At 40.4% G+C, this 144,179-nt stretch overlaps 5 protein-coding genes and 2 long non-coding RNA genes across 11 annotated transcripts in view; 4 read left to right on the forward strand and 3 right to left on the reverse strand.

The window, feature by feature from the left end:
* Positions 1 to 2,004, reverse strand: part of LOC311297778 — a 3,573-nt gene extending 1,569 nt beyond the window's left edge. Inside the window, exon 1 of the long non-coding RNA XR_014628880.1 lies at positions 1,476 to 2,004. This is a non-coding gene — a long non-coding RNA (uncharacterized lncRNA). The remainder of the gene's footprint in view (positions 1 to 1,475) is intronic.
* A 14,016-nt stretch (positions 2,005 to 16,020) lies between these two features.
* Positions 16,021 to 29,196, reverse strand: LOC311298885 (serine/threonine-protein kinase pim-2-like; the record flags this gene model as incomplete). Its single annotated transcript, XM_084422213.1, has 19 exons — positions 16,021 to 16,263; positions 16,410 to 16,510; positions 16,721 to 16,785; positions 18,614 to 18,748; positions 18,899 to 22,235; positions 22,372 to 22,455; positions 22,659 to 22,739; positions 22,856 to 22,945; positions 23,080 to 23,167; positions 23,262 to 23,403; positions 23,572 to 23,751; positions 23,858 to 24,236; positions 24,460 to 24,510; positions 24,659 to 24,753; positions 24,931 to 25,251; positions 25,558 to 25,725; positions 25,917 to 25,994; positions 28,142 to 28,243; positions 29,181 to 29,196. 10 exons carry the CDS (start codon positions 29,194 to 29,196, stop codon positions 23,300 to 23,302), a joined length of 1,494 nt encoding a protein of 497 aa, XP_084278339.1. The 3' UTR covers positions 16,021 to 16,263; positions 16,410 to 16,510; positions 16,721 to 16,785; positions 18,614 to 18,748; positions 18,899 to 22,235; positions 22,372 to 22,455; positions 22,659 to 22,739; positions 22,856 to 22,945; positions 23,080 to 23,167; positions 23,262 to 23,299.
* A 16,753-nt stretch (positions 29,197 to 45,949) lies between these two features.
* Positions 45,950 to 53,115, forward strand: LOC311298235 (uncharacterized protein). 2 transcript variants are annotated; one of them, XM_084420992.1, is made up of 2 exons: positions 45,950 to 48,770; positions 52,678 to 53,115. In XM_084420992.1, exons 1-2 carry the CDS (start codon positions 47,499 to 47,501, stop codon positions 52,879 to 52,881), a joined length of 1,476 nt encoding a protein of 491 aa, XP_084277118.1. In that variant the 5' UTR covers positions 45,950 to 47,498; the 3' UTR covers positions 52,882 to 53,115. The 2 variants fall into 2 exon arrangements, with proteins under 2 accessions (XP_084277118.1, XP_084277119.1); XM_084420993.1 differs by lacking the exon at positions 52,678 to 53,115 and adding an exon at positions 50,472 to 50,937.
* Positions 53,116 to 58,343: 5,228 nt separating this feature from the next.
* Positions 58,344 to 59,868, forward strand: LOC311297908 (serine/threonine-protein kinase pim-3-like). Its single transcript, XM_084420382.1, has 4 exons — positions 58,344 to 58,523; positions 58,706 to 58,800; positions 58,974 to 59,024; positions 59,245 to 59,868. Exons 1-4 carry the CDS (start codon positions 58,361 to 58,363, stop codon positions 59,602 to 59,604), a joined length of 669 nt encoding a protein of 222 aa, XP_084276508.1. The 5' UTR covers positions 58,344 to 58,360; the 3' UTR covers positions 59,605 to 59,868.
* Positions 59,869 to 60,307: 439 nt separating this feature from the next.
* On the forward strand, positions 60,308 to 62,755 carry LOC311299079. 4 transcript variants are annotated; one of them, XR_014629048.1, is made up of 6 exons: positions 60,308 to 60,482; positions 60,989 to 61,133; positions 61,341 to 61,421; positions 61,531 to 61,627; positions 61,809 to 61,958; positions 62,378 to 62,755. It is a non-coding gene; the product is annotated as an uncharacterized lncRNA (long non-coding RNA). The 4 variants fall into 4 exon arrangements; XR_014629047.1 differs by having other exon boundaries at positions 61,531 to 61,958; XR_014629049.1 differs by having other exon boundaries at positions 61,344 to 61,421; positions 61,531 to 61,958.
* Positions 62,756 to 78,376: 15,621 nt separating this feature from the next.
* Positions 78,377 to 87,790, forward strand: LOC311298672 (nectin-3-like). Its single transcript, XM_084421794.1, has 6 exons — positions 78,377 to 78,590; positions 78,679 to 79,020; positions 79,970 to 80,272; positions 80,599 to 80,704; positions 85,824 to 85,963; positions 86,184 to 87,790. Exons 1-6 carry the CDS (start codon positions 78,506 to 78,508, stop codon positions 86,285 to 86,287), a joined length of 1,080 nt encoding a protein of 359 aa, XP_084277920.1. The 5' UTR covers positions 78,377 to 78,505; the 3' UTR covers positions 86,288 to 87,790.
* A 20,886-nt stretch (positions 87,791 to 108,676) lies between these two features.
* Positions 108,677 to 124,469, reverse strand: LOC311298673 (nectin-3-like). The gene is made up of 7 exons (XM_084421795.1): positions 124,239 to 124,469; positions 114,663 to 114,811; positions 114,233 to 114,574; positions 113,147 to 113,449; positions 112,715 to 112,820; positions 110,130 to 110,269; positions 108,677 to 109,909 (listed from the first exon to the last, which is right to left on the reverse strand). Exons 2-7 carry the CDS (start codon positions 114,739 to 114,741, stop codon positions 109,803 to 109,805), a joined length of 1,077 nt encoding a protein of 358 aa, XP_084277921.1. The 5' UTR covers positions 114,742 to 114,811; positions 124,239 to 124,469; the 3' UTR covers positions 108,677 to 109,802.
* Between the last annotated feature and the right edge of the window lie 19,710 nt (positions 124,470 to 144,179).

The raw sequence follows: 144,179 nt of genomic DNA on the forward strand, positions 1-144,179 counted from the left end.
TTTTTTTGGCAGAAATGTGCCTGTATATATTCATATTAAAAATGCTTTTATATATAGTCATGTTATTAAAGTTATTAAGTTGTTATTAAACGTAATGTTATTAAATGTAATGCAGTAATGTTTTTGTTTAGAAGTTATGGCAGTTTATTTATTTTGCATTTATATTAATACTAAATATTTGTTTTTGATAACACATATATAGGTTTATAGAGAAAAAGAAAATCAATTTATATTGTCATAATTTTTCAGGAATTGTTTAAAACTGTCTGAACCAGACCCAGATCTCAAGATATTTTATTATTTCGCATATTATGGTGAAAAGTAAAAAATAAAGTTAAAGGTAAAGTTAAAAAGCACCATGTTATATGTATAATAAATATTTTTGAGTATAACAAACAAGTAGCCCTTCTAGATTATTGTATCCCTTGAGGTAGCCCACAAATAGGTTGGAGACCACTGGTAAATAGTAACTATATGTTTTATAATTACAAGTTTGTGTAATTTGGGGTTTCTGTGGTCAGTGACATTTCATTATTTGTATTTTATTTTCAGTGCAGATGTAATGGCATTGTACACATTTTTTGTTTTTATTTGAAGGCTGAGGCTTCATTAATAAACACAAGCCCAATTATCATGATTGGTTTTGAGATGTTACTTGCTTGTCTGATAGGCTACAGTATGTGGCATAGTATCAGGACATCCTGGCTAGTGTCTGTAGCGCACGGCAAGGGGCGAATGGCCGGATGATGGGCCTATTTGGGAGAAAGTCCAGGGCTGTTTTTTAGCCCCAGTCTGTCCCTGTATTTGAGTACTGTACTTAAGTACACTTTTTGAGCATCTGTACTTTACCTGAGTATTATTTTTTCTGGAAACATTTTACTTTAACTTCACTAACGTACATTTGAAAGACAAGCATCGTACTTTTTACTCCACCACATTTCTGTCAAGGTCCTTGAGTAGAAAGTAGTTGGATTCTGACATCAATCTGATTTTCATTTTCAACGTTGGGTTTGGTCTTCTTAATGCACATTTTGTCATTGTTTTGGAGCACACTAGCTTATAACAGTGGCTGACATAGTCATACTAAAAGCCCCAAAACTTTAAATAGGGCACTATTTGAGGGAACAGGGTGTCCGAAACTATTGTGGACGTTATTGAGAGCACTTATTCAATCTCACATTCAATCCCACTACAGGAACTGTGTTTTAGAAATACATTTCATATTGATATGAGGGTAGGCAGGCATAGATTCAGAGGCATAAGGTACTGTAAGTATCACAAACAACAATAATAAAACAATGCATTGACATTAATTTACTTTTGATACTTAAGTACTTTTAAAAACAAGTACTTCTGTACTTTTACTTAAGAAAAAATCAGTCTTTTCAACTTTTACTTGTAACTGAGTAGCCTAATATTTGACCAGTAGTATCTGTAACTTACTTTCATTCAAGTAAGGAAATTGTGTAACTTACTTTGTCCATCTCTGGGCAGCGGATCCTGATCACGGTCATCACCGGGTCTCCAAACCTCCTGACCAGCCGTCTGAGAGAAATAAGCAGCTCTCCTGCAGTGATCTTAGGATGGAATATTTCACATATCACATCGTTAGTAATATTATAATAATCAATAATCAATGTCTATGGTCAATTACAAATTTTTACTTAAATGTTACTCAAATTCAAAACTTTATTTCGCATGCAAGGAATCAAATAAATGTGATCTGGGTTCTTCAAATTAATGTAGTCAGGCCCCGTCCACACTACTGCGTTTTCGTTTAGAAACGGAGAATTAAACCGAATACGATCTCCGTCCACACCAGCGTTTTAGCTGCGTATTAGAATTGATCTCCGTCCACATTAAAACGACTGAAAACGCGGATCACGTGACCATTCACCAACACTGGGCATGCGCGAGCCGGTGTAAACACAACTTCATTGATAAAATTATCCCACCATGCGCTGGTTCTTCCCAGGTTAACCCAAAACCGACGCTCCATGTACACGGTCGACACCGGGAATTGTCAAACGTAAACTATTTTATCGGGAATTGTCAGTTGCACACGGGAATTGTCACATTGTCACTGTTTTACCGGGAATTGTCACAGATCGCTCGAATAATAGCTTGCCTCCGACGCATGTAGGCAGTTAGCATTGTAAAATACAGAATTTACTTGCACAACAGCTGCTAGAAAAGATATAGCCTACGCCATGACTGATGACACCCAATTATAGATCCGAGCGTGAGCTAAAGTCCTCCGTTTTGACCCGTCCACACTAAAACGCCCTCCGGAGATTCAAAACGAAAAACGGGTCGGCAGCGTTTCTAAACTTCTCCGTTTTGGGTCTCCGTTTTTGCCGTTTTTGGACGGGAGGTGCAAACGTAGCAAAAGGTCTAACGAAAACGCAGTAGAGTGGACGGGGCCTCAGTCATTGTACAACATCATTACCATAAACCATAAATGAAAAATTAAAGCACTCACCTCCTCTTTCGCCCATCATAAGATTGTGAGCCGACACCCTCCTCCAAACTACAATAAAATCAATACAACACAACACAACACAATACAATACAATATAAATCTCCTCAGAAATACTCCCCTGAAAAAATCAAACAAACAAATAAAAGTAACAAGTTATTCTCAGAAATTATATGACGCTTTAAAAATGTAAAGGATATATTCTCCGATGTCTTTGTAGAATAAAAGTATAAAGAGCTTCAAAGTCTCAAATTTCGAAAAAGCCTCAGCAAAAGTCTGTTAATTCGCCTCGTCTCTCAACCAACAGACAGCGGTCGAGCGTGAAGTGTGCATACATGCAGATTTCAGAATTCAAAAAACGCGTCGCTATAGCAACTAAAATTCGAATCACTGCATGCACGCCCAGATTCAAGTGTAAATATAGGCAGAATTCATAACACGCGTTATCGGTTCGAGTGTAAATATATATGCAGTCAGAATTCATAACCTTCATAGCAACTAAAATTCGATTTCACGCATGCACGCGCACATCGACTCTGATTTATTAAATAGTTACACATTTAATGTTGACGTTTTCTTTAATATGATATTCATTCTTTCAGACCAGTTGTATTATTAAAACCCGTGGAAAATGCGCGCAAAAAGGCACTAGGGAGAATAAATCGGACATCATATAAATTAATTAAATTGGCCCTTTTCCGCATATATAACCATCAAGGCCAATCAGCTTTCACTATCACTAGTGCGTCATCCAACCGGTTAGTAGTAGTGGTGAAGAAATCTAAATTATTGTTGAATTTTCTATTAAAATTGTTCACAATTGCTACCCAGTTAACTATAAACTTGCTAAATTTGCCCCCATTAAATATCAAACTAAAACGACAGATTGCATTGTGGGTTTAACCTGATGCAGCAAAAGATTTGTTGATTACAGTGAAACTTTTTTTTTCTTTGCTTACAAAAAATAGTTATTTTTATTAAATAATAATAGTAATAATTATTAAAGCATTGCAGTATTTCTTGACCAAAGTGCTTCTGCAATATTTAGTGTATCTATAGTGTATTCCTGGAAATGGACCCTTCAACCTTTCCATTATTATCTCACCAGTTGAACTATAATGAACATATATATACAGTGGTGGTCAAAATTGATGGCACCCCTGATAAATATGATAAAAAATGGCTGTAAAAAATTAATCTGCATTGTTTATCCTTTTGATCTTTCATTAAAAAAAATCACAAAAATCTAACCTTTCATTGAAGTAAAAGAATTGAAAGTGGGGGGTAAATCACATTATAAAATAAATGTTTTTCTCCAAAACACGCTGGCCATAATTGTTGGCACCCTGTTATTAAATACTTTTTGCAACCTCCTTTTGCCAAGATAACTGCTCTGAGTTTTCTTCTATAATGCCTGATGAGTTTGGAGAACACCTGACAAGAGATCAGAGATCATTCCTCCATACAGAATCTCTCCAGATCCTTCAGATTCACAAGTTCATGTTGGTGCTTCTTCTCTTCAGTTCACTCCACTCATCAGGTCAGGGAACTGGGACGGTCATGGCAGAAGCTTCATTTTGTGCTCAGTTACCCGTTTTTGTGTTGATTTTGATGTTTGTTTTGGACCGTTGTCCTGATGGAAGATCCAACCACGGCCCATTATAAGATTTCTAGCAGAGGCCGTCAGGTTTAGATTTTTTATCTGTTTGTATTTGCTAGAATCCATAATACCATGTATCTGAACAAGATGTCCAGGACCTCCAGCAAATAAATAGGCCAAAAATGTATTAAATTTAGGGTTTGCTGCCAAAAAGCCCTTTTTTTTGTTTCATCTGACCATAGAATCCGGTCCCTTTTGAAGATCCAGTCGTGTCTGACAACTGAATATGCTGGAGTTTATTTTTGGAGGAGCGAGGAGGATTTTTCTTGAAACCCACCCAAACAACATGTGGGGATGTAGGGGTTGTTTGATTTTTTTTTTTTTAGGCTTTCTGACCCCCAAGACTCAACTAATCTCTGCAATTCTCCATCTGTGATCCTTGAAGAGTCTTTGGCCACTCAAACTTTCCTCCTCACCGTCCATTAAGACAATATAGACACACGTCCTCTTCCAGGCAGATTCGTAACATCTTTAGTTGATTATAACTTCTTAATTATTGCCCTGATGGTCAAAATGGGGATTTTCAATTCTTTAGATATTTTCTTACAGCCACTTTCTATTTTGTGAAGCTCAACAATCTTTTGCTACACATCAGAACTATATTCTTTGGTTTTACTCATTGTGATGGATGATTCAGGGAATTTGGCCTTTGTGTTTCCTCATATTTAAACTCCTGTGAAACAAGAAGTCATAGCTGGACATTCATGTTCCTAGACACCCTGGTGTGCTAAAAAAGGTAAATATTAATGGGAATATACTTCAGAGATATTTTTCTCATAAAAAATTCTAGGGGTGCCAACAATTATGGCCAGCGTGATTTGGAGAAAAACATTTATTTCATAATGTGATTTACCCCCCAATTTCAATTCTTTTACTTCAATGAAAGGTGAGATTTTTGCACATTTTTTGAAGGAAAGATCAAAAGGATAAACAATGCAGATTTATTTTTTATCATATTTATCAGGGGTGCCATCAATTTTGACCACCACTATATATATATATATATATATATAAAAAATGAACATATATGAAAACTATAATAACATACAATGTTATAAGACTGCAAATAATATTTTTACAAAACAGTTATTTCCTCCCACAAATTTCTCTCATCTTAACTATACATTATAACTTTTTGTCACCCAACTGAATTTGATCAGAAGGGATGTGTAAGCACTATTATTTGAAAACCTTCTCTGTTTTGAATTATTAAAAGCATTGTTTGACTATACAAGGGTAAATTCTACTATGATAATTCTACTATGGTATTTACCAAATGTTCTTATGCATTAATGCAGCAGTGGTACTTCACTTTCTCTAGACTCAACTCACTGGGCCCATTTGGAGCAATCTGTGTCTATGTGCTAATATAATATACCTTGTACATCTAGCCTCTAGAGAGAATATGGTTGTTCATATCCATATATTTACTGAATAGACAAGTATATATTATACTGTACACATACAATGGGCTTACATTCAAAAATGACTATGAGCAAGACTACAAATGACTTCATATTTCCTGATTGATAGTTTCCCCAGTGTTGCTGTGGGTTTCACCAGTGTCCTCCGCACATGCAGGTATAGTTAATCAGGAACTAGAGGCTATATTGTGTGTGTCATCTCTGTGACAGACTGGTCACCTGTTCAGGGTGATCTACCTTTGGCCTGTGGTAGCTGGGATTAGCTCCAGCTCCTGGATATTTCAGGCATAAAAATGTGTTTTTTTAAAGGTCAAAAGATGTAAATGGACATAGTGAAAACACAAACCTTTATTTGTCCACTATAACAGAAACTGTGGTTCAAAAACAAACAAACAAACAAACAAACAAAAACTGTCTTCATGTACCGGTAATGTACTTAACATTGAGTGAGAGTAATTTGAACATGATCTTCAGGCTGCCCGGTGTGTGGCCATGTCTTCTTACTGGAAAAAGTAAAAACAACAATCAATAAATGAGAAATGTACAGAGGTGAATTAAGTTGCCATGTAGGTTTACTTATTCTTACCAGGATGGACAAGGCAACCAATGCACCAACACCTCTTTACGTCCCTGTGAATTAGGTAAAAATAAAGAGCCAATTACAAAACAAATCATCATTATATTTCAATCTTTACATATCATTACATCACTTACTACATTTTTAAAGCATTTAACGTAACTCATCAAAAACTTTTAACAAAGCACCACGGAAAGCCACCATCCTCATGTGTCATTACTGTGGTACAGCAACACCACCAGCACAGAGACAGAGACAGGGGTAGCTGCAGGTCGAGGGATGTACGTAACGAAAGGTGGCGTGCTGAAAGGTGAATGCTACTACAACAGAAACTAAGCCCTAATCTTAACAGACAGCTTTCACGACCACTTAAGACCTTTCTCCACAAGCAAAGCTCCAACATACCCACACTACAGCAGGTTTTGTCATCAAAGCATGAAATCTGAAATTTGAATTCCAATTCATCATTTAGGATTCTTATCATCTTACCAAAACTGACCCATAAATGACACTCAGACTGAAGAGCAACTTCAACAACTGCTGTTAACATTCAGAAGCAATGGAAATATACACCTGAACTTTACATGTTATAGTTAGATTATATGTTATATTCATACTACACTGTAGAAGCCAACACTGTAGAACTGTACAGAATATTTGATATTTGTGTATTGGTTCTGTGATCTTCTAACCGTATGCTCTTTTGCACTGCATGTACTCCTACTGTAATCAGTAAGCAAATATGAATTCCATTCCAGATGTTTATTTTTTGCAATAAAGTCCCCTATACATTAGCATACACTGAATGTGGAGTTCTTAACATTACAACAGAGCTAAATATTTTGGGATACTGTAAGAATTGAGTAATTAGAAAATGCCGGACAGTCTGGTTGAAGACAGGACCTTGTTGGAAATTATCATTTTAACTCACTTCAGAATACATCTCTTTCCCTCTTCCCCCCACCCTCTCTCTCTTATGCTAACATCACCTGAGATTTACACACAAACTATATGGTTTAAATGTTAACAATTATCATCCAGTTTTATAAATGTTTGGTATCATTTGAAATGTCTCAGTGCGACTGGTACAAAGGTCTCATTTCCAAATAGGTAAATCAAAAGGTAATAAGGTTTTTAAGAGTTTAGGTAGCCTGGATGCCAGCCGAACTTAGCCCCGCCCACAAAATTTTTTGTTCGGGAAGTTCGGTCTGGACTCGCTCCGTTGAGGAGCTATTATGCCCGAACAAAAATTGTTCGGACCAATCAAATTGTCAGGGCGGGCTTTATACGATGATGGACAGATGAGCAACGTAATCATCTACGTCACCAACGAGCGCTTGGGTTGAATTCGTTAACAACAAAGACGACAGCCGCTTGAGAATTGAGATTTCACGAGTTCACACTTACAAATAAGTCAGATAGAATAAATGCATATTTGACGTGCTGTCCGAGGAGAGGCTCCGGGCTCGGTATTCGGCCCGAACCCAAAGTACTCCCACCGTATTCCTGGCTGTGGAAGAACAGGCCAAGAGTGAGTGGAGGGATGCTGAAAACTGTCAAGGAATGTTAGGTGAGTTGACAGAGTGAAAAAATGTTTCCTCTCAAGCTGATAGGGTAGACATGGTGTTTGATGACAAGTTGATTGGATTGATTATGTGAACGTGCTCCTGCCGAACTTTGTTTATGAAACATCATGTGTAGATTCCGCCATCGCGTCTGTTATAGAAGATATCGACAGCGCATTCATTTTAAAAGAGGAACAGAGAACCGCGATCAAGGCATTTGTCGATCGGAAACATGAATGAAAACTTACTCCGTTGCTCTGATTGGTTGTAGGTCTATCCAATTGAGTGCAGAGGCATTTTCCTTCCTGATTCGGTTGAAACACGCCCCATAATCAAAGCTCAATGGAGCAGTATCAGACTCACATTCTGACTAGAATCTGAGTATGACGACGTCAGGCTAGAGTTTAGGGATAGCTTGCACACAAAGGAAGATGGTCTCTAGACAAATGGTCTCATACCCCCAAAAAGTGTCAACTCTGAATGTAAATTCCCATTGTTAGCAGATGTTTCCTTGTGAAAGAACTTTCTGTCTATATAAGGAAATGCAACGAGAAGATCGGGGCCTTTCTGTATTTCAGATTAGCCCGTGAGGCTGAGAGTAAGAAATCTCACTCTCCTCCAAGTACGCTTACACCTTTGAATAAAAGCCTGTACGGATGGCACGGAAGTCTCAGACTCCTGGGATGTAAAAGTGGAGGTTGGTAACCGAGGCAGCTTTCAAATGGGGATAACCCAGTGGCGGACGAGGGTAGTGAATTATGGGCGTATTCGGCCCAGGATAACTGGTCCCCCCAAGATGCCGGGCTCTGTGAAGTCAAGCTGCGCAACATGCGTCCGAGAATCTGATTGGTTCGTTCGGCTTGCCCATTGGTCTGAGGATGGATTCCTGACGACAGACTGGGGGATGCCCCAATCAGTCGGCAGAATTCCCTCCAGAACTGAGAAGCGAATTGGGGCCCTCTGTCTGACACAATGTCCGAAGGAAGACCATGAATTTTAAATACGTGATCTACCATTATCTGGGCAGTCTCTCGGGCGGACGGTAGTTTAGGAAGCGGAAAAAAATGAGCTGCTTTAGAAAAACGGTCCGTTACCCTCAGCAGAGACCACCGAACCAAGGAACGTAACCGATCGAGAATGAAATACACATTTAACGAAAAGGCGGTTCTCGAGTAACCGTTGTAAGACCCGGCGAACGTGTTGGACATGTACTTCGAGTGAGGGTGAGAAAATGAGGATGTCGTCCAGAAAAATGAATACAAAGACATTTAACATGTCACGCAAGACATCATTGACCAACGTCTGGAATACTACGGGGGCGTTGACCAGCCCGAAAGGAAGAATGCGATATTCAAAATGACCGATAGGGGTGTTAAACGCAGTCTTCCATTCGTCCCCCTGCTTAATATGAACGAGATGGTATGCGTTACGCAAGTCCAACTTTGTGAAGACCTTTGCGCCCTGCAAGATTTCGAAAGCCGACGACATAAGGGGCCTGGGGTAGCGATTCTTGACCGTTATGTCGTTCAACCCTCGATAATCGATGCAGGGATGCAACGAGCCATCCTTCTTCTTCACAAAGAAGAACCCCGCACCAGCCGGAGAGGAGGACGGGACAATAATCCCAGCATCAAGAGGCTCGGAGAGGTATTTCTCTAAAGCCTCCCGTTTGGGCGCAAAGAGAGAATATAATCTACCGCGGGGTGGCGTGGTGCCAGGATGGAGATCAATGCAACAATCGTAGGGACGGTGAGGCGGTAGAGAAACGGCCCGGGAACGACTGAAAACCGCCCGCAAATCGTGGTACTCCTCCGGGACTCCGGACAGATCTCCAGGCTCCTCCTGAAAAACAGAAACAGAAGAGACCACAGGAGTCGCAGAAACGAAACAATTAACATGACACAAAAGACTCCAAGACAATATGGTACTCTTGTCAATATGAGGGTTATGTTGGATTAGCCAGGGACGTCCTAACACAATGGGGGTATAGGGAGATTACAAAATGAGAAAAGAAATAGTCTCTTGATGGTTCCCTGAGATAGTGAGACTCACCGGACTGGTAACACGGTGAACCTTAGACAGCATTCTACCATCCAGAGCAAAGACGGTGGTGCTACCATTCAAGTCCACCAGGGGGATGTTATGTTCCCGAGCCCATCTCTCATCAATGAAGTTCCCTTCAGCCCCCGAGTCGATTAGTGCAGGACACGAAACGGTAGAACCAGCCCAACGAAGAACCTCGGGCAGAGTGGTGCGGGATTTGGATGAAGAGGACGTCACAGCAGCGCTCGCCAGTACTCCTGTCTACTGGCGAGCTCTGGCTTTTAACGGACATGAAGCGGCAAAGTGGCCAGCCGCGCCGCAAAAAAGACACAGTCTGTTGGAGATGCGACGTTGTCTCTCATCCGGCTGGAGGCGAATGCTACCCAACTGCATGGGGTCAGGATCTGGTCTAGAAGTAGCAGAAGAAGAAGGCTCGCAAAGTGTAGCGGTAGCTGCACGAGCACGTGGCCGTTGCTCAAAGTATCTGTCAAGACGAATCGCTAGCTCTATCAGTTGGTCGAGCTGGGCCGGTGAACCACGAGCATAAATCTCCTCCTTCAAATCCACATTCAGACCCTCCAGGAAACGATTGACCAAGGCAGGCTCATTCCATTCGCATGTGGTGGAAAGGGTGCGAAATTCAATGGCGAAATCGGCTACTGTTCTCTTCCCCTGACGAATCGTGGTCCCTGCCTCCCAAGCAGAGGTTCCCCACTCACGAGCACGCCCAGTCAGTGGGGATTTCTTTAAGACTGCAAGGGAAGCTTGGCTTCCCCTATAATGTCAAAAAATCAATGTCAAATATGTACTATTGTGTAAACATTTTATTGACTAAAAATGTGTTAGAAAACATTCATCTCAAAGATGAGTTCGAAATCACATAGGCGATGCGGGCGCGATCCGCCGCATAAGTCTGTGGTTGCAGGGAAAAAGCCACCTCACACTGAGTCAAAAAGGCTCTACACTCAGTCGGCTCACCTGCATAGCATGGGGGATTGTTCACACGAGGTTCTGGAAGAGAAGGATGACTCTGAACTACTGGTGACTCTTGGTGTGCACGAAGAAGGCGAGCAGATAGATCATTCACCTGTGCAGCCAAACTCTCCACCGCATGTCTGGCAGCAGATAATTCCTCTTTGTGTCGACCCAGCATGACTCCTTGAATCGCTACAGCAGAAAAAAAAACGATTCCTCCTTCGCTGGATCCATAGTGTTCGGATTATTCTGTCAGAGTGCAACAAAAAGATCCAAAAGCAAAGCTAACTCAATTCAAAGTCTTTAATGTTCAACAAAAATGCGGCTTGTAGTAAATAGCTCAGAACTGGAACTCAAAAGAAGCTCTCCAGGAAGACAGCTACACAGTGGATACTTTGTCAGGAGAGATAACGTTGAACAGAAAAATTCTCTCTCTCAGTAGGAACTTGTCCTTGTGGAAAGCAGCTCGAGCAGAGTAAACTTAGTTGAGACTCACCACAGCAGGTGACTGGAAACAGGGCACACTAAGGCGAATGCTGCTACACAAGACAAGGTAAGAGTTTGCTGACAAGATGAGAGAGCGTAACTCACACAATAATCCAACACAGAACAGAGAGAACAAACACCAGAAGTAGACCAAGTAATCAGACAAGACAAGAAACAGGTGTCACCACAAAGCAGCGCGAGCGCTGATTGTGATGATCAACAGGTGATGACAGAGTGCAAACATGAAAGTGTGTGTGTGCGCTGATGTGTGAGTGAGATGAGTGTGTCAATGAGTGTGTGTGGTAGTGTGAGAGTGAGAGAGAACAGAGAAGCAACCCAGATCCTGACAGAGAACTTTCCAAATGGATGACTCAATGTGTAATAGACTAGCAATGCAAAGAGCTAACTGTATTGTATAACATTTTATACCTGTGTCTTTCTCTTTGCTGCCATGTTGACAGCTGACTTGCTGTGAAGTAAAACAAAACCTTTTTTTAGCCTTAATTCAAGTTCACATTGTTCCTTGCTCATTGTACTGTCTTTAGCCAAAGTCATTTCACTCAGCGGCCATCTTTGAAATGCCTCTTGGGCATCCAAGTGCAGCTCCTATCTCTCTGAATGGGGAAACGTCAAATTCTCCAAAATTATTACATTTAAGATTAAATTTCAGATTTGAAATCACCAATAAAATCTGACAACAACAGTCTCATATACTGTATATATATTTTATTTTTTTCCTATGTTCCTAAAGTATTAAGAAAAACAAAAAACTTTTCAGACTGGAGCAGCCAATGGGCATGAGCAGTCATACACGCGAATCTCAGAATACTGTCTATTTCTAGAGCAACCGGAGCTTCTAACGGCAGTTGGGATGACGTGTTATTTTGTATAGTTACAGTATTTAGGTTTCAGTGCTTGCAAATACAATTTACCCTGTAAAATATACTCAAAGAGGATGAGCATTTTGTCCATCACCATATGTCCCTCAGGTGGGAACTCAAAGGGACACTGGACCTCCGTTGTCCACTTATGGGCCTTCGAACATTTCCCTAGTAGAAGAAGAGGAACATATCCCAGAGCTTTCAGCTTCTCCATCTAAAATATAAGAACGTCAAACAGTACAGCTTTTAAAAATGGTTCATAATAATTCTGAAAGAAACTAAAAAATATGCTTAGCATCATGTGACTCCAAGCCAACATGTGTTTTTTCTTGCTTGAACACAAAAACAGTTTTTTTTTTTTTTTATGTCCAGGCTTATTATTTATATTATACCATACAAAAAATTCTGAAAGGCTATTCAGACTGTTTAATTAAAAAAAAATCAAGGCTTCTGCTAAAGTTGAGTATGACAATAAATAATTACAAAAGCACAGACTACATTTTAACTGGTAAGATGAATCTGAGCTTAGTAATTGGCTATTATCATAAAAATACATTTGTAGGTTTAAAATTCTAAATAAGGCACATCTAATGTCCAACAACAAATATTTTAGCATATATATATATATATATATATATATATATATATATATATATATATATATATATATATATATATATATATATATATTATGTACTTTATTATGTCTTTCAATTCAAACACATTTAACACAATTATACAAGTTATTTAGTTAATGTAGGCTAATATGTATTCCTTTATTTTATGGAATATTCTTTAATTTTAGAGTTGCACATATCTTTTCAAAATGTATACTTTTGCTCTTAATTTCACGTTATCCTCTCCATAATGTAAACTAAATCTAACCAAACATTCTTGCTTTCTCCAAAAAAACTAAACAAATGTTGCTTTAAAAGCTGTAATTCTCAGCATTCTAAATAAGCATAAGTCATCTTTCTTAAGTAGCTTAGGTCCTAAACCCAAAACTATATTTTGTATCTTTATTATATTTGGTTTCTTAAAAAATTCTTCCCTGAATAAGTATAAAATATATGAGTACTTATCCAACATCCTAAAGATAAATTATTATAATTAGAAGATATTTCTGGTGTTATAAAATATCGCATAGCCTATTAATTTTCCAAGCAAAATGTATATATTGGTCAGAATTATTGCGCTCCTATTTGGCGCGCATGCGCGCAGCAGCGCTCGTTCAATGTGAAGTTTAGGAGCAAAATGGAAATATTTGCACGGCTTTCTAAGATTTACAGATGGAGAATATTCCTGTGAAATGTAAGTTTTGCAAACACCATGTCTCAAACGCATAAAACAGCAACAAAATATACGCTGTTTGATGGTGGATCGATTTGATCTATGATCGACCTCTAGGGCTGCTTAAGAAACACACACACACACACACACACACACACACACACACACACACACACACACACACACTAACCCTAGCCCTAAACCAGAGCCCGTCTACGGAGAGCCTTGGCACTTCCTATTAGCCCCATTGTAACGATCTTGGTTGCAGTTCCATTAGAATTCCACTGGAGGTGATCGCGGGCGAGCGCAGACTGAATGGGAGTCTATGGGGCTAGACGGCTAAATGTGTCTCTTTCACCCGATTGCCGTTGAGAAATCTCAGATTTGATTGTAGGTTTTGCAAGTTCAACATGGGTTATAGGTCGAAAGTTGAATGAACGAGTACTTATGTCTTTTCGATTTCTTACAGGTTGAGTTGTTGTTGCCCATAACACGCTAGCATTCTGCTAATGAACGCTGATTGGTCAGTGAAGGACTGATTACGACCAGAGATACCGCTTGATGGCATCGCGGCATCCGAAGCGGGACCAGAAACAAACAAAACAAAAACTCTTCTAGCACGTGTATTTACCTGTGTCAGCTGTGTTGTCGATGCCTCGAGAGAAAAGAAAGTGCAGAGCGCGAAAGCACCAAAGTGACTGAAGGATTGCCGTAAATCAGTATATCTGGTGGTACGATGTGTATGACGTCATTGACACTTTAAAAGACTTTTTAAAGCAAATAAGTGACTCTAAAAAATCTAACACCCAGCAATGTGTAATTTCTTTGCATCTCTTTTCGAATACAGCATTCAAATTACTAGACAAAAAATTATATCCTGAGAAAAGTGTATTTTGATGGGTATACTGCCATAGACCTCCAATCATTCTGCACTCGTCCTGTGAGCGCCCTCATATGGAATCAGAGTGGAACTGCAACCAGTTCAGAAGCCGGAAGTTTACTGAGAGTGGAAGTTCTCCCCTTATTAGACATTCTCTGCTATGCCTAAACCTACATATCATACACATACACACACACACACACACACACACACACACACACACACACACACACACACGCACGCACGCACGCACGCACGCACACACACACACACAGCAGCTCATTTGCATTTAAAGGGACACATAAAAACGGCGCGTTTTTGCCATAGACTGTAAAAAATAGTTTTTGCTCACCCTCAAAAGTGACAACTTTAACATGCTATATAAAAATATCTGTGGGGTATTTTGAGCTAAAACGTCACATACACACTCTGGGGACATCAGAGACTTATTTTACATCTTGTGAAAAGGCCATACCACTCCTTTAAGCTGTTTTCCTCATGGGGACCAAAAAATGGTTCTAGAGGGAAAAGGATTTCCGATACTGTCATCTTTGTAGGGACACTTTGTTGAAACTAAATATAAAAAAGTGTATAAAATATAAAAGTCAAACTCCTCCAATGCCAATCTGTGTGTGGGCACGAGTGTAACTCTTATTTTTATTAATATGATTCTTGCGGTACCATGACTTGAATAACTGCACTAATGACTTGAAAGATAATAGTTAATTATGTGATATAATAGTGTTGTCCAGTTATGTCCTCTTCAGTGTCTGTTTAGCACCAAAAACACTCATATTTCAGAGTCCTTTCCTGATTTCTTCTCCTCTCTGTTCCATCATTACACCAGTAGATGGCGATGAGTGAGTGAGTGAGTGAGGATGGACAAATAAACCATCATAAATAGCGTTTAACAAATGTCACAATATACATAAATGTCAGACATGTAAACAGTGTGAAAGATGTGCCATTTTTCTGCCTGTGATATTGTTTTCATTTCATTTGTATCTATTTTGTCTATTATTGTTTGTTACTGTTTTGTATTTGTTATTGTTGCATAATAATAAATCCATATTAATAATAAAAAATACATCCACATTAATAAAGGATCCCAAAACAAGTCCAAACGAAAAAGCCCATTTACGATTTTCTTTAACGTTTATTACAAATATACATGCAACATTTCAATTCAAGAGATACAAATGTTAAATAAAATATAAACACGTTAAACAAAATAAACACGTTCTTGCTCAGACGTGGACAGGCTCTGAGTTTCTGTCAGGTTGGTGTTGGACTTCTGGCTTCGGGTCAAATCTCGAGCTCGGAGCTCTCAGCAAGTATGTTATTTCCTATCCAAAACAAAGAGTATATGAACAAGTCAACTCATGAATGTTTTTTTTAGAGCTAGAACAGAATTGAATTCTGTTTGGTTTACTGATTCTGTTATTTTCCTGTTTACTACAGCTTTAAAACAATCTGTATAGTATCAAGCGCTATATAAATGAAGGTGATTTGACTATAACAAGAACATTCCCAGCTAACAAAAAGTCGTCTATTAGACGTTGAATAGACGTAAATCTTCAATGTCTAATTACGGTCCACTGAAGGTTGAAAATGAACATTTAAAAGACGTCAAATTTGTCGTAAAATAGACATAAATCTTCAACGTTTACTCGATGCCTATTGACAATTGTCAATTCTCAAGTCCCAACACATTAACATGCCAAATAACATTTTAGATTAACATATGGATGAAACAAAGCTTTAAAGAGAGAATAGCTTTATTATACTTAAAACAGCACATTTTACATAAAATATAGTGCAATAAAACACGGATTTCACATTCCAAGAGTCAACACAAAACACAACTCAGAAAATGTACAGTACAAATGTTCACACTTTGCGACCTCCACCTCCAGCTCTCTCGGGAGCATGTTTAAGTGTCTCAGCCATAGCAGCCCTGATTTCAACTTCTGTGGCAGTTTAACTCCACTTCATTACTGCAGCTGCAAAAGAAAATATATTAGATGGTGCATGAATAAACCACGTCTTACATCATTAAGGCTCCCACTACACATTGTATTTACATTTAATCAGATATATTAAATTATATATATATATATATATATATAAACATGAAAAATGCAGTTACCTTTTACCACAGAGTAAGAAATGGTATCCTGGAAGGCTTTTTTCTCACTGCTACCCCGGCCCTTCATGCTGAAAGAAGCCATTAGGCTGTTGGTGAAAAGCCTGAGAATACATGCACAAAATCATAGGGTGAGGTCCACGCCTACATTCTACAAATATTCCTTTATGCTTGCATTATTCCTAATGAATCATCTCTTTCCGCATTTTTGATTTTCTATGTGCTAAGAGGAGGGCAAACAGAGCAGGCAATGAGTAAAAATGCAACTGCATAATTACATTCTATATTCTGAGCATGTGACAGTTGTTTAATACCTGTCCATCACTTTATGGACGCAGTCTTTATCGTTCCTCCCTCCCACCTTTGAGAGCTGGGACACCTGTACATAACACATGAAAAGCCACTCAATACATTATGAATAAACCCATGGTGTCGGTAATATACTGATTGTTGCCAGATTGAGCTTAAATGGGAACTGGTCATGTTGACTCATCCATACATGTTGAGTCCATGCAAAATATTATGGGACAGTAGTACACCTCTAATACAAAGGCATGAAAATACGCCTTCAAAAAATTCGTCAGTAAGTGGGGCAGCTACAGCAGAAAGTTTTTACAAAAACTGCGGTAATACCCCGCCATTCCTAAAAACCGTTGTAGTTCACGACGAGTAGAAGGAACTGGAAATAATGTAATGGCCTCAATTTTGGCATTTACCGGTTTTACCTTGCCACCACCCACAGTTTTCCCTAGATAGGTTACGGTTGCTTTCGCAAATTCACATTTAGCCAAATTAACCGTTAAGTTTGCCTCAGCCAACCTGTGAAACACTTGTTGTAGCTGATTGATGTGCTCATCCCATGTCGCAGAGTGAATTACTATATCATCCAAGTATGCCTCGCAACCCGGCACCCCCCCCAAAACGCAGTTAACCAATCGTTGAAAGGTAGCGGGCGCATTGCGTACCCCAAAAGGCATTACAGAATACTGTAAAAATGCATCAGGAGTAACAAACGCACTAACTTCCCTGGCACGCGGAGTTAATGGCACCTGCCAATAGCCTTTAAGGAGGTCTAATTTTGTCACGAAAGTTGCAGACCCCACGCGGTCAACACAATCCTCCATACGAGGAAGAGGATGACAATCAGGCTTCGTGATATTGTTAACCTTCCTAAAGTCTGTACAAAAACGGTCAGATCCATCAGACTTAATAGCGAGAATGCAGGGTGAACTCCATGAGCTGGCACTACGTTCTGCAATGCCATGCAACAGCATATAGTCAACCTGATTTTGTAAACGACGACGTTTCTCAGGATTGACACGATACGGGTGCTAGGGTTGGGCGATGTCCCCTAAATTGGCAGTTGACGATGTTTACAGTAAAACATCGCGATGGACGATGATATCGTCGGGGGGGGGCTGACCATCACGAAGAGAGAGAGAGTACACTTCTACTGTGTTTACGCCACGGGAATACTCGGCTTGGCATTTTGAAATATTTATGTTTATTTGGCCGTTTGCAACCGAAGACAAAGACTGTCCGTGTTGCGCTCGGAGCGCGCGCACAGCATCCTGTCAATACAATTCAGTTCTCTTTCGCGACTTATCGCGCTTTTGATATTTCTTTTCAATATAAAGCACATCCTGCTCTTTTCTTTCTCATTCATTCATGTTTTATTATTAATAACTTTAAACAGAATCGTCAACTGAAATCTGCGCGGATTATCAACAATACGACACATTTATAGGACATAAGGGTCTCTGCGGCTAAAGTGAAAGTACCAGCGGCCAGCGGGTGAAATGTTTCGAAATGTCTCTTTGAACAGTAAAGCACCCGTTTCAATAAAAGGATATATTAAAGTTTATATAGCCTACTTTTACATTTTCGGTGCTGTTCTAAAATGATTTTCGCCATCACCTTAAACAAGCAGCGGCTGCTTGAATCCCAGTGCAGGAGCTGTTAGGTTACCACAGAAACGTAAGCGGTTAGTTGATTGCTGTGGTGACTCGTGACACTCGCGAACAGCACTGAACACGCACGTCTTAATTTTTTGATCGTTCGTTGGTAAAGGGCGAGAGACCTTGCAAGCCACATGATTTTTGCCTAGAGCCAGGTTCCCAACCACTGGTGTACACACGAACACCAACTGCCGTGAGACTGGGCTGGTCTGACAGGGTGGGGGGCGTGGCATCACGATGGTGGCTCACCATCGTGATGTCGGTCAGCCATCACGATGGACGATGATATCGTCCATCGGCACAACCCTAACGGGTGCTGTTTAATCGGCATGTTGTCACCCACATCGATGTCATGCTGTAATATGTGTGTTTGGGACGGCACATCTGAAAAGAGTAAAACATAACGATTAATTAGATTTACAACATCTGTACGCTGTGAACAGGGTAGATGCAAAAAACAGGAATCAAGGTTAGCAAGCATTTCAGAGTTGTTTAACCGGCCCTGAACTGTAGCCAGAAAAGGGCTCTCAATACCACAATCAACTTCAGAACCGGACAGCAACTCCCAGGCCTCAGGGACAGTTTCAGCTCCAGATGTTACCTCAGAGAAATCAGGTACCTGAAAAGCACTACAGACAGGAGAACACACAGTTTGAGGCTGTTCAGCATTGAACAAAGCCAGAACCGACTTGTCCAACTGCTCGCGATCATAATAAGGTTTGATCATATTGACATGGCACAGTCTGCTTCGACGGGCACGGTCAGGAGTAGCTACAATATAGTCCCTGTCACTAACCTTCTTCTCTATGACATAAGGGCCACTATAGCGTGCTTGAAGACTAGAACCAAGGATAGGTAAAAATACCAACATTTTATCCCCAGCCTTAAATTGTCTAATCTTGGCTTTTTTGTCAAACCGACCTTTCATTTTGGACTGAGTAGCAATCAGATTTTTGCTAGCCAACTCACAAGCCCTGTGTAACTTGTAACGAAAAGAGCTGACATAATCAAGCAAATTTTCTTGTTTGAACTCACTCAACCAATTCTCCTGCAGTAACTTTAAAGGGCCACGCACGTTATGAGCAAACACTAAATCTGCTGGACTAAAACCCGTAGACTCTTGCACAACTTCTCGAACGGCAAACATCAAGAGATGTACCCCATCATCCCACTCCTTTTCAAATTCAAGACAGTAAGCACGGAGCATTGATTTAAGGGTTTGATGAAACCTCTCCAGTGCACCTTGACTCTCCGGATGGAAAGCACTTGAGAAGCGGTTGGGTGATGTTCAGCTGATCGGCCACCTGTGCAAAAACACGAGACATAAAGTTTGTCCCCTGGTCAGTTTGAATTACCCTAGGGAGTCCAAACAATGAAAAGAACTTAATTAGTGCCTTTACAACAGCGGGCGCAGTGATTTTACGCATAGGTATAGCTTCAGGAAAACGCGTTGAGGCACACATAATGATCAGTAAAAATTGGTTACCGGATTTAGTACGGGGCAATGGACCCACACAATCGACGACAACATGATCAAATGGCGCATCTACAGCTGGGATAGGATATAAAGGATATGGCGGTATGGGCGGATTTGACTTCCCAGAGATTTGACAAGTATGACATGTTTTACAGTGTAGCTTCACATCCCGTTTTAACCCTGGCCAAAAAAACTGTCTCAAGATACGGTCATACGTTTTATTAACCCCTAGATGACCAGCTAAGGGATTATCATGTGCCAAGCTAAGTATTTCACCACGAAACCGACTTGGTACAACAATCTGTGTGACAATGCTCCAATCATCCTGTGCAGAAGCGGACGATGGTGTCCATTTTCGCAACAGGACATCATTTCTAATAAAATAACCCGCAGCCATATCTGCCAGCTTTTCCTCAGAAACAACCAATTCAAACAAAGAATTTAGTGACTGATCACATTTTTGTTCAGAAATCAGATGCTTTCGAGACATATGCTCACCCCCAACTCCCCCCAATGGCTTCTGCAGCTCTAGTGAACTGTGCACACTTCCTTCATCTGACGCTGTGGAATCGACATCAATAAGTGTAGAACGTGCGATAGTGGTAGAGCTACTGTCAAATGACAACTCAGACTCTCTATCTAGATCTAACATAATGCCATCCTCTACATTTAAGACATCACACTCCTTAGTTTTAGCCATAGCACGTGTCACAGCACACACCGGAAACACGGTAGGGTATTTCTTCTGTAACTCATCCGGGCCTTCAGCAACCAGAGGAACAGCAGTGACCTCAGGGTTTACCAGAATTTTTCCGCCAGCCAAATCATTTCCTAAAAGGAAATCTACTCCCTTAATGGGAAAGGTGTCGCACGCAGCCACCGCGACTAGACCGGACACCAAATCCGACTCGAGCTTAACCGAGTGCATGGGCAAATGAACAAACTTCATTCCAAAGCCCTGCACTAACTCACTACAGTTTAATGAAGTTTCATTTGAAAGAGGCAACACACTTTGAAGAATAATAGACCTAGAAGCCGCTGTATCACGTAAAATAGTTACTGGAACTTTTACGCCGCTATTAGTCAATGAAACGACACCCTTCATAATAAAAGGAGAATAAATGTCCAAATCTGCACATTCGGCCTGAAAAGGGCGTGACCCTGAAGGGGTTTCGATCAACATGACAGGTTTGGGTTTCCTTTTATTCAGCAAAAAACAATTGTTGATCAAATGCCCACGCTTTTCACAATAAGCGCACACAGGCGTCTCACCTTAGCTGCAGTATCTTTAAAATTGTCCTGCTCGCTAGAGTACACTTGCGTGACAGGACCACGCTGTGATGGAGAGAAAAAAGATTTCTCAAAACTTTCTCTGTGCGTCAGAACATATTCATCTGCTAATATAGCAGCAGCAGACACCTTAGTCACTTTTTGTTCATTCAACTATGTTGCAATTTTGTCCGGTAGACAATTTTTTAATTCCTCCATAAGAACCAAATCGCGAAGCTGATCAAAATTTTTCACGTCTTGTGCAGAACACCAACGATCAAAAAGTGCAATTTTCTCACGACCAAACTCAACATAACTCTGGCCCTCAATTTTCTTATAGCTACGGAATTTCTGCCTATAAGCCTCAGGAACCAGCTCATAAGACCTTAAAACTGCAACTTTCACCTGATCATAATTTAAACTTACTTCAGGTGAAAGAGAAGCATACGCCTCCTGGGCTTTACCCGTAAACACACACTGCAGCAGGAGAGGCCAAATTTCTTTTGGCCACTTTAAGGTCGTCGCTACTCTCTCAAATAACACAAAGTATTTATCAACATCTCTCTCAGAAAAGGGCGGAATTAAACGAATGCATTTATTAACATCATAATCCATCTCCGCCATGCCAACTTCACCGCCCACCGGTCTAGCTCCTCTGAGACGGACCGACTCACGTCTTCCTGTCTCCTCTATTTCCAATTTACGCAGCTCAAAATCATGCTTAAGCTCTTTTTCCCTGAGCTCTAAACGCCGCATTTCTACATGTAGCTCTAATTTACGCAGCTCAGGATCTGGATGCGCAACCGCACGGGAAAAGACAGAGTTCACGGGAGGGAGCAGTTCTTTTTCAGCTAATTCAGTGTGCACTTGAGATTTGATATTTTGTTTCTTTTCTTGTTTTGAGATAGGTATTTTAAAATGAGTAGCAATAGAGAGCAAATTATTCTTAGTACATTGTTCAAATTTTGAGTAAATCAAAATCCATAATGAGACCGAAAAACACGCAGTCGAAACGAGAGAAGAAAAAAAAAAAAAACACGTCAAGCCTCAAGCCGCTCAAGCCGCCTCTCTCGGACTGTGATGGCCTTCGAACTCCACGCTGAGGTGTGAGAGAACGCCTAGATCCTGAAGAAAAATAACAAAAAAAACAGCGTTGAAGCTCATTGAAATAGTTGTTAATTCTCCTACCTCACTTATTGACATTATTGCAGGAGCAGCTGTCTTTAAAAACTATGAAGAATGCAACTGATCATGGACTCACTGGATGAGGATGCCCGACCTTTTCTGCTCCCGGACTGTGATGGCCTTCGAACTCCACGCTGAGGTGTGCGAGAATGCCTAGATCCTGAAAAAAAATAACAGCGTTGAAGCTCATTGAAATCATTTTTCAAGACCGCTGCTCCTGCAATAATGTCAATAATTGAGGTTGGAGAATTGACAACTATGGAGAATGCAACTGATCATGGACATGAAAAAATGTACTAGCCAATGGCGATTCTATTGCCAAGGTGTATGTAGAGGGTTGTAAAAAAATGTTTACTGACTTACTGGCTGACTCTGGACTGAATGCTTCTGATGATTCAGAGCTTGTGGGTGAACGGTGAAGCGTTGGACGAGAACATCCAGAAACTGAAAAAGGAACAGGAAGGTTGAAAGACTTTGTTTTGAGCCCAGACTTAAAAATACTTTATATTCCATTTGCATTGTGAGCAAGTAAAGTAGAATAAATAAAAACATGAAATTACTGTCTGAAGATGCAGGACTCTCTGGTTGTCTAATGGCGGTGTTAGCCAGTTCTGGGGGTGCAGGTAACTGGAGCAGCATTGCATTTTGTCCTGTGGTTGTTAAAAGAAATTCCAAAACCAGAAGCATCAGCAACTTAAATGACAGAAAAACTCATATTGCCAACCATTCCCTGAAGTTTGATGACTGAATTATACCACTGGACCAGCCCAGCCATTTTACTCACCCCTATGTGAGAGCTTAATCTTTGGCGGAGGAACCGGAAGCAACACTGTATCCTCTTGACAAGAACATGCACAAGATAACGATGAATACTAATGAACACAAATTTGAAAATCTCAATACAAATAATCCAGAATTGAAGACAAAAGATTATAATCCTCCTCTGCCTGTTAAACGTCCTCACACCTGAAACTGATCGAGTGAATCTCCTCAACTTCTCCAATCTAGTGAAGATCACGATGAAACCATTGATGTTGTAACATCTGCTCTAAGCTGGGGCGTTTAGTTGGATCCCGGGCTAGACACTGTCTAATCAGATCCATGCAGTCTGTACACATTTTAATAAGGAGAGAGCTGGTTAGTCATGACCATGTGACCTGGCATTTTCGCTATACGTTATATATAAAAATTCTGACACACTTCAACCTTTAACTTTCTGTACAAATCGTTTGCTTTATGTGTGTGTTTATCAATGCTACCATAATTATTCACTCACATTTGGATAAGTTGCGGTTCTGAAATATAACTTTGGCTTGTGTGATTTCCGTTCTATTAAGAAAAGGGAGACATGCGTTCGACAACTCGTACAGCAACACTCCTAGAGCCCAGACATTTGCTGGGACGGCGTGGAATCGAGGTTCTGTAAAGACTTCAGGTGGGCAGTAATCCGGAACTCCTGTAAGAAAGACATTTGCACATTGTTGAGCTTTTTTTTTTTTAAAGCATCATCAAATAATTAGTAAGTCACTACCTTCAGGTTTCCACACTCCCAAAATGCTCACCCCTGTATATGTTGCTCTCGTAGCCTTCACTACTAAACAGCTGACCGCAGCCAAAGTCTATCAGCTTGAGGTCTGTCGTGTCTTTCTTCAACAGGAAATTCTGCGCATGAATGTCATTATGGAAAACACCACGATGGATGCAGTGTTGCACTGCCCGCACAGCCTGTATCATGACGACCTGTGAGAACAAGTCACTCCAAGGTTGACGAATGATTGAGTCCAGCAAGCTCTCGCAGGGTTCGGGATACTCCATAACCAGAGTGAATCCTCTAGGATCTTCAAACCACTCGTACAGTTGTATGACGAAGGGGCTTATGGATTCTCGCCTCATCAGCAGCAGCAGCGCCACTTCTGTAACGAGAGGTTTGGGATGCCCAGGCTAGAGAGAAGATGCAGACAGAAGGTTTGCTGGGTAAAAATCTGAAGAAAACATCATTTTGAAATGTACTATTCTTGGATCTTTTTAGATGCGTTCAAAAGAGCCTTTTCAGCTCAAAGTTATTTGTTGATCACATTTATACCTAATGCTTCCTACGGGTGTATTAACTACAGTAATCTGCACTTAAACAACTCCATACACATTCAGGTTTTGGCCAACTTACAATATTAAGATAGCGATCGTTGTTAATCTTGCGCATCCGCTTGATGGCAACCTGCACACAAAAAAACCCAGTTTCAATGACAGTAACAGTATTCAAGCACCTGACCTTGTAGTAAGTATTAAACCATCTGTAAATTGTTTTAAATGTGTTTTTTTACGCATGCAAGAGCAAAATGTTTGTACAATTCAGTAAGATTTACCTTTTTGCCATCAAATTTGCGTGTTCCCAGGAACACTTTGCCAAATCCTCCGGATCCAATCATCTTTTCCACGTCATAGAGAGACTCAAAGGACTCTGAAAAACAAACAGAAAAATATGAGACAATTATTAGCTTGCTAGATCCATTGTTTTATTTAAAAAATATCAGTGCTGGTGGAAATCGGACATGTTAAAAACTTGACTCAGTTATGCATGAAATAGCAAAATCTCTCTCTGTAGACTTTACACTGCCCAGCCTTATTTCAGTCTCACCTGTTGAGCTCTTGTTCACTGGAGAAGCCTCCACGGCACCCTGAGCAGTTCGGCCAGTTGATGTCTCTGTTGGCTCGACAGGAACTTGACCCGGCAGTGGAGGACACAGAATCCTTTCGAGGCTGTCGGACCCCTGTGGGTTTGGGCTCTCCGATCCATCGCCACTCCAGCTCCACTCAGCGCAGTACGAGCCTCGGCTGCTCAGACTCAACGGCTCTCTACATATCCTCTCGACATGGGCCTCAGGGCTAGACCAAGGTGAGGATGACGCGATGCCCGGAGAAGAATCTCTGGAAGCAGTTCTCCAGGATCTGGAGCGGCCTGAGGATGGAACATTTCAGACATCAAAAACTGTTTTTTATTTATTTTATTTTTTTATAATATTAATTATCAATGTCACATCAAATTGTTACTTTGGTTTCACTTTATTTTGGTCCCTTTAAGACATTCTATAAGTAACATTGCACCTACATGTCCACTAACTCTCATTAGTAGAGTATTAGTAGACTCTACTAGAGTATTAGTAGACAGTAGAAATAATTTTAATATTCTGTAAAAACAAGCCTTATTTTGAGTGGAAAACAAGGTAAAACTGTATAAAATAATGTTGGAGAAATAATGATTTACCATTAATTGGCTTGACGCCGGAGTGATCTGGAGCAGGTGATGATGGTTCAGGAATAAAAGGCTCCACAACATTCACAGCACTACTGGAACAGCAGCAGAAAACAGCCTTCAAAGCCTTACAGATCCTGAGGAAACAACCAGGTATCTTCCTACGTTCTGGAGATATTTCTGAAATGAAGAAGAAACAAATGAAAACAACTATTAGACCCATCTGTAGTTGAAAAGGTACTTATAGTCGACAGAATGTTCAAAAGGAACCATCAAAATAAAGTGTTACCGTTACTTTAGTTGACAAATCAGCCATTGAAAATAGAAATAGAAACTAAGCCATTACTTCTTTATTAAAAGCCTATTCTGACCTCTGCGAGAGTGTTTAGACGAAGTGGACGGACGTCCATCATCTGGGTTCTGCTTCGCCCTCGTCCCGTGAGCCTGACCTGTGGACACAGAAACAGAAAACTCAGAAGACAGACAGAGATGTTAAATATCCAGGACGATCCTGGCTCTGGGTCTGGGTCGGGTCTGGCAGCGGCAGAGGTGGACAGTAACAAAGTACATTTATTTGAGCAGGGACGGACTGACAATCTGTGCGTTCTGGAAAAGTCCAGAACGGCCGTCCAACCGAGGGCCGTCGGCACAACAAAAAAGTCTAATAAAGCAATATGAACAGCCAACAGCAGGGACACTAATACGATCACTTATATGCTACGTGTAAAAAAAAGATTCGGCCTACTAGCCACTGACTTAATAGTTTTATAAGGCTTACCTAGCTATTGCACTTTTAAATTTGCTTACATTATTATTTGAATAGTTATAAGTTATAGTAGGCTATATAGCAGTTGCGTCTGATAAACATCAAATGGGAAACGCTCAAAAAGCGGAACGAAACTTGTTTGATCTGTGCGCGGCCAAAGCAAGCGGGGCTGATCTCGATAACGCCAACATTATTACACAGAGCTGCGCGATCCACTGAGAAGCATTTCAATTCAGCGCAGAATTCTCTATCTCTATTATAAACCCACAGATGACTATGTGATTTAAGTTAGTTAAAAGACAGATGAACAGGCGAAACATTGTTCCAAGAACAAACCAGTTAGAAAACATTTCACTCCACAACTTTACTGTAGTAAAACTGTAGTAAAACAAACTTTTTTTGGCAGAAATGTGCCTGTATATATTCATATTAAAAATGCTTTTACATATAGTCATGTTATTAAAGTTATTAAGTTGTTATTAAACGTAATGTTATTAAATGTAATGCAGTAATGTTTTTGTTTAGAAGTTATGGCAGTTTATTTATTTTGCATTTATATTAATACTAAATATTTGTTTTTGATAACACATATATAGGTTTATAGAGAAAAAGAAAATCAATATATATTATCATCATTTTTCAGGAATTGTTTAAAACTGTCTGAACCAGAACCAGATCTCAAGATATTTTATTATTTCACATATTATGGTGAAAAGTAAAAAACAAAGTTAAAGGTAAAGTTAAAAAGCACCATGTTATATGTATAATAAATATTTTTGAGTATAACAAACTAGTAGCCCTTCTAGATTATTGTATCCCCTGAGGTAGCCCACAAAAAGGTTGGAGACCACTGGTAAATAGTAACTATATGTTTTATAATTACAAGTTTGTGTAATTTGGGGTTTCTGTGGTCAGTGACATTTCATTATTTGTATTTTATTTTCAGTGCAGATGTAATGGCATTGTACACATATTTTTTGTTTTTATTTGAAGGCTGAGGCTTCATTAATAAACACAAGCCCAATTATCATGATTGGTTTTGAGATGTTACTTGCTTGTCTGATAGGCTACAGTATGTGGCATAGTATCAGGACATCCTGGCTAGTGTCTGTAGCGCACGGCAAGGGGCGAATGGCCGGATGATGGGCCTATTTGGGAGAAAGTCCAGGGCTGTTTTTTAGCCCCAGTCTGTCCCTGTATTTGAGTACTGTACTTAAGTACACTTTTTGAGCATCTGTACTTTACTTGAGTATTATTTTTTCTGGAAACATTTTACTTTAACTTCACTAACGTACATTTGAAAGACAAGCATCATACTTTTTACTCCACCACATTTCTGTCAAGGTCCTTGAGTAGAAAGTAGTTGGATTCTGACATCAATCTGATTTTCATTTTCAACGTTGGGTTTGGTCTTCTTAATGCACATTTTGTCATTGTTTTGGAGCACACTAGCTTATAACAGTGGCTGACATAGTCATATACTAAAAGCCGAAACTATTGTGGACGTTATTGAGAGCACTTATTCAATCTCACATTCAATCCCACTACAGGAACTGTGTTTTAGAAATACATTTCATATTGATATGAGGGTAGGCAGGCATAGATTCAGAGGCATAAGGTACTGTAAGTATCACAAACAACAATAATAAAACAATGCATTGACATTAATTTACTTTTGATACTTAAGTACTTTTAAAAACAAGTACTTCTGTACTTTTACTTAAGAAAAAATCAGTCTTTTCAACTTTTACTTGTAACTGAGTAGCCTAATATTTGACCAGTAGTATCTGTAACTTACTTTCATTCAAGTAAGGAAATTGTGTAACTTACTTTGTCCATCTCTGGGCAGCGGATCCTGATCACGGTCATCACCGGGTCTCCAAACCTCCTGACCAGCCGTCTCAGAGAAATAAGCAGCTCTCCTGCAGTGATCTTAGGATGGAATATTTCACATATCACATCGTTAGTAATATTATAATAATCAATAATCATCAATGTCTATGGTCAATTACAAATTTTTACTTAAATGTTACTCAAATTCAAAACTTTATTTCGCATGCAAGGAATCAAATAAATGTGATCTGGGTTCTTCAAATTAATGTAGTCAGGCCCCGTCCACACTACTGCGTTTTCGTTTAGAAACGGAGAATTAAACCGAATACGATCTCCGTCCACACCAGCGTTTTAGCTGCGTATTAGAATTGATCTCCGTCCACATTAAAACGACTGAAAACGCGGATCACGTGACCATTCACCAACACTGGGCATGCGCGAGCCGGTGTAAACACAACTTCATTGATAAAATTATCCCACCATGCGCTGGTTCTTCCCGGGTTAACCCAAAACCGACGCTCCATGTACACGGTCGATACCGGGAATTGTCAAACGTAAACTATTTTATCGGGAATTGTCAGTTGCACACGGGAATTGTCACATTGTCACTGTTTTACCGGGAATTGTCACAGATCGCTCGAATAATAGCTTGCCTCCGGCGCATGTAGGCAGTTAGCATTGTAAAATGCAGAATTTACTTGCACAACAGCTGCTAGAAAAGATATAGCCTACGCCATGACTGATGACACCCAATCATAGATCCGAGCGTGAGCCTCTACTACGTCATCGTTTCTAAAGTCCTCCGTTTTGACCCGTCCACACTAAAACGCCCTCCGGAGATTCAAAACTAAAAACGGGTCGGCAGCGTTTCTAAACTTCTCCGTTTTGGGTCTCCGTTTTTGCCGTTTTAGTGTGGAGTGGACGGGAGGTGCAAACGTAGCAAAAGGTCTAACGAAAACGCAGTAGTGTGGACGGGGCCTCAGTCATTGTACAACACCATTACCATAAACCATAAAAGAAAAATTAAAGCACTCACCTCCTCTTTCGCCCATCATAAGATTGTGAGCCGACACCCTCCTCCAAACTACAATAAAATCAATACAACACAACACAACACAACACAACACAATACAATACAATACAATAGAAATCTCCTCAGAAATACTCCCCTGAAAAAATCAAACAAACAAATAAAAGTAACAAGATATTCTCAGAAATTATATGACGCTTTAAAAATGTAAAGGATATATTCTCCGATGTCTTTGTAGAATAAAAGTATAAAGAGCTTCAAAGTCTCAAATTTCGAAAAAGTCTCAGCAAAAGTCTGTTAGTTCGCCTCGTCTCTCAACCAACAGACAGCGGTCGAGCGTGAAGTGTGCATACATGCAGATTTCAGAATTCAAAAAACGCGTCGCTATAGCAACTAAAATTCGAATCACTGCATGCACGCCCAGATTCAAGTGTAAATATAGGCAGAATTCATAACACGCGTTATCGGTTCGAGTGTACATATATATGCAGTCAGAATTCATAACCTTCATAGCAACTAAAATTCGATTTCACGCATGCACGCGCACATCGACTCTGATTTATTAAATAGTTACACATTTAATGTTGACGTTTTCTTTAATATGATATTCATTCTTTCAGACCAGTTTTATTATTAAAACCCGTGGAAAATGCGCGCAAAAAGGCACTAGGGAGAATAAATCGGACATCATATAAATTAATTAAATTGGCCCTTTTCCGCATATATAACCATCAAGGCCAATCAGCTTTCAGTATCACTAGTGCGTCATCCAACCGGTTAGTAGTAGTGGTGAAGAAATCTAAATTATTGTTGAATTTTCTATTAAAATTGTTCACAATTGCTACCCAGTTAACTATAAACTTGCTAAATTTGCCCCCATTAAATATCAAACTAAAACGACAGATTGCATTGTGGGTTTAACCTGATGCAGCAAAAGATTTGTTGATTACAGTGAAACTTTTTTTTTCTTTGCTTACAAAAAATAGTTATTTTTATTAAATAATAATAGTAATAATTATTAAAGCATTGCAGTATTTCTTGACCAAAGTGCTTCTGCAATATTTAGTGTATCTATAGTGTATTCCTGGAAATGGACCCTTCAACCTTTCCATTATTATCTCACCAGTTGAACTATAATGAACATATATATACAGTGGTGGTCAAAATTGATGGCACCCCTGATAAATATGATAAAAAATGGCTGTAAAAAATTAATCTGCATTGTTTATCCTTTTGATCTTTCATTCAGAAAATTCACAAAAATCTAACCTTTCATTGAAGTAAAAGAATTTAAAGTGGGGGGTAAATCACATTATAAAATAAATGTTTTTCTCCAAAACACGCTGGCCATAATTGTTGGCACCCTGTTATTAAATACTTTTTGCAACCTCCTTTTGCCAAGATAACTGCTCTGAGTTTTCTTCTATAATGCCTGATGAGTTTGGAGAACACCTGACAAGAGATCAGAGATCATTCCTCCATACAGAATCTCTCCAGATCCTTCAGATTCACAAGTTCATGTTGGTGCTTCTTCTCTTCAGTTCACTCCACTCATCAGGTCAGGGAACTGGGACGGTCATGGCAGAAGCTTCATTTTGTGCTCAGTAACCCATTTTTGTGTTGATTTTGATGTTTGTTTTGGACCGTTGTCCTGATGGAAGATCCAACCACGGCCCATTATAAGATTTCTAGCAGAGGCCGTCAGGTTTAGATTTTTTATCTGTTTGTATTTGCTAGAATCCATAATACCATGTATCTGAACAAGATGTCCAGGACCTCCAGCAAATAAATAGGCCAAAAATGTATTAAATTTAGGGTTTGCTGCCAAAAAGCCCTTTTTTTTGTTTCATCTTGACCATAGAATCCGGTCCCTTTTGAAGATCCAGTCGTGTCTGACAACTGAATATGCTGGAGTTTATTTTTGGAGGAGCGAGGAGGATTTTTCTTGAAACCCACCCAAACAACATGTGGGGATGTAGGGGTTGTTTGATTTTTTTTTTTTTGGCTTTCTGACCCCCAAGACTCAACTAATCTCTGCAATTCTCCATCTGTGATCCTTGAAGAGTCTTTGGCCACTCAAACTCTCCTCCTCACCGTCCATTAAGACAATATAGACACACGTCCTCTTCCAGGCAGATTCGTAACATCTTTAGTTGATTATAACTTCTTAATTATTGCCCTGATGGTCAAAATGGGGATTTTCAATTCTTTAGGTATTTTCTTACAGCCACTTTCTATGTTGTGAAGCTCAACAATCTTTTGCTGCACATCAGAACTATATTCTTTGGTTTTACTCATTGTGATGGATGATTCAGGGAATTTGGCCTTTGTGTTTCCTCATATTTAAACTCCTGTGAAACAAGAAGTCATAGCTGGACAATTTCATGTTCCTAGTCCCCCTGGTGTGCTAAAAAAGGTAAATATTAATGGGAATATACTTCAGAGATATTTTTCTCATAAAAAATTCTAGGGGTGCCAACAATTATGGCCAGCGTGATTTGGAGAAAAACATTTATTTCATAATGTGATTTACCCCCCAATTTCAATTCTTTTACTTCAATGAAAGGTTAGATTTTTGCAAATTTTTTGAAGGAAAGATCAAAAGGATAAACAATGCAGATTTATTTTTTATCATATTTATCAGGGGTGCCATCAATTTTGACCACCACTATATATATATATATATATAAAATGAACATATATGAAAACTATAATAAAATACAATGTTATAAGACTGCAAATAATATTTTTACAAAACTTTTTATTTCCTCCCACAAATTTCTCTCATCTTAACTATACATTATAACTTTTTGTCACCCAACTGAATTTGATCAGAAGGGATGTGTAAGCACTATTATTTGAAAAACTTCTCTGTTTTGAATTATTAAAAGCATTGTTTGACTATACAAGGGTAAATTCTACTATGATAATTCTACTATGGTATTTACCAAATGTTCTTATGCATTAATGCAGCAGTGGTACTTCACTTTCTCTAGACTCAACTCACTGGGCCCATTTGGAGCAATCTGTGTCTATGTGCTAATATAATATACCTTGTACATCTAGCCTCTAGAGAGAATATGGTTGTTCATATCCATATATTTACTGAATAGACAAGCATATATTATACTGTACACATACAATGGGCTTACATTCAAAAATGACTATGAGCAAGACTACAAATGACTTCATATTTCCTGATTGATAGTTTCCCCAGTGTTGCTGTGGGTTTCACCAGTGTCCTCCGCACATGCAGGTATAGTTAATCAGGAACTAGAGGCTATATTGTGTGTGTCATCTCTGTGACAGACTGGTCACCTGTTCAGGGTGATCTACCTTTGGCCTGTGGTAGCTGGGATTAGCTCCAGCTCCTGGATATTTCAGGCATAAAAATGTGGTGTTTTTTTAAAGGTCAAAAGATGTAAATGGACATAGTGAAAACACAAACCTTTATTTGTCCACTATAACAGAAACTGTGGTTCAAAAACAAACAAACAAACAAACAAACAAAAACTGTCTTCATGTACCGGTAATGTACTTAACATTGAGTGAGAGTAATTTGAACATGATCTTCAGGCTGCCCGGTGTGTGGCCATGTCTTCTTACTGGAAAAAGTAAAAACAACAATCAATAAATGAGAAATGTACAGAGGTGAATTAAGTTGCCATGTAGGTTTACTTATTCTTACCAGGATGGACAAGGCACCCAATGCACCAACACCTCTTAATGTCCCTGTGAATTAGGTAAAAATAAAGAGCCAATTACAAACCAAATCATCATTATATTTCAATCTTTACATATCATTACATCACTTACTACATTTTTAAAGCATTTAACGTAACTCATCAAAAACTTTTAACAAAGCACCACGGAAAGCCACCATCCTCATGTGTCATTACTGTGGTACAGCAACACCACCAGCACAGAGACAGAGACAGGGGTAGCTGCAGGTCGAGGGATGTACGTAACGAAAGGTGGCGTGCTGAAAGGTGAATGCTACTACAACAGAAACTAAGCCCTAACCTTAACAGACAGATTTCACGACCACTTAAGACCTTTCTCCACAAGCAAAGCTCCAACATACCCACACTACAGCAGGTTTTGTCATCAAAGCATGAAATCTGAAATTTGAATTCCAATTCATTATTTAGGATTCTTATCATCTTACCAAAACTGACCCATAAATGCCACTCAGACTGAAGAGCAACTTCAACAACTGCTGTTAACATTCAGAAGCAATGGAAATATACACCTGAACTTTACATGTTATAGTTAGATTATATGTTATATTCATACTACACTGTAGAAGCCAACACTGTAGTACTGTACAGAATATTTGATATTTGTGTATTGGTTCTGTGATCTTCTAACCGTATGCTCTTTTGCACTGCATGTACTCCTACTGTAATCAGTAAGCAAATATGAATTCCATTCCAGATGTTTATTTTTTGCAATAAAGTCCCCTATACATTAGCATACACTGAATGTGGAGTTCTTAACATTACAACAGAGCTAAATATTTTGGGATACTGTAAGAATTGAGTAATTAGAAAATGCCGGACAGTCTGGTTGAAGACAGGACCTTGCTGGAAATTACCATTTTAACTCACTTCAGAATACATCTCTTTCCCTCTTCCCCCCACCCTCTCTCTCTTATGCTAACATCACCTGAGATTTACACACAAACTATATGGTTTAAATGTTAACAATTATCATCCAGTTTTATAAATGTTTGGTATCATTTGAAATGTCTCAGTGCGACTGGTACAAAGGTCTCATTTCCAAATAGGTAAATCAAAAGGTAATAAGGTTTTTAAGAGTTTAGGGATAGCCTGCACACAAAGGAAGATGGTCTCTAGACAAATGGTCTCATACCCCCAAAAAGTGTCAACTCTGAATGTAAATTCCCATTGTTAGCAGATGTTTCCTTGTGAAAGAACTTTCTGTCTATATAAGGAAATGCAACGAGAAGATCGGGGCCTTTCTGTATTTCAGATTAGCCCGTGAGGCTGAGAGTAAGAAATCTCACTCTCCTCCAAGTACGCTTACACCGTTGAATAAAAGCCTGTACGGATGGCACGGAAGTCTCAGACTCCTGGGATGTAAAAGTGGAGGTTGGTAACCGAGGCAGCTTTCAAATGGGGATAACCCAGTGGCGGACGAGGGTAGTGAATTATGGGCGTATCGGCCCAGGATAACTGGTCCCCCCAAGATGCTGGGCTCTGTGAAGTCAAGCTGCGCAACATGCGTCCGAGAATCTGATTGGTCCGTTCGGCTTGCCCATTGGTCTGAGGATGGATTCCTGACGACAGACTGGGGCATGCCCCAATCAGTCGGCAGAATTCCCTCCAGAACTGAGAAGCGAATTGGGGCCCTCTGTCTGACACAATGTCCGAAGGAAGACCATGAATTTTAAATACGTGATCTACCATTATCTGGGCGGTCTCTCGGGCGGACGGTAGTTTAGGAAGCGGAATAAAATGAGCTGCTTTAGAAAAACGGTCGACCACACTAAGAATAACCGTGTTCCCGGCGGATGACAGAAGACCGGTAACGAAATCTAAAGCAATGTGCAACCATGGGCGTGACGGAATAGGAAGTGGTCTGAGAAGACCCGCAGGCGGGGTATTGCTTGACTTGGGCGCAGACAGGACAAGATGCTACGAACAGACGTATGTCACGTTCTCTAGTGGGCCACCAAAATCTCTGGCGAATAGCGGCCAAGGTACCCCTAACTCCGGGATGAGCGACTAACTTAGAGGCGTGACCCCACTGGAGAACGGATGAGCGAGCGGTCTCGGGAACAAACAACGTTCCTTTCGGGGCACGAGGAGGTCTGACAACGAGTGAAAGAGCTCTTTTTACGGTCTGTTCAACTCCCCAGACGGCAGCTCCGACCACGCAGTGCTGGGGTACAATAACCTCCTTGGTTGAAGCCTCCTCTGTGGAACCGAACTGCCACGAGAGATCATCAGGCTTAAGGTTCTTGGAACCTGGCCTAAATGAGATCGAAAAGTCAAAACGACCAAAAAATAATGCCCAGCGGGCCTGTCGAGCGTTAAGTCTCTTAGAGGTGCGGATGTATTCAAGGTTCCGGTGATCAGTCCAAACAATAAATGGGACACTGGCTCCCTCCAACCAGTGCCGCCACTCCCCAGAGCTAACGAATCGCCAAAAGCTCCCGATTACCAACATCATAATTGCGCTCAGCCGGTGAAAGACGATGGGAAAAGGCGGCGCACGGATGAACCTTGTCATCTAGAGAAGAACGTTGCGACAAAATAGCCCCAACCCCTATGTCGGAAGCGTCGACCTCGACTATAAATTGCCTCTCAGGATTCGGGGTGACTAAAATGGGCACGGAGATGAACAACCTCTGAGTCGATCGAATGCATCTTGCGCCATCTCTGACCAAACGAATTGAAACTTGTTCGAGGTGAGGGCAAACAGAGGAGTGGCAACCTGGCTAAAATTACGAATGAATCATCTGTAAAAGTTAGCGAAACCTAAAAAACGCTGGAGAGCAACTCAGAACTCCGGAACGGGCCAATCGAGGACCCTCAGCAGAGACCACCGAACCAAGGAACGTAACCGATCGAGAATGAAATACACATTTAACGAAAAGGACATGTACTTCGAGTGAGGGTGAGAAAATGAGGATGTCGTCCAGATAAATGAATACAAAGACATTTAACATGTCACGCAAGACATCATTGACCAACGTCTGGAATACTACGGGGGCGGTGACCAGCCCGAAAGGAAGAACGCGATATTCAAAATGACCGATAGGGGTGTTAAACGCAGTCTTCCATTCGTCCCCCTGCTTAATACGAACGAGATGGTATGCGTTACGCAAGTCCAACTTTGTGAAGACCTTTGCGCCCTGCAAGATTTCGAAAGCCGACGACATAAGGGGCCTGGGGTAGCGATTCTTGACCGTTATGTCGTTCAACCCTCGATAATCGATAATCGATGCAGGGATGCAACGAGCCATCCTTCTTCTTCACAAAAAAGAACCCCGCACCAGCAGGAGAGGAGGACGGGACAATAATCCCAGCATCAAGAGGCTCGGAGAGGTATTTCTCTAAAGCCTCCCGTTTGGGCGCAGAGAGAGAATATAATCTACCGCGGGGTGGCGTGGTGCCAGGATGGAGATCAATGCAACAATCGTAGGGACGGTGAGGCGGTAGAGAAACGGCCCGGGAACGACTGAAAACCGCCCGCAAATCGTGGTACTCCTCCGGGACTCCGGACAGATCTCCAGGCTCCTCCTGAAAAACAGAAACAGAAGAGACCACAGGAATCGCAGAAACGAAACAATTAACATGACACAAAAGACTCCAAGACAATATGGTACTCTTGACCCAGTCAATATGAGGGTTATGTTGGATTAGCCAGGGATGTCCTAACACAATGGGGGTATAGGGAGATTGCAAAATGAGAAAAGAAATAGTCTCTTGATGGTTCCCTGAGATAGTGAGACTCACCGGACTGGTAACACGGTGAACCTTAGACAGCATTCTACCATCCAGAGCAAAGACGGTGGTGCTACCATTCAAGTCCACCAGGGGGATGTTATGTTCCCGAGCCCATCTCTCATCAATGAAGTTCCCTTCAGCCCCCGAGTCGATTAGTGCAGGACATGAAACGGTAGAACCAGCCCAACGAAGAACCTCGGGCAGAGTGGTGCGGGATTTGGATGGAGAGGACGTCACAGCAGCGCTCGCCAGTACTCCTGTCTACTGGCGAGCTCTGGCTTTTAACGGACATGAAGCGGCAAAGTGGCCAGCCGCGCCGCAATAAAGACACAGTCTGTTGGAGATGCGACGTTGTCTCTCATCCGGCTGGAGGCGAATGCTACCCAACTGCATGGGGTCAGGATCTGGTCTAGAAGTAGCAGAAGAAGAAGGCTCGCAAAGTGTAGCGGTAGCTGCACGAGCACGTCGCCGTTGCTCAAAGTATCTGTCAAGACGAATCGCTAGCTCTATCAGTTGGTCGAGCTGGGCCGGTGAACCACGAGCATAAATCTCCTCCTTCAAATCCACATTCAGACCCTCCAGGAAACGAGTGACCAAGGCAGGCTCATTCCATTCGCATGTGGTGGAAAGGGTGCGAAATTCAATGGCGAAATCGGCTACTGTTCTCTTCCCCTGACGAATCGTGGTCCCTGCCTCCCAAGCAGAGGTTCCCCACTCACGAGCACGCCCAGTCAGAGGGGATTTCTTTAAGACTGCAAGGGAAGCTTGGCTTCCCCTATAATGTCAAAAAATCAATGTCAAATATGTACTATTGTGTAAACATTTTATTGACTAAAAATGTGTTAGAAAACGTTCATCTCAAAGATGAGTTCGAAATCACATAGGCGATGCGGGCGCGATCCGCCGCATAAGTCTGTGGTTGCAGGGAAAAAGCCACCTCACACTGAGTCAAAAAGGCTCTACACTCAGTCGGCTCACCTGCATAGCATGGGGGATTGTTCACACGAGGTTCTGGAAGAGAAGGATGACTCTGAACTACTGGTGACTCTTGGTGTGCACGAAGAAGGCGAGCAGATAGATCATTCACCTGTGCAGCCAAACTCTCCACCGCATGTCTGGCAGCAGATAATTCCTCTTTGTGTCGACCCAGCATGACTCCTTGAATCGCTACAGCAGAAAAAAACGATTCCTCCTTCGCTGGATCCATAGTGTTCGGATTATTCTGTCAGAGTGCAACAAAAAGATCCAAAAGCAAAGGTAACTCAATTCAAAGTCTTTAATGTTCAACAAAAATGTGGCTTGTAGTAAATAGCTCAGAACTGGAACTCAAAAGAAGCTCTCCAGGAAGACAGCTACACAGTGGATACTTTGTCAGGAGATATAACGTTGAACAGAAAAATTCTCTCTCTCAGTAGGAACTTGTCCTTGTGGAAAGCAGCTCGAGCAGAGTAAACTTAGTTGAGACTCACCACAGCAGGTGACTGGAAACAGGGCACACTAAGGCGAATGCTGCTACACAAGACAAGGTAAGAGTTTGCTGACAAGATGAGAGAGCGTAACTCACACAATAATCCAACACAGAACAGAGAGAACAAACACCAGAAGTAGACCAAGTAATCAGACAAGACAAGAAACAGGTGTCACCACAAAGCAGCGCGAGAGTGAGTGCAAACATGAAAGTGTGTGTGTGCGCTGATGTGTGAGTGAGATGAGTGTGTCAATGAGTGTGTGTGGTAGTGTGAGAGTGAGAGAGAACAGAGAAGCAACCCAGATCCTGACAGAGAACTTTCCAAATGGATGACTCAATGTGTAATAGACTAGCAATGCAAAGAGCTAACTGTATTGTATAACATTTTATACCTGTGTCTTTCTCTTTGCTGCCATGTTGACAGCTGACTTGCTGTGAAGTAAAACAAAACATTTGTTTAGCCTTAATTCAAGTTCACATTGTTCCTTGCTCATTGTACTGGCTTTAGCCAAAGTCATTTCACTCAGCGGCCATCTTTGAAATGCCTCTTGGGCATCCAAGTGCAGCTCCTATCTCTCTGAATGGGGAAACGTCAAATTCTCCAAAACTGTTAAATTATTACATTTAAGATTAAATTTCAGATTTGAAATCACCAATAAAATCTGACAACAACAGTCTCATATACTGTATATATATATTTTTTTTTTTTCCTATGTTCCTAAAGTATTAAGAAAAACAAAAAACTTTTCAGACTGGAGCAGCCAATGGGCATGAGCAGTCATACACGCGAATCTCAGAATACTGTCTATTTCTAGAGCAACCGGAGCTTCTAACGGCAGTTGGGATGACGTGTTAACTTTTCTAATCAACACTTTGCTCTTTTATTTAGAAGGTTGGATTCAATTGCCATGTTGGCCATTATTAATGAGTAATAGGAGTGTAACGTTTTCATATATCTAGAGTCTTTGCTTCAGCCCATCTTCTTCTACTCACCATTCTGGTTTTAATACGACCAATCTCTCTTCTCTCTTCCATTTCATTCATCTTAAGTGCACTGATCATTCTTTTCTTTACCTGTTTCTTCATCTCCTCTGCCTGTTTAGTCTTTTCTTTCACCTTTATGTCTCCTTCCTCAACAGGTCTCTCTGGTTCTCCCCCTCCACTTTCTGTCAACTTCAATTTGCAGTTTATCCTCCGATCTTTCCTTCATCCTCACTTCTACATTTTTCTCTGATATAATGTCCTCTTCATCTTCTACAGCCTCTTTTAAGTCCTGACTCTAGGACTTTTAAGTCCTGACTCAAAGCGATTTGAGTACCTAGAAAAGCGCTATATAAATGTAATGAATTATTATTATTTTTATTATTATTATCCTGTTAATGAAAAATTCATTGTTCTTGTGTCCATTCATTTAAACTTGTTGATTTCATTTGAGTGTGTGTAAAAGCATCTGACCATATATATTTCTGTGAGGGTTTTCTAACAGCTGAAGAAGGGACAGGAAGACAGGGTGATAAAACTTACACCTGAGCACGAGAAAGGATCCAGCCAGGAGAATACAGGGGTCGTTTAACAATAAACAAGGGGTCCCATGCCATCCCCTTAGGGGATAAAGAACAGCAGGAGGTCATCTAGATTGTAAATGAAGGCCTTTTGGCTTCTCAGGGACAAAGAATGTAAATGAAGGCCTTTTGGCTTCTCAGGGACAAAGAACAGCATGACCTGCCCAGGGGGGGTAGAACCAGTCCATACTAGCTTGAGATATAAGATGTCTTTAAGGAAATTTACAGAAACTGGGAAAGGAGGAGTCAAGAATGTCAGAAACCTGTATAAAATGTCTCAGTTTTATTATGTCAGGAGGCTTTCTGTTTCACATCTGGGTGGCTGCGGTTGCGAAAAGATTCCTCAAAGAATAAAGCCTTTTTCTTCTTTATTACAATTTTGCCTTTTGAGTGTTCCTTAACCCTGTGATGCTGTTTTTCCCAGTGAGATAAAAATTGCTATAACAGCTGGTGTCAGAAGAGGGATCCTGTGCGGACGCTTCTTCTCCTGGTCCTGAGAACGGATTTGACGGGAAAGTGCACAACCTCGGCAGCACCTAGGCAGCCGTCTCATACCTCGACAGTTTGGGATAGAAACTCAACAGATTACGGGAGAGAGAGCAATTCCGCATTCAGGGCCAGTGAAGGAAGCTCCCACCAGGACCATAAAGAATCCGCGGATTGCGGGAGAAACAAACAAAAAAAAGCATCTGGGTAAGAAACGGCAAAAATTGTTTTATTGAAGTTGAGTGTAATTTGATAATTGTGAACGTGAACCATATTGGCTGAGTTTTGCTTTTGGTACGAGCGAAAGGTGAGTCAGTTAATCACAAATTTTATGGGGAGAAATTGATCTGACAAAGCAGACCAGTTTCTGCCTCACTTAGCTCGTTAGTGGACAGGGGATCCACTGGTGATTCAGAGAAATCACAGCTGCTGAGATGATTACGTTCTACTCGAAATTTATGTAAACCTTAGAGAAAGTTTAAAACAGGATTAAGAAGTTTCTGGGTGATTGTGCTCTACTCGAAGTTTTACCACATTGAATTGAGTCAAGCGAATAAGCGCACGTGGGGAACTTTGAGTGGAACGTAATTACAAGACCAGGTTGAATTAATCAAGTAAAAAGAAGTTTCTGGGTGATTGTGCTCTACTCGAAGTTTTACCACATTGAATTGAGTCAAGCGAATAAGCGCACGTGGGGGAACTTTGAGTGGAACGTAATTACAAGACCAGGTTGAATTAATCAAGTAAAAAGAATTGAGCGAGCGAATAAGCGCACGTGAGAAAACTTTGAGTGGAACGTAAACAAGCAGAGGTCCGTCCGATCTCGGAGTAAAAGATCGGGTCTGTCGAAGACGTTTGACAGATTCTGTAAGACACGTGTCGAATTGTGAAATCCAGAAAAGAGGAACTCAGCCAAAATGGGGTCATCTAACAGTAAAGTAGATCATTTTTATACACCAATTTTCTGTCAAATGAGAAATAATTATGGTGGTAAATGTATGGTTGACATACAAAAACTGATCAAATATCACGATTTCCCCGAGGCGGGAACCTTGAGCAAGATAAGACTTAATGTCGTAAAAGAATCAGTAGAAAAGAACAAGGGAAAACAGAATGGTTGCTGTGTGTGTGTTAAGCATGTATGTGTGAATTGCGAACCGACTATACAATGTTGGGTAGAAGAAGCTGATAGACGAGAACGAAAACAAATACAAAAGGAATTAGCATTTAATGCCGAGAATGTTGTATGTGTGAAAACGGTTCCACTGGAACAGAATGCTACTAATAAGACGAATGAGTGTGTTTCTCCACATGTGACCGGGGAGGCGACGGCTCCGCCGCCCGCGTACAATTTAACACACTACCCAGTGGCGGAGATCTCGGCCCTTAAGTTGGATTCCGATCTGGACCGCCCTCCACCAGTCCCCCGACCCACACAAGAACCGGCACAGAACAGAGCGCAAATCGAACTGGAGGAAGCCAATCGAAGGGCAGCGCGAGCAGAGGCAGATGCAAGAACAGCGCGAGCAGAGGCGGAAGCCGCAGAGCGACTTACACAAATGTTGGCAGCAAGGCTTCAGGTACAACTACCAGCACCGCCAGTACAGCAGGGGGAGGCAGACTCCTCAGCACAGGCCGCGACAAACAGCGAAGAAGAAGAGGGGGAAGTTTACAGAGAAGCGTCTGATGCAGTTCCGGACACCCCGAATGTAGAAAAACCGGGAACAAGCGGGCAGCAAATGCTAACAAGATCGCAAATGAAGCAAGAAAAGGTCAGTTTCACAGCGGCAAAGGTTAAAGTGTCGAGTGTGACGGCTCCGATGGTTGAAGTTGCGGGCACAGATGGCCCAATGCTAGTTTTCAGAGCATGGACTATGTCAGATATGAAGGACGCTATGGCACATTTGCCAGATCCACAGGACGCGGGTGAGCGTTTTGCTAGTGAACTGCTCTCAGTATGCAAAGAATTCAGCCCAACTACACAAGAACTGAAACGATTGTTAACTGTAAGAATGGGCGCCGCAAACTGGGGCAAGGTGGCCGGCAAACTGACTAAAGCAGACATCAGAAGAGTGCACGTCGACTGGGAGCATGACAGCAACGAACCATACAAGAAAGAAGTGGAAAATTTCTCCAGGTCCATCAGCGAAGCTTTCCCCCCACGTGTGGACACTGAAAAAATCACGTGTTGCGTCCAGGAAAAGGACGAGTCGGTAAGAAACTATTACTTCAGACTTTTTGAGACATTTGCAAAGTACAGTGGTTTAACCGAGCCAGAAGACAGGGGAACGAAAGCAGGCACATGGGAAAAACATTTGATGGGCTATTTCCTGCAAGGAATGAAACCCGAAATCAAGAGAGGGACAAAATCCACGTATGTGGCTTGGAAGGAAGGCCGTTTAAATATAGTGCTGCAACACGCTATTCATGCCGAAGAAGACGCCGAAGAAAAGAACGGGAAGAAAAAGCCTCTCACAATGGTAGTTGTGCAACAACAGCAATCACAGCAACCCAACAGACCTGAGTTTTCCCATCCAAACCCTGCTAACCGAAGAGGACAGAGAAGAGCTGCTGGAGGAAGATGGAGCTGTTACATTTGTGCAACGAATGACCACATGACCAGAGACTGTACAAAATGTAGATTTTGCAAGGAGAAAGGACACTGGAGCTCCGCGTGTCCCACCATGAAGTCTGATTGAAACGAGGGGACTGGAGAGCGGGACGGAAAGGGTCCTACTTTTTGGGGCCAATCTCTGGCTACAGCAAAGGGAAGTGAAAATATTCTTACTAACACATGCACACACGACGCAAACACAAACACATACACTGATTCTCTTTCTGCTTCTTGCAATGAAGAAACTGCTTGCAAACCGTTTTGTGTGTCTGATGAAACTGTGAACAAAGCTGTGAATGATGAGTGTATGAGATTGTACAAAAGCACAGGGTTTTCTGAAATGCCTATCTATCCATTACGGGTCAAAGGGGTAGTTATTGAATTCTTAGTCGACTCTGGAGCGAGCCTGTCAACATTACGACCATGTGATTTACCATGCGTTCCGAGTTTAACCGGGAAAGTGTTTGAGAGCACTTCAGCGTCTGGGCATTTGATTTCTGACCGGTTAACCGAGCCGTTAGAGTGCGAAACGGAGGGTGGACGCTTTTTCAAGCACGAGTTTGTTTGGTCACCTGGCTGTCCCGCACCTCTGATGGCTCGTGATCTAATGTGTAAATTAAATTTGTCTCTCTGTGCTGATCAGTATGGAATTAGCATCGAGGAGACACCACAAATTACTTGCACTAAATTTGAGCCGAAGTGGGCTTATGTCTGGCAGGTTACAGATATTGATGGGGCAGAAAAGATTTTGAAATTGGCAAAGAATCGTACAAACCCAGTCAATACAGAGTTTATGACAAATGAGAAAATGCATTGTACTTCACATGTGGTGGCAGAGCGTGATTCAAATTTTGAGAAAATGTGGTTTAATGCTGTGCAGAATGAGAGTGTGAAATTTGACAGGATTTTCTGGACGGAGAATGTGTGTGCGTTGTCTGCAGTGTTGTCTGACAGTCAGAAGGCTTGCTATCTGATGACAGAGAACACTGCATGCCACTTATCTGTCTCGAAGGCCATAAGCCAGCAATGGAGAGATATAGGGCTGTTTGTGAAAGAGTGTTTATCTGCCACAGACTGGGTGAAAGTTGACACACACACAGCAGAGAGCAAGAGTGTGGGGGCATTTAAATCGAACTGTGATTTTGAACTTGAGGTCAAAAGAGACATGATTGTTATTGGGAAAAATGTGACAGCACAGGGGGGTATTTCTGCTTCAGAAATCGATATTTCTTTGGCACAAATACCACCAAATTTGTGGGCTAAAACCAAATATGATGTGGGCCTCATTAAGGGATGTGAGCCAGTTGTGATAACACCAAAGACTGATTTCAGACCATGTAAAGCGCAATATCCCTTGAAACGTGAGGCAATAGAGGGCATAACGCCAGTGTTTGACGCTCTATTGAAGGAGGGAGTAATTAGGCCTTGCAATGATTCACCTGTCAGAACCCCAATTTTTCCTGTAAAGAAAGCACGCAACCCAGGTGAACCATTGCAATGGAGATTTGTTCAGGACCTCCAGGCGGTGAATTCAGCAGTCATCGCCCGCGCTCCTCGAGTCCCCAATCCTTATACCATACTAACTCAGATTCCAGAAAATGCAACATACTTTACTGTGGTGGATTTGGCTAATGCTTTCTTTAGCGTTCCGGTTGATGAAAAAAGCCAGTTTTGGTTTGCATTTGATTTTAATGGCAAGGGGTACACATTTACGAGGCTATGTCAGGGTTTTTGTGAAGCTCCAACTTTGTACAATGAAGCGCTCAGAAGAAGTATTGAAAATTTGGCTTTGTCAGAAGGGACGGCGCTGTTATCTTATGTTGATGACCTTTTGATCTGTTCAGTGAGTGAGGCTGTTTGCAGGGCTGACAGTGTGTCTCTCCTCAAGCATCTTGAAAGGGAGGGCCACAAGGTCAGTATTTCAAAGCTGCAGTTTGTGAAACAGGAAGTGACTTTCCTGGGGCATGTTATTAAACCAAACAGCAAAGCATTGTCACAGAAAAGGGTGCAGGGCATAAAAGAAGCCCCAAAGCCTGTAACAAAAAAACAGATGTTGTCATTTTTGGGGATGTGTGCTTACTGCCGAACATTTATCCCCAACTATGCCATTTTAGAGCAGCCCCTACGAGCCCTTACAACAGGGAAGGGGTTGAAATCATGTGACAGACTTGTTTGGACGAGTGAAGCTGAGATAGCATTTAATAACATGAAAACACAGTTGTGTATGGCTCCTTCGTTAGGCCTGCCGGTTATAGACCGTCCGTTCACGCAGATGGTCGATGAGAGAAATGGCTTTATGGCTTCTGTGCTCCTGCAAAAACACGGTGATCGTTTGAAACCTGTAGCCTATTTCTCAGGCAAACTCGACCCTGTAGCAGCAGGGCTGCCACACTGCCTCCGGGCAGTGGCGGCAGCTGAGCTGGCCGTGATGGCTTCAAGAGAGTTTGTGGGCTATGCTGATTTGACCTTAGAGGTCCCGCATGCGGTGTCTTTGATTTTGCAGGAGCAGAGAACATCACACTTGTCTACAGCCCGATGGCTGAGGTATCATACGATTTTGCTTGATATGCCAAATATCACTGTCAAAAGATGTACAAGATTGAATCCTGCGACTCTTTTGCCAACACAACAGGACGGCGAAGAGCATCACTGTTGTTTGTCAGCTCTCGAGCAGGTATGCACACCGCGCCCAGATTTGTTAGACATTCCGCTTGAAAACTGTGACAATGTCCTCTTTGTGGATGGATCTGCGTCGAAAAATCCGCAAACAGGACAGAATAACGTAGGTTATGCGGTGACGACTGAATTTGAAACTGTAAAATCCGGCAGATTGCCATCTCATTACTCAGCACAGGCAGCTGAGTTAGTCGCCCTGACTGAAGCATGCAAACTAATGACTAGTAAATGCGTGACGATTTACACAGACTCGCGTTATGCCTTTGGGGTCACACATGACTTTGGCGCTTTGTGGAAACATAGAACATTTTTGAAGTCAGACGGCCGACCCATACTGAATGCTACTTTGGTATCTGACCTGTTGGAGGCCATTCTGCTTCCAGACAAGATTGCAGTTTGCAAATGCGCAGCGCACACTAACGATAAGACTTCTATCTCAACAGGCAACGCCAGAGCAGATATGGCGGCAAAAACAGTGGCAACGACCCAGACTGAAGTAGATACCAGCGCCGCCACCTGCGTATCAGTTGACATTAACCTTCATAATGACATTTCTCCTTGTTTACAGAGCATGCAGTCTTTTTCCACAGGAGCTGAGAAAAACAAATGGAAGGCGGCAGGCTGCCGCCTTGTGGATGGTGTATGGACATCTGTTGAGGGGAAGCCGTGCCTACCAAGCCACTTTTTCCAGCATTATTCTAAGTTGTCACATGGGAAAGACCATGTGTCAAAGGCGGGGATGATTATGCAAATGAGAGAATTGTGGTTTACCAAAGGTTTCACAATATATGCTGAAAATTTTTGCAAAAAATGTGCGATTTGTACCGCATACAACATTGCACGGGGCATTAAAACACCATTGGCAAGCCAACCAGCCCCAGATGGGCCATTTGAATATTTAATGATCGATTTCATTGAACTGACCCCTTGTGGAAAGCAGAAATATTGTTTGGTACTTGTTGATATGTTTTCGAAGTGGGTGGAAATTTTTCCCACCTCAAAACAGGATGCTGCGGCAGTGGCGAAAGCGCTGCTAACCGAGATCCTGCCCCGATGGGGCGTGCCAAAGAAGATAAGCTCAGATAACGGGCGTCATTTCGTCAATGAGACGATCAAACAGGTGGGTCAGTTCTTGGGAATCGATCTGAGAACACACTGTGCATATCACGCTGCCAGCGGAGGTGCGGTTGAACGTGAGAACCAGACGGTGAAGACCAAACTGGCAAAATGTTGCGAAGAAACGGGATTGTCATGGGTGAAGGCACTACCCATTGTACTGATGTACATGAGAATGAGAAAGAGAGTAAAAACGAATTTGAGCCCATTTGAAATTCTATTTGGTAGACCACCATTCATGGGTATAGTGGGGGAAAAAAGGCGGCTTCCATCAACAGATGTGTGTGAGAATGAAATGTTGAATTACTGCAAAGAAATGTCGTGTCTGCTATCTGCTGTTTCTGTGCAGGTAAAGGCAGCTCAGAGCAAGGTGGCAGAGACGTTCCTGCACAACGTCAGACCAGGGGATTACGTGGTGATCCGCGACCTCAGGAGGAAAAGCTGGAGAGCGAAACGGTGGCTAGGACCATTCCAAGTCTTGCTGGTCACGTACACGGCGGTGAAGGTCGGGGAACGAGCGACTTGGGTTCATTCCAGCCACTGCAGGAAGGTTCCGCCCATATCGGAAGAGCAACAGGAGGAGGAGTCCCAAAGACAGCAGCAAGCTCAACAATAAGCCCTAAAGACAAGCAGGTGCAAGGTCACTCAGAGAAAGTGGTGAGACCAGTGTGCAGAATAAAGCCATTTGTACAGTCAGAGACATTGACCATTGAACTAACAAAACGTAAAGATTTACTGGCAACAGATCCCCACATTTTAGCAGCAGCAACAAGCGGAGTGAAATACGAGCTGTGAGAAGGAAGCTGGGAGTAGAGGAGGGTTCTGATTGCACAGGCAGTATCAGGTTGCACACTGCACATCAACAAAGACTGATAAGACTCTGAGTGGTTTAGAAAAAACAACACAGTTGCAGAATTAGACAAGATGGATCGTTCAAAGCCATGGCATCCATTCAGAATACCAGGAATGTGCGGACTTTGTAAAGGCACGTTCATCTTAACTTTGATATCAGTGACTATTTGTTCTGAAACATCTGTGCTGAACAACATCATCAGACAGCGTGATAAAAGAGATACATTCACGGAAGTGGAGCCGGTGAAAGGACTGCACGGAAGCATCATCACAATAGAGGAGGGATCAAGTGTGATTTTCAAGTGCAACCCATTCCAGAAGAACTGTCTCGGGTGCAATGGACATACCGAGGAGCACGCACATTTCTACTTCTGCGAAAGCCCATGTGCGTGGACCGACGTAAAAGCATACGCTCATCACTACAGGACGGAATATGATGAAAGATTTCAGGTGTACGCTGAAGACAAAATGAGTAACAACAGATACGGGATGAGAGTGGAATTGAAACATGCGACGCGTGCTGACCAAGGCAGGTACTACTGTGCCCTGGACTTGGCTGAAACTGACTGGTATGAAACAATAGACATTATGATAGTCGAGGCAACCAGACCACAAGCAGCAACAATGACAACACCTTTCTTGTCACCTGTGCCACCCGAGGTCGAACAGGCTACTGAAGAAGAACTGGCCTGGATGGGGGACGAAGACACAAACAAAGGTCAGATAAATCCTGAAGTAAAGAAAGCAATGATGAAATGCCAGGGGAACAAAGCCTGCGCACTAGCAATGCTGCAGAAAGAGGAACTGGAGATCAAGACAAGCTGCTGGATGTGTCTTCAAATGTCACACGCATGGAAAGCTGTCCCTCTGACGACAGCAACAGTCAACGAAACTAAGTGCCTTATTCCTCAGCAGATGACTGAAGTGCTAAAAACTGTTGTGGACCTGGAAGAGGGAAGAGTACCAACGAAACAGCCTGCTGACGACTGTGATCATATACAACAATACAACAACACTAACATAGCAATTCCACCTTTGAGGGTAACGTATGCCCAGGGTGACGTTTGCGTCTGTTTCAACAGACCAAGACTGTTAAGGACTGGATGGTCTGACTGCAGAATCAAAATCAACATACATGACAGAACAATGGACAATTGTACAGCAGTCATCAACAACAAAGAAATCAACTTCACATGCCCATTCAACAAACCAAACCAAAGTTCACCAGCTGCGGTGTGGGTATGTGGCGACAGAGCTTATCACCGTTTGCCTACAAAAGACTGGTCAGGTTGCTGTTATCCAGCCTTGATGAATGTGGGAACCTCTGTGTATTTGCCAAACAAAGTAGGTAAAAGAGAAAAACGAGATATTAATATTTTGCCTGAAGCTCTGCCAAATAGTTATGCAGGATATACATTAACTGACCCGTGGACAACACCGGGAGCAAATATAGGTTGGTCAATTTTCTTAGGGGTGGGTACAGCAGTAACGATAAACAAGATTAATGGGTTAGCATGGACAGTACTAGCGATAGCCAATAGCACAGAAAATGCTTTGACATTAATAAGCGAGGAAATGCGTCAGTTGAGAGAATCAGTTATTCAGAACCGTTTGGTCCTAGACATTCTGACGGCAGAGAGGGGTGGAGTCTGTAAAATGTTGGGGGTATCATGTTGTTTTAATATTCCTGATTACAGTGACAACTTAACTAATATCATCGAGCACATGAGAGAAGCTGTAAAAGAGCCGCCTCAGGCTGCTGGTAGTGAGTGGATGGAGTGGCTGATGTCCGCATGGTCAGGGTGGTTTTTCAGAATAATTCTGTTTTGCCAATTGTTGGTATGGGATTATTAGTTCTGCTCTGTTTACCATGTATCTTGAGGTACATTTCAAGCTCAGTACAAAGACTGATTAGAGCAGGGACAGCCAAAACAATGACATCAGTACAAGCAGTAAAAATAACTATGCGTTCAGCTACTGATGAGCAGCAGTATGACTATGACAGCGACGAGATTTACATAGAGATGTGATAAATTCTTTCTTGCCTTTCTGGAACAATGAACGGGTTTTCCTAAACTTTGATTGTTTAGGTTTTGATATCATTGATTGACTGTACTATTTACTATTCTTTTATTAATGTTATTTCTTTTTTCCATTTTAAGCCATCTTAATTTTTCTACAAGACTCAAGTAAAATGATCAGGTATATGAAAGTCAGTAATGAGGAGTATAACTGTGATGTAAAGACTTGAAGTGATTGTATTCTTGGGGATTCAATAGTAAAATGGGTTTGATTGATTTTAGAAAATAGAAATGAATTTTTATTATTTTATTGGTTATCAGAGAATGATAAACAGGGGGGAGATGTTAATGAAAAATTCATTGTTCTTGTGTCCATTCATTTAAACTTGTTGATTTCATTTGAGTGTGTGTAAAAGCATCTGACCATATATATTTCTGTGAGGGTTTTCTAACAGCTGAAGAAGGGACAGGAAGACAGGGTGATAAAACTTACACCTGAGCACGAGAAAGGATCCAGCCAGGAGAATACAGGGGTCGTTTAACAATAAACAAGGGGTCCCATGCCATCCCCTTAGGGGATAAAGAACAGCAGGAGGTCATCTAGATTGTAAATGAAGGCCTTTTGGCTTCTCAGGGACAAAGAATGTAAATGAAGGCCTTTTGGCTTCTCAGGGACAAAGAACAGCATGACCTGCCCAGGGGGGGTAGAACCAGTCCATACTAGCTTGAGATATAAGATGTCTTTAAGGAAATTTACAGAAACTGGGAAAGGAGGAGTCAAGAATGTCAGAAACCTGTATAAAATGTCTCAGTTTTATTATGTCAGGAGGCTTTCTGTTTCACATCTGGGTGGCTGCGGTTGCGAAAAGATTCCTCAAAGAATAAAGCCTTTTTCTTCTTTATTACAATTTTGCCTTTTGAGTGTTCCTTAACCCTGTGATGCTGTTTTTCCCAGTGAGATAAAAATTGCTATAACAATCCTCTTGTTCTTTTTCTGGACTTTTGAATCTCTGTTCCTCAACAGGTCTCTCTGGTTCTTCCTCCCCACTTTCTATCTGTTGTTCTTCGATCTGCTCTTCATCCTCCAGTCTTTCCATTTCTACACTGTTTTCCAGTATAATGTCCTCTTCATCTTCTACAGTCTCTTTCAAGTCCTGCCTTTCTGCTTCATTACCTTCTGTGACCTCTTGTTCTTCTTCTGGACTCAAATCTTTAAAAAAAAAGTACCATTAAAGTCATATATAATTTTTTTTTAAATAAAGTGTAGTTTAACATAGAAACTTGTATAGCTACAGTATTTAGGTTTCAGTGCTTGCAAATACAATTTACCCTGTAAAATATGCTCAAAGAGGATGAGCATTTTGTCCATCACCATATGTCCCTCAGGTGGGAACTCAAAGGGACACTGGACCTCCGTTGTCCACTTATGGGCCTTCGAACATTTCCCTAGTAGAAGAAGAGGAACATATTCCAGAGCTTTCAGCTTCTCCATCTAAAATATAAGAACGTCAAACAGTACAGCTTTTAAAAATGGTTCATAATAATTCTGAAAGAAACTAAAAAATATGCTTAGCATCATGTGACTCCAAGCCAACATGTGTTTTTTCTTGCTTGAACACAGTTTTTTTTTTTTTTTTTTTTATGTCCAGGCTTATTATTTATATTATACCATACAAAAAATTCTGAAAGGCTATTCAGACTGTTTAATTAAAAAAAATCAAGGCTTCTGCTAAAGTTGAGTATGACAAGCTTTCTGCTTTCAATGAACATCAGTTCACTTGGTAGCCATAGTTGCAAAGCCTCCAGGCAACTTTTTTTATGTTATGCAAGGCTAACTGCTATTTACTTGAATGGGGAACTCCTGAAATCTCAAAACATATTGTAAAATTAGCAATAAAATCTGACACGAACTGTATCATAAGATCAAATAAGAGTTAAAACTGTAAATTTTGTTTAGATTTAGTCATTGTGCATGTGCAGTAGTTCTCCTTTTTCTGGGAACCAGAGCTTCTAATGGCAGCTGCAGTGATGTGTGACTTTACCAACTGCCTATTAGCTCTTTTATTTACAAGAGTTCTGCCCATTAGTGGCACATCAGTGGAAATAATATGAATTACTTTTTATTTGAACTGTCAGTTTACAGGAATTACAATTTATTCATGATCATGTAATGTATTATGTTTATGTACTTGTATGTAAAACATCTTTATATTGTATAGCCTCCTATATAAATGTTTAGTTTTGGTTTAGAACAAAGTGTGAGGTGTTGTTTTAGCCCACTGCTGGGCTTTGGCACGAAACTTTGCCAACCGCGCTGATTGCTTAAATTCAATCAGAATTTGTTTCTGTATACTACAAATAGTATGGAGTACGGTTGAACCTGGCGTACGGTTGGACTATACAAAAACAAAACAAAATAAATTTGACATAGCATAAAAGACAAAACTTCAATTACAGATTCATTTATCTTTGATAAGTATATAGTTTTTTCACACACACACACACACACACACACACACACACACACACACACACACACACACACACACATATATATATACACATATATATCTATCTATCTATCTATATCTATATACAGTACCAGTCAAAAGTTTGGAAACATTACTATTTTTAATGTTTTTGAAAGAAGTCTCTTATGCTCATCAAGCCTGCAGTTAAAAAAAAAAAAAACAAAAAAAAAAAAACAGTAATATTATGAAATATTATTACAATTTAAAATAATGGTTCTCTTTTTTAATATATTTTAAAATGTAATTTATTTTTGTGATGCAAAGCTGAATTTTCATCAGCAAGTACTCCAGTCTTTGGTGTCTTATGATCCTTCAGAAATCATTCTAATATGATAATTTGATACTCAGTTATTATCAATGATGGAAACAGTTGTGCTGTTTAATATATTTTTTTGGAATACTTTTTTCAGGATTCATTGATGAGTAAAACGTTAACAGCATTTATTCATAAAAACAGCATTTATTCAAAATAAAAACATTTCTAACAATATAAATCGTTACCATCACCTTTTATCAATTTAACGCATCCTTGTTGAATTAAAGTACTAATTTCTTAAAAAAAAAATTGTTATTGTTCCCAAACTTTTGAACGGTGGTGTATATTGTTACAAAAGATTTCTATTCTAAATAAATACAGTTCTTTTTAACTTTTTATTCATCAATTATTAAATAATAATTAATTCATATATACATGACCAGCTGTGGACGCACCGGCCGATGAGGGACCAGCTGTGGACGCACCGGCCGATGAGGGACCAGCTGTGGACGCACCGGCCGATGAGGGACCAGCTGTGGACGCACCGGCAGATGAGGGACCAGCTTCCTCATCTCTGGAATCCTGCACTTTTCTCAGGAAGCTCACAGAGGCTGGTGTGCGAGGAATGTTTTGCCTTCTTTTCATAAAGGGCTACACCAGCGCTTCCCCCAGCTCCTCCAGAAACAGCCTCCTTCGGTAGCTTTTCGCCTGTCCCCAGGTGGGATTGATCTCCCTCCACAGACCGAAAGAATTGTAGACCGAGACATCAGTAATGTTGAAGAAGATAGCCATGGGCCAGTCTTCCGTCCACATGTGTGTGTTGCAACAATCTGTAATATTACACGAACATGCACAACATTTTAGTAAATGTTTGGTCATCTATTTGATAATGCAATTTACTTTTTTTCCCCAATACATTTAAAGTTCAATTTACCATTTAACTTAGAATATAAGTTATTATTGTACAATTATTTTTAGCAGTGAACAAATACAAAGTACCACATACCTTGTCTAGATTGTCCACTCCACCTTTAGTGGCGTTGTAGTCCAAAATCATCTCCGGTTTTCTGTCCTCACGTTCACTGACTGCTGCATCCTTGTGTGTGGTGCTCATAAGAATCACGTTCTTCTTCTTTTTTGGGCAGTAGGACACGATGGTGTGTGTCTCAGTGAACGCGAACAGAGATGAAAAAGGAGCCCTGAGGGTTGTTCCATAAAACAAGATTAGAATACAAGCCAGGCTTATTTTGGTTAGTCAGACTTATTGTCGGCTGATTCTGTTTCATAAAGCAAACTTAAAATAGTTCAAACTCAGTTACTCTGGCAACTTATGCTGGGAAACTAGCCTGGTCCAGGGCAGGCTAACTGTCAGGCTAAGCCTCAGCTGTTACACAGATCCTCTAACACTGACCAATAGGAACACAATGACTGACACTCTCTCATACCATTATTTGACTTTATTAACCATTATCAGTCCAAAAATAAATATACAGTAAAGAAAATCAGCTTAAATAAGGCTACAATGATAAATGAGACAATATAGACCTACAAACGTGTTAAATTGTATATTAAATGTTTGTTAAGGTTGATATATATATATATTTTTTTTACATAAACAATTGATAGTATACAATATAACTTAACACGTTTGTAGGTCTATAGTGTCTCATTTATCATTGTAGCCTATATATATATATATATATATATATATATATATATATATATATATTATCCAGGTTTTATTTTTGTTTTGTGCCCAAGATTTAATTAGATAGTTTTAATGTTTATGGTTATTAGAAGAACATTACAATCTAAAATAAAATAAAAAAAGCTTTTTAAGGCAGAGGTTAAAATCACAAAATTTAAAATAAATAATTACAAAAGCACAGACTACATTTTAACTGGTAAGATGAATCTGAGCTTAGTAATTGGCTATATTATCATAAAAATACATTTGTAGGTTTAAAATTCTAAATAAGGCACATCTAATGTCCAACGACAAATATTTTAGCATATATATATATATAATATTATATATTATGTACTTTATTATGTCTTTCAATTCAAACACATTTAACACAATTATACAAGTTATTTAGTTAATGTAGGCTAATATGTATTCCTTTATTTTATGGAATATTCTTTAATTTTAGAGTTGCACATATCTTTTCAAAATGTATACTTTTGCTCTTAATTTCACGTTATCCTCTCCATAATGTAAACTAAATCTAACCAAACATTCTTGCTTTCTCAAAAAAACTAAACAAATGTTGCTTTAAAAGCTGTAATTCTCAGCATTCTAAATAAGCATAAGTCATCTTTCTTAAGTAGCTTAGGTCCTAAACCCAAAACTATATTTTGTATCTTTATTATATTTGGTTTCTTAAAAAATTCTTCCCTGAATAAGTATAAAATATATGAGTGTAATGAGCTATAAGTTCACTGCAACTTATCCAACATCCTAAAGATAAATTATTATAATTAGAAGATATTTCTGGTGTTATAAAATATCGCATAGCCTATTAATTTTCCAAGCAAAATGTATATATTGGTCAGAATTATTGCGATCCTATTTGGCGCGCATGCGCGCAGCGGCGCTCGTTCAATGTGAAGTTTAGCAGCAAAATGGAAATATTTGCACGACTTTCTAAGATGTACAGATGGAGAATATTCCTGTGAAATGTAAGTTTTGCAAACACATTGTCTCAAACGCATAAAACAGCACAAAATATACGCTGTTTGATGGTGGATCGATTTGATCTATGATCGACCTCTAGGGCTGCTTAAGAAACACACACACACACACACACCCTACCCCTAAACCAGAGCCGAGAGCCCGTCTACGGAGAGCCTTGGCACTTCCTATTAGCCCCATTGTATCGATCTTGGTTGCAGTTTAGAATTCCACTGGAGGTGATCGCGGGCGAGCGCAGACTGAATGGGAGTCTATAGCCCCTTTCACACAGAGATTCCGGAAAATACACGGATAAAGTGACCCGGGATTTGACCCGGGTTCGTTTGATTTTGGTTCATTCACACTGCCAGTGATTTTCCGGAATCAGAGAGCGCGTTCACACACAACACGTGTATGTCCCGGAAAGACACGTGACATCGATGTGACTTGTAATGTCTCAGCAGAGTCTTCAGTTTGCTTATGAGCTGCGATTTTCTCTCTCGAGAAACCACGCTTGTGCATTTATTTATCTGATTCGATCATAAACTTGTGCATTACGTACCGCTTCACAGCTGGCGAACGATCCCGCGCTTCAGCGTCATCACTGCGACACGGCATTATTACGGCTTTTGTTCACACAGCGCGCGTTCCGGGACTGAACACGGCAATGTTACTAGGTCCCCAACCCGGCATCGATCCCGGGTCGTGTTTGCGTTCACACAGAAGGCGTTCCGGCAATTTGCCGGCAATTTCCCGGGTTCAATGCGCTGTGTGAAAGGGGCTTATGGGGCTAGACGGCTAAATTTGTCTCTTTCACCCGAGTGCCGTTGAGAAATCTCAGATTTGATTGTAGGTTTTGCAAGTTCAACATGGGTTATAGGTCGAAAGTTGAATGAACGAGTACTTATGTCCTTTCGATTTCTTACAGGTTGAGTTGTTGTTGCCCATAACACGCTAGCATTCTGCTAATGAACGCTGATTGGTCAGTGAAGGACTGATTACGACCAGAGATACCGCTTGATGGCATCGTGGCATCCGAAGCGGGACCAGAAACAAACAAAACATAAACTCGTCTAGCACGTGTGTTTACCTGTGTCAGCTGTGTTGTCGATGCCTCGAGAGAAAAGAAAGTGCAGAGCGCGAACGCACCAAAGTGACTGAAGGATTGCCGTAAAGCAGTATCTCTGGTCGTACGATGTGTATGACGTCATTGACACTTTAAAATACTTTTTAAAGCAAATAAGTGACTCTAAAAAATCTAACACCCAGCAATGTGTAATTGCTTTGCATCTCCTTTCGAATACAACATTCAAATTACTAGACAAATAATTACATCCTGAGAAAAGTGGATTCTGGGGGTGAAACCCCATAGACTCCCATTCATTCTGCACTCGCCTGCGAGCGCCCCCGCATGGACAGAGACGTGTTACTGCAGCCAGTCCAGAAACCGGAAGTAACCAGAGAGTGCCAATTCTCTTCCTATTAGACATTCTCTGCCTAAACCTACATATCATCCACACACACACACACACACACACACACACACACACACAGCAGCTCACATAAAAAACGGCGCGTTTTTGCTCACCCTCAAAAGTGACAACTTTAACCTGCTATATAAAAATATCTGTGGGGTATTTTGAGCTAAAACGTCACATACACACTCTGGGGACATCAGAGACTTATTTTACATCTTGTGAAAAGGCCATACCACTCCTTTAAGCTGTTTTCCTCATGGGGACCAAAAAATGGTTCTAGAGGGAAAAGGATTTCCGATACTGTCATCTTTGTAGGGACACTTTGTTGAAACTAAATATAAAAAAGTGTATAAAATATAAAAGTGAAACTCCTCCAATGCCAATCTGTGTGTGGGCACGAGTAGCCAGTTGTGTAACTCTTATTTTTATCAATATGATTCTTATTCTTGCTGTACCATGACTTGAATAACTGCACTAATGACTTGAAAGATAATAGTTAATTATGTGATATAATAGTGTTGTCCAGTTATGTCCTCTTCAGTGTCTGTTTAGCACCAAAAACACTCATATTTCAGAGTCCTTTCCTGATTTCTTCTCCTCTCTGTTCCATCATTACACCAGTAGATGGCGATGAGTGAGTGAGTGAGTGAGGATGGACAAATAAACCATCATAAATAGCGTTTAACAAATGTCACAATATACATAAATGTCAGACATGTAAACAGTGTGAAAGATGTGCCATTTTTTTCAGATATTGTTTTCATTTAATTTGTATCTGTTTTGTCTATGATTGTTTGTTACTGTTTTGTATTTGTTATTGTTGCATAATAATAAATCCATATTAATAATAAAAAAATACATCCACATTAATAAAGGATCCCAAAACAAGTCCAAACGAAAAAGCCCATTTACGATTTTCTTTAACGTTTATTACAAATATACATGCAACATGTATTCAATTCAAGAGATACAAATGTTAAATAAAATATAAACACGTTAAACAAAATAAACACGTTCTTGCTCAGACGTGGACAGGCTCTGAGTTTCTGTCAGGTTGGTGTTGGACTTCTGGCTTCGGGTCAAATCTCGAGCTCGGAGCTCTCAGCAAGTATGTTATTTCCTATCCAAAACAAAGAGTATATGAACAAGTCAACTCATGAATGTTTTTTTTAGAGCTAGAACAGAATTGAATTCTGTTTGGTTTACTGATTCTGTTATTTTCCTGTTTACTACAGCTTTAAAACAATCTGTATAGTATCAAGCGCTATATAAATGAAGGTGATTTGACTATAACAAGAACATTCCCAGCTAGCAAAAAGTCGTCTATTAGACGTTGAATAGACGTAAATCTTCAACGTCTAATTACGGTCCACTGAAGGTTGAAAATGAACATTTAAAAGACGTCAAATTTGTCGTAAAATAGACATAAATCTTCAACGTTTACTCGATGCCTATTGACAATTGTCAATTCTCAAGTCCCAACACATTAACATGCCAAATAACATTTTAGATTAACATATGGATGAAACAAAGCTTTAAAGAGAGAATAGCTTTATTATACTTAAAACAGCACATTTTAAGACATGATGGCTCATATGACCTTTACCATTGCCAGAACTGTGCCAAATGAGGCCTGGAAATGTATGCTCTCTTTTTAATAAAAGATCAAATAAAAGAACAAAAAAATAACTATCATTATCGTGAAATAAAATGATTATTACTTAATATTGTGAAAACCGCTTTGGTCACCGCTAAGGGACATTTATGCAGGTATTAAGCAGAAACAGGGCGTCGTCAGGCGGATAGCTTGCAAATATTTGCATTACTTTGGATTTGTGACATTAAAGATAAGAATTTAACAGTAAAATGGAAGTTATATCATTGTTAAATGTGAGGTCAGAGATGTTTCTGATTTTTGTTTATGCTTAAATATTTCTCCTTTTTTTTCCAGAAAAACCTACAAAACATAAGAAGATGGAAAGAATGTGTCGGTTCATCAGGAACTTGTGGACGAGTCTGTCCCGCTGCTGTTCTGACAGTAAAGCTGTGGATGTTGTGGAGCCTTTCGTTCCTCCACTAGATCTGGACTCAGAGCCAGATTCTGATCCAGATCACTCCGGCGTCGAGCCAGATCATGGTAAATCTGCAGTCATTATTGTTTTAAACAGTATTATCGTCTTGTTTCCCACTAAAGATATCTTGAGGCTTGTTTTCAGAGAATATTCATATTATTTTTTCGACCTGCACTGATATTTTTACTATAAAACAAAGGATCTAGCAAGCTCATATATTTCTCATATTTTCCTGTTTGTTTTTCAGACTCCTTTGAGTCTCTCTATAACGCGGGAGAGATGATTGGATCCGGAGGATTCGGAAGAGTGTTTGAGGGAACACGCAAATTTGATGGCAAAAAGGTAAAGCAGTCTTGTTGAATTGTATAAACATTTTGCTCTTGCACGCATCAAAACATATTTAAAACAGATGATTTAATACTTGGATGCTCAAATCGTAAATGTTATGTGCAAGGTCAGGCGCTTGAATGCTGTTACTGTTATTGAATAGTGTGTTTCTTTTTTCGTTTTTGCAGGTTGCCATCAAGCGGATGCGCAAGACTTGCAACGATGTTTATCTTGCTATTGTAAGTTGGCCAAAAGCTGAATGTGTATTTAGTTGTTTAAGTGCTGATTACTGTAGTCAATACACCTGTAGGAAGCATTAGGTGTAAATGTAATGGACAAATAAGCCTGGAAAGGCTCTGTTGATCGGATCTACAAAGATCAAAGAAAAGTACCTTTAAAAATGAAGTTTTCTTCAGATTTTTACCCAGCTAATCTTCTGTCTTCTTTTCTTTTCTTTAGCCTGGGCGTCCCGAACCTCTCATTACAGAAGTGGCTCTGCTGCTAATGATGAGGCAAGAACCCATAAGCCCCTACGCCATACAACTACACGATTGGTTTGAGCACCCTCGAAAATTCACCCTGGTGATGGAGTATCCCGAACCCTGCGAGAGCGTGCTGGACTTCATCATTCGTAATCCTCAACTGGACGAAACGACCGCACGGGTCATCATGCGACAGGCTGTGCTGGCAGTGCAACACTGCATTGATCATGACGTTTTTCACAATGATGTTCATGCGCACAATTTCCTGTTGAAGAAAGACACGTTAGAGCTCAAGCTGATAGACTTTGGCTGTGGTCAGCTGCTTAGTAGTGATTAGAGCTGAAGATCTTTGCCCGAACCCGACGGGTTTGGTCGGGTTCGGACTTAATTTCTATTATTTTACACGGGCTCGGGCCGGGCTCGGGCTCGCGCTTCGGGTTGCGTGGTAAATGAGCGGTCAGGTGATGTGTTTAGATTAGCGTGTAAATGGATGGCTGGTGAAATGGAGGCTGGTCTCTGGAGGACTTATTTTATTTCTTTGTTCCAACTTCCAAGTGGCCTCTAGCCTCCGTTAGTCATGAATAAATGATGTTCAAATTTTTATAAATTACTCCTTTTTTTTATGAAAGACAAAGGTGCTGTGTGCGTGCGTCTCTTTCTTTCTTTCTCTCCCTTTTCCGCCGAGTGGTGCGTGTGCCGGCTCGCGGTGTGAAGCGCGTGTCCGCGCTATTCTCCGACACTCTTATCACTGCTGATAGACGGCCTTTTGGACAGTCGGGCTGTAAACGGGTTCGGGCTTTTAAAAAGATGTCAATCAAAATGTACTTGTCGGGCTCGGGCCAAACTCTGTCGGGCTCGGGCCTTTTCGGGCCGAACTTTTAAGGCCCGATTACAGCTCTAGTAGTGATGGCTACGACAGCCACATTTACATTGGTGAGCATTTTGGGAGTGTGTGGAAACCTGGATGTAATGACTTGCTGATTATTTGACACTTTGAAAAAATTGCTCAACAATGCACAAATGTCTTGCTTACAGGAGTACTGGATTACTGCCCTCCTGAAGTCTTCACAGAACCTCGATTTCACGCCGTCCCAGCAAATGTCTGGGCTCTTGGAGTGTTGCTGTACGAGATGGTGAACGCACGTCCTCCTTTTCACAATCCAACGGAAATCAAAGAAGCCAAACTTACATTTCAGAACACCAGCTTATCCAACGGTGAATGAATGATATTGATAACAGCGATAAACACACACATAAAGCAAAAGGCTCAGTACAGACACAGTTAAAGTTGAAGTGTGTAAAAATTTTGATATATAGTTAAATACTATAAGAAATGTAGCTTTAGTCACAGAAGTGAAAGCCAAAATTCACTGCATTTCTACTTTCGGAGATTATTGTTCATAAAGACAAATGCAACACAGCTAAAAGTATTCCTAATATGTTGGACCTGAAACATGCCTTCACAAGTACCAGTAAGAGCTGCGTTTGTGATGTTTGAGTTGGGGATGACGTGATGACGTAGGTTTTTTAAAATATGCTTTATTTTGTCATTTCGCAACGTGCCACTAGTGCAGAAGAAAATACATACTTCACCTTTAAAGTAAAGATAAAGAACACTTTACCTTATATTATTCATGTTTCAGATGCTGTTTTCATAGATGCCAACATTAGTGTCACATGGTCATGACTAACCAGCTCTCTCCTTAATAAAATGTGTACAGAATGCAGTGATCTGATTAGCCAGTGCCTAACCCTGGATCCAACTAAACGCCCGACGGTAGAGCAGATCTTACAACATAAGTGGATTAGAAATGATCTACTGTAGGATGGAGAACTTCAGGAGATTCACTCGATCAGAGATTTCAGGTGTGAGGAAGAGTAACAGACAGAGTAGATTATTAGCATTTGTCTTCAATTCTGGATTATTTGTAGTGAGGTTTTCAAATTTTTGTTCATTGTAATGTTCTTTTTATAGTCAAGTCACCTTCATTTATATATATATATATATATATATATATATTAGTATATTATTTTCACCAATTGTGCCACTTAATGATTTTCTTTTTAATTCAGTAGTTTCTGACTCTAAACACGCTGAAGAAGAGAAGGCTGAGTTCAGAAGGAAGCTCCAGACCTGGTTTCCTGGCATTGAAGGTAAGAAATTCAGCCAGCGCCACAACAACAAAAGATACTGTTTTCTTTTAGATTATTAATATATTATTTCCACCAATTGTATCTTAATTATTATTTTTCATTTCACCAGTATCTGAATCTAAACCAAGTGGAGAAGAGAAGGCTGCCGTTTTATAATACTCGAAGGCGAGAGGCTTTCTAAGCGAAACCCCATTCGTCGTCACAGCGTAACGTCTCCTACTCAGGGAACGAGGGTTACATACATAACCGAGACGATTTCTCTTAAACATTTAGGATACACGTTAATTTGTTTTTTTCCCCCAGAAATAAATTCTTGAACATAAAAATTTGTTCTCTAATATTGATTATTTCCATCAATTGTGTCTTAATGATTTTTTATTCCTCCAGTATCTGACTCTAAACCAAGTGAAGAAGAGAAAGCTGAATTCAAGAGAAAACACAAGACTTGGTTTCCTGACCTCCAAGGTAAAAACTTCAGCTAAGGCTGCAACCACCATAGACATTGAGAGGGACCCACATTTCCCCCAGATATTCAGGGTAATTGTCGAAAATGATCAATTATTTTCAGATTTATTAAAAACAAACAAGCACGGTCTTCAACTAAGCTACTTTGTTTGTTATCCTCAATTTAGAATACTTTGTAGGCCTATATTTCAGTCAAATTCATAGACCCCTCATGGTGAAACAAGTTAAGTGATATGTCTTTTTTACCTCCTCCAGCTTATTAAACCTGATTATGTCTATTTCCTGTCACGGTTGGTAGATCCGCTGTCTCATTCTGGTCTTGTGTGTGTGTGTGTGTGTGTGTGTGTGTGTGGGTCTCGTTTGCGCTGATTGTTTCTTGTGGGCGTTACCGCTTATTATCATCATCAGCGGCAGCTGCAGACCATCTAGCCAGCTTACTTAATAACAAAACTTAATACTTAATGCCCTTTCTTTCGTCTTGTGTTTGTCAGATCGTTGTTGAAGCTTCCCGTGTTCGTGCCTGTTTCCTGTATTCCTCGTGTTTCCCGTCTCACTGGATACCGGATTGCTTCACTCCCGTTCTCACCTCTGGATTATCTTCTCTGCTTCACTCACCCCTGGATCGCCCATCTCAGTCCCTGCGTCACCGCTCTCCTGCAGTCTGTGTTCCTGGTCTGACTTTCGTCATCAAGCGATCATCTGCCTGTTCTGAGTTTTCCTGTGTGAACATCTGTTCAATAAATCATCATTTTACTTGCTATTGCTTCCGTCTTACTTATCATTACATTTCCTCAAAAGGAAAATGTAGGTGCAAGTCAGCGAAGTCCATGTAAAAAGCGGAGCGTGCCTAAGGATACCAGCGAATGAACAAGGGAATGAAGCATCACCAACATTTGTACTTTGTAAAATGAACTGAATAAAAAAATTTAACTTTATTTATTAGGACGATACACATGAATTAACAATGGTGTTTACATTGAAAGCCAAAATAGCTCATTTTCATGTATAATATATTCTCTGTATTATAAATATACATTAAAGATAAACAGAGTATGCATGTATTTCCTGATTTGGTTTTATTTGATTTATATCATATTTTGTTTAATTATAAATATGCATAAAGTGAAGATAATCATAGTATGCACGTATTGCCTGAACGACATATTAAAGTCACCATGAAATGGACAATTGTTGTTTTTATTGAATATTGCAATAAAGAAATAATTTATTATAAATGATTTATCCATGCACATCATATATATATATACATATACAGAGAAAACTGCATTGTATATACACACATATGACCACTCCCACCATCACAATGCAATGGACATTGTGCAGGGATGATTTTTGTCCAAATTAATCAAGGCTAGAAATTATGAGAAAAAAGTCAGAATTGCAGGATATAAGGAGTTTAGAAATGTGAATTGTGAGATAAAAAGGCGCAATTACCTTTTATTCTGTGGCGGAAACAAGCTTCTATACATCACTGAATTAAAACAGCTGAAGAAACTAAGAGGTGGATCCTGTAAAATCTTTTATTAGCTTTATTATAATATCATCATCAACATCATATTCTGAGAGTAGAAAACCAGCTACAATCTCAGAGTCTTGCTCACATGAGGCTTTCTTAAAAATCAATTAGTGGTAAAAAAAAAAAACATTCAAATCAGACAATCTCAAAATCTGTCTCTTAAATCGCGATGTCCCTCAACCTGTGACAGACCGGCTTATTGTTTTATAAATGAGCTACCATGCAATGCATTTGGCCTATTTCTAAACACAGCTGACTGTTTTATGGCATCCTAATACAAATGGAAAGAAACACAGTTCACTGTTTATCAAACTAAACTTAAAAGTGGAGCACCGGTGTAGGTGTATATGTATATGTATGAAGAGTTCAGATGCAAAAGCCTCTAAGTGCCATCTGAAATTTTCTTCTAGAATGATCATTTTTATCAAGCTTGCGTATATAAGTTCAAAAATATAAATTTATTAGAAATGTTTATTTAAAACAGTACTACTCTTTTTAATATTTTAAATCAATGTAATCTTTTTGCGTTGTGATCATATAGTGAGTACAATTTTGCAGATTGACAATTATAATTCATTTTCAGTGAATTAAATCACATCAACTCAATGAAATGCTGAACAACTCAATTAAACTAAATGTGAAGGGAAACATCCCCACCTAGTGGTGAATATGCACAATACTACATGAATAAAACAATCAATCCATTAAACACATTAAATAACAACATATTTTATACATATTACATGCACAATGGAGATATAAAACGTGGAAATAGGGGTTTCACTTCATTGAGAATGAATCAGATCTACATAAAACACAAGACAAATGCACAAATTAATCACGGTTGTGCCTGGTAATACAAAGTCAAAATAACTCGATATAAAATAACACACTCGACGCCAAACTCGACGCCAAACACATGTCAAAAGTTGCCTAACAAGTTCATTGCAGAATAAATCCACAATAGAGACAGAGCGCAACGCGTCATAATCTGAAGACCACGCCCACCCAGGGGGAAAACAGTCCAACGGTCTCCATTGACTTTGCATTGCGAGAGGCTGCCTCCTTGTCATTTCTTGCTTCTAACAAAAGACAGAATAATGCCTAAAAGCTGCTATGTGACAAGGTGTACAGCAAACAAGCTAAGAAACCCAGAAATAAGTTTTCATAAACTGTCGACCCCAAAAAACAAGCGTTTGAGGACATAAAAGTGGATACAGGCTGGAACGAATGGGTAAACTGTGGGATCCTGACACTCAGTATGCACTAAAAATACACTACGTGTGCAGTAAGTTAAACATTCGGTCACTGGTGAGTCAAATATCCAAATGTCAGTTTAATATATTATATTTCTGTAAGATAAACTATCCTGTGTTGCCGATTACGGTCTCCTCCAGCGGACGTACGTTAGTTCTCAGAGTAATGAGACACGTGACGCTCTGTCTCAACTGCCTGTATCCACTTTTATGTCCTAAACACTCGTTTTTTTGGAGTCGAGAGCTAATAAAAACGTATGACTGGGTTGTTTGGCTTGTTTGCTGTACACCTTGTCACACAGCAGCTTTTAAGCATTTTTCTGTCTTTTGTTAGAAGCAAGAAATGACGAGGAGGCAGCCTCTCGCAATGTAAAGTCAATGGAGACGGTTTGATTGTTTTCCCCCTGGGTGTGGGCGTGGCCTAAATACGCTCTGTCTCGAGCATTTATTTATGTGTTTTATGGTGCGTTCAAGTCATCTCGTATAGATCGTATTTACGAGTTGAACGCACTTGAACGCCACCACAATGTCGTAAATACCAGTGGGGAGCTCGGGATTTTCTCAAAGCTCCGATCTTTACGAGTTGGGGGCGTGTCAGTGATTAACATGGCGGAATACACAATACGTAAAGGTATTTACCTGTGATATTGTCAGGCTTTTCTATTAACAGCTCAGTTAGCTAATCGCCAACACAGAATATGATAGTATTATAATATAACAATGCAAGATGTAACGATGTGTTGGCAGTGGCTTCATAAATTAATTAAAAACATAAAATACAAAGTACACCTGATGCACATTTCTTTGTTCTTCATTTTCTAGAACAAGAGTTCAAGAACCTTACTGTATTTTTGTGTAATTAATTAAGAGAAAGTACTCCGCCATTTTGCTCCGACGAAAGTGACTTGAACGCACATGCCGTTATAAGCACGACTTCCCACCTCGTACGTACGAACTTCCCAGGAGGACTTGAACGCACCATTAGACACTTGTTTTAACTGATAATTCTCCGACTGCTCAAAACGTATAAATTTAGCTACTTCATGTCTCGTTATCTCTGCTGTGGGCGGGGCCTATTCCAGACACTTTATGCCATCACGCATCAGACAGAGGTTCTGTCCCCATTTAAGCAGTAATTTAACATTTTACACTCCGTTAACATTATATTTTTATATTTTTGTTAGCAAGGAAGTGCAATAAGCCATGAACTCAGGACACTCGCACTGTCTGACACACACCTGAAACACACGCGCACAGAAAGCTCAGACATACGATCCTGAATAGAGTTCAGTTTCAAGACTTATTGCTTGAATAGTCAAATACACACAAAATTATGTCAAAATGGCTGTTGTGGCCAGAGTTCATTTTAATGTTCTTGTTATAGTCGAGTCACCTTCATTTATATAGCGCTTTATACAATACTTATTTAATACTGCTAATAAAATTCCCGCTCCTCCGTGAGAGATACAAGACCGGTGCGTCTCACAGTTGTCGCTCATCAGTAATCACGCCACCGACCTCGTGCCGTTCTCCTGCAGCCCTCAGCCTCGTCCTGCTCGCCACAGTAAACATGATGAATGGCGACTGTAGAATGCAAAAGCCGAATCCCGGACATTTTGGGCGATCTCGAAATCCCGGGCAGACTCGTCAAGGAGACTCACTAGTAGCTTAGCTTTGTTGTTTAACTGCTCTCTTACCGGTAGGCGTGGCTTGGGAGTGGCCTCGTAGGGCAGCGAAGCAAGTGCATTCTGGGAGTTGTTGTCTTTCATCCAGATAAGCCAAAAATACATTTTCTGGCTTTTCTCAGTCTAGAAGGCTCCAAATTCAACAATAATTTCACATTTCTTCTACATAAATGACCCATTTTTAAATACACATTCATCTTTCCAGAGGTGAAGTATCCCTTTAACACCAAGCATATCTGCGGACTCTGTTGATTTTCTCCTTGATTCTTTTAACTCAAAAGTTAAAAGTGTAATTGATGATATTGCTCCTGTGAAAGTCAGGAAGAAGAGTGGCAGACAAAAAGCACCTTGGAGAAACTCAACAGCGGTGCAGAATATGAGAAGACAATGCGGAAAAGCAGAGCGCATGTGGCGGAAGACAAAACTTGTAGCCAGATTCCCAGTGAAATGCTGTCAGACAGCAAATTCAGTGAGTTTGCTTCCTCTTTCTCTGAGAAAATCAATAATATAATAAAGGTGATCAGCACATCCTCGTGTGGCACTGGGGTCAGACAGATCAGATCACAACCTCAGAAAGTTACTATGTCTGATTACAAAGAAATTGATGGCAAAATTTTGGAAGAAACCGTACAGCACCTTAAAACATCAACCTGCGCCCTTGACACACTTCCCACATCTTTTTTCAAAAGTGTGTTAAACTGCTTAGGAGCAGATCTTCTAGAAGTGGTAAATGCCTCACTTCTCTCTGGGAGTTTTCCAAACTCCCTGAAAACTGCAGTTGTCAAGCCCCTCCTGAAAAAGAGCAATCTGGATAGCAGACCAATCTCACATCTTCCTTTCATAAGCAAGATCATTGAAAAGTTGTCTTCAATCAGCTGATCAGCTGAACTTCCTAATCTCAAATGGATACTTTGACAATTTTCAATCTGGTTTCCGACCGCACCACAGCACAGAGACAGCGCTCATAAAGATAATAAACGATATTCAATTAAATACTGATTTAGGCAAATTATCAGTGCTGGTGCTACTCGACCTCAGTGCTGCACTGTCGATCACAACATACTTCTTGACAGGCTGGGAAACTGGGTGGGGCTTTCTGGGATAGTCCTAAAATGGTTCAGGTCATACTTAGATGGGAGAGGTTATTATGTGAGTATAGGAGATCATAAGTCTGAGTGGACATCCATGACATGCGGAGTCCCTCAAGGCTCAATTCTTGCGCCACTCCTGTTCAACCTGTATATGCTCCCAATGAGCCAAATAATGAGAAAGAACCAAATAGCTTACCACAGCTATGTAGACGACACACAGATCTACCACAGCTATACAGACGACACACAGATCTACCACAGCTATGCAGACGACACACAGATCTACCACAGCTATGCAGACGACACACAGATCTACCACAGCTATACAGACGACGCACAGATCTACCACAGCTATGTAGACGACACACAGATCTACCACAGCTATACAGACGACACACAGATCTACCACAGCTATACAGACGACACACAGATCTACCACAGCTATGTAGACGACACACAGATCTACCACAGCTATACAGACGACACACAGATCTACCACAGCTATACAGACGACACACAGATCTACCACAGCTATGTAGACGACACACAGATCTACCACAGCTATACAGACGACACACAGATCTACCACAGCTATGCAGACGACACACAGATCTACCACAGCTATGCAGACGACACACAGATCTACCACAGCTATACAGACGACACACAGATCTACCACAGCTATGCAGACGACACACAGATCTACCACAGCTATACAGACGACACACAGATCTACCACAGCTATGCAGACGACACACAGATCTACCACAGCTATGCAGACGACACACAGATCTACCACAGCTATACAGACGACACACAGCTGTACTTAGCCCTTTCGCCTAACGGTTACAGCCCCATTGACTCCCTGTGCTGATGCATTGATGAAGTCAGCAGTTGGATGTGTCAAAACTTTCTTCAGTTAAACAAAGACAAAACTGAAGTCATTGCATTTGGAAACAAAGATGAAGTTCTCAAGGTGAACGCATACCTTCACTCTAGGGGTCAAACAACTAAACATCAAGTCAGGAATCTTGGTGTGACACTAGAGTCAGACCTTAGTTTCAGTAGTCATGTCAAAGCTATAACTAAATCAGCATACTATCATCTCAAAAATATTGCAATAATTAGATGCTTTGTTTCCAGTCAAGACTTAGAGAAACTTGTGCATGCTTTCATCACCAGCAGGGTGGATTACTGTAATGGACTCCTCACTGGCCTTCCCAACAAGACCATCAGACAGTTGCAGCTCATACAGAACGCTGAGCAGAGCCAGAACATATGAACACATCACACCAGTCCTCAGGTCTTTACACTGGCTCCCAGTTAGATTTAGGATTGATTTGAAAGTATTATTACTGGTATATAAATCATTCAATGGCCTAGGACCTCAATACATTGCAGATATGCTCACTGAATATAAACCCAACAGATCACTCAGATCATTAGGATCACATCAACTAGAAATACCAAGGATTCACTCTAAGCACGGCGAGTCCGCTTTAAGATACTATGCTGGAACCAGCTTCCAGAGGAGATCAGATGTGCTCCTACAGTATCACATTCAAATCCAGACTCAAACACATCTGTTTAGCTGTGCATTTACTGAATGAGCACTGTGCCGCTGTTCGTCCGACTGTTTGTACTGTACTGTATTTTAGTTTATTTTTTTATTCTAATTCTATTTAATTATTCTTATTTCTTTTTATTATTTTAATTTCTTCTATGTAAAGCACTTTGAATGGGCATTGTGTATGAAATGTGCTATATAAATAAACTTTCCTTACCTAACCTCATTACGCAAGACCAGCCTAGGAATCTATGTGGTCAGACATGAAGGAGCAGATGGAGCATGTTGGCATCATGATTTAAGGCTTCTAAATACAGGAAAATCTTAACAATGTGCAGATGTGTGTTCTTCAATGCTTGGTCTTAATTATGCCTGAAAAATAAACTCCTGTAATCTGAGGTCAGGACCATTTCTGCTTTTCCCATAACATTGCACTGTTGGCTGTAGTCCATTTGTTTCAAAATCAACCGTTACATTCCTTTAAATAATAGTCTTGTTTTTAACAACTGATCAATTGTTGGCTGCTTTTTTTGCAGAACACATTAATAAGTATTTAATAAACCCTTTCACTTAAAGGCCACATACTTTTATTTTTAATTATTTAATTAACAATAATTGTTCTTGAAAAGTGAAGGCAGTCTTTACAGATTAAATATTTTGTACATGTCCATGTTGGAAATGTTTGTAAAAATGTAAACAAAATTGTAAAAAGACTCATAATGAAACTGGATTATCTGTTTTGGTTGAATGTAAAAATATAAATTTTATGATAATTGAACTTAATTAACTTTATTGTTTTGGACCAAATTAAGACTGTTAACCTTATTCAACTAAACTGCATTGGATTAACCTTAATAATTAAGTTAAGTTTATTGAAGTAAATAATGTTACGTAAATGCGACGTAACCCAGTTACATGGAACCTGTTGACATAAAAAAGTTAATTAAATCCAACATATCATGTTAGTATCATAATATGTCCTTCATTGAAAACAGAATGCTTGTTACAACATGTTATCCTCACATAACTTACAGTAAACATTCTTTCTAACAATTTGTTAAACAATCAGTATAATGCCTTTTTATGAAAATATTAGCCCACTGTATCATATTTGATATGCAAATTTATAGGGCCTATAAATTATCAACAGGATCAAAACTTTATGAAAAACCTGTTGCACTCAATCTACTTCATGCAACTACAGGGATTTGAACATGGACATCAGGAAGACATGAACTGGGGTTATCTAATATTCACATGTGCACCTATAAGAGAAACCCAGAAAAAGCTGTCACTGGGGCGGCTCAAACCCTCAAACAAGTTTCTAATATGTACCATTTAGGTAGTAATATGTAAACTTTTGGTTCCAAATGAACCTCTGATGATGCACTAATATGCACTTGTGTGATCAGTGTTTATTCAGCGGATGACTGCTATTAGCCTACTATTGAAACTACTACTGATTATTAAAAAGAACAGCTGAACATCAGTTCACAAATAAAATATATTGTTTAAATTGTTACAGTCATTATAATTTTGGAATAAATGTAAAAAATACTTTTTTTTTAGACTAACTTGAGATTTACATTTAACCAGGAAAATGTAACATGAACTTGCATTTGATTTATTGATTTATATTATGAAGTGTACTTTTGAAAGGGTGACACCACAGTAAATTATGTTTTAATAGTTTTGTTATTCATGGACTTTCAGTTTGTTTTCATTTGACACGTCTCTTCCTTGTTCAGTTTTCCTGCTCCTCGTTTGTGTTTTTGGTTTCAGATGTGTGTAATTATTTAGTCTGGTTTGTGTTTGCTATATAAGTTGAACCTTCACATTCATTCGCTGTTCGGTCACGTTCAGTGTGTTTCTCTGACCTTATTGGATTGTCTTGGATTATATTCTTCTTCTAGTCTTCGTCCGTCCGTCTGCCTGCTACACACACACACACACACACACACACACACACACACACACACACACACACACACACACACACACACACACACACACGCAAGAGTTTGATGCACTGTTTGTGACACACTCCTCCAACTGTTGGTAAATCCTCATGACTTGCTGACCGGGAGCATCTCACGTGCCTCGCTGTTTCAGAGACACTCTCTGACCCACTCGCCTTGTCACTCTTTATCAATAAATCAATATCTGTATTCCTGCCCTTTTCTCCTGCATCCAACACAGTGATTACGAGAACTGATTAACATCTAATCTACCCAGAACTTAATAAGTGGCTTTGTTACGAGATAATGTCGAAGAAGAACCATTTGCATTTCCGAAAGAACCTTTCCGTAAACCGTTCTAAAAAGCTTTTTTTTTTTTATGTATGAAGAACATTTTATAACCAATGGAAAGTTTCCATTGACATTGAAGGATCTTTATGGAGAGAGAGATATAATTACAGTTTTTCTGAATTGCTAAAACACTAAACCCTATTCTCTGAACCAAACTCTCAATAGTCTAAACCAATTTGTCGAATAAATCACTCTTTCTGTAAAACATTAAACAAGTTCAGGTCATTAAAACACTGTTTGCAAACGCATGTATTCTTTTTTCTCTCACTCATTAAAACACATTTTTTCGCACTGAGATGCACTTATGTTTCAAAATGCTAAACACAGGCAGGTGAAAGTTAAGCACAACTACAGCACAGTTGTCATCGTTTACACACAACGACTCAAAATAGTTCACACTTATTTCTAATGATGTGACCAAACCAACTGTACAAGTCAGTTCAGAGTCCCAAAATTGACTCAAAATGTTGCACTGAATGTTGAGACCAACAATGGATTGAAAAATATAAGAGGGAGAGGAGGAAGAGTATGTATGTAAGAGGTGGTGAACAAGGAGGAAGAGGAAGAGCAGGTGTGGAGAATGTTGTCAAGGCTGGATCTACTTTGGGTTTTTCTCTTCTCCTGCAGAGATGACATTGTCTGTGATGTGAACAAACTCCTCAGACTGACTCGACGTGATGCTGAAGCTGATCAGTATCTCACTGACCTTGATTCTGCAGTTGCACAACTCTTCTGAGTGACTGTAACATGCTTTTCATTAAGAGTTTTTTACTGTAACCTTTTTGTCTTTTGCAGTTGGGTCACTGTATTTTCACAGAGTGCAAGAGCTGAATATACAGACATTCGATAGGCCTACTATACAATATTAAGTGCAATACTACACTTGCAGTGGATATTCACCTTACTACTGTAAGTTGTCATTACTATACTTTTTTACGCAATTGCAAAATTAGTTTACTTTGTTACGATATACTTTTTTTTCTGTAACTGCATGCTTTAGATTCTGGATTCTGTAGTGTCTAATGAATGATCTGTAGTGTTTATAATACTGACTCTCTGTGTGTGTGATCTGAGAGCATTGTTTGATTCTGAGCTCAAATAAAATGGGGCAATTGTTTGATTTTGCCAGAAGAGTCAGAGGTTCTGTGAATGTGGTTTGAAAAAATTTTTTTGAGAAAGTGAGTGATGGTTTCAAGAAATGCGTTTTAGCAATTCAGAAAACCTGTAAAAGAACCTTTATTTTTGAGAGTGAACACTTCATCACCAGTCGAGCAACACACTCCTCAGTGGATTGTGCAATTGACAGTGAATTTGAAAAAGCATTGTGATGGAATTTTTAACATAACTAACATTTATTTTTCTTGCAGGATTAATATTTGCCCCATTTGTGTAAGACTTGATTATAAGACAAAAGCTGAGGTCAATGTGGTAACTGCAATAAAGTAATAAAACACACCCTGGGGAGAAGATCTCAGAGAAAGAGTGTGCGACATCGCCTTGCCCAAACTTCTCTCCTTGTTTATCTATGCATCTATATCTATGCATCCCCCTCTCCCTATAGGGAGTATACTCCCTTCTTTTCCCCGATTCAAGTCACGGAAAGTTCACTGAGAATGTCTTTATACTAATACCACATATGATGTATCTTGTGAATCTGTTGTTTTTTCCTTTTCAGGTGTGGTATCATTTTAAAAGTCTCCGTGTGATTGGTATAACGGTATCAATTTCACTGCAGTCATTGGTATTATGAGAAAGATTGAAAACTTTCTCTTCAAAATATCTGAGAATCCTCTCCTCTTCCCCGATAGGTGTTACCCCCCTTGGGTACATGAATAGACCCAAAACAACTCTAAAAATGTTTGTACAAGCATTTTGTTCTGGTCTGGTTATTTAAGGGGAAGTGGCAGAGCAGTCTTTTAAAATTACACCTTTTGTTATGAGTGAGCAGAGAGCGACCGCTTAAGGGTAAAATAGTTTGCACTGCATCCTCTGACTATTTCAGAACTGGCTAGTTTGTGTCCGTGAGCTCACAATCATGACATGCAGTCTCGAAGCGACCTTAATGAACGAATAACTGAAGGTTTCAATGGGATACCCAGAATAATCAAAGATCTAAATGAAATCGTAATCAATATTTGCATTAAGCATTTGGAATTGGAGTCAGATTAAGCGTGGAGCTAAAGTAAAATTGAAACTAAATTCTAATAAATTAAGTGAACTTCACAGAACGCTGAAAAGACAAACACGCATTATACCTTCACACACACCGTTGGAATCCGTCGTTGGGCCGACGGGAGGCCTTTACAGTTGCTGAGTTTGCACCAATGTAGAACCAATCATATTAGAGAAAAATTATGTGATGATGAGTAATATGTCATGACATGTTACCTTTTCTATGCTCCCTTTCTATCAAAATTCTATCAAAACTGTTGTACTCTTTTTGTTGGTGGGATTCTCACTGAAATTGGTCTGAGGTCCTCTGGCCGTGATTGAAAGCATATTCCACTTACTTCCACTTACTTCTCACTTCTATTCTCAAGTGTTTAGTGGAGCAATAGAGACCTTATTCCTGAGTGATCGTGTTCAAAAAGGTCGAGACGTCGGCTGACTCGAACAGGTATTGAAGTACGCTTAGTAGAGTATAAACTCATATGTGTCTGGGACACCAAGTTTTAACTTAAGTCAGGTGCGTTGGGGAAAGTCTGCCACAGCATCTGAGAGCATCCCAGAGCATCTGAGAGACTTGAAAAAATGTAAAATAATAATTTTTATGCAGTCGTTTTTATTCCTTTATAAAGGAATGTTTTCACATCACCACCAGCAACTTCACAACCCAAATGGCTAAGTACTCTCCATACTCATATCCGTTTCCGTTCACAGATAATACAGATAATATTGTCGTTCTGAGACCATTTTCATCTAATATAATGATAATGGCATAATAATGCAGGTACACCTTTTCAGAGATCTATAAACTTTTATTTCTAAAGAATATTAAACATTGAAAACGGAAAACAACCAAAAACAATAAAAGCAATGGACTCTCAGTGTCTGTTAACAAAAACATTCACTTGAATAAATACCAAAAACAATAAATAAAATGGATGTAATCAAAATTGCACTTCAAAAATTATTAAACATTAGGCTCAGACATAAATAGTGATACATTACATAACAGGCAAAACTGCCAGTTAGGACCTTTGTAAACAAATAAAAAAAGCCTCAACAGGCCATATCACACCATTTTGCACTGTCCTTCTGTTACTTTGTCGACTAAACGCCCGAGTGTACTGTCGAGAAGACGGAGACGCACTTTATTGCGTGTAGATGCTACGCACTGAAAATACTTGGTTAGGATTAGGGGTGAGGAGTGCGTGCGTATTAGGCCTACACGCCATAAAGTGCGTATCATATGCACACAAAAACTATTTTTGGCGTATAAATGGCACGAGAATTAACATTCGTATAGATACGCATTTTCATGAGATCGGGCTCGCTGTCGCGTTTGGCTTTGAAACCAATTCCATCTTTTTCTTTTTTCCCCTCCAACTCACAACTAGCGTCTTCTCTCTCTCCCGGCAGTCGCCGCAAGCAGTCCCGCTTTCCCATACAAAGACCATGTGATAGAGGTCTGCGCGGGACTGTTTTTTAAGTCCCGCTCCCTTCCGCTCCCGCTGGGGTTATATCCCGCACCCACCCGTTCCCGCTATACACTATTTGTTCACCCGCTGTCTGCTTAGAATAATTTTCTTCCCGACCCGACCATCCCGCTTTAATATAGATCTCCCAGAATTTCACATGTACATTTTCACAGAGAAAATAAAAATGTAGTCTGCACAAACATTTTATTATTATTATTTTATTCGCCTTGTCAATATACAAAATTTAACATTTTGCTGCAGACAGTAGGGGAAAAAATATCGCAGCGAAAAAAAAGAAAGAAGTGTAGGTAGGCTATTATTTTTATTCGTATTATCAAAATTCGTAACATTTTGCTGTTAAGCAAATACAATCAATGCATGACAGAAAGAACCGTTACTGGTCCGTGCGTGCAGCGCGTGCATAACGGTCTGAGTAGCCTACAGGGCAGACCCTGTTGGTCGATAAGATTAAGATTAGGTAAAGCGAAGATATGCTGTTCTGAAAGAACGTCGGCGTCGGGAACGTGATATTGAATGACCGACCGCTCCCGTTCAAATTACACCAGAGTTACCGACCGCTACCGTTTTTTAGTCGGAAATTTAATCCCGCGGCGCAAAATATCTGGTCGGGTCCCGCGGATCCCGCGGGACAGCCGCGGGAATGCAGACCTCTACCATGTGACTGACAAGCGCCGCGGCGCCGCATCCCTACACAAGGCCATGCAACTGACAAGAGGGTTCACTCCTCCTATACGCGAAGGAACCGAGAGTGGTCATCCAGTCTCTTTGATAGAGAGAGAGAGAGACGAGGAAAACAAACAAGCATGCAAATGGAATTATCGAGCTCTTTTTTTTTTAATTGATTTATTGACTATGGCAACAGGCCTACTCATATCCACACTCTTATCCGTTTCCGTTCCTAAGTAAGGTTGCCAACTGTCCCGAATTAGGCGGGACGTCCCGTATTTTGGGCCTAATTTATTTGTCCCGTGCGTGACCTCCCGTGTCCCGTTTTTTGACAAGCTGATAAACCACTGACTGATACAACAGCAACAGCAGCAGTGCTGACCACGACACTTGAGAATGATCACCGACACCTGTCATCATCCAATCACAGCTTTTTTTAATCACTGTTTTGAGACAAATCATTGTTTGATTTGCGAACATCCTCTGCCGTCTTGGTCGCTTCCGCTTCAAGCCGGACTCGTCTCGCGCTAACGGTAATTTCCTTTCACTGTCCACGTTTTGATTTCGGCTAATCAATTTTGGCGAATGCAAACAACGTGATTATTGTTCATGAGTCTAACATCCAGCCACGCAAGAAAACATGTAATCTACCTGAGGGAATAATATGCTCAAAAAACATTTCTGATTATTATTAATGTTTTAAAGCTTTTAGGGGCCGCTCACATATCGCGTCTTTTGCGCGCGCAAGTTCGTTATTTCAAATGTAGCCGCGCGGTATGCGCGCTCATAATGGAAGCGACGCGGTCGCGGTGCGACGCGCTCGTTTTTTCCAAGCGCGTCCGCGCCGCATCGAGATAAAAACATCTCAACTTTTCAGAATGCCGCAAGCGCACCGCAGGTCACGTGACAAGAACCAACCAATCGGCTTGCTTACCTCAGCAGACAAATGCAGAGCCGTTGCGCAAGAGAGATAGTTTTCACGGCAGAAGCTCTGTTTACTAATGCTTGGGCCAACTTTTCTTAAAATATAATCGAACTGGTCCTTGTCCACTCTGAAATAGGTTTTGAACCTCCCATTGTCCAGGCGGAGCTCCTGAATCAGCTGGTGAAATTCCCCATGGTTTTTGCGTTTCTGTAGTATGGGGTGCACCCAAACACGCGGTGTTTTTTACTTTTCTTAGTAAATAAATCTTGTAACAGAGTTACTGCAAGGGTTTTTCTGTGGTGGAAATCCATTGGTGAAATTTCCTTGCTGTAACGGAGAGCGCAGCTGATAGTTGCTTAGCAACGACAGACGCCTCCGGAGCGCAACCACCCGAGCGCTTTGGAAAAAAGGAGAACGCGGCGCGCCTAGCGTTTTCGACGCGTTTTTATGCGCGATATGTGAGCGGCCCCTTAGAAAGTACATAGAAAGCTTTTGTAACATTATCTTAACTGTCACTTTTGATTAATGTAATGCATCCTTGCTGAATAAAAGTAGGCAATTACTTTCTTTATTTTTTTTCCCCAAAAAATTATCTTACTAACCCCAAATTTTTGAACTGTAAGAACTGTATAATGTTAAAAAAGCTTTCTATTTTAGATAAATGCTGTTATTTTGAACTATGGTTTGTTTGTAATGTGACTTTTTTCATGTATGACATTAAAATTATTTTTAGAATTAAATACATAAATAGGTTAAGCAATACAAATGTGTTTATGTCTGATAACCTTTTAAACACAAACTTAACTGCAGACACTGAAATGACGTACACTGTGTGATACAGTACAAATATTTTGAGTGTCCCTCATTTTCCTATAAATAACCACGATTGTCCCGCATTTTCCTTTTCTGAAGTTGGCAACCCTATTCCTAAGTCGTTAACTTAGTTGTCCAACATTGAGTCATCTTCCCTCTCGCAGACTCTAGGGGATATTCCTCTTAAATTGCTTTAGGGCGGGTGTCTCCAGGCAGCATCCTGTAAACACAGAGCTGGACAAGGCTAGTTAACCCTTACCAGCTCCAATGGGGTCTCTTTCCTTTTAATCTTTTACGATTATGATTTGAAATAATTTTCAAAACTCTATCAAAACATTTGCTGTGGAAAAGTTAACAGACTAAGACTGACTTCCATATGCTGTGGCACCCTGTGTGCTGACCTGGACTCCACCGCACCGTCCCCCACTGCTGTGACTGTCACACCATATATGTTCACACCTCTCTCTGTCTCTCTGTCTCTCTAGAAGCACTCAAAAGATTTTATATTACTAAAAATTTAGTAAGATGTTTATTTTTATATTGAGTGATATAATCATTTCATTTATATTATTTTAAAAGAACAGAATGTTTTTTTTCTTCACTTTCTTCAACTTTGGTTAGCGTGTAATACTTGTTTGAAATGTGTGTGTGTGTGTGTGTGTGAGAGAGAGAGAGAAAGAGAGAGAGAGAGAGAGAGAGGAAATGACTCCAGCACAGGTCTCTGTTCTGTCCTGTCAGTGGAGGAGCCGCAGGCGTCAGAGGATCTCAGTCAGTGGATTGTCTGAGTGTGTGTATGTGTGTGTGTGTGTGTGTGTGTGTGCGCGCATATTGTGATTCACCCTTATGATATGGTCTGTTATTTTAATTTTTTTCCTTGAACTAGATTTAAATTTTGAGAGTGACCCCATAAAATGCCCTTGAGCTGGAATGCAGAGGGAGTGAGGGGTGTAATGCTTGCATGTGGCTTTTTATAATCTGTGGTGCAAACCATCGATGTAAACTTAGGGAACCGCCTTTAATTTGGTTTGTTTTCAGATGTGAGGTAATCGGAGACAGTTGGTTCTCTGAGCACTGAGAGGGAAGTAGATTTTTAACAGCTGAAGACAACATGCACGAGAGAAGAAACACTTTGGATCTACATGTATCACTCTATGGACTGTTTTTGATTTATCTCAAATGCTCCAGCATAGCAGGCAAGTGAAATATTTATACTTTTGTTTATGTTAGATATGCCAGCAGATATGTATACGTTCACTCACTCTTTTTCTATTAATTGTGCAGGTTTTAAGATTGTTGGCCATGATACAACAGTCATGACAGGAGGGAATGCCACTTTGTTTTGTCACCTGACTGAGACCGAGGAGACTTTAACTCATATCGTCTGGCAGAAACAGACAAGAGGAAACCCTGAACAGCACAGCTTCTTTATCATCCACAAAGATGGGAAAACTGAACACAGAAATTATTTACAGGACAAGGTCAAATTTATTGGGAACTTTAAAGAGAAGAATGGATCGATTCAGCTGCTGGGAATGTCACTTCTGGATGACGGGATCTACACTTGCATCTTCAACACATTTCCTATTGGACAAATTGTGACAAACATCAGTGTCACAGTACATGGTAAGACTGCGAATGTTATTCTCTCACTTTGGGTTTCAAGTTCAAACAAAATTGACAAATCTGTCATTTATTAACCCATGTAGTGTAACTGTGTAACTCTCTTTCTTTCACAAAATACACTATTTTCATGCAATTACAATGATTGGGGACTGAAGCTTTCAAGCTTCAAAAACAGGACACAAAAGCCTCATTGTCATAGTGATATATTCCAAATCCCGTACAGTTTTAGGAAAACATGAAGGGGGAGCAACATGACGACAGGATTTTCAGTTTTTGGATGAACTACTGACAGTCATTTAAATGTTTCATCAAGATATTTCCCCTCACAAACATGGTGTAAATCAACACTTGGAAAGTGAAATTACATTAAAATAGAAAATTCTGTGATCCTGTTACACACCCTTCATGTTTTTCCAAACCTGTATGGATTTTATTTATTTAATAATAAGGGAATGTTTTGAAGAGAATTATCTTTTCCCTACAATTACTATAAAGTTCCTCATGTAAATCTACCATATGGTTTTACAAGATTTGTAATATCGCAAATGAGTCATATAAATCACTGCTACGATATTTTAATGGTGTTTTTGTGTCCTTTTTTTGAAGCTTGGAAGTACGGATATTTTTTTTTTTTTGCAAAAGTCCCTTTAGGGGCTCCGTATGAAAGCTTCAGTCTGCAAAAAAATAAAATAAAGGATTTTCAGTTTTGGATGACCTACTAAATGTAATATGTAATAATGTAATGTAATAATAATGTAATAATACTGAGTATATTTCATGACTATATTTCCTCTCACAAACATGGTGTGTGTAGAGCAAAACTTGTAAAAGTGAAATGGCAGTGTTTGTAGTTAGGTATGCACAATATCTGGGCCATATCAATTATCGGCTCATTTTGATGACTCACGGTTCACAATTCATTTATTGTCCTTTTTCTTTTAAAATGTAGTTCCTCCTGCGGGGAAAGTAACGGGAAGCACACATGTTTCTGATCATTACGACGTTACTTTGGCATCATGTGAAGCCTCGAATGCCCGTCCTGCAGCAGAAGTGTTGTGGAGATTAGGAGCTCTGAATGACTCTCTGAGAACAGAAACCAGCAGCACACAGCACTCAGACGGCACCGTCACTGTTGTGACCAACATACTGGGAGCACCATCTAAACATCTAAACCAGAAGAAGATCCAGTGTGTGGTAAAACACAGCACACTGACAAAGCAGCTTGAACTCGACTATGTGATAAATGTCCACTGTAAGTAACACTGTATACACAGTAAAAGTCAAGCTAGCGTACAAATTAAAATAACAGTCAGGGGCATCACTAGGAGGTCTGGGCCCCTGTATATCATATTTGTTTGTTGGTGGAGGTGGAATGCAGGGGAATTTTTTACTCCTATAAAAACATTAATCATAGTTTTTGGCCTAACTAATGATTATACTTGGACAGAAGTGTAACTTGGTCAGTACAAGGCCAGGCTGCCCTCCTGTAACTAAGCATACCTACATTTCAACGCCACATGAACAATGTTTATGATAAGCCAATATTATTATTATTTTCATATTTTTGAATTCTCTTAGATCCTCCAGAAGTGGTGAAGATAATCCCTGATGATCCAAAAGAGGCTGAAGAATATCACTGTCTAGTGGATTGTAACCCAACACCGACTAGCTACATCTGGATCAAGTAATGAAGTCCGTAGTTCCCTTTCAGTCTGTCACATTTGACGTTACATGGACGTCACCAACGTATTTGGATCATGCCAGGGAGCCTATCATCTTTGAGGGTTATTAGAATGAGCCAGTGCACATTGCCGTGCGAGATTTGCATCTCACGCTCTGCCCTGCAGTGCGGGTATAAATAGGAAGCGGATGCACGTACTATTGGTCTTTCGCTTCGGAGCCGAACAGTTGACTGTATGTATTTTGGCTGAGCGCTCTGGCCCCTTTCTGGCCAGTCGTTTCATTCAGGGCTCCCCCTGCCGATCAGATGTCAATCGCAGCATCGGAGGGTGAGCTTGAGTTTTTGGAGATGAGGACTCGGCTGCACTTCCTCCTTCTGGGAGAGTTGCATTGCCCAAGCCTGATCAAGAGTTGATGGCTATGCTTGCCCGGGCCGCCTCTCCCGCCCGGTCTGCTCAGCAGCCTTCACCCAGACCCCAGCGTGGAGCCAGCCGCAGGAAGGCCGCCCAGCCCGTCCCAGCTACTGCCAAGTCAGGTGGCAAGCGCAAGCACAAGCGGCCCTAGCTCTTTGGGAGATGGTGTCTGCATCTCTCCCTCCCCCAGAGGAGGGCTGGGTGGAGGGGGCTTCAGTTTGTTTTCTGTTCTGCCAATGGCCGTACAGCCAATAAAAGAACAATTTCCTCTGTCCCTGGGTCCCAAGAGGGCAAGGTTGGCGGTGTGTGCCTTGCTACCCTCAGCCCCCTCTTACAACGCCAGCCGGCAGCGAGTATGCAGGTAAGTGTTGCACTGCACACTCAGACCCCAATTTGGACCGCTATGCCGTACGAGTCGGGTCCCTGCCTTCCATCTCGCTGCCCCACTGCGGGTCTGTCTGTGGTCCCGTTGGTCCCCCTGGCTAGGTGCCTGGGAGCCTGGCTAGCGCTTCCTAGTCTGGCATAGCCAGACCTTCAGACTGACGGCAGAATGTCTGGACTCTATCACAGCTTTTCTTGCCCAAGGACCACCCAATAGGACGTCTGACTGACATGCAACGCAACCAATCACAGTTCATTTTGTTCTGCGTGACAATATAATGGGAAACTGTCGTAGACACCATCACTTCGCCAGAGGAGAACTGGCCCCCGACTGAGCCTGGGTTTTCCCAAGGTTTTTTTTTTCTCCATTAGGTCACCTGATGGAGTTTTAGGACACCATTAGGTCACTTGATGGAGTTTTTCGGTTCCTTGCCACTGTTGCCTTTGGCTTGCTCAGTTGGGGATATTCTGGGGATATTTAATTTGACTTTATCAATCAATAAATTCCACTAGAAACAAACCTTGTTGTATTATTTTAATTTAATACTGTGAAGCTGCTTTGATACAATCTGTATTGTGAAAAGCGCTATACAAATATACTTGACTTGACTTGACTTCGGCGCCCTCAATGATGTACGCTTACGCCCTAAAGTGGAACCTATTCGTTGAGTGGTGTTCTTCTCACCGAGAAGCCCCCTGAAGATGTTCGGTCAGTATGGTGCTTTCCTTCCTGCAAGATGGGTTGGAGTGAAGACTGTCTCCCTCCATGCTCAAAGTGTATGTTGTCGCGATTGCCGCACATCACAATGCAGTGGACGGAAAATCCTTGGGAAAGCGTTCCTGAGGGGAGCGAGGAGACTAAATCTGCCTCACCCTAAATACCCTCTTGGGACTTATCTCTGGTGCTCACGGCACTGCAGAGACAACCCTTTGAACCACTGCAGGCAGCCGAGTTAAAAATCCTGTCCATGAAAACAGTTCTCCTGCTTGCTTTGACTTCCATCAAGAGGGTAGGGGGACTTGCACGCATTTTCGGTCGAAAAATTGTGCCTGGGAGTCTCGCCCGGATATTTTCACAAGGTTCTTACCACACCAAGTAGTGAACCTTCTAGCGCTGCCCCTGGAGGAGGCAGACCCAGCCCTGGCTTTTCTCTGTCCCGTTCATGCTCTGCACCTGTACGTGAACAGAATGCAAAGCCTCAGGACCAGCTCTTTATCTGTTATGGAGGCCAACAGAAGGGAAATGCTGTCTCCAAGCAGAGGTTGGCCCACTGGATAGTGGATGCCATCGTCTTCCATACCAATCCCAAGACGCAACGTGCCCCCTCAGGTTGCTAGCCCACTCCACTCTGAGTTTTGCTTCTTCTTGGACACTGACACAAGGTGCCTCGCTGACAGATTTCTGTAGAGATGTGGGCTGGGTGACACCAAACGTTCACTAGGTTTTATAGCCTTCGGGTCGAGCCAGTTTCCTCCCGTGTACTTGCTTCCCATAGCCAGTAAACACTGTAGGCCCCGCTCAAAGTGTCGGCTTGCTGCACCATTCCCCTCCTATGGACCGGATACGTGCGCCATTCTGTTCCAGGTGAGTTACCATTTAGCCGAATCCTGTAGTGTTCCTCCGCACCCCTAGGCCTGAGCCCTGTCCTGTCTTCCTCCCCAATGTGCGGGGGGATCAGGAGGCTTACGCTGGGCACCGGAAGGTGGCAGCAATAGGAGGCATGTTACTTGGGATCCCAATAGGTTGATGACATCGGCGTTACGTCGGACGTGACCGACTGAAAGGGAACATCTCGGTTACGTATGTATTGCTGGACCACTGCTGAGGCCAGGCTCCTGCACGGCTCCTCAGTGAAAAACCAAATGGTGCGTGCTTCCGTTTCCTGTTTATACCCGCACTGAGGGGCGGAGCGCGAGATGCATCGTCCATACTGGCGTTTCCACTGTGTTTAAGAAAAGATCTCCGTCAACACTGCATGACCAAAAACGCATGTCATTCATACACAATGGCATGCGTATAGTGTAAACAGTTGCCGGCTGTTACCGATTGCTCAATCATCCTGTCAATCATCTTGTCAAAGATAAAATCCTTCACATTTAAATTAATTTAATTTCCTACTGTATCGGAAAGAAATGCAGAAGCATGTTGATCTGCCAGTCATGGGTCTTGCATGCTGAGACTCTCCTCATATTCATGCATAACGATGCATTTAAAAGCTAATGGCCAAACGGATCTACACTATATAAAAGTTCACATTGTTGTTGCAGATGAAATACAACATGGATACATCGAATCCTCGTCGAAAGCGCAATTGGTTGTGGGCGACATTAGCTTTTATAGTGAGCACGGATCCACACTTTGAAAATCCACCGGAAATAGTAGACCATCCGGGGACTCCTGGCATACTCTTTTCAACATACTATGCTTTGGGACACACTTATTTTAATCTCACATACTGTTTAGGACGGATAGTAGTCCAGTCATTTTATGAAAAAAAGGTTGAACAAATTGCAACAGAAGCAAACTCAACTGATTTTGTATCCTCAATATGTCCTGAGTAAGGGGGAAAAAAGTCCAGAAGAATCCCATTAGGGGAAAGTTTAGAAAAAGACCCAAATATATCCTATTCATAGGCCTATTCATTCTTTTTCTTAGGTGAATAGGGTAAATATTTTAACCTTTAGATATCACCATGAAAATTACTGAGTTGATTACTTACATGAAGACAAACAAAAATTGTATTACAAGTTTTTTGAAATTGTTTGTTAACATGGACAAATGGTGCATAATCATGTATGTGCTAATTTGCATAAATACCACAACAGATCTAAACATTGGGTATAGCCAGGTGAAAATGTCTTGTTGAATCTTGTTGACACATAACAGTAAAATACTTAATGTTAAGGTCTGAATGGAACCCATTTAGGCTACCCATGAGCATTAATACATAGAGACAGGAAGAAGTACTTTAGAAACCAGCCTTTATTAATTATTATTGTAGAGATGGGGTTTGGGGCTGGGTCTGTGGGACTGTTTCTGGGGATTCACTTTTTATTTTACCTACCTTTTGTCTTCTGCATTCTCCTTACCATTGTCTCCTGTTCTTCCCTCAGTCTCGTCCCCCAGAAACAGTCCCACGGACCCAGCCCCAAACCCCATCTCTTAAAAATGAATAAAGGCTGGTTTCTAAAGTACTTCTTCCTGTCTCTATGTATTAATGCTCATGGGTAGCCTAAATGGGTTCCATTCAGACCTTAACATCAAGTATTTTACTGTTATGTGTCAACAAGATTCAACAAGACATTTTCACCTGGCTATACCCAATGTTTAGATCTGTTGTGGTATTTATGCAAATTAGCACATACGTAATTAGATTGTGCACCGTTTGTCCATGTTAACAAACAATTTAAAAAAAACTTGTAATACATTTTTTGTTTGTCTTGATGTAAGTAATCAACTCAGTAATTTTCATGGTGATATCTAAAGGTAAATTTTTTTACCCAATTCACGTAAGAAAAAGAATGAATAGGCGTATGAATAGGCTATATTTGGGTCTTTTTCGAAACTTTCCCCTAATGGGATTCTTCGGGACTTTTTTTTCTTTCCTTACTCAGGACATATTGAGGATACAAAATCAGTTGAGTTTGCTTCTGTTGCAATTTGTTCAAGGTTGACCCCCATTTTGGCTTAAAATGACTGGACTATAGTATAGATATTGAGACGCAGGGCATGATGAAAATCCAATCTTGAGTACTATACATCACTCCCATGTATTACATTTTATATCCATTTGCAATCCATCATCCAAACTAGGCTAAATATAAAGTATAGTAGGCCAGGCCATTGTGATGCAATTATCCAATTATCCTCTCGTCCAATGTATCACTTATTAGTGTAAAACGGTGGTAAAAATTGTATGCTTGGGTTTTAAATCTTATATTTATATATTAACCTGTCCCTTTAGCTCAGTGTAAGAATATAAATATATAAATGTGTACCTTGAAATGCAATGTAAGTCACTTTGGATAAAAGCGTCTGCCAAATGCATAAATGTAAATATCATAAACAACATAAATGCCAGCCTGGCCCGTTGAAAGCCCTGGCTTGCACTGGCCCAACAGTGGAAATGCGATTAATAATGATTTCTACTTCAAAAAAAAAAAAAAAGGAAATAAAAGTGTAATGTGTCAGTCCAGTAAGGAGGCTACATAAAATAATATGTGCAATATTAAATTTCAAGTTTCCAGATAATTGCCTTTTACCATTTTACATCATCACATGTATACTTTCTTATTATGTCAGTTTCTCTCATGTGTCTTCATTAACAGAGTGAATGGGAGTACTCCGCATTCTGAAGGCAACAAACTTTTCATCCCAAAATCATCCTCTGATTCGAATGGTGTGTACATCTGCACAGCATCAACCGAGTATGGAAGTGTGTCAGGTGTGCTCTATGTGGATAACACTGGTGAGTCCTTTAAAATCTTTATATTTTAAAATAGTTATGTTTTTTATTATTAATTTATTCATATTATTCTTCTGTTCTATTTAATTCTAGTCTAGTCTATGCATGTATGCATTTAGGAACAGAAGTAAATCAACACAGAGACAACAACATTCATAGACAAAACTTAAATATATAACCTGACAGCTCTCTTTTTCTCCACCCCTTATTTCATGTTTTGTAGGATCCACTGATGTCTGTCGGGATCTGTTTATCTCCAGCTGTGCCATCCTGGGTTTACTGTGGTTTTTATTCTGCACAGTGTCTCGAGTTCTAAAGTTCTACTGAAGTAAAAGTAGATTTTACTAAAGTAAGCACTATTAATTAGACATCATCATAGGTCATTGGTGAATTTGGCATTACTTTCGGTGGAGCGAACGCTGGCGCTGTTAGCAGCCGCTGCTCTGAGGAACTTTGAACGATTGAACGTTTTTAACGTTTCTAGCTTTTAGACTACCTTTTTAGTTCACTGTGTTTTATTCACCTGCCTGGACTGCATACAATTTTTGTACTTTTGTGCACGATTTTGGATTCACTGAGATTCACCTGAGACTGTTGCCGGCATTGCTGGATTCCTGCTCACCTGTCAATTTGGTTCGAGGCTGCCGGACTTTTCTTCTATCCTCCTTCAGCTGCGGCAATGATGATGTTCAAACTGACTATCTGGATTTCAATTGTGTGGATTGTCCTTTGCTCAATCTTCCATCCTGTGTATCCGCTCTATCACTACTCGGCAGCGGAATTGTTGCAGCTACGCGTGCACTACGGCGAGCCTCCGTCTGCTTTACACTTACATCAGGATATTGCTTTTACACCACGCCGTAAATATGTTCATCGTGGATCTCGCAGGAGTTTTAAGGTTGTCTCTCCAAGTGGAATTCCTTCCATTTGGTCTACGAACCCTCGTCCTCCAAGGAAACATGTTCGGACTATTGATCACAGTGTCTTAGTCAAGCCAACTAAGACGATCACCTCTATTAACGGTACACTCTAAAAACTCCTGGGTCAAAAATAACCCATAATGGGTTATTTTTGACCCAACTCCTGGGTTAAAAAGGGACCAACTAATTTATGGGTTATTTCAACTCAGAAAATTGGGTTATGCTTTTTGACCCAAATTCTGGGTTAAATACCTGACCCAAATGTTGGGTTTAAAAAACCCAACATCTGGGTAGAAATAACCCAAAAATTAGTTGATCCTTTTTTAACCCAGGAGTTGGGTCAAAAATAACCTAACTTAACCTCACTATCCCAATATGCCTTATTTCAGAAAATAAAACTTTGTTTTACATTATATTACACACTTCAAGCACTTTTACATATTGCATTAAATTAAAATCTATATGAAAAAACACACTTGGACATGTTTATTTTCCTATTTATTTTAGGTCACACTGTAATAACAATATTAGAAATAAAAAATAGAAAAATAAACAACAATTCTCAGAAGAGCCTCAGGAATTTAAGCCTGGGGCCAACTTTGGGGACAAGATTTTTGATAGTGTCCTCATCAAAGAGAAGAAATGCCTCCTCATCTATGTCTTCATCTGAAAGACAGAAAACAAGACAACATGAGTATTGTTAATAAGTTGAGACAATTGTGAACCACTCACCAGACACTCTTTCATTATCAAGCTAACAAATAATCACTTTTAAGGGAATGCAGTGGCTTTTTTTTTTTTTTTTTTTTTACGTGGCCCAAATTGCTAGTTAACTAATGTGGTTCTTTTGCAGCATTAACGTTACCCATTTTGTGTGAATGACATCTTTTCTTTCATTAAAAAGTGTAATGACATTAATGCAAAGGTGAATATCTTGCCCATTCTTATGCATAACAGCTTAAAGACAAGGCACAACAAAATCTTGCACTGACACATTTAAGTCTTATTAAAAAAAATGTAGGTATAGAGAGATGATGATATAAGGGCAATAAGAGTAAAATGCTCACCTCTAAAATTCTCTGTCAGCTCAGACAGCTGCCACTCAGTTAGCTTATCAGCGACAAAACTGTCCATTCAAGATGACCTGGAGAAAACATAGCAATATAGAGGTTAGGTTAGCAACAATTTGAAGACTTGACCCGCTTCTTTAACTCTCACTACTTCAGCATAGTAGAGCACTGTATAATATGATAAGCACGGCGCAGCTGGAAAACATATCTCAACTATTGTGTTGCCTCGTCGCTCTGTAGCCGCGGCTATGGGGTTCGCACACCGGACGAGAAGCGCCGCGTCGCGTCTCTAGGACAACTCGAGGTATCGCTCACCGGACGTGCAGTCTCTCAAGGGGCTCACACACCGGACGCGAAGCGTCTTTAAAATTCGAACACATTATTCTCTATGAGTGTACACACACCGGCGGCGCCATCCGGCGTCTGTCCGCGACACCCACTGATATATACATATATAGTGTATATATCTATGCGCGACACCCAGCAACGGCTCAGGACCGTGTTCAAAATCGCGTCCGGTGTGTGATAACGTTACCTCGAGTTGTCCTAGAGATGTTGTCGTGATAGCCACGGCTACATGCCAACCACAGAATTACCACGGCTAACGCTAGTCTCTACGTATTTTTTTTTTAGCAAATGGTGATAAACTAGCAACAGGGACATGGACACAGAAAAGTTTACATTACATCAACACTGAAAATACTCTCTTACCTTGAATATAGATGAAGTTGCACCGATGAAGCACAGGCCAAAACGGATCGAGCGCGAAAGCGACGGTTATTTCAAACGACTGTTGTGAGAAAATTCCAGAACAACTGCGGGCGAGAGAGAGAGAGAAAGCCAACCCTATAACCCAGAACATGGGTTACTCTTTGAAAAATAACCCAGAAACCCAAACAACCCATGAATTGGGTCAAAATATTAGCCCTATAACCCAGAAAATGGTTACTCTCTGAAAAAATAACCCATAATTTTAACCCAACACAAATAACCCAGAAAATGGGTTGAAGAAATAACCCCGGAGTTTTTAGAGTGTAAGAACGATCTTTCATTTGGACTATGGAATATTCGATCAATCTCTGATAAAGGTCCTTTCGTGAATGATCTGCTTGATCGTAAGTTCGACTTTCTTTGTCTTACTGAGACTTGGCAAAAAAGTAATGACTTTTACCATTTGAACCATTCTGTTCCTCCTCGACATGCTTTTATCTGTAAACCACGCACTGTTGGCCGGGGCGGGGGGCTTGCAGTACTATATAAAGAAAAATGGAAAGTTCCTGAAACTGATTATACTTCCTTTGAATCTGTTGCTTTGCAAATCAATGGATTTGTACCAACTATCATAGCTATTGTATACAGGCCCCCGAAGGCCAATTCTGTATTCCAACAGGAATTTTCAACATTTTTAACTTCTCTTTGTTCATTGTCTCCAAACGTGGTTTTGGTTGGTGATTTTAATATCCATGTGGATAATACAGAAAATTCATGTTCTAGAGAGTTTTTATCATGCCTAGATAGTTTTGGACTACAGCAATTTATCAATGTCCCAACTCATTCAAAAGGTCATACTCTTGATTTGGTCTGCTGTTCAGGTGTGATTCCTGGAAATTGCACTACTTCTGACTTATCACTATCAGACCATTTTCTGGTGTCTTTCAATGTCTCTTTATCTGTGTTTAAGCCTAATTTGAGTCGTACAATCACATTTCGTAATATTAAGAACATTGATCCCTCAATTCTTGGGGAATGTTTGTCCACACTTCCCTACAAAGACCACTCAGGGAATCTTGATGATTTAATCCAGCATTACAATGACAATCTTCAAATGATCCTTGACACTTGTGCCCCATTGAAAACCAGGAATGTTTCGTTTGTCAACTCTGCACCCTGGTTTACATCGGATCTTCGTCTGCTAAAAGTCAAGGGGCGTCGATTAGAACGCTTGTATTCCAAGACTGGACTTGATTTGTATGCTGATCACATGCAAGTTTATAAGACTGCACTTTCCACAGCAAAATCAGATTATTATGCAAGTTTAATTGGATCTGGTGTAGGAAACCAAAAATCTCTATTCTCTGTGGTTAACACTATTTTAAAGCCACCTGAGTGTTCTAACTGGCATATAAACTCTACAGAATTGTGTGAAGCATTTATGCTCTTTTTTAATAAGAAAATTGAACACCAATTGGTTTCACCAAACCCTGATCGGAACATAACTCATTCTAGCTTTGCGCCATCTCCCTCATTTTCATTTTCTGCTTTTAAAATTCCAACAGTTGAGGACACTGTACAAAAATCTAAATATGTCACGTCAACTGGATCCATTACCGACTCACTTGGTTAAAGCTGGTTTATCATTTCTTTCCTCTTTAATCACTGATATTATGCATACATCACTTCTTACTGGTACTGTCCCTACTGCACTTAAAACTGCTGTTATAACACCTATTCTTAAGAAACCTGGGACAGACAAAAAGAATTTAGCTAATTTTCGACCTATTTCAAATCTGCCGTTTTTGTCAAAAATCCTGGAAACAATTGTTGCTCTTCAGCTCCGCGAACATCTCTCTTGCAATAGTTTATATGAGCAGTTACAATCAGGGTTTCGTGTTTTTCACAGTGTTGAAACTGCACTTGTAAAGATTTCTAATGATCTATTACTAGCGGCTGATGCTGGTCTTCTATCAATACTTATACTTCTTGACCTTAGTGCAGCATTTGACACCATTTCACATCCCATACTTTTGAGCTGGCTGGAATCTATTGGAATTACTGGTATGGCTTTAAGCTGGTTTCGTTCTTATCTCACAGATCGCATTCAATTTGTACAACTTAAACAGTTTAAATCAAAACCCACTTATGTTGTCACTGGTGTTCCCCAGGGCTCTGTTTTAGGACCTCTTCTGTTTATTATTTATCTTTTACCTATTGGCAGCATTTTAGGAAATATGATATCCATTTTCATTGTTATGCCGACGACACCCAACTTTACCTGTCTTCTAAACCTTCTTCAAAGTTTCCCTCTTCTGCTCTTGGTGAGTGCTTAAGTGAATTAAAAAATTGGTTTTCAAGTAATTTTCTAAAATTGAACAGCAGTAAAACAGAAATTCTTCTTGTTGGTTAAAAAAATACAATAAGTAAGTCGAATATTTCTTCTGTGGAAATAGATAACTGTTCTGTTCCTCTATCGAATCAGGTCAAAAGTTTGGGTGTCATTCTTGACACAACTCTGTCTTTTGAATCTCACATTAATAGAGTTACCCATTCTGCATTTTTCCATATTCGCAATATATATCATCTGCGTCCTGTCCTTTCACTCAAGAGTACTGCTACGCTTGTGCATGCTCTTGTAACATCAAGAATCGACTATTGTAATGCTTTGTTTTATGGGCTTCCTTCCAAATCTCTTCATAAATTACAGTTAGTACAAAATGCTGCAGCTCGAGTCATTACCAAAACTTCCACTTTTGAACACATTTCTCCTGTTTTACAGAAGTTGCATTGGCTCCCAGTTAAATTCCGTGTGAATTTTAAAATTTTACTTTTAACTTACAAAGCACTTAACAATTTGGCTCCTTCATATCTTCAATATCTTCTTCATATACACACTCCTTCCCGCACTCTAAGATCTGCTTCTGCACTTACACTTGTTCTGCCACGCACTCGGACAACTTCTATGGGGTCACGAGCTTTCGGCTATCCTGCTCCCCATTTATGGAACTCTCTTCCTGTAGAAGTTCGCAACAGTTCTAGTCTCTCAGTTTTTAAATCTCGTCTTAAAACGTATCTTTTTAGGCAGGCTTTTATGTGATTTAATGTTTGTTTCTGTACTGGTTTGATTGTTTAATGTCTTTTTTTATGAATTTTGTAAGGTGTCCTTGAGTGCCATGAAAGGCGCCTTTAAATAAAATGTATTATTATTAGTATTATTATTATTATTATAGGTCATCGTATGGTAAAGTCAACCAAAGCTAAACTGAGGTGTTGTGACAGAGCAGTGCTAGGGAAGGACCTCAAAAACTTCAGATTAGTTCTCTAAAATTGTACAAACACATTTGTCAAAGTAAAGGCTAATTACTTTTACATTGCTTTCTATAACATTTACAAACGTTCAAATGACACTAGTAGTACTTAAAGGTAAATACAATTGTAGCAAGGTTCAAAATAAATGGATGAAGGAAGGAGACAGGGTCGGCTTGCTGTGGAACGTGTGTCCCTTTTTATTCAATATTTCTCAAAACAAAAGTTGCGCTCTCAGCGATCTCCAAACACAATCTCTTTCAAATAGCTTCTTGACAACAATTATTTTGACGAACTGTAGCCAGCAGCATGCACACGATTCCACAGCCTCTCTCTCTCTCTGCTTCACACTTCCAGGTGACTTTTATCCGGTTCCCCACGGCAATTACTGCAACGAGATCCAGGTGTATGTAATTATGCACTTGACCTACTTACGTGCCGCTCGTCTCCCGACTCTCTCTCCTGTCACTGACGTCGCTGAACCATACCCCCCTCGCCACATACCCCCACCGCCTGACTCAGGCCGGGGAGCCATCCGTCCTGCAGCCCTCCCCCCCATTTCTGGAGAAAAAAAATCCGCCACAGTCATCTGCACCCCGGCCTGTGGATCACCTGAAATTTAAAGGGATGTTGTGCCAGATACCAACGGGTGATCCGCGCGTTGGTATCCTTCATGTGGTGGAGCCACTGCAGGGGAGCGTGGTCCGAACAGAGGGTGAACTCCTGCCCCAAGAGATAATAATGGAGGGTGAGAACGGGCCACCTGATGGCCAAACACTCCTTTTCAATGGTGCTGTACTTAGTCTCTCTCTTCGAGAGTTTTTGACTAATGTACAGCACCGGCCGTTCCTCACCCTCTATCTCTTGTGACAGGACCGCGCCCAGCCCCCTGTCCGACGCGTCAGTCTGTAACAAAAATGGGACAGAAAAGTCGATGCGAAAAGAGAATGAGCGGCCCGCAACACAGAGCAGCCTTTATCTGGGTAAAAGCCTACTGCCACAGCTCCATCCACTGGACCGTATCTGGTATTTCCTTTTTAGTTAGATCAGTCAGCGGGCTGGCGAGGTCCGAATAGTTAGGTACAAACCTTCAGTAATATCCCGCCAGCCCCAGGAACTGTCTAACCTCCTTTTTGGTCTTGAGTCTCGGAGTCTCAGGTTGCAACTGCTACCGTCTTGTCAATTTGGGGACGCACCTGTCCGTGACCCAAGTGGAAGCCCAGATATTTAACCTCCACACGCCCAACTGCACAGTACTTCGGGTTGGCCGTCAGACCAGCCAGTCTCAGCGCTCCCAGGACGGCCCTCAAATGCTCCATATGCCGCTGCCAGTCATTACTGTAGATGATTATATCATCCAGGTAAGCAGCGGCATATGCGGCATGGGGCCAAAGAATTTGGTCCATGAGGTGCTGAAACGTGGCTGGTGCCCCAAACAACCCGAAAGGAAGCATAACAAATTGGTGCAACCCGAACGGCGTTGTGAAGGCTGTTTTTTCTTTGGACATTGGAGTTAAGGGGATCTGCCAATATCCTTTCGTTAGGTCCAATGTTGAATAAAAGCGAGCCATAGCTAGCCGCAACTCGTCAATCCGAGGCATTGGATATGCGTCGAATTTCGACACCTTGCGATAGTCAACACAGAAACGCACCGAGCCGTCCGTTTTTGGCACTAAAACTATCGGGCTCGCCCAGTCACTATGTGACTCTTCTATTACTCCCAGGTCCAGCATTGCTTCTAACTCCGTCTGAACAACCTTTTTTTTGTGTTCAGGTAACCGGTACGGCCAGGTGCGCACTGTCACGCCCGGCTCCGTCTCAATATGGTGCTGAATCAAATTGGTTCGGCCAGGTAGGGGCGAAAACACGTTCGCAAACGCTGTCTGTAATTTTGCTAAATCAGTGAGCTGCGAGGCTAGAGGTGATCTCCTCCCGGTGCCAGAGCGAGAGATTGTACTTTGTGGCTCGCCTCTGGTCCGAGATCTTCCTCTCCACTCACTACCGTCACTAGCATCACTGAATCCCCTTCACTCCATTTTGTAAGGAGGTTGAGGTGGTAAATCTGGCGTGCCCCTCCCCTATCTGTTCGAACCACTTCATAATTGAGATCTCCTATTCGCTGTGTGACCTCAAAAGGACCTTGCCACTTTGCTAATAATTTCGAACTGGACGTTGGGAGCAATACAAGCACTTTCTCTCCCGGTGTAAATTCTCGTAGCTTAGTTCCCCTGTTGTACTTAGGGTCCCCTGTTGGGGGCGGGGCACGGCTTTGTCTGTTCTGAGCCTGTAGCAAATTATCCATAGAGAGCCGCCCCGGTGTGTGGAGGTTTGCTCGCAGATCTAGAACATACTGAATTTTGTTTCTACTACCCAAAGGTCCGTCCTCCCAAGTTTCAATCAGGACGTCTAAAACCCCACGGGGCTGACGTCCGTAAAGAAGCTCGAAGGGGGAAAACCCTGTGGAGGCTTGCGGGACCTCGAACAAGAGGGGTTCCAGCCATCTATCCCAAGGTTTGGCATCCTTGTGAACGAACTTACGAATCATTGTTTTCAACGTGCGATTAAATCGTTCGACCAGAGCGTCTGCTTGTGTTTGTAACTTGATGTGGTGAAATAAAAAGGAATAGTTCAGGACATTGCTTTTTTAATGACAGGTGTAATTTGGAAATAAAAATATTTAAATAAATAAATAGATAAAAAATAAATATTTATATACATAAAGAATGTTTTAAAACTATTTACAACATAACTTATGTATATCATCTGACAAACAACATAATTTAAATTAACAGTACATAAAACCCTGCTGCTGGACCTGGGTGGGCTCCACAATAGAGACCCTGGTAAGGCCTCTCTGCCGGTGGGACATCATCTAGGATGGTCTCCAGAGTGTTTGACTGCATATTTCCACTGTCCACTGCATTGTCTAACAACAGGTTTGCAGGGCTGACTCAATCGACAGCTGCCATTTCACTGAAATCGTTTCAAAAAGAGGGAAGAATAAAAGAAATGAACCCGCATGCTCAAATCAAAGCATAAAATATTTCAACATGCAAAGTAGGGCTGGGACAGTATTTATAGTTTTTACCTCTTGTACACAACCACGTCCAAGTGATCTAGTTTCCGGCGCTTGCGCAGAATAAGCCAGAACGCACGCACACGTCACACACCAAGAAGCGCGCGCGCCCTCAGATCACTTGGATGTGGTTGTGTACAAGAGGTAAATACTGTTCGGTTTCTCACACAAACCACTTGTTTCGTGTCTTAGGCCATCAATGTGTACTTACGATGGGGAATTGTTTAATTTGGACTTCTCTGTGCATGCTCTTTGAGGTGGTGACCATAGACCTGCATTATATGACTGACAGACAAGAACGGTTTGACCTAAAAATATCAAAATTGAAACTACTGCGGAAACAAAGACACCTACATCTTGGATGCCCTTGAGGTAAGCTAAAACATACCAAAATTTAATTTCAAAGTGAACTATCCCTTTAAACGGAATATTGGCGCCCGTAATAGTCCCTACATGTAACTGTGTTCACTGTCATGCCGTGACTGCTTAAGTGACGTTTATGTTACACACATAGGATTTGATTAGCCTACTTGTTGATATTTAATCAATGGGCATAGCCTGTAGGCTGAGGTGGATACATAGAAAAATTGAATATTGTGTTTCTTTGTTGTTTGTTTATTATTATATTTATTTTAGTGTGTGTGTGTGTGTACTTTATGTTTTCAGGGATAAGAAGAATAGTGTGGAAAATGTCTTTCGCAAGAAAAATACAACCCCCTGCACCCCCCAAGAGGCTGCCATACTTACTAAGAGCGTCTTATTAATGATTGTTAAAGACATACCAAGAAATGTAAGCTTAGCGTTAAGTTCTGCCAGGAAGACTCAATCAGCGCGTCATGAATTAACTCACTTCTAACCAATCATGTGTTAACACTCTCAGTATAAAAGAATGGTACTTACATCCGTCTGAGTTCGCAGATACTGACGGTGCCAATTACCTCCATCCTCCCCAACCAGCTCCAAGATGGTCCTTTCCCTCCATCCTCCCCACCACCACCAGTCCCTTCCTTTACCTCCAGGGGGTCGGCTGCGCCCCTGCCTTCATCTTCAGGCGGGATTTGCAGATTCCGTTACCCTCGCATTGCTTGCTAAGGACGGGGCCTACGCCAAAGACTATGCTTGCTGAGCTATTAATAAATTTACTCTTGTTATATCATTTTATCTCCCGAGTCTTTCTGGTAGAACAATAAACATATATTGCAATGTTAAGGAATTCATGTTTTTTTCATTCAGATATGTAAATCAACATATATAAATTGCTATTAGTCAATTAATGGGGAGATAATCGAAAATCGAATCGAATCGAAATCGAAATCGAATCGGACTGAAAAATAAATCGATAGATTAATCGATGTATCGAAAAAATAATCGCTAGATTAATCATTTAAAAAATATTCGTTTATCCCAGCCCTAATGCAAACCCATTCTATGGCCAATCAGTTTTGGTCTTGAGAATTACAGCTTTACATTTCTCTGACTTGCCTGTTACAAATAATCATGGTCAATGGGAACCTCCTCCAGGGCAGACACCTCTGCAGTCAGCTTGGTCTCGCCAGGGAGCCCCACTGACCGTCTCCAAAACATGCTCCCCCTCATCCTCTGCTACATCCTCCTCGTGCTCATCCTCCGGGGCCATGATGTCACCAACCCCAAGGCAGATGTTGTGGAGGATGGCACAGGATGTAAAAAAAAAAAGAAAAAAAAAGATATGGTCTGGAAAAAAACAAGTTAATTATGTTTATGTTTTTTTGCAAATGTATTTTCAATTCACTTACGTGAGGTACAAAGTTGTGGTGCACCTTCAGCACTTTTAGTAAGATGACCCTGATCTGGTCTTCATCATCCCAAAAGCATGCTCTATAATGGAGCGTGCCCTGGAATGATGGAGATTAAAGCGCTGGGCTCCCACACCTCGTACTGGCCTCTTGTAGGGAGTGATGAGGGGGAGTGCGTGTCGGAGACATGGGTACCCTCTGTCTGCTAGGACAGTGGTTCCCAATTCCAGTCCTCGTGACCCACTGCTCTGCACATTTTGTATGTCTCCCTTATTTAACACACCTGAACCAGATCATCAGCTCATTAGGAGAGACTCCATGAACTGAACTGAGTGTGTCAGATAAGAGAGACCTACAAAATGTGCAGAGCAGTGGGTCACGAGGACTGGAATTGGGAACCACTGTGCTAGGATGAAGTGCCCTGGAGGAGGGTACACTGACCTCCTGCACAGAGGGCTGTAGCGGAGCACTCGTGCGTCATGCACTGACCCGGGCCAGCCCACGCAGGTGTCAATGAAGCTGCCCCGATGGTCACAAACAGCCTGCAGGATGATGGACGGGAACATTTTCCTGTTCCTGTAGCATTGACCATCAGGGCCGCTTGGAGGCTTGATGCGGACATGGCAGCCGTCGATTGCTCCTGCAGCTTTCAAGAAAGCCCTGTGTCTCGCCAGCCCTGCAAACCCACGGCAAACTGCCTCCAGGTCTTCTGAGGTGTTGGAGAACCAAATGACTTGGTGGCGAATGGCTACCACCTCCTCAGTGACTAGGTGGACAGTGGAACAAGGCATGTCAAACACACGGAGATGACCCTGTATGATGTACCACACACCAGCCAGAAAAGAAATACCAGGGTCTCTATTGTGGAACTCCATCCGTGTTGCCGTTCTCTTCTCAACAGGTCCAGCAGCACTCTCAGGGCCTCCCTGCTCAGCCGAAAATCAGGTTTTGTCCATGCCATTAAAAAACCTGTCCAGCACTGGCACGCTCAGGTTTATCCTGCAGTACAGGGGTCTGGTCTGATTTAGGGAAACAAAGAAAAAAGAAATTGTTTAGAGTTATGACAAAGTAATTGTTGGAAGATATATTGTGACACTTTAGTAAACTACTTTTAGTATTAATGGCAAATTGGGGAAATATTACGAGTCATATTTAAAATCTTACTTATGCACATGTGTTATCTTGCATATTTGTACTTAATGTACTTATCAAGAGTAAAAGTAAAGTTATGTATTCTGCATAAAAAACCCTCCTTGTCAGGGTTTTTAAATATGATGTTGTTGCATTAATATTACTGCTATGTGTATGTTGCATTTTAATTCTGAATATGTCGAAGATTGTTATATTTAAAGTACTTTACTGTTGAGTAGTTTACTATACAACAATGCATCATATTGTAAAAGACCATGTTTGTGTAGTGTTGCTGTCCTGTGTGAGAGAAAAAACCCTAATTTGTACATGAATACCTAACGAATGTACTTGCTTACAGTCAACCACAGGTTATTTTGAAAATGAAACGAGCACAATTTATTGTCACAATATAAGGAATTGTTGCTAACTACAGCTGCGTCCCATATCAAAGGCCGCATCCAAAGGCGAGCGGGAGTACCATTGCAGGATTGGTTTAAAAAAAAAGGTATATTTGACTTTATTTATTATTTTGTGTTTTTATGCTTCAACTGCGTTAAAACAAAACACGTTGGAAACATGCCTAAATAAGATCACCTGGAGAATAAACTCCATAAAAAAAATCGCATCTTCATAAGGTAGCCTATTAGTGAACATTTGAACAGCTTTATGTGTATTTTGTATTTTCATAAGTATCATTACATTACTCAAGTACACCCAATACTTATGTACATTTTAAAGTGTACTCCAGCAATTAAGGACGCAACTTCTGAATTGGGATGCAGCAAACCAGTTCACCTTACCTGGCCACGGTCTTGACCAAACCTGGCGGCGCCGGGGATGAAACATCCCCACCATCTCCTCCAGTAAAACATAAAAGATAAAAATGACAAATTCTTGCTCCATTGTAACATCAGAAATGCAGTGTAGGATGGCAGCTCTCCAGTCGCACCGTTGCTAGGCGACAGCTCAATGGGGAACACCTGGTGGCACAATTACAAATCCTTCGAAGGCTAGACTCGGAGTGTCCTCCGAAGGCTGGAAAGGGCTGGGTCCTTCGAAGGACACGTTCTTCGGACGATGCAGGCCCTGAATTGGGACACAACTCGGGTGCTTCTCAATTCTTATTTGTGCATCCTCATTTCCTTTCCTTGCTTCCTTTCCTCACGTCTCTGCTCCTACTCCTGTAGGATGCGAGGGAAGGCTGCAAGGAAAAGAAGCGAGGACGGAGGAATCGAAGGATAGCTTATATATACATTGGAATACTTGATCACTCGAGCGTCACTCCACAGCGTCATCAACAGCGCTCAAAGGATCTGCCCTTATGTTGTTAAAGTTTGGTTATTTAAGAAATTCATAATAAATAATAATAAAGCAAGATGTCCTGTTGAAATATGTGAGATGTGTGGTTTGTATAAACTGCAAAGGTAAAGTATAATCTTTACCTTTATATCGATAAAACTCTTCCGCATAGGATACACCTGTGTGTCCTCGCTCATGACTCTTCAGGAAGCCTCCTCACTCCTCGATCCTCGCCTCCTCGCGGTGCAATTAAAGAATTGAGTTGTCCTTCAAGATGGCTGCGCTCGATCGGTTTCCGGGTCATAGGATGGAGGACGGAGGAGAGAGGAGACGAGGAGGGATATTGAGAAGCACCCATAAGCTGTGTCCCAAAGTTGAAGGTTGCATCCTTCGAAGGACGCAGACTTCAAGGATGCAGCCTATGCGTCCTCTGAAGGACGCACCATGTAGCCTTCCTAGGATTTCCTAATTGTGCAACCAGGTGTTCCCGATCACCGCTCCTGGCGCCAAGCAACGGTGCGAGAGGACAGCTGCTATCCTGATCATTCATTTTGATAACTGAGTAAACAGCTATGGAGCCAGAATTGGCTATTGTCATTTTTATGTTTAATATTTTACTGGAGGTCATGGTGTGCCCCGGCGCTGCCGGATCATGTATTTTCGGTAAAACCCAATTTAATATAAAAAGTCCAGTATTTCTCGCGCTCGTCATCTGCAGCTGTCACGGTTGCCAGGCGACAAGAACAATCCTTCGTAGGCTAGACCGGTCCGAGCGCGTCAGATGCGCCCTTTGATATGGGACGCTGCTGTAGTTAGCAACAATTTGTTAATATTGTGACAATAAGCCTACATTTTGTTACTTTAATTTTCGGAACTGCATATTTCGTTAAGTATTCACTTACAAATGTGAAGTAACCTGAAGTACTTTTTTCCCTCACGTCACAATATGATTACATTACACTACACAAAAGTATATAATGTAACAACCAGATATTACTGTATATTGAAAATATACAGAAGTAAAATGCAACATAGCCTACGCAGTAATGCAGTAGTAGCCTAATATAAATGCAGTAGTTATTAAAAGTACTTTTTTCAGAAAGCCGTCGATTGAATCAGCCCTGCAAACCTGTTGGTAGACAGCTTAGTGGATAGTGGAAATATGCACTTTAACACGAGACCATCCCAGATGATGTCCCACCAGCAGGAGGCATTACCAGGGGCAGCCCATCCCGGTCCAGCAGCTCAGCTCAATAGAGTCTACATCATTTTTTTCTTATTTTATGTATTGTAAAATTAAATGTTTATGTTGATTTTGATATGTTTAACGTATTTTGTAAATAGTTGGAAAAAGTACTTTAATGTAGCCTAAAGAACAAATGATTTTCATTTACCAATTTTATTTGAAAAAATAAAAAGGTATAGAATTTGTTTCATGCAGAAAGTATTACTGTCATTACAAAAATAAACAATGTCCAGAACAATTCATTCTCTTTTATTTACACAATTAAAGTTGCATAAAAATAAATGTACATAATTTTTCTTTTAAAAAATAAAAGTGAAAAAAGTTAAACAAGAATATGTAGAAAATATATATTTTTTTCAATCATTCTCTCAAGAAGAGAAAACAGCCTATCCATCCTCTCCCTTCTTTCCTGTGCACTCCTCGCCTCTACCTCCCTCTCTAGTTGCATTTCTTCTCTGATCAAGTCCAAAAACTCGTCCTGTCTCGCCGCCTTCGTGCTGGTGCTGCTGCCCCTGGCTCCTCCTCACCGTGGGCACCCACTACTGAACTCGGCCCTAGTGTGTCCTCAGGGATTGAGGCGATGAGGACAGGGGGGTTGGTGTCCTCTGTCCCAACATCTCATCCATGAGGACAAACCAGGGCCAAGTTGCAGCAGTGGGTTTCCCACTCACACCCTCTCCTGTCCAAGGACACTTGCAATCCTAAAGGCAGAGCAAATGAACCATGGCTTGTTAATAACAACAACAGGACAATACATTTCAGCAAAGATGTGTGTATTACTTTTCTTTATATATATATATATATATAGACCCATTTTTTCCTGAATTGTTCTAAAAAAGCAGAAAAGGGTACTTAACACAGAGGAGCAATCTTAAGTGCATTGTTAACACTGCAAAATGAGACACATCAAGACATGCATACAAAATACTTAAGAAATCATATTTCTGTATACTAAAATTTGGTTAAAACCACATTGCATGACAGCACTACAAAAACACAAAGTGAAACCTTATTGCCGTATCTACTGCTTTTCTTATTGTTTTGGGCTTTATTGGGTGAGTGATATTTCTTATGATACACAAGTGCAAATATTACAAATAGGTCGTTAAACTAATAACGTTATTACCACAAGTTTTGCCTAAAACTACCTGATAAATGTAGCCACGCAATGGTGACGAAGGAGTTAAGAAGAAGTTTATAAGAAAATTTAACTCTGGTTTCGCTAGCTATTTGAGTAAATGAAAACATAATACTTACATTTAAATGTGAATTTGCTGTCCACCACCGATCTCTAATCTCGGCCGCCTTTAAAAATAAATAAATAAATGCTGTCGTCAACGGCGCGCAATGACTTATGGGGTAGAATAGGCCGCTAAGTGTCCATTTATGTATCCTTCTTTTCACGGGGAAACGAAGGGTGCATTTGGCGTCGCTTTTGAATCAGGGAAGCCTTCGTCGCGGCGCGATGACGCAACCGGCCTTCGAATACGGCCTTCGAAGGATGGAGAATTGAATTGGGACAGCCTTCATCGAGCCGCGGTGACGCAATCGGCCTTCAAATGCGACCTTCCAAGGATGCAGCCTTTGAATTGGGACGTCCTTCGTCGCGCCGCGGTGACGCAATCGGCCTTCAAATACGGCCATCCGGCCTTCAAATACGGCCTTCGAAGGACGCAGCCTTCACTTTGGGACACAGCTTGCATATGGTTAACACATCCTTCCTACCTCATACTACTTCTCTTATCCTTTTTATGCTACTAGGTATCTTACTGGCTAGAGCGCCCCTAGTGACAGGATTAAATATTGCACGTACATAAAGCTAATGGGACAAATGTAACTGTAAAACTGAATACTAAATAAAAATAAAAAATAACTGTGAAAAAGAAGTCCCATAAAATCTCTTTAGCTTTTCAACATGGTAAGTATTACTTTGGCTTGGGTTGTCAAGCATTACTACCTTGTAATTGACATTATTAACCCTTTTCAAGATTTTTCCTTTTCCAGAATTCTGGTATCCACTTGTCCCAGTCACGGTGATTGTCATGGACATAAGATGATATCATCGTTTTCAAGGTCCTGTTGACCCTCTCGGTTAAGTTGGTCTGGGGATGATAAGCTGTAGTGAGTTTTTGAACTACACCCCATCGTTTGCAGGTATCATTGAGTAGCTGGGCAGTGAACTGAGGCCCACAGTCATAAATTAAGTATGCTGGAGCTCCCCATCGTGTGAACATTTCTTTTGTCAGAATGTTGGTTATGAGGTGAGTTTTTGCAGACTGTAGAGCAAAGAGTTCTACCCACTTGCTGCAATAATCCACAAAGACTAATAAGAATTCATTGGATTGTAGGCTTCTTAGGAAAGGACCCATCAAATCCACTCCGAGCATATAGCCAGGCTCCACTACTGGGGTTGACTGCAACAAATCCAGATAGCTTGGAGATTCTTGGTTTGTAGGCTTGACACATCTTACATTGGGTGCAGAAACTCCAAACATCTTTACGAATCTCGGGCCAATAAACATTGTCGATTAGCTTCCGAAAGGTTTTCATTCTTCCCAAGTGTCCACTCAATGGGTTTGAATGAGCGAATTGCAAAAACGCTTCTCTCAGTGATGCAGGTATGATTATTTGACTAGTGCACCCTTGTTGCTTGTCAGGTACCCTGCAAAACAAGTTGTCATTCTGTACAATGTAAGCAATGCAGTTTTGATCGGTGTTAGGTTGCTTAGCTGACTCCCATAAAGACTGTAAAGAAGAACCAAGCTTTTGAGCTTTCCCAATCTCATCCCAGTTGACTGGTAAATTAGGGTCTGGTTTTGTGGGTTGACATAGGGCAATGTGTCTTACCACCTCTTGCACAGGTATTCCTCTGGATAGGGCATCAGGTACCACATTACATGATCCCTTACGGTGCAGTGAAGCTAAAACCTTGCAACCTTAACCCCCTGGGGTCGGCGGTATCGCCGGTATCGCCGGCGATACCAGCTCGCTTTTTTTTTTATCAGTTCAAAAGAGATTCATTTTGCTCTGTTGACTTTGATATTACAAACAAGTTTCATACATCAATCGATTCTGTTAAATGTGTATTATTTTTGTGTATACTCACAATAAAAACAAAGTGTTGTGCTTTTTGCCAAATAAAGAAAAATAAACACGAAGCGAGTTCTGCCTTCTCTCTGTCAGTTAAGTCCATTCTGAAACGCGTCCGAAAATGAACGATAACTCAGCGAATACTCAGTCAAACAGGCATACAGACACACAGGCATGAAGCTTGAATTCTCTTCTTTTAAATTAAGTAATTTATATAAAAAACAAATATTATCAGTTTGTGAAATCTGTATTAAAAGAGAGCGATTCCAGTCGAGCTCATTAGAGCTCATTCAAATGTAATGTGACCACGCCCCGGAGAGCGCGCGCTATTCAAACGCAAATGAATGAGGCAATCCACGCAAACCTGTGAACGCCCCCATATCAGCTCGAGAAAACACAAGTTTATTCAGATCATTACTCGCAGCGCTGTGAGGAATAATAATAATGGAAAATGTACCTCAGAAGTGCGGGTATTTCGAGGAGCAAGGATCCGACTGAGCTGAGGAATACTGTAGTAAGTTTCTGTTTGTGATGAATGAACGGCAGAGATGCGCGCTGTTTACCACAGCTCGCAAAAAGACCGTTTAAATTTAAATCGCTTTCTGTGTGTGAATGAATGATGATGTTTTAGCAAACTGTATTGCTATACTGAGATGAGTAAAAATCGACTGAAATATGTTGAAATAAAATGTAGGCTATTTGTATAAGCAACGTATTAAACTGCAAATTAACATTTATATGCCCTAATATTTCATAAAAACGTTACAGTCAGGCGAAATATGAAAGACAACATTTTGTTGACTAGATTTGGGTACAGTTTTTACTGTAGAATATACTGCCACATCAAATAAGCTTTTGTTTAGCAATTTCTGCTCATATGTTATATATATAAAATACTATTTTTGTCAAAAATAAAGTCATCAACTAAGATGTTAGCTGTTCCAATGTTGGCTATATTCAAACTAATGAATACATATGATAAAATGTAGGCCTATAATCGTTTTTTTTTTACAAAGAAAGAGTACACTTGAAATATTGTTGAAATTGTAATTATTGTTGTAATTGTAACCTTTTTAATAAAATAGCAAAACATATTTACAAGAGAGATGTAAGCGAAATCTTAAATGGTCAATATAAGTCTTCTTCTAAATATATCTTTTGTCCTTGCATTGTGGCTCAGTCAGTGTCACACCTGAATGAATGGCTCATTACGCATAATGGATGGGACATTGTATTCTCAGGTGTAAACTACTCCCCCTTTACGCCCCCCTCGCATATTGGCTTTCCAAGCAAAACCTGTTTTACACAATTTAAATCAATGTATTGGTTTATGTGAACGATAAAGCAAGACTATTTTCACATAATTTTGAAGCCAGAACTCGAAGCGACAACATCCATTAGCAGGGCTTGACATTAACTTTTTTGCTCACTAGCCAATGTGGCTAGTGGTTTTCCAAAGTTACTAGCCACACAGCATTTTTACTAGCCACATTTTTGTTGTTGAGAAATTACCTGATAAAAGTGGACTATGGCATGCTAAAATTTACTTGAACTAGATTTACAACCCTTTTAAATGTAAAACCACTGTACACACCAAAATAAAGACTACATAAATATATAACAATACAGGTCATTTTCATTAGCTCTGATAAGGTTGTGTGTAAAGCTCCTTTTTTTAAATAAAACCATGTATTATGTATGATATGTCGCCACATTGCTCCACCAGCATACGACATAACTCCAGCAGGGCAGCTAGCTGTCTCTTCGATTCTTTGTTGTCGGTCACTAGCGACAATACTCATTAGGGCTGTCAAAATTGCTCAAAAATGACCTTCGAATATTCCCTCTAAAAAAAACACATAGCTTATATTCGAACTATTCGAACATCTGGTTGCGCATTTTGTCAATGACGCGCATTACGTCAATAACAGGACAAATTAATACAAAGAGACATACCTACTTGTATAGGTAGTTTATTTAAGTTTAAACATATTTGACAACGTATTACCTACACGAAAACAAGTAAATCAACTAATGGCCAAGACCACAGACCTCACTCACTCTCGCTCGCTCACTCGCAGGCACTCTTTCTCTCTCTCGCCCTCACCCTCAGCACCAAACGCGAATAGAGCGTCTGGCGCGAGTGTAAAGACGCGTTTACGCGCGTCTGGAGGTCTTGCGGCGCGAATGAGACGTCACGCGCTCTGTGCATAACAGTTTAAATGAACAACAACAATAAGCAAATGTTGAGTGCTGATCAAGAGTTTTGTGCAAGCAATTTAAGGTCGCGACTCTTATATAGCAGGCTTCATTCAGTGATTTAAACAAATATTATTAACATTAATTGAAGTTTTACAGTATATAGAATCGACATTGAACGCTCCGAGCGAGCTGTGCTGTGGTAAACATGGAACTTTTCCTTGACATGAAACGGTAAATAATCAAACCAGTGGAAGCCTGCAGTGCATGAAACTGCTGTATCTAAACCTACCTTATTCATGCAATATCTATTCAGTCAGTACAGTAGCCTACACTTCAGAAATGTTTCTGTTTAACATTAAATAAAATGACCCCTCAGGCAGCGCGCCCACTCGCAAAGCAGACAGCCGCGCCTCTGCTACCGCGGGCGTTTTTCCACATTCGAATATTAATTTTCACCTTCGAAATTCTGTTTTTTAAAACTATTCGAATATATATTCGAATTTAGAATATTCGTTGACAGCCCTATGGGAGTTGTAGTGTCGTAGTGTCACACTTATTTCAGATGCCTTTTGAAAAGACTACAATTATTCAACCCGCCAAAGTGGCTAGTTGGAGTGACTGTGTTACCCACCACGAGCAAAATCCACCCGCATTTGGCGGGTTGGCGGGTGTTAATGTCAAGCCCTGTCCATTAGTCAAAAGTCGTATTGACACATATTTAGTATGAGTTTTGTGGTCTTATTTCAGCAACTTTCATTTTTATTTTTTTCCAATAACCACGCATAAACATTATTCTCTTAAAAATACAAACATCTACATTCATGTTGCTCACATATTATGGTAGCCATGTTTGTGCTATATAGAGTGAATTTACACCTTTGCCATTATCATGTTTATAAATAACTGAAAAAAGCACAAATGTCAGGGCATGTCAAAACATCCCAAGGGCCCCAAAAACACCTTAGACCCCAGAGGGTTAAAGCCCACCTGGTCAAGCGGGAGGATGGTTTAGGCTGATTTAATACCCAAGTCAGAGCAGAATGGTCAGAATCATCCCTGTTGCCAATGGGAAAAGACCACCTCAGATAAAAGAGAACGCCAGAGGTTTCTTTCTCCCCACGCGGCTTTGTGTTGATATCTTGCCCAAATTACCCTGCTGTTATTGCTGTAACCCTTTTGTTTGTGTGTTGCTTGATTTGAGTGTATGTGTAAATTCTTCTTGTATTCGTTTCTTTTGTTTTATGTAACATGAGTATACACTGTATGTTACTAGTCCTGACAGAGGCAGACAGCTAAGAACGTCACATGACATACACTGCAACACGTAGGGTTTTTTGGGTTGTCTAGTACATTTGGTTAGGGGCGAGTGCCACTCCATGTACTTTTGGTTTTGGGTAGTTAGTGAAGATTAGATAGGGCGTCATGGACGCTGAAGATCTTTGTTTGTTTTCTTTATTTTCTTAGTTAGGATTAGAGGTTATTTAAAAATTAGACTTCGTTTGGTTTTGTTACTTTCTTTTCTTTGGCGCCGTCCACGTCCCCTCTTCCTCTTTGTGGTATTGACCATCTTACAGAAATTCTGTATCCACTGTATATATTATCTATATTCTTTATGTGTTTGTCTTGCTTCACTTTTGCCTATAACCTTGTTGTACTGAATAAAGGTATTGTCAGGTCACGAAATCACAGGATCCAGCTGCGAATAATAAATGAGGTTTATTGTAAACAGCAGTATGAATGAACAGGACAGCTGGTGAAAACTCTGGTCGACAGTAGGTCCTTGGCAGCGCAGGACTGCAGTGGGCTGAACCTCAATTCCTGGACAGATGAGGGTGACCGAAGCGAATCCTTAACAGGCAGAACAATGGCTGACAGTGAGACGCAGGATATCCGTGAGAAACTGGACAAGGAACTGCACAGAAACATGAAGCAGACAGAGTACCAGCAAACGATCTGACACTGAACCTGACAAACACAGCACTACATATAGGACTCATAAACGAGACACACCTGCGACTGATCTGATAGGCAATCAGATCAGAGCAGTACACACAGAATGAACAAGCAAACCCGCGAACCGTGACAAGTTACCTGGATTGGTGGGTCTTTGTACAACATATAGATTATATATGTTTCTCTTTAATGTCAATTTTAAATGTTGGACCCCCGAACCCCTACACTATATCGGGGGTCGTAACAATGGTTTATTAACATGTATTTCTACTGTAATTGGTTAATTCAGGTAGTTATAAAGCATTTACAGTGGTAGTGGTCAGTTAACTATTTTTGTGAGCTCATCTAAAGTGAGGACTATTTATGCCCTATAAAGCATTTACAAAGGAGATTTAAAGGCTGTTAAATATTTTTATGTTCTGTATCGCTTTGTTGTGTTTGTTTCCTTTTTCTGTTTAGAAGATCAATCTTTAAATCTCCTTTGTAAATGCTTTACAAAGCATAAATAGTCCTCACTTTAGATGAGCTCACAAAATAGTTAACTGACCACTACTAAACGCTTTATAACTACCGAATCTACCACATTTACTTACACTTTCTAAGTGATCTTATTAATCAATGACAACATCTAGTTTGTAAATAATGGTAAATAATGTAACTGGTTTGTAAATAATGCTACACTTCATTTAGAAATGATCATTAATAAAATATGAAATATTAATCAAGAATAAAGCTTTTATAGCTGTATTTATAAACTGCTTATTAATGTCTATTAATGCTTTATACATGATGAATTAACTGTTTACTAATGCTTAACTAATGATTAATAGCGGTTATTGTAAAATGTTACCCAATTTCATTATATTTTATGTTTGTATCATAATACGTCATTCATTGAAAACAGAATGCTTGTTTGGCAATGCTTGTTACAACATTTAAGGCACATTTTTAAAACATTTTATTCTCACATAACTTACAGTAAACATTCTTTATAACATTTTGTTAAACAATAAGTTTAATGCCTATAAATATATATAAACTTTCTAGAGCCTATAAATGATCAACAGGATCAAAACTTTCTGAAAAACCTGTTGCACTCAATCAACAGGGATTTGGACATGGACATCAGGAAGACATGAACTGGAGTGATCTAATATTCACATGTGCACAGAGAAGCAATCGCTGCTGAACATCAGTTCACAAATAAAATAGTTTAAATTGTTACTGTCGTTATTATTTTGGAATAAATATATAAAAAAAAAAATTTTAACTAACGAAATTTATATTGGTTTTAGTCATTAGAACGTTAATTACATAATGTAAAAATACAAAGTAGAATTGTATTTGGTTTTTCTTTTTTTGTGTAATGTTTTACCATTTAACCAGGAAAATGTAACATGCATTTCCATTTGATAAAAAAAAAAAAAAAAACCTTTTGACTCCTCATTTCAGAGCACAGACAAAAGTGCACTTTTGAAAGGGTGACGCCACAGTAACTGTTATATTTTGTTAATTTTGTTATGCATGGATATTCAGTTTGTTTTCATTTGTCACGTCTCTTCCTTGTTCAGTTTTCCTGCTCCTCGTTTGTGTTTTTGGTTTCAGCTGTGTGTAATTATTTAGTCTGGTTTGTGTTTGCTAAGTTGAAGCCTCACATTCATTCTCTGTTTGGTCACGTTCTGTGTGTTTCTCTGCCCTTATTGGATTGTCTTGTCAGTATGGATTTATTAAAATTCATGTTGGAATTATATTCTTCTTCTAGTCTTCATCTGTCTGTCTGCTACACACAGACATACACTGTATTGTGACAGTAACAGTTTTTGTACCTTTTTTTTCTGAGAGTGTACTCAAACACACCCAAGAATAACATGGTAAAAATTAAAGAGATGCACACATAATTCACACACCAGCATTGAAACAGTCATGAAACATAACATAGGCAGGTAACATGTCCTTCCCCAGCACTGCTCTGTCAGTTTAGCTGTGGTTGACTTTACCATGAGATGACCAATGATGATGTCTAATTAACAGTGCATACTTTAGTAAAATCTACTTTTACTTCAGTAGAACTTTTGAACTCGAGACACTGTGCAGAATAAAAACCACAGTATAAACCCCAGGATGGCACAGCTGGAGATAAACAGATCCCGACAGACATCAGTGGATCCTACAAAACATGAAATAAGGGGTGGAGAAAAAGAGAGCTGTCAGGTTATATATTTAAGTTTTGTCTATGAATGTTGTTGTCTCTGTGTTGATTTACTTCTGTTCCTAAATGCATACATGTATAGACTAGACTATAATTAAATAGAACAGAAGAATAATATGAATAAATTAATAATAAAAAACATAACTATTTTAAAATATAAAGATTTTAAAGGACTCACCAGTGTTATCCACATAGAGCACACCTGACACACTTCCATACTCGGTTGATGCTGTGCAGATGTACACACCATTCGAATCAGAGGATGATTTTGGGATGAAAAGTTTGTTGCCTTCAGAATGCGGAGTACTCCCATTCACTCTGTTAATGAAGACACATAAGAGAAACTGACATAATAAGAAAGTCTAAGGCCTGCCCAATCGGTCCAGCGACAGTTTCTCCAGGTGAAGGTTTACTGCATGTTACAGTCTTTTCAGCATATCAAAGTAATTTAATTCCAATTAAACTCTTATCATGACTCTTTACTCTTATTATCCTCGTTCATTCGGGTACCTCGCACCGGCCGTTCATATTATACGGGCCCACGATCACAAACTCGCCAGTCTGATCGATAACCAGAGGTTATGGCTAAAGCAGTTCAACAATGTCGCAACACGCTTGCTTTTGTTAAAAAGTACCCATGTAGCTCCCTACAGTCGCCTATAGAACTTAGCTAAAGCCCAAAATAATAACCAGAGGTTATGGCTAGTACATTAAGATAATGCCGCTCCAATGCTTGCTACCACCTTAATAGTATTCTTATCTAGCCCCCATTATAGTAATGCGACTGCAGGTCAAGCAGTTAGTCAGGAATCTAGAATCCCAACGGATGTGCCTCACGCTCCATCTACACTGGGATCTAGTGTGTACTTAAGCCTGGATGCAGATTTGCGGAAACAATGGATACAACGTAATCTACTAAAGTCAATCATTTCAAAGTCAGAATAAATCCAAATATAACAATTTATTAATGGTCAGGTTAATGTATCAGATCAAAGATAATAAATAGAAAACATCAAATGCTCTGGAATAAAGAGAAAAGACACAAACCTGACATTAGAAAAATACATAATGCTGAATGTCTGAAGACGTCAACTACAAAATCGCCCTGGGCCTCTTGTGGCATTTCTTTAAGTACTCAGACCGAGACAGAAACTTCTTTTCACATGTGCTAACGATGGGAATTTGCATGAATCACTGTCTCCACCAGAGTTTACACCTTTTGATGGCAGGATCCCATTTGCATGGAAGACCCAACCTCCTCTGTAAGTAAGATATCGCTAAACTCTTAAAACTGTATTACCTCATGTTTGACTTATTTGGGGATGAGACCTTTGTACCAGTCGCACTGAGACATTTCAAATGATACCAGACATGTATAGTGTTGTATGATAATTGTTCACATTAAACCATATAGATTTTTGGGTGAATTCAGGTGATCTCAGCATGAGAGAGAGACGAGATGGGGGAGTGTGATTTCGTCTTGGATGGGGATGCTAGTTTCTCAAGAGAGAGTTCAAATATTAATTTCCAGAAACGTCCTTTGTCTTCTCATAGAGTTGTTTATCAACCAGACTGCCCGGCATTTTCTAATGTCTCAAGACTTACACTATACATGTGATGATCTAAAATGGTAAAAGGCAATAATCTGGAAACTTGAAAGAGGAAGGGAGGAGATGGATGGATGACAGGATTTCTTTGAATAAGAAATGAATATATGAAATCCATTATATATACAGTATAAGCTGTGACATAGTTAATCTGGTTAATTTCTTTTTTTGGCTAGTAGAAGTTCTGAATGGCCGGTAACTTAAAAATGTAGTAGCCAAATTGGCCAGTCAGTGAAAAAGTTCATTTCAAACCCTGATTACCATAGTAAACATGGTAAATACAACCGCTTGAAGAAATCAGACAAGTCATATAAAGGTCCTCCGTTCGTATTATTTTTGGTGGAAAATTTGTAGAAATGATCATTCTTTCTAAATGTGATGTGAATACTGTCCTGTGACTACAAATAAACAGAAACAGACACAACTTAAGTAAGTGCGTCCTCCTTCTTTAGTGAAATAACTGTAAATATCACTTTATTTCTGTGTGACTAATGTGCAATCTTGACACAAATTAGTTCATTATGATCAATGTATCACTTATTATTGTAAACCTGTGGTAAAACATCAATGCTTGGGTTTTAAATCTTACAAAAATACCTAGTAAACAACAAAAGTAAACAACAAAGGCAAACATTTCGGTCACATGCAACCTTTGCCATTGAGAAAGGTCGCATGTGACCGAAACTTGTGCCTTTTTTCTCAGTAAAAGCGCTTGATTTTATCTCGCGTATTGACGTCCTTCGTCTTTTGTGGAGTGTGCGGACTCTTTTGAAGTGCCTCTCTTATTGGATTTTTTTTGTCTGCGCACCTCATAAATAAATAAATACATAAAAATATAAAATAAATGTGGTAAAAATACAATTATACATAAGGAAATGAAAGTATAAATACTTTTTTACATTTCTTTGTATATTTATTTATGTTTTTATTTATTATTACGTCAGCTTTGGCATTCCATACCAGTGAGCATGAATGACATGCGTTTTCGGTCATGTGTGTGGATGGAGATCTTTTCTAAAACGCAGTGGAAACACCAGTATGAACGAGGATTGTTTTCATTTTAAAAACGCAGTGTTAAAACGAAAATGCACTAGTGTGGACAGAGCCTGAATGTGTCTGAAAAGTGTAGAAATCAAAGAACTGAGGACTTCATTACCTGATCCAGATGTAGCTAGTCGGTGTTGGGTTACAATCCACTAGACAGTGATATTCTTCAGCCTCTGTTGGATCATCAGGGATTATCACGGCCACTTCTGGAGGATCTAAGAGAATTCAAAAATATGAAAATAATAATAATATTGGCTTATCATAAACATTGTTCATGTGGTGTTGAAATGTAGGTATTCTTAGTTACAGGAGGGCAGCCTGGCCTTGTACTGACCCAGTTACACTTCTGTCCAAGTATAATCATTAGTTAGGCCAAAAACTATGATTCATGTTTTTATAGGAGTAAAAAATTCCCCTGCATTCCACCTCCACCAACAAACAAATAAGATATACAGGGGCCCAGACCTCCTAGTGATGCCCCTGACTGTTATATTAATTTGTACGCTAGCTTGACTTTTACTGTGTATACAGTGTTACTTACAGTGGACATTTATCACATAGTCGAGTTCAAGCTGCTTTGTCAGTGTGCTGTGTTTTACCACACACTGGATCTTCTTCTGGTTTAGATGTTTAGATGGTGCTCCCAGTATGTTGGTCACAACAGTGACGGTGCCGTCTGAGTGCTGTGTGCTGCTGGTTTCTGTTCTCAGAGAGTCATTCAGAGCTCCTAATCTCCACAACACTTCTGCTGCAGGAAGGGCATTCGAGGCTACACATGATGCCAAAGTAACGTCGTAATGATCAGAAACATGTGTACTTCCTGTTACTTTCCCCGCAGGAGGAACTACATTTTAAAAGAAAAAGGACAATAAATGAATTGTGAACCGTGAGTCATCAAAATTAGCCGATAATTGATATGGCCCAGATATTGTGCATACCTAACAAACACTGCCATTTCACTTTTACAAGTTTTGCTCTACACACACCATGTTTGTGAGAGGAAATATAGTCATGAAATATACTCAGTATTATTACATTATTATTACATTACATTATTACATATTACATTCAGTAGTTCATCCAAAACTGAAAATCCTTTATTTTATTTTTTTGCGGACTGAAGCTTTCATACGGAGCCCCTAAAGGGACCTTTGCAAAAATAAAAATATCCGTACTTCCAAGCTTCAAAAAAGGACACAAAAACACCATTAAAATATAATAGCAGTGATTTATATGACTCATTTGCGATATTACAAATCTTGTAAAACCATATGGTAGATTTACATGAGGAACTTTATAGTAATTGTAGGGAAAAGATAATACACAGAACGACAGAATGACAGCTAGACAGATAGAAAGATAGATCCTGTCGTCATGTTGCTCCCCCTTCATGTTTTCCTAAAACTGTACGGGATTTGGAATACATCACTATGACAATGAGGCTTTTGTGTCCTGTTTTTGAAGCTTGAAAGCTTCAGTCCCAAATCATTGTAATTGCATGAAAATAGTGTATTTTGTGAAAGAAAGAGAGTTACACAGTTACACTACATGGGTTAATAAATGACAGATTTGTCCATTTTGTTTGAACTTGAAACCCAAAGTGAGAGAATAACATTCGCAGTCTTACCATGTACTGTGACACTGATGTTTGTCACAATTTGTCCAATAGGAAATGTGTTGAAGATGCAAGTGTAGATCCCGTCATCCAGAAGTGACATTCCCAGCAGCTGAATCGATCCATTCTTCTCTTTAAAGTTCCCAATAAATTTGACCTTGTCCTGTAAATCATTTCTGTGTTCAGTTTTCCCATCTTTGTGGATGATAAAGAAGCTGTGCTGTTCAGGGTTTTCTCTTGTCTGTTTCTGCCAGACGATATGAGTGATATTCTCCTCGGTCTCCGTCAGATGACAAAACAAAGTGGCATTCCCTCCTGTCATGACTGTTGTATCATGGCCAATAATCTTAAAACCTGCACAATTAATAGAAAAAGAGTGAGTGAACGTATACATATCTGCTGGCATATCTAACATAAACAAAAGTATAAATATTTCACTTGCCTGCTATGCTGGAGCATTTGAGATAAATCAAAAACAGTCCATAGAGTGATAGATCGAAAGTGTTTCTTCTCCCGTGCATGTTGTCCTCGGCTGTTAAAAATCCTTCCTCTCAGTGCTCAGAGAACCAACTGTCTCCGATTACCTCACATCTGTAAACAAACCAAATCAAGGCAGTTCCCTAAGATTACATCAATGGTTTGCATCAAAGATTAGATAAAGGCTGATGGGAGAGCAGAGGGGAGGGGAGAGAGCATGAGGATGCCAACAACTCACTCACTAATGAATGTGTTGGGTTTGTGTGACGTTGTTCTGGGCGCGTGAAGCTTGTGGCCCAACAGTGGAAATGCAGCGTGGTTTTGGGCTCGGTGCTATTAGCATATTAGTGAGTTTGATTTTGTTTCTGTTCTTGGTCTGTATATAACTTGACAGCCCGGTAAACTCTTCCATAACATCAAGACCTCTTGAGTAGTTTCTACCGTGATCACGTAACTTGGTCACAAGCCACTTCCTCTATTTATATTAATCAACTCCTGTAAAAGGTCTACCTTTATAGATTCAGGAGGAGTCGGGTAGGAGTATAATGTACTTCTCTTTGATTACATTATCTCAGGGTCTACGCTGATCACTTCCGTACTCCCTAGCCCTACAGTTCAGATAACATCAAGCCTACTTTCGTCAATACACCAGTACTGGCTCTCTGCCTCAGAGGACACTAATGCCTGCTCATGCACTCTCACAACCCACTCTTTTGCGACTGGTTGGCAACCTTGACTGACTTTGTAAAGTCTGTCGGAATATCAAATACAAATCTATCTTTTTCAGACAGTCATTTCATGATACCCCAAAATGATTCTTACTCTCCAGAAATAAACAGACTGGGACAATCCTATTCAGAGTTTTGAGGGCAGTCCTCATTCTCAATTTATTATTTCTTGCAGAGGCAAAAGCTAAATACACCACTCTATGCCAGCTAAGCTGCAAGTTTCATTACATTTTAAGGTGTATCCTGTCTTTGTTCAATATATGCACTCTCTCTAAGATAATCAAGTGTCTTCTTCTGAGGGTTGTGGTGTGTGGCTGGCTTCCGCTTGCTCTTACTCTCTCTCCAGAAGATCTTGCACACACACACACACACACACACACACACACACACACACACACACACACACACACACGCGCACACGCACACACACACGCACACGCACACACACACACACACACACACACACACACACACACACACACACACACACACACACACACACACACACACACACACACACACACACACACAGACAGAGAGAAAGAGAGATCAAAAAGGCCCCACGATGCACAATATCTCTACATTTGCACATGTTGCTTCTACTTGTGTCAAAATATTTCCTGCGTTTGTTCATTTTTACATTACTTGCATCAGCTTTCCTGTAACTTGCAATGCCAAGGTCATGGGTTCGATTCCCAGGGAAAGCAAGAACTGATTACAAAGTAAATGTCTACCTTGAATTGCAATGTAAGTCACTTTGGATAAAAGCATCTGCCAAATGCATAAATGTAAATCAGTGTTTGGTTTTACATGCATCAATGCTTTTCCTGTTTGCATCAATGGCATTGCCAACACACACATTTTTTCATTGTAAATTGTATCAAATTTCCACTTTTCTAGACATTTAATTCCTAACTGTCTTCATTTTTATCAGTAAACAATGCTCTTGTTCCCCAGAACCCATTCATCTACACACACAATGCAACATATATCATATTTACAGGGTGTGGTACTGTACACACAGTTCACAGTGATCTTTATCTAATTGTTTAGAAGAGAACACTCTATTTTCTATGAAACATTTCTCTTGACACTCTGAAGACAGGGTCCTTGTCCACAGGTTTATTGACATTGGAAGGAAAGGTGAAACTGAAGCATAGGCATAATCAGCACAATAATAGGCTTGCCCTTTAACATGTACAGATATACCAAATAAATTATATTTATCAAATCCCTGTGTTTTTATTGTTATGACCTTTATGTATTTAGTAGATATTTCTGAATGTTAAAACTGATTCATTTATGAGCACCACCACTCAGAAAACATATAAAATCAGAGAGACTATCACTTGCTCATCGTATTTTGTTATTTATCGTCTTTTGTTATTTGCTGGGAATGTCACTCCTGGATGACGGGATCTACACTTGCACAGTCCGTGCAGTCTACAATATACTGGTTAGACCAACCGCCAATTAAAGATCTGCATCATGAGTTCTATAAGAAGGATAAGGATTTGAAAACCCATTTGTTTCCTTTAGCTTTTAAATTATGTTGATGGTCTTAGTTACTATGTGTTACTTAGTTTTCTGTTGTGTTTATCTGACTTGTACAGCACTTTGGTCAGTCCTCAGACTGTTTTTAAATGTGCTTTATAAATAAAAGAACTAGAACTAGAACTAAGGATAGATATCCATTCTCCTGTGGCCAGACATTTTGCAGATGCTGGTCACGAGCTTACTGACATGAGATATTGTGGCATCCAGAGACTGTCTAGCTCAAGAAGAGGTGGGGAATGTGAAGCTAAGTGGATTTATTATATGGACTGTGTGTATCTAAAGGGATTGAATGAAGAACTTAAATTGTCATGTTTCTTATGAATTATACCTTCTTGTTAATCCAAAGTACAGCAATTGTTCTCTAATTTGATGTACTATTTACCCATATCATGATGTTTACAAATAAAAAAATTATGGATTTATATAGACTGTGTAATTGAGCATGTGAACTTAACTTTTTTTTTTTATTATTATTATAATTTTGTTTTCAATTTAATATATATATTTTTTCTTTTTTCCAGTTTCTGGTCTCATTGACTTCCATAGTATATATATATTTTTTTTCTACTATGGAAGTCAATGAGACCAGAAACTGTCTGGTTACTGACATTCTTCTAAATATCTTCCTTTCTGTTCAGCAGAAGAAATAAATTCATAACAAATTGTATTTAACAAAATGTATAAACATTATTACAGAAATTAGTTATCACCCTGAATTGTAATCTGTTTTTTTTTTTTTACAAATTCCTACTTAATGTAACAGTTTTAATCAGTAAATACTTTTAAACCTACTCCACACATGACTCCTGTGTGTTTTAGTCTTTCAACATTTAGTTGTCAGTACCTTTGTCTCACACTCCAAACACCTGGATTGAACAGTAACCAGCCTAACCCAAAATCCTCAAATCCTTTTTTTTTATTTCGAAATAAATAAATAAAGCTATCCCACTTGTGAAAGAATATTAGAAATACTAGACATTGCAATACAAATAATAGATATTGCATAAATATGCAAACGATATACTGTACATACAGAAACAGAGCAGTATACAATTAACATCAGTTAATGGTAAACTTCTTTCTTGGATCTTGTTTGAATTGACAGGCTATTATAGGCTTGAAATTGAATTCCCTCTAAATGTGTTATGGGCCATGAGGACTGTCTGGTTAGTGAAAATGATCAAAATATGATTTCATCTACACTGTTAACCCTTGCTGTAAAAAAAGGCCAAATACTGACAATATCATACCATTTTCCATTAAAAAAGTAATATACCGTAGAAAATAAAAGTAGCCTACAGGAACATACTGTAAATTAACAGTGCTCAAAGTCGACACTCAGAGACTGTTTTCCCAATCACACTCTATACCCTCATTCACTATTCATTAGTTCACTAATATAGTCCACTTGAATGAAAAGAAGTGAGTGAATTGAGACACTGATGAACACTGATAAGCAGAATCACTGAAGGACAGAGAAACAAGAACAGAAAAAAGAGAAACACAAGAACAACTTCTGACTTCCAGCCACACTGAGTGTGAAACCAGTTTATAAACCAGTTTAACATTATTTCTTTCATACATGTACAAAAGTTCTTGTTGAGAATTAACAGAGATTTAGTTAATAATAAAGTTTGTTGTCACCATGATGGAGATCAGTATTTGCTTTAGTTGGTCTCTTGTACCTTGACATTTTACCATTCATCTCTCTCTGGCTGCTGTAACAGTGAGTTTATAAAGCACATCTGTTATGGCAAGAAAAAGTCAAGAGAAAGTTGATCAGGTTAATGGCTGATGTGATGATGTCATAATCATCCTGGACATGTCTGATTTTCTGGTCTTATTCTGTATATGAGCTTTGAATTTATGGGTATTTCATATTTACAATATATCTGATAATCTACAACATGAAAACCAGCAATATTTATGTAACCAGGTTTTCTGAAGAATATTGAAATCTTATAGTGCATTAAAACGTTTTTTTTTTTTTTAACTCCTGCTTGATTCAGGCACACACAGACATCAACAATCAGCATATGAATCTCAACAATGGTGACAATCAAAAGTTTCATGTTGCAATGCATGCTGGGTTCCAGGATAGTATAAAACTCCCAGCATGCACTGGTGCATGAATAAAAATTTTTTTTTTTAAATTGCCATCATTGTTGAGATTCATGTGCTAATTTGTGATATCTCTGTGTTTCTACAAGATATTGCAGCTCTGTTATTTTTGGTTATGCATGATGTGTTAAAAAAAGAGTAATTTTAATGTATTGCTGTGGTTTCACAGTGGTGCTAATTTAACACTTTTGATTGAGGACTAAACCCTGAATGAGTGAGAATTAATTCCTTAGTGAATGTACAGGCTATATGATGATTTTATCACTATAATCAACATAACCGCAATCATTCACAAACTGTGTGTGTGCACAAGTGTGACTTGCAAAAACACAGCTCAAGCAACAAAAAGAAACACTAATGTTTTAGCATCAGCAACCCAACTACAGCAAACACTGATCTATATAATGGTAACTTCAAATAAAACATTTTCAATTAAACATCTCAATAACAACTTCTGTAGATGTATGAAATAAAGTCATACTGGTTAATAATAAGTGTAAAAATGTGTAATGGCTGGAAGTCAGTTGTAGTTCTTGTGTTTCTCTATTTTCTGTTCGTGTGTTCTTCTTTCCTTCAGTGATTCTGATTGTTAACAGCAGGTGTTCATCACTAATGCTCAACAATCACTTACATATTCACTTAATTATCTCACTGCAACACTGTGTCACTGTTACTTTTACTCTTTGTAGTGTGGATTTCCCTGTGGGGTTGAAAGGGTTAACAGTGTAAGATAAAAAGACACACCCACAAAATGTATTTTAACAGTAATAAACTGTAAGTTATAAAACAGGTAGTGTTGCCAGTAGTTTACTGTAAAATTTAGTTTTTTGGGTCACCATTGTGCTGAAGAGTAGAGCCTGTGCTTCAGTCCAGGAGAAGATCTAGAAACATTGATGATTTTTGTGTAGTTGCTGATCCAGTGGAAATCTTTTTATATACAAAAGTTATTTAGTGGTCTCAAATGAAATTTGAGTTTTTTTAAATTTGACCACACGAGTTTCCAGCAGCTTGTTGACCGGGTTGTCCACCCAGGTTGTGATCCTCAGACATCATAGATTTCAATTTTTATATGACAACCTTTTACAGCAGCCCATGTCTGATTTCCTAAAACACAGGTGTTTTGCCCCCTGGGTATAATGTGAGGTGGCTGTAAAGCAGCACTGGTTTGGAATGAAAGAAAAGGTTTGGCTTCACGTTTGAGATGTGAAGCTGGAATGCTGCTGTGTGATGATGACGTCCCCCCAAAAGCAGAACCAAGTACAAGCTACAGTACTTGGTTCTGCTTTTGGGGGGATGTCATCATCACACAGCTGCAGTTCTGTCTCTAGTACTTTGGTTTGGTCAATAACATATTGTTCAGTGCGTTGTGTGGTTTCTAAGGGGGCAGAATTTAAACTTAGTCTGCAACTCTGTTTCTCAACATTTTCATCAATAGCAGCTTCAAGCACCTCTTCTTCTGCGATGGCGGCCGCTCTCTTTTTCTTATGCTTAAAGGTCCCATTGCATGGATTATTTTATTATTTTAGAATGTTTCCTGGGGTGCCCTTATAATGTTAGTATGTTTTTTAGATCAAAAGTTGTTATAATTTAGAAATAAAAGGCATTTTTCCTAGCCTGATTTTAGCCTCTGATTTGAACGCTCTGTTTGAAGGGGCGTGTCTGCTGTGAGACTTCAGTGTAAACGCCCACTGCTGTGATTGGCTGCTGTGAGACTTCAGTGTAAACGCCCACTGCTGTGATTGGCTGCTGTGAGACTTCAGTGTAAACGCCCACTGCTGTGATTGGCTGCTGAGAGACTTCAGTGTAAACTGCCACTGCTGTGATTGGCTGCTGAGGGCCTCAGTGTAAACGCCCACTGCTGTGATTGGCTGCTGAGAGACTTCAGTGTAAACGCCCACTGCTGTGATTGGCTGACATGCTTGCATATGAAATAGCTAGCATTACATGTGGAACTCTCTCGAAAACTTTTACTATTACAGCTATTATACGTTTTTACTATTACAGCTATCAGGATTAACGAATCGTGAGAAGTTTTTTAAGTATTTAGATCTATTCCCATCACATAAAAGGTTTCAGTGATGAGCATTGAGCAGATGACAGCCTGTTGATCGCGTTAATGAAGATCTTATCATTGCAACGCAGTTTCTGCACTCTCACTAATGATTTCACCAATGCAAACATGAGGTAAGTACAGTAAGAGCTTTGTTGTGCAGCGTAACAGCATCATTGATTTCATAACAAGTTTTGGCAAGTGTCCAGATAAACTCGCGCTGTGTGATTAGCCCCGTTTACATGCACACTTTTTTGCTATTCTGATTGAGATCGTTCTATTTGACAGATTCAGGTTGAGTTAATTGTTAGTTGACCGGTAACTGTTTACATGGGATGTTATCTAAACCGATCTGGTGTTTACATATGCTGACGCTTTCAATCGGAATCATTTTGTGACATGCGCACACAGCTTGTCTGCCGCATCTGGAAGCTCATAATTTCCTGCGTTTTCAATCCTGTCAAGATGGTGCATCACTTAATCGTCGCGCTAGTTGTAGGCATTGTGTTGATCTTATTCAAGCAACAGCGTGACTACGCACTGTTGCTGCAAACTTTGAGAAGAAGACGGGTGCAAGAAGCTGGCCTCTTTAGTTGTGGTGCTGCGATACGAAGCATCGATTTTCTACACCTCCCTCCTCGGAAGACCAGAAGGATGTGGATGAAGGTTCGTAGTAAGCAGTGGTGTAGTCTACGTGATACGCAGGTATACGCCGTATACCCACTAGAAAAGGCCAAGGATTTGCGTATACCCACTTAAAAAAAGCGTGAGGATACGTATCAACTTCGTTTTGTGTCAGAACTTTCACACTTTCATTCATAAATTCACCCCGTCTGTGTTTGCGAAGCGACGGATCGAATCGCGGAATCCAGTCACAAATGGAACTTGCTATATAGCAGAACGTCACGGAATTAGGCTATTTTTGAATGAATAAATCAAAAGTAGCTGCTGTACAATGAATCAAATCTCGATATGGACTAGTGTCTATGAATATTAAAGCTAAAAGAGACTGCAATTGTTCTACGCGTCTCTGGGAATGAGCGCTCAGTGTGTGCTCCACTACACACACACACACACACACACACAGAGAAGCACGCGTGACTCACGCTCGTGGTGTTTTCAGCGTTTCACTGTATTGAGACATGATGTAAGCTACACATGTGCATTTCATCGCAGAGCTGCTATGAGAGTCACTTGATGAGAATTTCACCATTTCATTTGATAAAACTATCGTCATCCGTTTCATACTACACACAGAAACTGTTATGTCTTTACAACAACCTGTCAAAATAAGCTGGGGAGCTGGGGGTGTTATATTAGAGTATACTCACTACAAAAAACTAGACTACACCACTGGTAGTAAGGACTGGTGGGAGAGAATTGTGCTACTGGAATTTTCTGACCTGCAATGGAAGCAAAACTTTCGCATGAAATGCCAGTCGTTCACACGCTTGTATGGACTGGTGGAGGAATTTATGGCCCCAGAAGACGTAACTATCAGGAATCCCATTCCCCTATATGCGCATTGAAACTCGGCAGCTGTGCAGAATACCGTCTTGTGGCAAATCAATTCGGTGTTGACAAGAGCACTGTACAAAAGTTCGTATATATTTTTTGTAAGGGAATGGTGCATGGGCCGATAAGAGATTTTATACGGATGCCAGATGAGGTGGAGGCTTCCGAAATCGCCCGGAGTTTTGAAGAGGTGCATTCTGCCCGCAAGTAATGGGTCTTATCGACGGCACACACATCCCAATTCTCCCTCCGTCTGATGGATACAAAGATTTCGTCAACAGAAAGGGCTGGCCTTCTTATGTTCTACAGGCTGTAGTGGATGACAAATGCTGGTAAGACATTTAAACTACTTAAATAGTAAGAATATTTAATATCTACAAACCTGCACACAGATTTTCAAACGCACATAACTATAGAACCAATTCTTAATGCGCATGTGAACGCCATCAGCGTTTCTCACAGGTTCGCATTTAAAGTCTGTGTAGAGAGAATGGTGTCGTCTTAGCGGTTCAATCAACCCAGAAAGAGTGGATGGTTACATTCCCATACTTAATACAGGGATATCGAGCTGCCATATTTTCTCCAAGAGAGCAAAACACAATTCAGTTTGCAACTCTGGTGCAAAGCGAGCCACTACAGGTCAGGATCAGACGCACAGTGGGAGCCCATCCTTGATGTAGAACATTGAATTTGTGCATTTGATAAAACAAAATTTGATAAAAATTTGATAATTTAATAACGAATGATCGTTGCGACGGAAGCGAATCAATCAAAACTAACATTAGCTGGAAAATAACTTTATTAAAGAACCGCTATAAATCCAAACAATCTCTGTTACCTTAAATTATACATTTATCTCTGTAAAGCTGCTTTGAAACAATCTACATTGTTAAAAGCGCTATATAAATGAGGATGACTTGACTTTAATCATCATCTTATGTCATTGCCAATATATTTATTGTTCAATATCACGTTATTACCAGTCATTATGATTACAAGTCATGTAAGGTTCAATGTTTATTTCATAGTCTAACCCTGTGATGTTGGCCTCTAGTTTTAGGAGCATCAGCTGCAAAATGCCTGGAAGTGCACATGTCATGACGCAAACGTTCTGCGCATGTCTGACCTCTTTCAAAGGGCTCACCTGCTGCCAAAGGTACAGTTGCCTAATACATTTCAGTAAATAATGTTTCAATTAACTCTTGTGTGTCAGTAACTACACACATTGGCAGATTTTTTATATTTTACCTTTCTATTTTAATATTTATTTTCTTTCAGAAATGTATTTATGCACTATACTGGTACACAAAATAGTTACACTTGGGACCTTAAGGACACAAAATAAATAAATCACACTGAAACCCATATGTCAATGTAATATATCAGAGATAACATACTATATTGCAAATTACAAATACAACGGCAGTGTATACAATTAGGAATTTACCCTTTTCTGGTCCTCTCTTTCAGTCTGTCAAGAACATTGAGGGAGAAGAAGTCAGGCTTCAAATTATTGGTGACCCTGCCTACCCCCTCCTGGACTGGCTCATGAAAGGCTATATCAACTCACCAAATTTGACCCCAGCACAGCAGTCATTCAACGTGTGCCTTAGCTCTGTCCGGGTAGGCGTTGAAATGGCTTTTGGTATCCTCAAGTCAAGATGGAGGGTTCTTCTTAAGAGGAGTGACTTCCACTTCACGTTTGCACCAACTATGATCGCTACCTGCTGTGCCTTGCACAAGATTTCTGCAACAGCAACTGGGTGGAGGAACTTACCCTCAGCCAAGTCTGCAAATGCACAGGCAGGAAACTGCTACTGGCAACACAGCAAGGGAGGCTCTAACCAAATATATGGCTTTCCATGACTTTCCCCTTCCTACAGGACACCTACTTTAACATCTAAATGAAACACACGGCTCATAATATGTATGAACATGTTTAATGAAATTCAAAAGTATTTAATGTTCTTAAATAAGAAATCTTTCATACAGAAAAATATGAAAAGCATCAAGTGACAGTGCAGTATAGTGCAATAACGCATTTACCTACATTCAAAATATTTCTGAATCTTACATCAGAAGTCTTTCATATAAAATATAAATAAAAATGACAATGCTGTGAAGTGCTGTAAAAAATAAAACTTTTGGCAAAACTGCCTACAAAAGTGCAATCTTTAGTGCTTGGAACAGTGGCTTTTCTATGTGTATATGCTTGAGGTAGTGTGTGTGTGCTGTGCATGTGTGATTTTATGTATGTTTGAGGTTGTGTGTGTTTCTGTATAAGATCTAATCTGTTTTATTGTTCATTAAACAAGGGTTTTTCCTAGAACAATCAATTTCAACAATATTTCTCATAAATGAGGTCAACTTTTGTACTTTTATTCATTTGTTATCCTAATCTAGGTCGAGATGGGGATGTTGATATGGCTGAGAATGTGGGTATGGATGTTGTGTGTGTGGGTGATAAGGGTGCCAATGTGGAGCTGCCTGTGAATAATCATGGAGGATACCTCTCAACCCATCAAAAAGCTGGCCAATTAGACGTTCTGGAGTGCGTGTATTTTCCTCAATAAAACGAAAGAAAAAAATGCTCTCTGTTCTGTTCTTGTTGTTGCTCTACCCATCTGTTCTGGGATGACTGCAAATCTTGTAGGAAGGCCTGCTGATCAACCGACCAAGTCCTCAGTGCTCTCTCATACCCGGAAGCTTATTTTGATTTGCTTCCTGTTAAAAACAGAGTAAACTTTTCAGTTGGCTGCATTGCAAACACCATATTTTTGACATACTATGTACATACATGTTTATTATTTATGTGGTATATTTCAAAGGTAGTGTGGGGATTGTAAAGGATCATGTATTAATGTTTACATAAAATTAAGCAATAAAGAATTTCTGTCGGCTAATGTGAATGCAACTTACTTTTTTTGGCAGTGCTCTGCACGGTCGAATCGCTGGCATGTGAACTCCCTTCACATGCATCTTGTATGCTCTGTGTGGGATCATTCTCTCTTGCCTCTATGATGCTGTGCTCATCATCTACATGTGATGGGGATTAAAAGAAAACACATTAAATAACAGTAGCTGTCTGGACAATTGTAGCATTACAAACAAAATATGCTTCTTCACACTTTGCTGAAATAATTAACCATGGGTTTACTTTTAAATAAAACAAAAAACATGTAAAACCATGGTATCAACAAATTAACAATGGTTTTGCTACAAGAACCATAGTTTAACCATGGTATTTGCGTGGTTATACAAATGATAATCAATATGCCAAAATAACATGGTTTAATGTAATAAAACCATGGTTAATTTTTGTGAAGGGTAGCTTTTAAGCAAGCTAGAACGATCAAACTACATTTAGTACTTTTATCATGAACTTTTAGTTAAGTAGCATAAACAAGCACAGCCACAAAACACAATAACTCAGAATATTCTCTCGATGACTTTTGTCAGGTTCTCAGCAGCACACACGAGGTCCCAGCTCGTCTCTCTCCCCTCTCTCTCCCCCACTCCGGCTTATATCCGGTCTCTCCACGCCAATTACTGAAATCAGACAGGTGTTCAACATCTGCACTTGACCTACTTACGCTCCGCTCTGTTCCGTCCTCTCTCTCCCGCTACAGACTCAGCAAAACCACGCCCCCCTCGCCACAGTTCCATACAATTGAGGTATTATTGAAATATCTAAATTTTAATAACGAGTGATTATTTAACAAAAGGCAAGTAAAACGGTCAGGGTTACATTTTAGACACACACACACACACACACACACACACACACACACACACACACCTCTGAAGTGCAAGACGCAACATGCATTGGTGTACAAGGCCGAAGTCCACCATTCTCCAGTTGAATGGTTGCTACACACACATAGTTTAGATGTGTCCGTGGCCAACCAACCACCCGCAGTCAGAGTCTAGCTCAATTTGTGGACGCACCTGTCCATGACCCAAGTGAAAGCCCAGATATCTTACTTCCACCCGCCCAATTGCACACTTCTTCGGATTGGCCGTGAGCCCAGCCCTTCTCAGTGTCTTCAGTACAGCTCGCAAATGCTGCATATGTCGCTGCCAATCACCACTATAGATGATGATATCATCCAGGTATGCAGCGGCATATGCAGCATGCGGCCGGAGAATTTTGTCCATCAGACACTGAAAGGTTGCTGGAGCCCCGAACAATCCGAACGGAAGAGTAACAAATTGGTGTAATCCGACCGGCGTTGTGAAAGCTGTTTTTTCTTTGGTCATGGGAGACAAGGGGATCTGCCAATAACCCTTGGTTAAGTCCAGTGTCGAATAAAAACGAGCAGTACCTAGTCGATCAAGCAATTCGTCAACCCTAGGCATTGGATATGCGTCGAATTTCGACACAGCATTCACCTTTCTGTAATCCACACAGAACTGTACTGAGCCATCCGTTTTAGTTTTAATCCGTTTTAACTATCGGGCTCGCCCAGTCACTGTTGGATTCTTCTATCACTCCCATTTCTAGCATTGCTTCTAATTCACTTTGAACCACTTTTTTCTTGTGTTCTGGTAATCTATACGGCCGGCTGCGAACAACCACGCCCGGCTCGGTCTCAACATGGTGCTGAATGAGATTCGTTCGATCAGGCAGGGGTGAAAACACATCAGCAAAATCTGCTTGTATTGATTTTATATCAATGAGCTGCGAGGATGAGAGGTGGTCTCCTCCAGGGGCCAGAGCGAGAGATTGAGACTTTGAATTCACTTCTGGACCGAGATCCTCCTCCCCACTCACTACCGTCGCCAGCATCACTGATTCTGCCTCAGACCATTTTTTTAGCAGGTTGAGGTGGAATATTTGATGTGCTCCTCCCCTATCCGTTCGAGCTACCTCATAGTTGAGATCACCAACTCGCCGTGTGACCTCGAAGGGTCCTTGCCACTTCGCGAGTAATTTTGAACTAGAAGTAGGGAGTAATACAAGCACTTTATATCCCGGTGTAAATTGACGCAGTCTAGACCCCCTGTTGTACAACCGACTCTGTCTGTCTTGTGCCTGTAACAAATTCTCCATTGATAGCCGCCCCAAAGTGTGGAGTTTTGTTCTCAGGTCCATGACATATTGAATTTCATTTTTGCTATTAGAAGGTCCGTCCTCCCAAATCTCTCTAAGGACGTCCAACACCCCACGGGGCTGACGTCCATAGAGAAGCTCGAAGGGGGAAAACCCCGTGGAGGCTTGCGGGACCTCCCGTACAGCGAACAAGAGGGGTTCTAACCACTTATCCCAATTTTTGCCGTCTTCGTGTACGAACTTACGAATCATGGATTTTAACGTGCGGTTAAACCGTTCGACCAACCCGTCCGTTTGAGGGTGATAGACGCTGGTTCGAATCGATTTAATGCCCAATAATTCGTAAAGCTCGCGAATAGTACGTGACATAAACGCCGTGCCCTGATCGGTGAGAATTTCTTTCGGAATTCCCACCCGGGAGATTAGTTGAAACAGTGCGCTCGTCACGCTCTTAGCGGAAATACTGCGGAGCGGCACTGCTTCAGGATACCGCGTTGCATAGTCCACCAGGACCAATGCAAAGCGGTGTCCCCGCGCTGACCGTTCTAATGGCCCGATGAGGTCCATACCAATTCGTTCGAAGGGGACCTGCATTAATGGTAGGGGGCACAATGGTGCTTTTGGGGTGACCGGGGGATTCACCAACTGACATTCACGACAAGACGCGCACCACCTGCGCACATTCTCGTGAATGCCCGGCCAAAAAAAACGGGCCATGAGACGGTTTAGTGTAGCCGTTTGTCCTAAATGCCCGGCCATTGGATTACAATGAGCCGCCTGGAAAAGCATTTCCCGACGGCTTTTAGGTATCAATAACTGAGTTGTATCTTGTTTCGTCTGGGCGTCTTGGGTCACCCGATACAACTTATCTTTTAAAATTGAAAAATAAGGATAGGAGAGCGGTTGATCAGGATGAAGAAGATGACCGTCGATAGAACGAACCTGATCAAATGCATTTTTCAGAGTTTCATCCTGGGACTGTTCCAGGGGAAAATCATCATGCTCAGTGAGGATGGTTCACTCCAGAGCACTCTGTTCCCCAGAAACAGGCTCCAGAGGTTCCGGCTCAGCCTCTCCCAACTGTGCGACCGCTATTCTACTCTCATCTCTTTTCCCCCAAGAGACATCCGAACATAAATACCCCAATAATTTATTAAATGAGGGCCAATTAGTACCCAAAATTATCGGATGCCGGAGGTGCGGGTTAACTGCCACCTCTATTCTATGCTTTTCTCCCTTAAATTGAATATCCACAGGCAAAATAGGATACTTCACCACTTCCCCGTGCACACACCGAACCTTAACCATGCGGCTATTATCCAATGCCCTAGGTTGAATCAGGCTTTGATGTATGGAGGATTGGTTACATCCTGAATCCACCAAAGCCTGATATGTACCCCCCTTGATACTCACTGGTATTTGGTATAGGCCAGCTTGATCGAGGGCAGCCTGTGGCGCGTCGGGGACCCGGATCAATGTCCCCACCTCCATCACCTGACACCGGTCAATGAAATGTCCTGGGTCCCCGCAGCGCCAGCAGGCTGGCCCAGTCTTTACCGCCGCCCTGGCGGCAGGAAGCGGGTCAAGCGATTGGCGTGGAGAGAGCGGCGTTGGACTTTGCGGTGTGAAGAATCCAGTGGTCGAGCTCCCTCCCCTGGGAGGAGCCCTGGGCGCAGCTGTTGGCTCTGCCGAATAGCCCGTTCTCCATCTCGGCGCTGGCTTCGGCGGGAGTCCTCCGCGTGACCTGGGGAGTGGGACAGGTTTGGAGAGAGAGTGAGAAGGAGGAGAGAGAGAGATAGAGAGAGAGAGATGCAGATGGTAAGGGTTCGCCGACCCCTGGGCACGCCACCATCTGGTCCTCCGCCAGCTGGATGGCCTGGTTCAGCGACGTCGGGCGGTGGCACTGGACCCACTGTGCAGTCTTCCTAGGCAGCCTGGCCACGAACTGCTCCAGTACCACACAATCGATCACATCCTCGACGTCGCTTCTGTAGGCCATCAACCATTGCAGGAGTCCCGGAGCTGCTGTGCCATCACGAAGGGTCGGCCGGACTCTTCCAGGGTTAGGGTCCTGAACCGCTGTCGATGTTGTTCTGGTGGCACGCTTGAAGTCCCGGTAGACCAGGAGATTCTGGACTGGCAGTTGGTGTGCGGCTATCTGCGCTTCCCCAGACAGCAGAGGGATAAGCCGCATTGGCCAGTCCTCGGTGGGCCATCCCCGATCCTCTGCCGATTTCTCAAATAAGTCCAGAAATGCCTCCGGGTCATCCTGGGGTCCCATCTTGTTGAGAGGCAGAGGGGATGGACTGTCTTTAGATGAGGGGATGGCCCGAACCTCCCGGTCTACCCAGCTCCGGAACAGCTCGCGGTCTTCATGCTGGGATCGGAGGAGCGCCTCGAACCGTTTGTCTTGCTCCTCCTTGATCGCCAGCAGGTGTTGGTGTTGCTCTTGGTGAAGACCGGCGAGCGACTGGATGATGTCCGCAAATGGCGTACCTGGCGGGGACTGCATGGCGCCGGCGATCTTCTTCCTTCCCGGGTTTCGGCACCAGTGTGATGAGGTTCAGTTCAGAAGTAATAAGGAAGGAAGAAGACAGGGGTCGGCTTGAGCTGGGACGCTCACTTTATTCACGTTTCTCACAAACAAAACAAAAAGGTGCGCACAAAGCGCGTTCACCGTGCACAAGCACAGCCACAAAACACAATAACTCAGAATATTCTCTCGATGACTTTTGTCAGGTTCTCAGCAGCACACACGAGGTCCCAGCTCGTCTCTCTCCCCCACTCCGGCTTATATCCGGTCTCTCCACGCCAATTACTGAAATCAGACACAGGTGTTCATCATCTGCACTTGACCTACCTGCTCTGTTCCGTCCTCTCTCTCCCGCTACAGACTCAGCAAAACCACGCCCCCCTCGCCACAGTTCCATACAATTGAGGTATTATCGAAATATCTAAATTTTAATAACGAGTGATTATTTAACAAAAGGCAAGTAAAACGGTCAGGGTTACATTTTAGACACACACACACACACACACACACACACACACACACACACACACACACACACACACACACACACACACCTCTGAAGTGCAAGACGCAACCTGCATTGGTGTACAAGACCGAAGTCCACCATTCTCCAGTTGAATGGTTGCTACACACACATAGTTTAGATGTGTCCATGGCCAACCAACCACCCGCAGTCAGAGTCTAGCCCGGGCAGCATCGCGGGGAAAGATGATGCACTGGAGCTTTTGCACCACGAAAACAAACGCGTGTCCCATCATTGCCTCTCTCATCTACTATGCAATATCACAGTTTGACATGTCTGTCATTGGAAAGATCCAAGTGGTGTCATGAATAATTAAGAGAAGTGTCTTCTCATTGGATAAGAAAACTCAGTTACATGAATAATTATGAGACACCGATGAGTCATCGTATGGCTGCATTTACACTGCAGGTCTTGATGCTAAAATCCGATTTGCTGACTATATCCGATTTTTTTGACGACCCGCTTACATCATCTTTTAAAAGTAACCTGTATCCGATTTTTGCATTTACACTATACACTGCCGAAACTACCAAATGTAGACGTTCTGACCCGGAAAAGGAAGTAAAACAGTTTGAAATGCAATGGATGCAGAAGCAAATAAAATTATCCAGTGTTTTGCTTTCCACAATATTTTGAAAAGTCAGCAAAAAAGTCAGCAAAACATTGGTCTTTTTATCTTACGTTGGCACTGTAGCCACGAGCGCTTAAAACCGTGCCTCCCCATATCTCGTGAAATGTCTTCAAACATGGATTTATTTAGGTAACAACCCTGCATTTTTGCCTGCACTGTCTCTTCGCCCCAAAGACTCAAAAAACATAAAACCTCCGCATTACTCCACTGTGTGTAGCCTTCGTCCTCCATCGCGCCTATAAGTCATCATGTGATCTCAGTTGGTGGTGTCCACCTGAGTTGACGTCACTTTTTTAATGACGTACGACTCGCATTTCCTGGGGAATATCCGATTTGTCTGCTTACATGGCAGACGCAAATGCACGTATCCGATTCATATCCGATTTATTACCACATATGAGTGAGGCCTGAATCCGATCTGAGAAAATCATAATCCATGCGTTTTTTTCCTGCTTACACGTTCACCGGTCATATCCGATCTGTGCCACATGAGAGGAAAAAATCGGAATTGGGTCACTTGAACCGTGCAGTGTAAATGGGGCCAAAGTACTATGTGTGAATTATTGTGTTGAGTCTATAATCCCTTGTAAACTGATCAAGATATTTCCCAATAACAAACCGTGGGTGACCAGAGAAGTTAAGGCAGCTATAAATAAAAAGAAATCTGCTTTTTATAGTGGTGACAAAGAAAGAATTAAAAATGCTCAAAGAGAGTTAAAAGTCATTATTAGACAGAGCAAAATTAAGTATAAGGAAAAGGTTGAAGGAAACATGTCCTGTAACACAAGAGGGCTATGGAATGGTATGAAGTCTATTACTGGATATGGGACCAGTAGACCCAGTTTATGTAATTTGGGTCTACAGGCAAATGATGCCAATACTTTTTTTGCAAGGTTTGATGAACTAGATTTTTCATCACTTCATGATAATGTTATTTCAAACCTTAGGCAAAGCAGCTCTGAGGACTGTAGTCCTGCTATTATTCTTAACGCTGAAGAGGTTCGCCAGCAGCTAAGGCGTACTAAACCAAATAAGGCTGCAGGCCCTGATGGTGTTCATCCTCGTACCCTAAAAGTGTGTGCTGACCAGCTGTGCTCTGTCCTTTATTCATTATTTTCTTTGTCTCTGTCTTCCGCTAAAATCCCGGTTATGTGGAAAACATCATGTCTTGTCCCTATGCCCAAAAAAGCTAGGGTGGCTAACAATCTTTCTAATTTGAGACCTATAGCTATGACTTCGCATATTATGAAGTGTTTTGAGAGGGTTGTACTAGATCATCTGACAAGGCAGGTGTCTGCATTTCAGGATCCTTTGCAATTTGCTTATAGGAAGGGTGTGGGGGTAGATGATGCACTACTATATATGTTACAAAATATTTACAGTCATCTTGAAACTACTGCCAGTTCCGTTAGGATCATGTTTTTTTACTTTTCGAGTGCTTTTAATACTATACAGCCACACATTTTAGCTAGTAAACTAACTGATTTTAAATTACATAACACAACCATTTCTTGGATTTTAGATTACCTGTTAGCACGACCACAGTTTGTTAGGATCGGTAACAAATATTCTGATACTATTCTAACTAACTCAGGAGCACCTCAGGGTACAGTTTTATCCCCATTTTTGTTTTCACTTTATACTGCTGACTATAGGCATAGTCAATCATCTTGCTGGGTACAAAAATTCTCTGATGACACTGCTTTAGTGGGTCTACTTAATCAGGATGATGATCTTGCCTATAGAAGGGAGGTGCAGTCTTTTTACAACTGGTGTGAGACAAATTTTTTGAAATTGAACGTAGGGAAAACTAAGGAACTTGTGATTGATTTTAGAAAGAAAAAAGAGAAGGTCCTTCCAGTTACAATTAATGGTCAGGTGATTGAAATTGTGAAGTCATATAAATATTTAGGTGTCTATGTGGATGACAAACTAAACTGGAAAGAGAATACTAATGTTTTAATGAAGAAGGCTCAGTCGAGACTTTTCTTTTTGAGAAAACTCAGATCATTCAACATAAGCACAAAGTTCTTAAATGCTTTTTATCAAGGGATTTTAGCCAGTGTTCTTTTCTATGCTGTACTTGTCTGGGGGGGCAGTATATCTGCTGAGGACAAAAATAGGATAAATAAGCTAATCAAGAGAGCAGGTTCAGTTATTGGTCTTAATCCAGATGTTTTAGAGATTACTGTTGAGAAGAGGATTAGTTCCAAATTAAAAATGGTCCTGCTTTTTGAAGGCCATCCACTGCACAATTTGTTTAAAGGACTCAGAAGCTCTTTTAGTGAGCGACTGATAATGCCACGGTGCTCTAGTGAGCGCATGAGAAGGTCTTTTGTTCCAGCAGCGGTCAGATTTTTTAACCAACATTGCTGATTGTTGAGTATTATTCTTGTCTCTTAAAGTGTTGTTTTTAGTATTTGTTGATTGTGAAAATGAATCTCTCAAATTGTGTCTCGTAATCAGCGCTTAGGCTAGTAGTCGTCTATTAATCCAGAATTATGTACTTGTCTGTTAGTTGTGTATCGTGTTTGATGGCTGTATGGTTGGTAGCAAATTAGTTTCCCTACTGGGATTAATAAAGTTTTTCAATTCAATTCAATTCAATACTATAGTGCTCTGGAGCGTCACAGCTTGTCAGCTTGATTTTAAACCCGGAAGATGAAAATCGCAGAAAAAAACTAAAATGTAACCATTTTCCCCCTACTATTAAATATAACAGATGCTAACATTGTCTTCAATGATGTTCAACACACATACCTCTGTTAAAATCTCAGAAAATTTGGTTTAGGGTTTCATGACTCTTTAAGTATTTAGCCGCTGCTGACACAGTTAACGATGAACTTGAAGCTCGAGAGTGTGTCTTTAACAAAGATGTTTCTGTTGCCATGGCGCTGTCTGGTGATGTATCTCTCCACAGTGATAGTCTGATATTGTCCACTGGTTGCGTGTGATAATGCTTTTATTGTTATCTGTCAGTCTGCATTGCGTTATCTTGCCTGTTACAAAGCTGTGGTTTCACTATGCTGTCATCAGTATATGTTCTGTATAACTTGACAGCCAGTCAAGTCAAGTCTTCCATAACATCAAGACTCTGAAGACAGTTGGCTCCATGTCCACAGGTTTATTGACGTTGGAAGGAAAGGTGAAACTGAAACATAATTAGGCATAATCAGCACAATAATCAGCTTGCCCTTTAACATGTACATACCAACTCAAATTATATGAATTAAATCCCTGTGTTTTTACTGTTATGAACGTTATGCATTTAGTAGACATTTCTCAATGCTATATGGCATCATATTTAAACCTGTAGTCAATCACTTATTTATGTGTAATATGAACTTTCAACAGTACTACAGTCTTGGAACAGTACAACCATTAGCATATAATATTACATCAGCACAATAGTAATATAGATACTGTAGTAAATAACATAATTCTAACTGTCAACTTTATAGAATGTACACTGTCCCCAAATGATGATCTGCAATCGTAGATATTATTAAAAACAATCAAGTGCATATCCACGATGCTACAAAAGGCATAAGATGTATGCAGATGTCACAGCATTAGCTCACATACAATAAACACAGAGATTGTCTCATTAGGGAGATGAGAGGGTCTGTATACCATTGGAGAAAGCGTAGCGGCTAACTTGGATCATGTGACGCACCTCAGCCTATCGTGTAATGGCAGTGAAGTCAGTGCCCGGGAGTTCAAAGTTTTATGACAGTCAGTTACAGTTTACGTTGATCAGTTTCATTTACATTTACATTTATTCATTTAGCTGACGCTTTTATCCAAAGCGACTTACAATTGCTATATATGTCAGAGGTCGCACGCCTCTGGAGCAACTAGGGGTTAAGTGTCTTGCTCAGGGACACATTGGTGTCTCACAGTGGATTCGAACCCGGGTCTCTCACACCAAAGGCATGTGTCTTATCCATTGCGCCACACCACCCCATCATGTGGATTATTAGTGCGTAGGACTTGTGAATAAATGTTCTATATTTGGTGTTATATCTGGTAAAGGTACAGTAGTACTGCATTGTTTGTGGAATATGCTTTACTGCGGAAAAAAGCTTGAATATCTATATTAGCTGCAAAGTACTAGTCACTGCAGGGTGAAAAAAAACTACATTTAAGATTACATACATTTTTTTATTGTAATTTAATACATATTTAATTAATTAAAATTATGTGTATTCTTTACCATGATACATTAAATAGCGTTATACAGTACCATCATCATTAGGCACATTAGGCAGTTGACACAACACTTCATGTTTTATTTTAATTAAACAACACACAATATAACAATATTTATAATTAAATTATTAATTTTGTCTTTATTCATAAAATGCATAATATCAGCGTCATGTCAAATGTACATGCAGTTATAATTTAAGGTATTTTTTCTTTATTTAGAAAATTTATATTTTAATATATTTTGTATTTATCTTTCTTTAGACAATATACAATACCACTCAATATTACTATGAAATACTATGGTAATGCCATAAATGAGTCTTACCTGTCATGACATTCCCTACTCTGCCTTATCTTATAAAATAAACTTTTTATCATAGTAAAATCTACATATCATTCCCAACAAATGTATTGTTTAGCGTAAAACATGTTGAAGATTAGCGAACAGGCTGTCGATTACTTAAATGATAAGGTGTTTCCTTTCAAAAGCGGTTTATTCAGTGTAGTGAAGCCTCTTCTCTTCATAAAAAACGGCCTCTGCTCTCCTTTCCTTCATACCAGTGTTAGCATTAGCCGTTAGCATTAGCCATTACGCTTTTTTTTTTGGCTAAAGGTTGCAGGCTTGTCATCTAGTGGCTTTGATACTGCTCTCTGTGCCATGCTGGATTACTTCCTGATTAATGGTCACATGACATGACTCCTTACTGAAACCTAAGATTCCTAAAGAGACTAGGCCTACGGCCAAATAAAAAAGAAAAAATAAAGGATTACTTGAAGAATGGAAACAAGACTTCTAACATATTACGTGATAATATGAACTTGGGAACCTCCCTTTTCTTGTGCTAGTCGAGTGCCCAGATAGTTTCCATCTTTTTGCTGCCTTGGCTTAACCATTTGGGTTGTGAAGTTGATGATGGTGGTGATGTGAAAACATTCCTTTATTTGCTCCTGGTAGGATATAGTAATAACCTTTTAATATGTATCTGTTGTTTTGCAGGAAGTGTCTCTAGGGAAGCTGGATGTTGGTGGGTATTTTTTATCCTTGCTGAGGTCATCACACTTAAGTACTGGTTCATCAGTTTACACTGGATTTACAAAAAATTATTAAATTGATGCATAAAGACGAGTATTTTCCTTTTTTTTTCAAGTCTCTCAGATGCTGTGGTAGATTTTCACCTACGCACCCACCTGACTTGAGTTAAATTTCGTGTCCCAGATACATATGAATTTATACTCTACTAAGCGTACTTCAATACCTGGATGCCGACGTCTCAACCTTTTTGAACACTATCACTCAGGAAAAAGGTCTCTAGTTCTCCACTCTCATTTGAGAATAGAAGTAAGATATCTAGTGTTAATCCTGTTGCACATCAACAATCAAACAAACTCCAGACTATTTCTTGGAATGTGCTTCAATCACGGCCGGAGGACCTCAGACCAATTTCAGAGAGAATCCCACCTACTGTACAAGAAGAGTACAACAGTAAAGAATAGGACCATAGCAAAGGTAACATGACATATTACTCATCATTAGATCATTTTTCTCTAATATGATTGGTTCTACATTGGTGCAAACTCAGCCACCCCCTCCCTTCTCTGCTACTGGCAAAGCAAATTTAGATCTGCCCAAATCATGGATTTATTAGTGTGTTGATTACTCGATATTGTCTTGATTCCTTTCTTGTGTTCCCCTTGTCTTGTGTGGACTTTTTTTATTCCCTGTTACACAACCGAAGCTCCGTCGGCCGTGGAGCATGGCCCATCGCAGACCGCACCATCAGCCAGCACAGTAAAAGTCCACACAAGACAAGGGGAACACAAGAAAGGAATCATGACTGAAAAACTACAAAGGACTACAAAAACATGGCACAAAACAGGAAATAATAAAAGTCCACACAAGACAAGGGGAACACAAGAAAGGAATCATGACAGATATGTCATGGGACTATTATATTTAGATAGTTTTCTAACTGCAGACCCAAAGTTGGGACAAATATGGACAAACCCAGCCTTTGGGTTACATTTTTAACCAAACGCTTAGGTTTGTCTATATTTAACCCAAAATTGGGTTAAAACATCCCAGCATTTTTTAGAGAGTGTGTCCCTAAGTTTAATTTTCCCTTTTGTTATATTCAGATATGATAAACACACATTGACTTTGGCCCAAGGTTTGGGGACATTTAGGTTTCAAAAGCATATAAATATTAACACAAGTCATTCATCTGGAGTCCGAGTCAAGTCTGAAGTCTTTAAGCTGGAGTCCGAGTCAAATCTGAAGTCTTTAAGCTGGAGTCCGAGTCAAATTTGGAGTCTTTTGTCACGAGTCTGAGTCATTTCATGCCATAGGCTACATAAAAAAAATAAATAAAAAAAAATCTCAAAAATCCTATTATTTGTATTATATAGACAAAATATATGATCTTTCTATTATCTGTTTTGTTTGTAATAAAGGTCCTAAGATTTAAGGGATACTATAAATCCAGCTTGTTACTTTATAACCCATTGTATAAAACAATCGTCCTGGCAACAAGAGTTATTTTCAATACAATCGCTAAGTGGACGCATGGGTTTGTTTGCCAGATGGTCGCGGTTTGTTATACAGTAGTTTGTTATACAGCAGCGTTGTTATTGACGACAGTCATTATCTGAAAATATCAAACCTCGTAATGTTTAAGTCAATAGCAAACTGTAGCCTACGCATGACATACGTTAATATATGCGCTCAAAGTAATAAATGGATTAACATCCTTCTATCTCCTCTCTCTCTCTCTCATAGACATAGGCCTACATTAAGAGAGAGAAAAGCTGAATACAAAAAGATTGATAAAAGTAAAACATAGTGCTAGGTTTGCTGGTGTCCCACATTCTTTGCATCTAGCCGATTTGACATGCTAATAGCCCAAATTAAAGAACATATCGCACGGTTGCTCCCATCATGTTTCATGGGACTTTCATTATGACATTTAGGAGTTTATGCGCAATATACAGACATACGTAATCAAAATCAGGAGCTGTGTCCCAATGTGAAGGCTGCATCCTTCGAAGGACGCACCATGTAGCCTTCGTAGGATTTCCTAATTGCGCAACCAGGTGTTTCTGATCACCGCTCCAGGCGCCAAGCAACGGTGCGAGAGGACAGCTGCCATCCTGATAATTCATTTGATATAATTGAGTGAACAGCTATGGAGCCAGAATTGGTTATATTGTCATTTTTATGTTTTATATTTCACTGGAGGACATGGTGAGGATGTTTCAGCCCCGGCGCTGCCAGGTCATGTATTTTCGGTTTAGCCCTGTTTGAATATAAAACCCAATTGAATATAAAAAAGTCCAGTATTTCTCCCGCTCGTCATCGGCAGCTGTCACTGTTGCTAGGCGACAAGAACAATCCTCCGTAGGCTAGACCGGTCCGAGCGCTTCAGATGCGCCCTTTGATATGGGACGGAGCTGTAGTTAGCAACAATTTGTTAATACTGTGACAATAGGCCTACATTTTGTTACTTTAATTTTCGGAACTGCATATTTCGGTAATTATTCACGTACAAATGTGAAGTAACCTACTGAAGTACTTTTTTCCCTCACATATGATTTTACATTAAACTACACAGAATATATAGTTTAAATGTAACAACCTTGAAAATATTCAGAAGTAAAATGCAGTAGTAGCATAATATAAAAGCAAAACTATAAAAACCCTGACAAGGAGTTTTTTTCCCCCTGCAGAATACATACCTTTTACTCTTGATACTTTAAGTACATTAGAGTATGCAAGATAATTTTGCTTAACTAAGGTTTTAGTAGTTTTTCCCCAATTCAGTATTAGTAGTTATTAAAAGTACTTTTTTCAGAAATATACTTAAAAAAAAAAAAAAAAATTCCTCAGTGACATGGGAGCCGTCGAATGAATCAGCCCTGCAAACCTGTTATAGACAACTTAGTGGATAGTGGAAATATGCTCTCAAACACTCTGGAGACCATCCCAGATGATGTCCCACCAGCAGGAGGCCTTACCAGGGTCTCTATTGTGGCCATCCCGGTCCAGCAGCTCCACTAGGGTCTCCCTGCTCAGCTCAATAAAAGTCTACATCATTTTTTTCTTTTTTTATGTACTGTAAATTTAAATGTTTATGTTGATTTGTTGGTTGATTTTGATATGTTTAAAGTGTGTTGTTCATAGTTGGAAAAAGTACTTTAAAGCTGCAGTCCGTAACTTTTTTTGGTTAAAAATTATCCCAAATAATAATTAAACCATAACCAGCCAGTGTTCAAAACTATATGCTTGCCTTAGCTCGATTCAAATCGGTTAGCTTTTAATAATGATTTTAACTCCAGTGGTACTGGTGGATTTCTGGTGGAAATTCAAGCATGTGTTTGCGTCATTATGTCACATCTGTCCACATAAAGAAAAGTCTCGGCTAGTAGGCTATATTGAGTGTGAGGATGTTCGAGGTGTAGATTTATAACCTTTTCTCACAGTACTTGATATAATTAAACTTATGGCGGATCCAGAAAGGTTCAAACGACAATCACCAGTGACAACTGGACATTCACCAGTTGTAAAACCCAAAAGACTTCGGAGTGGCTAGAGAAAAAAAGAGACTGCAACCGGGCCTATGCAAAAACAAGGATAAACATCGGCAGGGCTTTTTTTTTTAAAGATGGCGTGAACTCCGTGTTTTAAAGGGGTTCAAAACGGCTCTTTTTCCCCTCGTTTTTTTTTTTTTTTTTACACAGAGTAGAGAAAGTTCTTTCTTTCAGTGTGTGTGCGTTTTTGAGACGCCAGCATGGCGTCTGTTCCCACGCCAGGAACGCCAACACTGTCACTGCGGAACGGGTGCAGGTGTGTGCCAGAGCCCGGAGTGACAGTGGAGGATCTGCTGCTGGTGATAGGAGAACAGGTGGACTTTGAGAATGTCGTCTCGGCCTCTCGAATGAATAAAGCAGTTGTTGTGTTTTTAAAGTCTGAGGCGTTAGTCAATCAGTTGACTGTCAGTGGTATATGGGTGAAGGAAACATATGTCCCGGTAACCCCGCTATCCGCTCCAGCAACAAAAGTTACCATTTCAAATGTGCCGCCTTTTGTATCTAATGATGTTATCATAAAAGAGTTGCAACGTTTTGGTAAGATCGCGGGTCTCGTCCGATTGATTCCCTTAGGGTGTAAAAACACCGCTTTAAAGCACGTCCTTTCATTTAGACGTCAGGTGTATATGTTTTTAAATTCACCGGAGCGAACCTTGGAAGTCTCCTTCCGTGTCATTCAAGGTGGGAATTCTTTCATGGTTTATGCTACTACTGACAGTCTACGCTGTTTTGATTGTGGAGATCTGGGACATAAGCGCTTCGCGTGTCCACACAGAGACGAACCGCGCGCGTCCACATCTGACGCAAACAACACTGATAAATCAGGAAAAAACACAGGAACACGGAACGCAGAGGAGCATGATACAGTCACTACTGAGGAAGAGCAGGGACAGCAGGAGGTGAGTGAAAATAATGTAAATATTGTAAGTAAGGAACAATCTGGCTGCAGTTATGTTCCTGAAAATCAGTGTGTGAATTGTCGAGATGGGTCTGTCTGCGGACTGCAAGACTGGGGGCGTAACTTGAAAGGGGCGTAACTTGAAGGAGGCGTAACTTGAAGTTGTCCAAATCACAACCGAATCACACGAGATGTCAGTAGAACGAGATTTTGTTGGCAAGATGGCAGCTTGTTCAGAGACCACGGTAAGAATATTTTCCAGGGGGGAAGGAAGTCGACCGGAAGTTGAAGTCGGCCGCGTTCCGCCATCTAGTAGCAGAACTTCACCTGCAGTTAGCATCCCATTGACTCCCATTCATTTTGGCGTCACTTTGACAGCGAATAACTTTACATCTGAGGCGTTTAAAGACTCCATTTGTCCATTATTTATTTCTAAAGAAACACGACAATGTATAAAATGCTCCATTACCTTGTAGCTTATGTTAAGGCCCCGTAGAAGCAGTTTTTGTAAAAGTAGGCTAACGATTGCGTCATAACCACGCGACTCTCTGTCGCACAGTAGAGAGATTACCGTATGGACAGGAGGAGAAGCTCGCGGGCAATCGGGGGGACGTGGAGGCAAAATGACAATATAATTAATCAGAATACCTAGCAAAAGTTTCTCCTGCTCCAAGCTTATGGACAGCTCCTACTCACACTCTCCGTCTCTGCAAGATTCGGAAGGGAATGATTCAGATTTCTCTTGGCACAGCTACTAGAAGACAGACGGGTTGCTCACGTGGTCCGTGTAAAGCTTTGCTCGGTTTGAGTCTGCGCGTCAGGAAAGGAAGTGCTAAGAAATCGCTAAAAATGGGCTTCACTTGTCTCAATTGAGTTCCAATGGGGTCGCTGTGTCCATTTCTTTTACTGTCTATGATATTTTCCACAGATAACTGTTTGCATTGAACTGTATAAGAAATGTTCATACAGTAACACATTTTTGTACTGTTTCTGGAGTTGATAATCTATTAAAAGTTTTTATTTATTTAAAACTAATCCGTCGCTTGGCGTTGTTAAGTATTTTACTGGCTGGCGTGGTAATAATAATGCTGCCTTGCTCTCGGAATTGGCGTAAAACGACTTTCCTTGGTATAAAATGTACATGAATACCCTCCAATTTCGAACTTGAATGCAATGAGCTCGAGATCACGATTTCAAAAGTTGTAAATATCACATTTCTGATAGCATGTGAAAGTAACATAACTATTGGCGGGCAATAAGAATAAGCTAGCTAGTCAGGGTAAACATTAGGGTAATTTGGGAGCTCACTCTGTAACATGCAACGTGTAATGTTATTTATTTCCCCTCACACATCGCTGCATTCAGAATAATGCACGTTTCTTAGTGGTGATTACTTGAGTGCCACTTGTCAATCTGTGTCCTGAAGATGCCAGCAACACAACACATAAGATGGACCCTGGAGTGGTCACTTGCCATTATTAAAATGTAAATGCATGTTGTACATAGATGTTTCCTAATTTATTATTTTCTGTATAAGTTTATGACTGTTTCCTCTATGATTTGTGTGCAGCTGTTGTGCTTTTGAGTGACGATTCTACATTTGTGTGGGCCACAGTTATGATTCAAGTCAAGGTTCTAGTGCTAAAATTATTTTAATCATCATAATATAACATTCACTTCTACATTAGACTAATGCTTTTTGTTTTAGGCTATAAGTGTTTCTTTTCATTTCTGAATTGTCTTGTTGTGGGGTGGCACACCACTACTAAAATTAATATTGAGGAAAAAGTTCATATTAAAAAAAAGAAAGAAATGCAAACATGTTTTACACTTAAACCTTTCTTTTCTTTTGTCAACAGGTGTGGTAAACTGGAACTCCTTTTCAGAGGAGTATAAAAGGACCTACCGCATTCCCTATCTGGGGCCTGTTTCAGAAAGGAGGTTAAGTGAAAACTCTGAGTATGTTAACCCTGAAATGAGGGAAACTCTGAGTTTTCTGTTTCAGAATGGGAGGTATGTTAAACCTGAGAAAGCAGAGTAAGTCAAGCCCGTTTCTGAAAGAGAGGTAACTTATACACAGAGTCAGTTACCATGGCAACTTACTCTGTGAACCTAACCTGGTCGGGAGCAGGTTTTCTTCTGTAAACCCAGAGTTTCTATTGGTCTCCTCCCCTTTTTTAAAGAGGAAGTGGTGTTTAAACACCTCATTCATTCTTTCAGTACATTTTTATTAATAAAATTAATAAATTTATTTGCGCTCTATTGATAATGGCTTTTTATAGTTGTGGTGCACGCGCTTAACTCAGAGTAGGTCAACTCAGAGTTGATTGAACTAACTAATTTCAGCTGTTCTGTAACCGAAAACGTCTCGGGTTACGTATGTAACCCTTGTTCCCTGAGAAAGGGAACGAGACACTGCGTTGGTGACGACACTAGGGGAACGCCCTTCAGCGTAGCACGTCTGAATTCATGAATGAAACCGAATCCAATCCTATTGGCGTTGCGTGATGACGTAGTGTGTGACGGCATATACGGATGTGTACAAAAGCACGCCGGCACACAGAAATGTCAGCTTTTGCTATGAAGCAAGTGCTCCAGGCGGGGTGAGGTGTGGCGAACCGACGCAGTGTCTCGTTCCCTTTCTCAGGGAACAAGGGTTACATACGTAACCCGAGACGTTCCCTTTCGAGGGAACTCGAACTGCGTCGGTGACGACACTAGGGGAACGAGATACCCACTATACCACAACGAACCCCGCTCATCCTAGTGTGAAGCTGTCTTCAGGCGCACTTAGGACGAAAGCACTCGTGCACCGGGTGTAGAGGGAAGGTCCAGACTGTAAAACCTCATGAATGTGTGCGGAGTGGCCCAGCCAGCCGCCTCACATATGTCATGGATAGAAACCCCTGAAAGGAGGGCTCTAGAGGACGCCATGCCTCTGGTGGAGTGAGCTCTCACGGCCTTAGGTGAAGGCAATTTGCGCACCTGATAGGCCAGGGAAATAGTCTGAACGATCCAGTTACTGATGGTCTGTTTAGAGGTGGGAAGCCCCTTCTTGGGCGACCCAAAACACACCA

Source organism: Rutilus rutilus (assembly GCF_951802725.1).
Source record: "Rutilus rutilus genome assembly, chromosome: 10".
NCBI lineage: Eukaryota > Metazoa > Chordata > Actinopteri > Cypriniformes > Leuciscidae > Rutilus > Rutilus rutilus.

Excerpts from the sequence above, each read along its gene's own strand:
- LOC311298235 (XM_084420992.1), top strand. The coding sequence starts at position 47,499 with ATGGATCGTTCAAAGCCATGGCATCCATTCAGAATACCAGGAATGTGC. Across the intron at positions 48,771-52,677 it reads CTGTGTATTTGCCAAACAAA|CTGTGGACGCACCGGCCGAT; the intron begins GTAGGTAAAAGA and ends ATACATGACCAG.
- LOC311297908 (XM_084420382.1), top strand. The coding sequence starts at position 58,361 with ATGGAAAGAATGTGTCGGTTCATCAGGAACTTGTGGACGAGTCTGTCC. Across the intron at positions 58,524-58,705 it reads CGGCGTCGAGCCAGATCATG|ACTCCTTTGAGTCTCTCTAT; the intron begins GTAAATCTGCAG and ends TTTGTTTTTCAG. Across the intron at positions 59,025-59,244 it reads ACGATGTTTATCTTGCTATT|CCTGGGCGTCCCGAACCTCT; the intron begins GTAAGTTGGCCA and ends TCTTTTCTTTAG.
- LOC311298672 (XM_084421794.1), top strand. The coding sequence starts at position 78,506 with ATGCACGAGAGAAGAAACACTTTGGATCTACATGTATCACTCTATGGA. Across the intron at positions 78,591-78,678 it reads CAAATGCTCCAGCATAGCAG|GTTTTAAGATTGTTGGCCAT; the intron begins GCAAGTGAAATA and ends TTAATTGTGCAG. Across the intron at positions 79,021-79,969 it reads CATCAGTGTCACAGTACATG|TTCCTCCTGCGGGGAAAGTA; the intron begins GTAAGACTGCGA and ends TTTAAAATGTAG.
- LOC311298673 (XM_084421795.1), bottom strand. The coding sequence starts at position 114,741 with ATGCACGGGAGAAGAAACACTTTCGATCTATCACTCTATGGACTGTTT. Across the intron at positions 114,575-114,662 it reads CAAATGCTCCAGCATAGCAG|GTTTTAAGATTATTGGCCAT; the intron begins GCAAGTGAAATA and ends TTAATTGTGCAG. Across the intron at positions 110,270-112,714 it reads ACTAGCTACATCTGGATCAG|AGTGAATGGGAGTACTCCGC; the intron begins GTAATGAAGTCC and ends CTTCATTAACAG.